The sequence below is a fragment of the Notamacropus eugenii genome, chromosome 3 (genome assembly GCF_028372415.1).
Source record: "Notamacropus eugenii isolate mMacEug1 chromosome 3, mMacEug1.pri_v2, whole genome shotgun sequence".
NCBI lineage: Eukaryota > Metazoa > Chordata > Mammalia > Diprotodontia > Macropodidae > Notamacropus > Notamacropus eugenii.
The window spans coordinates 102,832,424-102,976,602 of NC_092874.1; the positions used below are offsets into that span (position 1 = coordinate 102,832,424).

At 36.8% G+C, this 144,179-nt stretch overlaps 4 pseudogenes; 3 read left to right on the forward strand and 1 right to left on the reverse strand.

Annotated features, from left to right (window-relative positions):
- Positions 1-42,552: 42,552 nt before the first annotated feature.
- LOC140531849 (ezrin pseudogene) lies at positions 42,553-44,320 on the reverse strand (annotated as a pseudogene).
- Positions 44,321-55,556: 11,236 nt separating this feature from the next.
- On the forward strand, positions 55,557-64,819 carry LOC140531850 (E3 SUMO-protein ligase KIAA1586-like; annotated as a pseudogene).
- A 664-nt stretch (positions 64,820-65,483) lies between these two features.
- LOC140531851 (nucleoprotein TPR pseudogene) lies at positions 65,484-99,567 on the forward strand (annotated as a pseudogene).
- A 5,349-nt stretch (positions 99,568-104,916) lies between these two features.
- LOC140531195 (PRELI domain containing protein 3B pseudogene) lies at positions 104,917-105,498 on the forward strand (annotated as a pseudogene).
- Positions 105,499-144,179: the final 38,681 nt, after the last annotated feature.

Sequence of the window (144,179 nt, forward strand, 5' to 3'; positions counted from 1 at the left end):
GAGGCTCTTCCCAAAGCCTATAATCACAACTACTTCAATTATCTGGATTATATTCACATTCCCTATATGGTAACTAATCCTGCAATGAGTCTGTGATTTTATAGATTTGAGTTCTTCTGCATTGGTGAACCTGGATATAGCCATAGTGGTATCAGTGTTCTGAAAGTTGAGTGTCTGAGAGCGTGTGAGTAGAGTTCCCAAGAAGCGAAGAAGCAAACTGGCCCTGGAGGTGACATTGTCTTAAAAAAAAATTAAAAAGGTGCTTTGAGATGGGGAAGGAAAACTCAATTTAGAAACTAAAATATAATTCCAACAGCTGAACTATTGACAAATTAGTAGTTAGCACAATGTAACAAAATTTTTCACATTTTCACATGATTTCTGTCATAAAATTGCTATGTCTTCTTTAGGGTGGTTCCTAGAGTCTATCAGATCAATCCTGCTCATACGCTATTAAGCTCCTGTCAAAAGCTCCTGTTTCACACTCTCATCTCCATGCTTGTTACACATACAGCTCTCATGCGGAGAACACTCTACCCTCTTTACCTCCACCTCTTAGAATATCTAGCTGCTCCATTCAAGAGCTACCTCCTACATAAGATTTTACCTAATGTTGGCATGTCCCTCCCACCAAAATTACTCTGCATTTATTTTGTAAATATCTTGTATCCATTTATCTGTATACATGTTATGTTCCCCCAGTAGAATATAAGTTATTTGAGTTAGGGAGTATTTTTATTTTTCTCTGTATCCTATTATGGTGTCCCACACAAAGTAAGCACATAATAAAATGCTTGATACATTGACTTTAATTGAACTGAATCCCAGAATGCTATTATGTAAGTTTAATTTAATTTACTTTAAATAAATTCTAATTTCACTTATATTATTTATTAATTCCACAAGTATGTGAATGTCTACTATGGTTTTTTTTCCAAAACTACCCAGCAAGCATTAGTGATCAACATTCTGAAATGTATCATTGATTGTAAAATTATATGAGATAGCATATATGAAGCTTTTGCAAACTTTGAAGTTCTAAATACAAGTTAGCTACTACTGGGGGCAGCTTGGGGGCACAGAAGATAGAGCACTGGCCCTGGAGTCAGGAGGACTTGATTTCAAATCCAGCCTTAGATGTACTAGCTGTGTGACCATGGGCAAGTGATTTAACTCTATTAGCCTCAGTTTCCTTATCTACAAAATGAACTTGAGAATGAATGGCAAATGTATCTTTGCCAAGCCACAAAGAATCAGACACAGTTGAAAAACAACTGAACCATACTACTACTACTACTACTACTACCACCACTACTACTACTACTACTACTACTGCTACTATTACTACCACCACTACTACTACCACTACTACTACTACTACTATCATTCCTACTACTAAAATAATGAAATTGGAAGTTTCTATTTCTTCTTCATAGTTAGCTTATTATCTGTTGGTGCAAGTATCCATGACATGGGTCTCTTTTATTATTAATTTTTTGTGAGCAACTGATATATAAGAATCAAATAGAGGAAAGAACAGTGCACTTTGTGTCAAAAAAAAAAACCCTGCATTAAATATCTCTTTCACCCAAAAGTTTTGTGACAAAGGGTATGTAACAAACAGTTCTCAAAAGAATTCCAAGCAAATTCACGAACATAAGAAATATTGCTTCAAATCAATAATAATAAGAGAAATAAATATCAAAATAATCCTGAGATTTCACTTTCTGCGCAACACACTGACAAAGGTAAAAAAAGACATAGGTAATATTGGAAGGATTATGGGCAAATTGGTGCACTAATGCATTTCTTAAAACCATTTTGGTAAACTTTTTTGATTTATGTAAATAACGTAACGAAAATATCCATACCCTTTGATCCAGAGATTCCATTACCAGGCTTATACCCTAAGGAGGTCATTGATAAGAAAGTCCCCACAGATACCAAAATATTTAAAGCAGAGTATTTTTATGTTGGTAACAAATTGGAAACAAAATGGATGCCCATCAATTGGGGAATAGTTAAGCAAATTGTAGTTCATTAATGTAATGGAATACTACCATGCTGTCAGATGACAAATACAATGAATACAGAGAAACATGAGAAAATTATATAATCTGCTTCAGAGTGAGGTAAACAGAACCAAGAAAACAAAGCAATCAAAAAGTGAACCAAATCAAAAAAATTTCAAAATTACAAAGATCAAGAATGACCCCCAAAAATGAGATATGAAAAGATACCCTTACCCACTATTTGCAAAAGTAGAAAGTCTACAAGTGTGTAACATTGGATGTACACTCAGACTTTTTGAAATGTATTTATTTGTTTAGTTGATTTTTTTCTCTTTTTCTTTGACCCTTGTTTTAAAAGATTGTTTGCTTTGTGAGATTGCGCTCTGGCAGGAGGAAGGAGAGGAGTACTGGGGAAAAGTTTGTAATGTAAAAAAGCACAAAACATACCAATAAAATTATTTTAATTTTTTTTAAATTTTGTGACAGTTTTGATGTATGTTACTTTAGGGAGAACTCAACAGTGATGAAATCATGAATTCATCAAAGTTGGCTGGAATGATCAAGAAAGACTTGTTGGAGGAAATAGAATTTGAGATGAGCCTTGAAGGATGATTAGAATTTAAATAGAAAGAAATAATTTCCAAACTGCAGTGAAAAACATAATATGAACAAAATATGAATGAACATAGCAGGTATGGGTGACCAGGCATACTAGAATAAGCCACCACTTCCTGGTCCTAGCACCATTCGCTATTTTTTTCACACTATTAATCTCCATGAAAATATTATTATATTTTTAACAACAATTGACAGTTTTCAAAATTACTTCAACCATTATTTAGTTTGTTCCCTTGTCAGAGCAAGAAAACACTTGTTCTGTCTGCAACAAATGAGTGTCCCTTTTTTTTAATGTCGTTGCTCTTTGGAAAGGGTAAGATGAGGATGATTATTCCTTCATACCAGGTTACCTTTTTGAGACAATTTTTACATCTGGCATTCAAGATGGAAATATATGCAGTGGGTATTATGGGGCACAGTCTATTGAATAGACTTTGGGTGAGGGGTGGGGTGAGGAACCTCTGGGGTAGGGGTGGAAGATTCCCCACCCCTATTCTTTTTAGGTCCCCCAATGGCAACAGCTTTGTGAGGTAGGGTTATTATCCTGTTTGTGTAGATGAGAAAAGTGAGGGTCATAGAAATTAAATGACTTGGCCAAGGTCATAAACCTAGTAAATGATGGACCTAGAGATTGAATCTAAGGCATCTGATTCCAAAGCCATTGCCCTAAGCTGCCTCCTAAATTAATGCAGAATCCTAAAGTGCCAGCTTGTTCCTTAAAATAACACTGCAATTCAAGCCAAAAGGGCAATAGTGTATTGTTAGAAATTGGTTTTTAAGATCAGTTTTACATCCTGCAACGTCAACTATACTTATATGGCAACATCATGCTGCTTTTCCTCTTCTTCCTAGTTTACCATGAAATTAAGGGAGGAAAATAAAAATTAATTTACACTTGTATAGAGGAGTATGCCACCTGAGAGTCTGCTTAGTAACCCCCTGCATTTTCACATATTTCTCCACAAGAAACTTAACAGTTGAAATAACAGCAATATTCTCTTTGGTAAAGAAGTAATTGAGAGAAAACCACCTTGTTAGAACCAACTACAAGAAGAATAACAACCCAATGAATAATAGTGTAAGATATATACATATCTTTTATTTTAGAGCCTCTAAATACTTTGTAAATATTGATTCACATTCTCCTAGCACTTACTGCATATTACAGACTGGAAGCAAACTCAGTCTAAAATTGATCTAAAGTTTTCTGCATAGAAATTCAGGTTCTGACCTATAGATTCACTTCCGTCCCACCACTGTTGAACAGTTATAGCCAGTGGGCAGCAAAGCTTCCTCTAGCCTAATGCTTAAGCAACCCCTAATGGGCTAAAATCACCCCAGCTGCAGTTCTTGCTCCCCAATTATGGTCATTAGTCCTATAGAGAAACCACACATGTATCAATATTTTAAAACCTAGTTGTGCTTTGTTTCAATGTATTTTCAAGTGCATTTTCTAGAGGAAAAAATGTGTATGTGCTAGGCGGAGAGGGAAGGTTTGTGTCCAACTCCTTTAAGAAAGAAACATATTTAAAAGCAATTGGCAGCTTCTCAGTAGAGAAGCATATTAAATGGAGCTATAGATAATCAATTGTTTACAGGAATTTGGCATCCAAATAGAGAGCTGGAGGCATACTGATAATTGGTATGATGAAGGGAAAAGGAGGGTCACAGTATGTATACTAGAGATGTTTGGCCAATTTAATTCAAAGTAGTGAAGCTTATTAAGCACCTACCATGTGCCAGTGATTGTGCTACTGGTTGAAAATAGAAAGATAAAAAATGATACAAGTCCACTGCCCTAAAATAACTTAAAATCTAATGGGAAGAGAGGTACAAGTACAAAATAAATAGGATAAAAGGTGAATTATGATAATCACACAGGAGAGATCAAGCCAAAATATTCTATGAAAAATTGAAGAATGAGAGATCTTTTTGATTAAAGAGATCATGGACACAGTCACACTTGAACTCAACTATGACAGGAAGAAAGAGTGCATACCATATAATACAAAATTACTTGAATAAATGCAGATGAGATTAGGGAATAGTTCCAGTTAGAAAGGAAAACAGGGTGCATAGAGAAGACTAATAGACAAAAAAAGACTAGTAATATAGCAGAGAGCCAGATCATATGTGGTCTTAAAAGTCAAGCTAAGAAATTTGTATTTTATCCTTTAGTCTAGTGTTTCTCAAACTTTTCTGTCTCAGAAACTCTTTATGCTTTTAAAAATTATTAAGGACTTCTTTTCACTCTTAAAATTATTAAGAATCCCAAGGAGTTTTTGTTTATGTGGATTATATCTGTATTTACCATATTCAAAACCAAAACTGAGCATTTTTAAAATATTTATTTAATTCATTAAAAACAATAAATCCATTACATGTTAACATAACATTTTATGAAAAATAAATGTTCAAAAAAGTAATGAGAAGGGTGAAATTTTTTTATAGACTTGTCCAAATCTCTTTACTATCCAGCCTAAAGAAGACAGCTGTATTCTCCTATCTGCTTCTGCACCCAATCTGTTGTAATACATTGTTTTGGTTCACATATATGAAGAAAATTCAACCACAGAGAGAATGACAGTTGGAAAGGGTGGGAGGAGGATTTTAATAAGCAATTTGGGAATATGTGAAAATACTTTTGACTTTGTAGATCTCCTGAAAAAGTCTAGCACTTTTTGGAACTAAATGCTGCTTTAAGCAGTAGGGAATCAATAAAAATTTCTGAGAAGGGGAAATGACATAGTCATGTTTGTAAGAAACTATTCTGATAACTATGAAGAACAGGAATTGGAAACAGAAGAGACTAGAGGTTAAGAGACCAGTTAGAGAACAATGATGATAATCCAAGTAAAGACTGATGAGGGTCTGAACTAGTATGAATGTGCAAGGGAGTAGATGATGACATATATGGATGTAGGATCAGGACTTGACAACAAGAATTTTCCAAAGGTATTTAAAGATTTAAATAAAATTAAATAGAAGAGAACCCGAAATAAGGTCAGTGAGATCCATAGAGGTACAATGACTGACCAATGATAACATAGCTAGTTAGCAGCCAATCCAGGAATTCTCTCACCTTTTTTATTTTCCTTTTTTCTTCTCCATAATCTTTCCTCTTACCCTTCCTCCTCTCTTCATCAGTTTCACTCTCTTTTCCTACCTTTATTTCCCTGCTTCTTCCTTTTTTCCCTGGTTTGAGCAAGGTTGCATAGTGATAGAAGTTACATGGAAAATGCCGCTTTCTCTTCCTCATGAAAAGCAACAGAAAGAAACTAGTTTGATCAAATACTTTGATCACCAGCCAGCAGTGAGGAAACTATATGCCTTGGAGGGCTTTTGATGTTAAGTTGCTCTGTGACCAGGAAGTTATGGAACTCTAAGAGTCAGAGACTTAGAAATTCCATGTAAGATTTTTGACTAAAAAGAAAAAAAAAGGAAGAAAAAAGGGCCCATTTGAAAGTTGTTCTACATTTAAGTCTGGGAGTTAGTCTCAGAGTAGAGTAAGGTTGGATAGTTAAAGATTAATGAAAGCACTAAATTTTATGTAAATATTTTAATCTTTGTCTAAGTTATATAGTATTGATAATTAAAGATCAATTAATAGTCATCTCATAATTTTAATACTCAATTTGTATTCAACATGTTATTTTGTTTACCTAATACTTAACATTATTTGAATAGTTTATTTTATAGAAAAAGCATTTTTGTTGGAAAATATGTCAATTTCTTCGTTCACTTTATCAACTAGGAATCCTAGCTACTGGGTCAAAAAAGTATGGCTGAACAACATCATTCACCTGGTGGCATCTACTTGAATTTCAGGCTCTAAGAATCTTCTCTTGTCAATTTTTTTGTGTTGGGACACACAAAAATGTATAAAATCAAATTTTATGGTGATCAGAACACTTTATACTAGTTGCAGTTCCTTCTTTTCCTTTTATTGATGCATATGAAAGGAGGAAGATATCTAGTTCGTTAAACGACAATTTAATGTTATACAGAGAATTCTTCTCTTCCCATATACCATTCGTCAGGAGATTTTCAACTGGACTAAGAGAAATAAGGTTACCCCATCATGTCCAGTTAAGCAAATCAAAAAATTAACTTGAGATTGTTCTAAAATAGAAAATTCCATTCTACTTGGGATTTGCAAGGGAGTTAGGTCCTCTCTAGCATACAGAGAATTGGGTAACCCAGGAAGTTTAGTGTTATTAAGTCTGAGACTAGATAGATTTCTTTTACACATGCTTCTGGTAACTATCCCTACTATATTATTTCTGAATTTGTGTATTCTCTTTTCCCTATCAAATAAACCTTAAAAAGTATGTTTCTCATGCAAAGTGGGTAACTTTAGGAGATAGGAGAGAAAGAGAGAGTAGATGTTGGACCATGGCACAGTGGCAGTAACTTAAGAATTAAAGTGATTTGCTATAGTGGAGTAAATAGGGCAAGGGTGCCTCAGATTTCTGAAATGGGGGTTGGGGTGGAGTCAGAAGGCCAGGCTAATGGTAATTAGTTAAGGTTTAGAAGAGAGTTCAAGGTGATACCCCTTGTGCCAAATGCAAAAGTCCTTTGAAATCATTCAATGGATTGTAGTTCTAGAGGGAGAAAAGTACCTCAAGGACCACCAAGTCCAACCTTCTAATTTTTTAAAAGGAGGCCCATAGAGAGCAAGTAATTTGCTTGGGATCTTGCCACTAGTCCATGACTGAGGTAGGATTTGATTCCAGACCTTCCTAATTCTAAGTCCAGGTCACTGTTTACTTGGATAAGGAATGCATCTGGGCAACCCGGTGAGTAAACTGTGAGTTTGATAGCAGGGCACATTTTTACATCCTTATTATCTATCATAATGCCCTGTACATCATAGGTACTTAATCATTATTTATCAATTTATCTTGTCACTTGGGCATAGTACTTTGCAGGAAATAAGCAGCCTTTCTTGGTCTTTTCTCATAAAGCTTGATGTCTCAAGTCCGAAAGAAAGCTGAATAAAACTCTGCAGTCCATTGGTTATAGCTGCTGAGTTCCTAGAATGGTAGGACTTAGCTGTTAATCCAAGTTTTCACAAAGATCATTTTACTTTAAAGTGGTAAACCCACTAGTTTCAATTTACAATGTGCTTCTAGGTATGTAGTAGGTACTTTGGTACTGTGTTACAGGATTAGGTAAAGAAATTCCCAAATACATCCCATAATAGTAAAAGAAAGATTCATTGAGTACATGGAAATCATTCCTAAGAAACGATGCCATATGACTATGAGAATACTACGTAGTTGGTTATTTATTTTAAGTCAAGAGATATATTCAGAAAAAATTTCATTAAGAAGAATATTCTAAAGTGAACTAATTTTTCTCTTAAGGCAAATGTGCAGTCCACTAAGGATATCTGCAGAGGTGCCTGGAACATTGGATAAACTTTCTGATTCATTGTTAATAATTTCACTTAGAGAGAATACCAAGCAAATTTGTAATTTCTAGAAGGGAAAGATGATTTAGTTTTCAGACTCCTAAAAGTCTAAGGATTTAATTTCATGTTCAAATTTTTTCAAAAGCAAGCAATTATAGAATAACTGAATTTAGGGCTAGAGGTGATCTTAGGTATTATCTCATCAAATCTATTTCAGAGAGGAAGCTTCATGACGTTAAGTGACTTATATAAGACCACACTGCTAGTAAATTGATAGAGCCAGAACTGTCACCTGGTCCAGTATTCTTCCACAAAAAATAAAGTTTCAACTGATTGCTTAGATTTATTCTTATGTGGGGATTCTATGTGTGTAGAAGACAATGACAGAACATGCTCACTCCACTATAATAACAAGCTTTCAAAATCTGCCTTAAAACAAAGTCAAGTGCAAATCATGTCATCATTTCTCTGATGGCATGGTCTTCTTTGGCAATGAAGGACAAACACACACACATCTTTAAATAGTTTGATATTCCAAACTATAGATAAAGTTGCAGTTAATCAGTGAATTATCAGTTTAGCAATTTATAAAAAGTCAAGATGAGTATTCCAGGTATAGATTATGAAACACAGACTTCATCTCTTTATTACAGTTCTAGATTTACTGGAATTATCTGGATCTTTTGATGATTCCCTTAACTTTTGTTTCTATTTATCTATTTTTTTAAAAATAGGAGTAACAGAAGCAGCCACAGAAGAAGACAAACTAGAACAAGAACCAGAATAAGAACCAGAACCAGAAGAAGAAAGAGGAGGAGAAGGAAGTAGTTCTGTTAAGATTAAGTAAGGAATTTTAATATGTTTTCAGGCCCTTATTTGGAAGTAATCTTATCTAAAACAAACCAAAAAAAGGTATTATAATCAATATACGTGTCCTCTGTTAAAATTCTATTCTACTCCTGTATTCTAACTTGAAAGTGATCCTGGGTGGCTGAACATTATTCTAGTACAGGAGAAGCTCTAAGAGGTCATACTGGTGAAGAGTTCTGTGTTTATCATATAAATGTCTGCCTAGTTAAGTTCAAAAGAGCCCATCTGCAGAAGGTCAAGCCACAGCTACTGAGGTGGGGTTTTGGTGGTGTTGTTTTTAGTAGGAGGAGGTATCTTAGCAACTCATTAAAGCATCTCAGTACTCAGACATTAAAGCTTGTTATTTGCATAAGTGGGTCACAGATTTTTGACTTAAGTATACGTGTCAGTGTATTTTTTCTCATTAAAATATTTAAGCTGTACTAATACAAATTTGTACAAAAGCATTGTCTCACTTTGAGTAAAGGGCGGTGAGATATTTTAGTATAGAAAGAATAAAAATAGAAGTTAAGTTGTGCTCAACCTGACAGTCTATGGTGGAGCTATGCTCGTAGTAGGCACTGTAATACAATTGATCAACAAGCATTTATTAAGCACCTATTTCATGCCAGATAACTGTTAGGCATTGGGAGGGAAGGAAACAACACCTGCCCTCAAAGAGCTTATAGTCTATTGAGGAAGACTGTATATGTATGTATACACATATGTGTATGTATGTATACACATATGTGTATATATGTTTAAATATACATGTACATAAATATGTATACATATACACCCACAAAGTAATTACGTGGGCTAAAATGGAAAGTGCTAGAAGCTGGGCAATCAAAAAAATGTTTCAGATAAAAGTTGGTGTTTGAGTTGAGTTTTGAAAGGTACTGGGAATTCTAAGCCATATCTGACAAGGGAGTACATATCAGGCATGGAGAACAGCCAATGAACAAAAGCACAGAGATGGAGATGAAGTGTCATGTGTGAAGAACAGAAAGAAACATGGTTGAGCTAGATGGAAGAGTCTATGAAGGACAGCCTGGAAAGGAGGTGTGAGCCAAGTTATCAAGGATTTTATCTGATTCCTAGGCATGGTACAGAACTGTTCGAGTTTCTTAAGTAGGGGATTGACATGATAAGACCTGATTTTAATGAAATTCACCTTAGTAGTTGTGTGGAGGATGATTTGGGGAGTGAAAAGACAAAGGAAGGAGGCTATTGCAATGGTCTAGGTAAGTAGTGATGAGGTTGTCGGAATGAATGTAATTCTTCAAAAAAGATTTCTGTTTTACTCATTCATCAAACTTTTAAAATGTTTTTATAAAAATAACTTAGAAGAATTACTTTTCAATATTTTTATTTTGTGGATTGATCTTACACTGATTTTATGGCATCACCAAATCAAAAAATATTTGTATAACATTTAAGAGGGGAAATGAGTGAATTAAAAGGGAGAAATTTAGGTGTATGTTATGAAGGGCTTCATTTTCGTTAATGCCTTGAGATATTTAAATATACTTCAGAGTACTCCTAAGTTGTATCCCTTTAAAGAATATACACTTTAACAGTGCATCATGCTCAAGTTCAAACTGCTTTCTGTCCCCTGACTTTCACCATGATCAGGAAATCTGTGTCTGTTTGTCTGGCCTGGAATTAAGTCTCTTTTGTGTTTATGTACAATCTTTCATTTCAAGGGACTGCTTAAATATCATATAGTGGTATAATCTTACCCATTTCAAAAGATAAATGGAACTGTAGTTTCATGTCGGACGATTATTCTGACCATCCTCAGTTGTGTCTTTTCTCATTATGTCTGCTTTGCCTTAACATAGAAATTATTCTAGGCAACAATAAGCCTAGGGTATTTCCATCAGTTTCTGTATAAACCAAGGAAAAAGCAATAAAACTAGATACATAATTGGATAGGGGACAAATATACATGCATTTCATTCAGGCTCCTAAATTGTCAAAAATGCACCCTACCTAGACTCAGATAAGAGCTACAATCTTTATTTGAAATGGGAGAATTAATAATAATGATAAAAAGGCAAGAACTTGTTTTGATGAGTAGGCAACTGTCTAGGAAGTCAAAAGAAGAGATCACTACAGAACAAATTTTCAAGAATTTTTACCTGAGGCTTTCTTGTTTGGATGAAATGTATTCAATAAAGATCATTTAATTTCATTATTCTTGAAGAAAAGTGAGAAAAAATAGGTTACTGCTGGAATTTGCATCTCAACACAGATCATATATTTAGTTATAAGGTGAAAAACGATATCTCTGAACCATAACATTGTAAACTCCTTAAGAGTAGGGTCTGTATTGTGTGTCTTTACCCGCAGTACCTGGCACGGTGCCTTGTACATAGTAGGTTATGTAAAAATTTAGTTCCTGAAATCTTCTTTTATTCTTATGCTGTCAATTACATTCTAGCATATGTATTTTAGTATTAATATATGGAAACAGTACTTCCTCAAACTTTCTTTAACTACTGAAATCTTATCATGCCTGTAAAATTCAGACCATATCTATAAAATCTTCCTTGACCTTCCCCAACAATTAGAAGTGACTTTCTCCTCAACTCCCATAGCCTTCCATTTCTTTCACTCTTGCGACATGTATCCCTTACTGCTTTATATTATGGGTCTGTTTTGTCTGTTCTATCATAATGGAATATGAAATAATAATTTAGAGCTAGAGGAGATGCTAGAGGGCATCTGGTCCAATATCTTCATTTTACAATGAGGAGATGGGCCCAAAGAAGAAAAATGACTTGCATAAAGTCATGCAGGTAGTGACAGAGGTGGGATTCAAACTCAAGAGGCCCAACTCCAAATACATCCATTGCTCTTCCCAATATACCATTATGTTCAGAATCCACATCTCTCTCTTCTGTGTATGCTACTTTATCTTCATATGGTATGTAGTATGTGATCAATAAAATTTTTCAAATAAATAATTTCTTCATGAGAGTCATTGAGTTAAAATATACTAATATAATTCTATTCACCTAAAATATGCAAAATTTGGTACAGTATATTCCCTAATAATATTTTCTTTTAGAGTGAAACTTTCACATCTCATCTTTATCAAAATTCCCATTCAACTCTTGAATATTTCACTTAGCTTCAGTGTGAGGCTATTCTGGCTAACCCTAAGTATGCAAACATGTCTCAGGCCCCAAATCCAGAACATATACGCTATTCACAAACTCTGCAGGAAACAAAATTGAAACAGCAAAATATTTAAGATGTGTAATTTCACCTATTATGCGTGGATATGTCAACCTGGATACTGGATAGACTCAATACTAGTTCTATTCTCTCATCACTCTCAGACCTTCTGACCATGAACGACCCAGGCCAAATGCCACTTTATCTGGTTCTTAATGAGTTAGATTTAGCTAATAGGTAAGTGAGTAAGACTTAATAGGTCACCTCCCCACTGGAATAGATAATAAAGGGGTATTGCCTAATTCAGTCCACTTACCCATCCAGGTAGAGGACTGTCTCAGGCCAAGGCTATCTTGGAAAGTTTTCTTGACTTTCTCAGGAGGACTAGTACACAATTACCTAATCGTCTCCACTGGTGGCCAGATCTCCTTCATATATGTGACCATTGTAAAGAAACAGCTGTCTATCTCCATTTTGTAGACCAGTCTTTCTTAAAACCTATTTATTTAAATGTAGATCTCTCAACTTCCAAGTCACCAGAAAATCTGATTAACTCTCCTTTGTGCTGATAATTGTCATATATCATCTCTGCAAAGCCCCATATAATCCCTAGTGCTACTTCATTTAGACTGGAAGAGTGCCCAATTTTCCAGCTATTTGGTATGAGGTGGATCTTCACTGCTCCACTATCTTGTATTTTCCCACAACACAAATATTTTATAGCAGGGCATTGAACTCAAACATACCATCATTTTTTTCCTCAATGACATGAGGTGATTATAGGTAGGCAATAGGCCTACTTCAAATGGTTTCTGAGACAAGGTATAATAACCAATTATAACTAATATAACTAATATAACTAATATAATAACTAATAACCAATATATTAGTCTCCATATCTTCTCTATGTTCTGAAACTTTAAAACACAATCAATCAGTAGACAAACAGGGTTCAGAAGAAACATCATCATGTAAGAAAAAAATTGCTACTTGATTTAGTGGCATTACATGTGTTAAGTAGAAAGGCCCTGGGCTGCCTCCACTTAACTTTGACAGACCTCAAGATCCCTAACATGTTTAACAATATGTAATTAAAATACCCTGGTTGGGAATAATGTTGAAGGTGCTAAGGTAGAGTTATAGAACTCTTAATTCCTTCCAAGACTAGTCACTCCTTGAATATTTTTTCTCTCAGTGTTGATCTTTATCAAAATAGATTCTGTCAAAGAAGGCATATACCAAGAAATACATCTCCCACAATGCTTTGGCTACTGTGGAAATTATTATTTCATGTTGGGTAGATCTATATGTTATCAGATGAGGCAATCTGTCACTATTATGATATGGTTTGTTTTCTTCCTATATCCTTCCGAAGGAAAACTGTCTATATACTCAAGCTCCAAAAGCATTCTGGTTCTTATTCCTTTCTTATAGGCAGTAAGAGTTAGCAAAGCTGTCCTTTAAATACAATGAACATGGGTCTCAGATCCCAAACATATACCTGTTGTCATCTTGGACCAGTAGAATCTATTACATATCAGGTCTAGAGCTGTCTCTTGACTTCAATGTCTAGTGTCATTACTCAGCTCTTTCATAACCAACAGATTTTGAGTAATATCAGCTCCCTTCCTATGTTTTGTGTTGGGTGCAGTACTCCATTGCTTAGCTTGAAATTCTGCCTTTCTTTTTGTAAAATGTTGTCTTCTGCAGAGCAAAGCTGGAGTTTCCAAGAGCCATGTTCCCTTTTCTTGTCCTGTAACACCTGTTGAAAATCCATAATCCTTTATCCTACAACTTCTTTTGCTACTATCCATACGATGAAAAGTGGTGCAGAGAGGATTGTCCCAACATTACAATATTTTTGTCCACTGATGGAACATTCCCTGAGGAAAGTTGAAAGTTCTCAGCTGTCCTATTTTGGTTTGCCATCAGTTCATGTACTCAATACTGTTTATGGTGACCACCAAAGTTTCTGATATCTTGGGATCTACATCTGCATCTGCAGACCCTGATTGTTAATACACGTTTTGCAGGTGCCACTGTGAACATCTGACTGGTAGCATATAATTTAGTGCTATTCAAAATATGCCAGTGGATTGTGTCACATAACAAACTTGAAATTAAGCTCCATTTACACACAGTCTTGGAACTTAGAGGGTTAATAATTGACCACTTCAAGGTCAAGATTTCTAATTTGTAGATGGGATAACAGGATTTATAGTTACTTATGTGCATTCCTCATAGACATGCTAGATTAAAATGCCCTGAAGGAAGGCACTGCCTTTTTCATCTTTGTATCTCCTTAGTCTAATACAGTTAGTGTTAGTGACACAGAGTAGTCACTTAATCATTTTGTTGAATTGAATTGTCACATAGTAGGATTTATCATATTGAAACTTCGTTGTATTAAACAGTTAAAATTGTCTTCCCCCTGGATATCTGTAATTCCATGTAAATGAGCATCTTAGGAATTCTCAAACGTATAATGGAAACGAACACAAGCTACTTTGAAAATGTGATTGTCTTATTTATCAATTAATTGTAGTTAAGTAAAATAAGAGAGGTCACCTTGCTAGAGCTGGCAAGTGCCCCTGGTCTAGAGCAGGTTCAGATTAACGAATATGCTCTTTAATCTACGAACTATCAGGAAGAACTACAAGAAGGCAAAGGAGAAGAAAGGTATTCAGGGGTGGGGAAACTACAGCCAAGAAAGCCCCAAATGGGGTCACAAAGAATTAGACATGACTGAAATGACTCAACAACAACAACTAATAAGAACATTATTGTATCTACATGACATCCCCCTCCCACCTAAACCTAGGCCATACTTTGCTCAAAATACCTACAATGTTAGTAGAAATAAAGGTACAAGTTTAGAGTAAAATAGTAGTGAATACAAATGTAAAGAATTTAACAGCAGAATTGCACCCTCTGTCCCTCTGACTGGAGGACTGAAGGCTACAGCAAAGAATTCCTCTCAAAGAGGGAGGAATTTTAAAGAGGGTTTTCAGATCAACCATCTCTTCATTTTCCACCAAACTGCATTCCTTTGAACAGGATTCTGTTCCCCTTCCTCTTCTTTTAACTTTCTTTTGTATGTTGTCTTCTTCCATTATATTATATCTTCTCTGAGGTCAGGGACAAGTGTCTGTATCCAAGATCTAGGGTGGGGAACCTGCAGCTTCCAGACCATATGTGACTTTCTAGGTCCTGGAATGTGGTCTTTCAACTAAGTCCAAGTTTTACAGAACAATTTTTTTTATTTGTTCCACAAAGTGTGGCTTCAAGGCTGCAGGTTCTCCACCCCTGTAAAAGATATTTGCCCTTACCACCACCCCCCCAGGATCAGATCTCAAAAGATTAGGGTGCAGATCTTCAGAAGGAGAGGTGGGAGAAACGTAATACTAGACAGAAAGAGGGATTGAGAATTGGTAGAGAAATAATAAAGAAGATTTAAACTGGAATCAGAGAAAGGAGGCTGGTAAGGAAGATAGATGCAACATTCTAAGGCTGGAAGAGTTCTAGGAAGCTGGCCTTTGACCCAGGAGGACAACAAATCTAACGATCAATAGGTTGGGCAGGTGGCAGTGGCACCTGGAGGTGCCCTGGTAGCTGTTTTCAGGGGACCCATCCTAGTGATGTAGTGCAGTTTGAACTTGGGCAAACAACATTAACTCAAGTAGTTAAGGTTACTATTGGCCATAAATACTCCCTACCCTGAAATACACACATACACCTTGATAGTAAAAGTTAGTGTGCCCTGAAACCATCTCTGCATGCTGTACTATACTTCAGCGAAGGAGAATGGTGAGACAGAAGCACAGCCAGAACTAATAAACTTTTTAAAAAATGGAGGGAACTGAGATTCACAGGGAAGAAAGGGCTTGCCTTATATCTTCTGAATTGCAGCAACACAAATTTGAATGAAATGAGAGTTACAGGGCAAAGAGCAACAGCCCCCTCTCCATTTTATTACCTTTCCTCATTCTCCTCTTTCCATTAAGGAAAATGGAAACCCTGAAACACTAATAACAATACAAAAGTCACTGAACAAATCCAAGGAAATGAATCAAATGATCTCTGTGTGTGGTACAAGATTGCGCAGGTATTTAAAATTGCTGCTTATTTTAAAGTCACATATGATGTGCCTGTCAGTTCAGTACTGCTGCTTCTGCTGTTTCTGCTTCTTTGAGTGATAGGTTCAAGGGATCTTAATCAGTCCATCAATAAATATTTATTAAGTGTTTACTATGTGCCAGGCCTTGTGCAAAGCATTGGGGATACAAAAATAGGCAAAAGTCAGTCCTAGAACTTGAATGAGTCTAACGAGTTATCTAGTTCCACTCCCTTCTTTTTTTAAAAGACTAATTTACGGCATTCACACAATAACTGCATAAAACTAACATTAGTCCATATGATGAACATAATGCATAGTATATAATTGTGGTACATGCAACAACATAGTAAGTTATAAGCTAAGGATATGACTCAGATACAACTGATATTTTGGGTTGCAGTCAGTTCATGTGCTTAATTAATACTGTTTATGGTGACCGCCAAGGTTTCTAATATCTTGGAATCTAAACATTTAGCAGAACTAAACATTTAGCAATACATGACAGAGTTGTATTCAGTCCCTATGTGCATATATTATGAATAGAAACATGCAATATGTACCATAGGAGTTGTTCATGAGCAACATTGCTTAACAATATTAGTAACAGTAATGTATTACATGGGCATATATACCTACTGTGTTACATAGAGTTCCTATGAGCTCATAAGAGCACATGCAGTGATTATAAACAAAGCACATATGACAATGGATGTTGCTTGGCTATATTAGTAGCCACTTCTTCCACTTCTCCTAAAGTGACAGGTCTGATACTTCTGTTGTGATCTAAGCTTGTGAATGGTCCAGGATTACCATGATCTCTTTGTCATATCACTGTTACACTCTTTTCATTAGATATCTTCACAATTAGAGTGTCAGGAAAGAAAGAAGTTATCTGGCCCAAACAACCTGTCAGAATTCTATTAGTCTATAGTTGTGATCCCAAGCTGGTAGATGGCTCTAGCCAGCTCCCTCAGTTGCCAAACTTAATGGGTCCCTCTTTTCCCTACACATCTTCAAACTTGACTATTAAACAAAACATGAGACCATGTCTGGCCTCAGCTCTTCCCCCCTCTCTGGACAGACACTTCCCCTGTGATCCAGAGTGTCTCTACCCTTCTCATTTTTGAAGACTCAAGGGTCCATGATTTGACTGAAAGTCATATAGCTAATGGCAAAATTCATAGGATGTAGAAATGATCTGAACCCTTTGGATGAGCCAAGCTGTAAGAGACTTCTCAACATGTATTTTATAGGATCAAAGAATGACAGCTGGAAAGGATCCTTAGATATTATCCAGTGTTAGAAATGCAGCTGACCCCAAATCTCATTATCAAGGTAATCTTTACTGAGTAAATCTGGAGAATGGACACTCCCAGTCAGAAGTGGGCTCTGATCCTCTTCAGGAGGAGAGAGCACCAAGTGCAACAGCAAGAAGGCTTTTAAGCAGTTAGCTTGGCACGGTTCCTCCCATTAGATACCAAATTGGTCCTGCTTCTTCTGGGTTACAAGCTTCCTTATACTCCCCTCCCATGTTTCCCCTTGATATGTGTAAACATGTAATCCCCACCTCATCATACATCCTATGTTCAAAAATGGTGGCAATCTCCACCTTTAAGGTGTATCAGTTAATATTAATAAAGCTTATTAAGCATCTATAGTTGCATTTTGTCCTAGTTGCCTAGCTAGCCCTGACTGGGTTTGAGCCAGCTCATCCTATTTCTTAATTTTGAAGTCAAAGCAAACCCACTAACTTTAATTTGATTGGCTGCAGGCACCTGCAAGGATATTGTTTCTTTGTGTTAGAAACACCTATGGGTATTGAACCCGCAGTTGTGGAAACTTAACCCTTGTCTAACTTTTATACTAGTATAACTCCTCCATTTTATAATCTTCACTTGTATAAGACTGCTCATTGTCATCCAAGAAATCGTAGATTTGGAGTTGAAAGGGACCTCCAGAGCTCATCTAGTCTAACTCATTTTAGAGATAAGGCACTTACTAGCTATGTGCACCTGGGCAAGCAGCATCATCCTGCTTGCCTCAGTTTCCTCATCAATAAAAATGTACTGGAGAAGGAAATGGCAAACCACTCCAGTATCTTTGCCAAGAAAACCCCAAATAGTGTCCAGAAGAGCTGGACATGACTGAAATGACTGAACAACAACAGGGGGATAAGGAGACAGATGCAGAAGAATTAAGAGTCAGTATACTTTATTCTTTCCTGTACTCTGCAATCTGGCTGTGTGGGACCACCTGCTCTTTCTATATATGGCATTCCACATTCTAACTCTGGGCTATGACTGTCCTGCGTGCCTGGACCTTTTGTCCTCACTGCCTCCAGCTTCTCTACCTTCCTTCAGGACAGCTTAACTCTTCTCCCCTCCTGCAGGAGGCCTTTTGGACCTCCCTTCCCAAGCCTTCCCTCTGAAATTACCTTCTATTTACATTACACATATCATATGTATGTGTGGGTGTGTATGTGCGTGTGTGTGTGTGCGTGTGTAGTTATTACATTACATTGTCTCCTCCATTAGAATATCAGCTTCTTAAGAGCAGGGACCCTGTTTTTTGTCTTTCTATGTAGCCACAAAGCTTAACTAGTTTCTGGCACACAGTAAGCACTTAATAAATGCTTGTTGATTCATTGACTTTATTTTACAATGTGCTCACTTTTCCCAGTATCACACAAGGAATAAATAGCAGATCTTGATATTCAGACCCAGGTCTTCTTACTCTCAGTGAAGTATTCTTTGTTACTACTCCACATCTAACTAGACTAGAAACTAGATCAAAGTTTCTAAACAGATAATTATCAAAATAAAAGTAATTATCACATTACTTTATTTTTAAAAACACATACATCCAGGTATAGTGTCATATGTCTGTAATCCATGCTGATGGGGATGCTGATGCTGTAACATATCTTGAGCTTTGGGAGTCTGAGCTGTAATATCCAGGCGTCCACCCTGAGTATGGCATCAGTGTGGTAAGCTCCAAGGAGGGTACCAGGCTGCCTAAGGAGGCAAACTTCTTCCAGACAAAATCAAAGCAGGTTTAAAAGCTCCTGTGTCAATCAGCAACAGAATCAAGCCCATGAGGTACCCCTATAATTTCAGTCTAGGTAAGATGTGGAGACACAGTTTTTAAAAAAAAATGAATGATAGATAAGAGAAAAAAACAGAGAGAGACAGAGAGAGAAAGAGAGAAAGAGAGAGAGAGAGAGGGAGAGAGAGAGAGAGAGAGAGAGAGAGAGAGAGAGAGAGAGAGAGAGAGAGAGAGAGAGAGAGAGAGAGAGAGAGAGAATAAATAAAAACCACCTAATAGGATAACTTCACATTTTCCAACTGGGCAATCTTTCTAGATCTATCTCACAGCCCAGAAACAACCAGCTAGAAGAAAACTGCTCTCCCCTGGAGCAGATTTTAGTTCTCTTCAACATTTCTTATGCCTCTGCTTTGTGAGAGTGTGTGACATTATACAACTCAGCTATCTTCTTCTTCAGAGCAAAAGACCCTTTTTGGCTGAAATCAGTGCTGAGAAAGAAGGCACTCACCTTGCCTAAATGAGTGCTTACTGAGAGCCTCTTGAGGATTTACCAGGTGTTCTTTAAAGTGCACTATTGCAGAAAAAAAGTGGAACATCCTTTTGATAAGAGGTTTGATTTTTTTTCTTCCCTATCTATATCTATGGTTTTAAGGGAATAACTGTAAAATAACCTTTTACAAAAACATTTTAGGTAGAAATCCTATATCTGTTATTGGCAGAGCATCTGTCTGCTCTCCTAGTTCTTCCTGAGTACCCAGAGTATTTTAATTACCAAAATGCCCTTGAAGAATTTATTCGGATTTCTAATGAATTAAGTTTCGCATTGTACTTTAATGGTTGGAACACAGATTTTTTTTTTTAAAAATCTTTCTGTTCCCATGATTGTCCCTATATATGTCTAGAGACCTCCTCTTAAAGTACACCAAACTCTGTGGTGAATAAAATCCTGATATTCATCTCCAAAAGGAATACCCCCAGGAAGAGAGAGAAAATCCATCACATCTACCATCCACAAAGGACCCATTCCAAATCCCCTACATGAAGTATGGATCTTGTGGCATTTATTAGCTAAAACATATCCCAAAGTCATTGGACCTGGCTCCCTTTCAATAAATGTAACCTAATCATATTATGGGTTACTTAGTGTCACATTTAGGTCAACCTAACTAAAACACAAGGCACTGAAATAGGAGAGTCAGCTAAAAGAAAAGCTTCTGAAAAGTGGTATTGTATGTCTCAGTTTCAGCTAACCTGGGAGAATGCATAATGAATTTACCCCTTTCTTCTGACTCTTTTTTTTATAATGCAGAACCTGAGATATTTAGAACTGGTAAGTGACTTGACCAAGGCTACACACACACACACACACACACACACACATACACACACACACACACACACACACACACACATACACACACACACACACACACACACACACACACACCCCCACACACACACACCCACACCCCCAATAGGGATTCATTTCTCTTTGCCTTGTACCCTGTAGCTTTCTCCAGTAAAGGCCTTTGATTCGCTTCAGGCTTTTCTCTTACCTTTAAACAGCTCCAAAGTTTATTTGTGAAATAAAAAGTTTATTTGCCCCGTGGAATCCTGAAAGTTTTTTGCTGTACATATGAAACAATCACTCTGGGCTTTTTAGGAATTTATTTTTAAAACCTAAAGATGTCTTTAGTTTATAAAACCTTGCTGAGAAGCCTTATTAACATTCAAAAACCATTCATTGGCTTTATCTTTCTCCTTTGGGGGACCAGGTACCATTTGGCCCAAAATGTAGGGCAGAGGAACAACACATCCTAGGTGGTATTTTGGCTAATTTTAGATTGTACTCCAAAACTCCTATGGATTGCTTTTGGTATGATATTTCACTACTTCATTTAAATTTGTTTTCAAGCCTGTGCACTGAGTAGTTGAATTTTATTGTTTTCAATTATCAAGCATTTAGTTTTTGCTCCCTCTTATCTCCCTTTCTGAAAAAGAAAAGAAAATCCCATTCCTTCTAACAAATAGCAGCCTCTCCCTTCTCCAAACCATCCTTCACACAGTAGCCACAATCGCCTTCCCAGGGCTCTGATCTGATCCTGTTACTTCCTGCTCCAAATCTTTTCATTGCTCCCTATTGCCTCTAGAATAAAATATAAACTCCTTAGCCTGGCACTAAAGTCTCTCCACAGTCTGGATCCATCCTAACTGCTATACCTCATTTCATATTATTCCTTCAGTCTATAGTAGAATATGGTCCAGAATAGCTATACCACCAGTGGCTGTTCCCTGGTCTCATGCCATTTCCTGCAATCATATAGACCAAGTCCCATGCCTGGCACTCTAAGACACCTCATGTCTACCTATTGAAAGTTTCTTCCTTCAAGGCCTAACTCAGAACACAGACACTTTCTTTCATAAAGCATTCCCTGACCCAGGTAGCTGGAATTCAAACTATCCTTGCCCCCATCACACTCTTCCTAGAGGTATACTCAGATATTTGTCATATGTGTGTGTATGTATGTATATATGCATACATATGTATGTACGTATGTCTATCCTTTTTAAGCCTCTTGAGACCACAGCCTGTTATTTTTCATCTAATTCTAACCCTAGTGTCTAGTATGTTTAATTAGATTAAAAGGGGAGATGAAGAGAATTCCAAAAAATCCAATGCCATTTAGCACTGTAAAACAGAAACAAGTGTTACAAGTCACCTAGGCCACAGTTTGTATAGGACGAGAGGATCTCTGGGAAAAATGGTTAGGGAGGCACTTACCTTTCTAAAACCCAGTTGACTATAGTGGGAGAGGAGGACTCTAAGCAAACAACTCCAATGATATTCAATAGTGCAAAACAGAGAAAAGGACTAGTAGGAAATAGGTGGTCAAACTTGTTAGAGAAGCATCTCAGTCTACCCAATAAGCTGATTTCCTTTTCTCCTCTTTTCACTTCCTTCCCTCTTCTTTTCTTCCCCTTTCATTTTTTCTTTCTCTTTTCTCCTCTCTCTCTCTCTCTCTCTCTCTCTCTCTCTCTCTCTCTCTCTCTCTCTCTCTCTCTCTGTCTCTCTCTTTCTGTTTCTATTCACAGAGATGTCATTCTCTCAGTTCTGTAGTCAGAAAAGATTGTAGTTATTTGTGACTTTTCCTTCTCCTTTTAGCCCCATGGGTAATCAATCAACCACTGAGCAAACACTTATTTCACAGCCATGTGCTGGGGACTTTGCAAGGATCTTTGGTGGATTCAAAGAAGCTCATCCAATTGTAGAACTGGAGCTACAAAGGACTTTAGAGGTCATTAGAGGTCATTGAATCCAGTCCCCTTCACTTTGTAGGTTAGGAGACCAAGGCTCATCAAGGTGAACTGACTTCAATAAACATTCAAATCAATTCAATAAACATTTATTTAGTACCTACTATGTGCCAGGCACAGTGCTAAGAACTGGGGATACAAAAAGAGATAGAAGACAGTCCCAGCCCTCAAGAAGCTTACAATCTAAAGGAAATTTGTCCAATGTCACACAACTACTAAGTGTCAGAGACAGGAATTATACCCAGGTCTTTCTGACTCAAAAATCTAGTATTCTTTCCACTTTTTCCAGCCCTTATCATAATGCCTGACACATGATAGGTGCTTAATGAATCTTTTTAAGTGAGTGTCTCTTTTATTACTATTAAGGAATTTGTAGGCAACCTAGACAGGGAGTTTTTAACATTTTTGCATCAAGGACTTCCTTGTCAGTCCAGTAAAATCTGGGTACTCTTTAGAATAATAGTGTTTTTTTTAATTCGTAAATGAAGAAAATGTTAAATTTCAGTTAAAGAGTGGTGCAAAAACGTGTTATTTTCTCCTAAGTTCATGTACCCCCAAAATTTATCCTTAGAAATATAGAGGGCAGTAGTCTGTGGGTCATCATATTCAAAAACCCTGATATAGAAAGAGTGGATATAAAAAGTGTGACTATACAGCAGTCAGACCAACAAATTGCCTTCATTCAATATCCAATATCTTATGATTCCACCAGATCAATTGAGGAATTTCTTCACACTTCAGTTGTCAGTTTATTTAGGCTTATTGAGTTCATTTTCATTCTATCTTCAAGTTGCCTAGGAAAATATCTAAACATCTCTTTTCTCTCATTTGGATAAGAATGGAAAATTGTGGCCTAGAGAAATAAAATAACTTGTCCAAGATCATTCATGGACTTAGTGGCAAGTCTGAGGATAGAATTGTTATCCTTACTTCTCTTCAGCCACACCTTAGCTCAGGGCACTGCAAGTACCACTTCATTTCTTAAGAAAGCACTGAAAACAATAAATGAGGCTCTCCCACTCTTAAACATTGGGTGCCTAGGTGGCACAGTGGATAGAGTGCAGGGCCTGTAGTCAGAAAGGCCTGAGTTCAAATCCAGCCTCAGACACTTAGTAGCTGGGTGACCCTGGACAAGTCACTTAACCAGTTTGCCTCAGTTCCCTCATTTGTGAAAGAAATGTCAAACCTCTCCAGTGTCTTTGCCAAGAAAACTCCAAATGGGGTCACAGATCGTCAAACGTGACTGAAATAACTGAACAACTTTTAAACATCCAATTTGCTATGACAGTCTCTGACCTGTTGTCCCCACTCAGTGAATTTCTACAATTATTACAATCACATATTCTTATTAATCACATCTGTGCCTTATCTTCCCTACTAGATTTTCAAAATCAGAACATGTTTATTACATGCCTACTATATGCAAGGCATTATGCTAAGGTGTTGTGGGAGAGAAAAAAAATCAAGATATTGTCCTTGGGTACAATTTCACAGCCTATATTTTATTATTTTTTTCTCACACATCAAGAATACTTACATATACCCCAAGGGCATTAATTAAATTCTTGTTGACTTAATAGGACAAGCACAAAAACCACAAAGTACATGTGTGTTCATTAGCTAATAGCTTTGGGGATCTTGTGTGGACTTTTGTGTCCAGTCTGAAGTGCCAGTCCTTTGAGATAAAATAGAAATTTACTAGAATCTCAACTTGGGATATATAAGAAGAGAGGGAAGGAGGAAAGTATTTATTAAGTGCCCATTAAGTGGTAAGTGCAACAGTCTTGTGAAGTACATCCCACACTATTATCCTCATTTTACAGTTGACAAAGTTGGTAAACAGCTGAGACAGAATTTGAACCTAGGATCTCCCTGACTTTATCCACTGCATCACCTGACTTGCTGCATAAATAACAAAGGTATTTTGAGCTTCATACAGTTTAATGGGAACTAACTTTTTGATCTTTCTTCTGTTCCCATCAATCCTTTACAGATTAAATACAATAAGTATATAGTTCAAGGTATGAGTACTGATGTGTGTGTGTGTGTGTGTGTGTGTGTGTGTGTTTTCGATAAAGCCATGGTATTCAGCACAATTCATTTCATCTATTAAGCATCTTGAGTTAAACCAAAAAGGAATTGTTGATAAAGAGTATGGTTTTGTGGATTGTTATTTATGGTTTATTAATATTGTTTAAACCTAGCTTTTACGTGGCTAGAAAATTGTCTAACTCAAAAAGCTTATTGTAGAGGTCATGTTGGCCTCAGAGAAACTCCAGAGAAGTCAGATGGTGGTAAGGAATGCTTAAAACAGGGATGGGGAACCTGCCAAAAATTCCCCACCCCTAGCTTAGTGCTTGTTTTGGATCCCTTCAAGTCTTCTTTCCAGTCCACCCAAAACTTATGTGTTAGATTCTCCAAATTAGGTTGACTTACCTACTGATGCCAATCTCAAACTGTCTTCTTGGAGACTACCTACTGCCTACCTTGAGGTCAGTCAGACAAATATCCTTATACCCATGTCTGAATTCTATATAACATAACTTCACAAAGATTTGTAGTAACAACCATCTCTTCTTTCTGGCTCTCTCTCTCTACCAAATGACCTAACAAATTTCTTTCTCAAATGATTTCAGTTTGGAACTTTGCTGTGTTGAAGACATGTAATTGCAGACTGTCCAATAACCCCAGTCCTTATGAACTTGAACAGAATAAGTACATCATTCAGGTCTGAGGAGCTTGCTTCTGAAAGAAATGAAAAGGGATTTTAGGAGAGAAATGTAGGGATACATATATAGGGGCAAGCAGATGAAAAAATGTAAAGATTATTTTCATATTTGGACTAAAATATCACTTACATTACAGGTATTCTAAGGAAAGAGAGACTATGGCTTCTTGTAATAATCCTATGATAATAGAGCTAAACTTCTAGGGAAATTTACTAATCCCCTAGTTTTACAGATAAACAAACTCAGATTGAGAAAAATTTAGTAAGTTACTTAACATGACATAGGTATAAAATGGTAGAGCCAGAATTCCAATTCTGCTGATCCCTGAGCCAATACGCTTTCCACTATACTACTTTAGTATTTCTTCATTGTTTCCAGGGATTTCATTCTTAGATTACATATGTCAATTTATTTTATTACTATCCCTTGAGGTTCTTCCTTCAAGGGATTGTATTTCCATCACTGATCACTTCTAAAACTTCCAGTATTTACAAGACTAACATGGTAAATTATGCCCTACTTGTTTAGGACTTACAATCTTATTCATTTGTCATTTTTTTTTACATTCTCCTTGGGTTCACAATCACAGGGTTACTTCACTAAATCTCATTTTCAGCATTTTAAGGGCTAACTCTGAGGGGTTGGGGTATTTCTTCTCCAATGTCCCCAGTTTGAGCCCCCATTTTGAGTATGTTTTCCTTTACTGGTATAGATCCATTACTTGTGCTCCAATTCCATTTAACTAATATCAATTGGTTTTTTTTTTTAAAGGAATAGTTATCTTGAAGATATGACAAGAACAGGTATATAAATATTTCCTCTCAGCACATAAGGGGAAATTCTCCTCTACTACTTGTTTCTTTTTGTTTGTTTGTTTTGTTTTGTTTTTGTTTCAAGAGTTTCTTTTTTCTTTTTTTCCTTTTTAATTAATTTATTTTTAGTTCTCAACAGACACTTCCCCAAGATTTTGAGTTCCAACTTTTTTCCCCATCTCTCCCCTCTGCCCACCCCAAGACAGCATGCATTCTTATTACCATTTCCCCCAATCTGTCCTCCCTTCTGTCACACCCCTCCCTTTGCTATTCCCATCCCTTCTATTTTCTTGTAGGGGAAGATAGATTTCTATACCCCATTGCCCATATATCTCATTTCTCAGTTGCATGTAAAAGCAATTTTTAACATTCATTTTTAAAACTTTGAGTTCCAACTACTCTCCCTTCCTCCCTCCCCACCCATTCCTGCTGAGAAGGCAAGCAATTCAATATAGATTTTACATGTGTAGTTATGCAAAACACTTCCATAGCAGTCATATTGTAAAAGACTAACTATATTTCCCTTCATCCTATACTGCCCCCCCATTTATTCTATCCACTCTTTTGACCCTATCCCTCCTCAAAATTGTTTATTTCTAATTACCTCCTCCCATTTGCCCTCCCCCCTAGCATCCCTCTACCCCACCCCACCCCCCCACTTATCCCTTTCCCAGCTACTTTTCTGTAGTGTAAGATAGATTTTTTTTATTTATTTAACTTTTAACATTCATTTTCACAAAATTTTGGGTTACAAATTTTCTCCCCTTTTATCCCCTCCCCCCCCAAACCCAAGCATTCTAATTGCCCCTGTGACCAATCTGCTCTCTCTTCTATCATCCCTCTCTGCCCTTGTCTCCGTCTTCTCTTTTGTCCTGTAGGGCCAGATAGCTTTCTTTACCTCTTTACCTGTATTTCTTATTTCCTAGTGGTAAGAACATTACAGTTGATCCTAACACTTTGAGTTCCAACTTCTTTACCTCCCTCCCTCTCCACCCCTTCCCTTTGGAAGGCAAGCAATTCAATATAGGTCAAATCTGTGTAGTTTTGCAAATGACTTCCATAATAGTTGTGTTGTATAGGACTAACTATATTTCTCTATCCTATCCTGTGTAAGATAGATTTTCATACCAAATTGAATGTGCATGCCATTCCCTCCTTAAACCAAATGCAATGGCAAACCTCTCCCCTCTCTCCTCTTCCCCTCCATTGAAAAAGCTTTTTATTGCCTCTTTTATGTGAAATAATTTGCCCCATTTTATTTCTCCCTTTTTCTTCTCAATATATTCTTCTCTCACTCCTGAATTTTACTTTTCTTAGATATCATCCCTACCTATTCAACTAACCCTTTGTTCTCTTTCTATATGTATATAATCCCTCCAACTACTCTAATACTGAGAAAAGTCTCATCCATATCCATTAGTGAAATTGGTATATAATTTTCTTTCTCTGCTCTTCTGGGTTTAGGTGTCAGCACTATATCTGTCTCATAAAAGGAACTTGGTATTATTTGGTATTACTATTATTCTAAGTAATTTATTTCATATTTGAATTGGTTGGTCTTTAAATGTTTGGCAGAATTCACTTGTAAATGCATCTGGTCCTGATGCTTTTGTCATAAGACATTCATTTATGGCCTGTGTAATTTCCTTTTCTAAAAATAGGTGTATTTAGATGTTCTATTTCTTCTTCTATTAATCTAGGCAGTTTATGTTTTTACTAGTGTCCTTTTTTATTTCCCTTAAATTTTTAAATTTATTGGCATTTAATTGGGCAAAATAATTCCTAATAATTGTTTCAATTTCCTCAGTAATGGTAGTAATTTGTTTTTCTTTTCTCTATTTTTAAATCATGTTAACTAATGGTTTATGGTATTGCCTTTTTCTTCATTACATCAAGTTTTAGTTTTATTTCTTAATTCAATGATTTTCTTATATTCAATTTTAGTGATTTCATCTTTAGTTTTTAGGATTTCCAATTCAGTGTTTAGGAAATTTTAATTTGCCCCTTTTTTTATGTTTTTTAAAAACATATTCTGCTCTTTCTGTATTTTATTAATTTAAGCATTTAAAGATAAAAAGTTTATTCTGATCACTTTTTTTGTTGTATCCCATAGGTTTTAGTATGTGGTCTCTTTATCATCATTCTCTTTAGTAAAAATTGTTATTGTTTCAATGACTTAATCTTTAACCCACTCATTCCTTAAGATTAGGTTATTTAGTCCCCAGTTAATTTTTAGTCTGTGTTTCCAGGGTCCTTTATTAAATATAATTTTATTACATCATGATATAAAAAGGATACATTTAGTATCTCTGGTTTTCTACATTTAACTATAAAGTTTTTATACCCTGATATATTGTTAATTTTTGTAAAGGTACTATGTACCACTGCAAAAAAAAGGCATGTTCCTTTCTGTTCCCATTCAGTTCTGTCCAGATAGCTATCATAGCTATCTTGCATAAGATTCTATTCATCTCCTTGACTTCTTTCTTATTTATTTTTTGGTGAGATGTAGTTCTGAGAGGGAAAGGTTGAAGTAAATTACGGCCTTCCTAATCCCCACTCCTCCTAAGAATACCTCCCTTATCATCTACCCTTGCCCTCCTATTCTTAATCTGCCTACCCTTCTAAGGGTCTTTTCCTCATCCTCTCCCCTTACTCTCCTATTTCTTGATTTGTACACTCTTTAAGAGTACTTTCCTCATCCTATCCCTCATCCTCCTGTTTCTCTATAAGTTAAAAGGATGTTTATACCCTTCAAGATGTGTGTCATTCCCTAATTAACCCAGTTCTGATAAAAATAAATTTCTAGCACTACCAGCCCTCCACCACCCTCTGTATTTCACTGTAACAATTCTTCCTTTCACATCTCATTTTTAGGAGATAATTGTTCCACTTCACCTCTCCCCACCAAATTTTGTATTTTAAGATCATCCCATCATAGTCAACTCAGCCTTAAACCTTCTATCTATTTATGTTCTGTCAAAATACCCTAGTAACAACAACACTATTAAGAGTTACAGCTTATGTTTTCCTGTATAAGAAGTAAGCAGTTTGACCTTTTAAAATTCTTTATAATTGAACTTTCATATTTACCTTTTTCTGTTTCATCTAATTCTTGTAGGTCAGATTTTCAATTCAGTTGTGGTCTTTTCCACAAGCATACTTGGAAGTCCATTAACTTATAAAAAACTTTTTTTTTTCCTCTTCAAGATTACACTCAACTTTGCTGAGTAAGTTATTCTTGGTTGCAAATCAACCTCCTTTGCTCTTTGGAATATCATATTCCATGCCTTTCAGTCTTTTAATATAGAAGGTGTTTAATCTTGTGTTATCCTGATTTTAACTACTCGTTATTTCAACTGTTTCTCATTTCTTGTCAGATTTTCTCATTGATCTGTAAGTTTCAAAACTTAGATATAATGTTCCTGTGAATTTTCATCTTGGAATCCTTTTAAGGTGGTGATCAGTAGAGTTTTTTTTATTTCTATTTTACCCTCTAGTTCTAAAACTAAAGGACAACTTTCCTTAATAAAAACTTGAAATCTAGTGTCTAGAATAATTTTTTTTATCTACTTTCAGATAGTCCAACAATTTTTGTATTGTTTCTCCTTGATCTGTTTTTCAGGTTAATTATTTTTCTAATGAGGTATTTCACATTCTCTTTTTTTTTTAATTCTTTTCATTTTGTGTTATTATTTCTTTATGCTTTATGAAGTCATTAACTACCTCTTACCCAATTCCAGTTATTAAGGAGTTATTTTCTTCTATAAGTTTTTAGATTTCTTTTTCTAATTGACTGACTTTCTTTTCATAATTTCCTTTTTACATTGCTCTTTTTCCCCTAATTTTTCCTCAATCTCTCTTATGTAATTTTTATAGTCCTTTTAAAGCTCTTATAAGAAAATTTGGGGGGTTTATGATCATTTTAAATTTCTATTTGAAGTGTTAGAAGTAACTGTTTTCATTTCACTGTCTTCTTTTGAGTTTGAACTCTGATCTTCTCTATCACCTAGTAAGCTATTTGTGGTCAGGTTCTTTCTCTTTTGCTTATTTATATTTTTAAGCAGCTCATTTCTTGACTTTTAGCTTTATGTTAGAGTTGGACTCTAGTCCTAAGAGATGGGGGAATAACATCTCAGGCTTCAGATTTTTCATGCTGTGGTTTTCAGTGTTCTGCCTGGGTACCTGATCTCAGGTACAACTCTCTGTCCCTCAGCCACAACCAGGGCCCCCGTGAAACTGTTCCCACAAATGCTATCACTCCTTGTGATCCTTCCCATGGCTGCCTGCTTCTGCTTACCCCTCTGACCTGGAACCAAAAGCAGAGATTTCACACTCCTGCAAGTGTACACAGCCAGCCAGAGGGTCCTGACCCTCTGTGATGCACTGACCAGCGTGTACTTGCTCCTTCTCACCCATAGCCACAGTCTGGGACTTAGTCTGAGAAGTTCACCTGGGCCCTGCTATTCAGGGCCAACAGGAGGCCCTGCAGCTTTCTGATGGACCATCAGATGCCCACGCTGTCCATGGAGAGGAAGTTTCTGAAGCTGAAGCTGCCACCTGGCATAGGTGTCCTCAGGGCTTGTTTGTTGATTCAAAAGTATAAGCGCTTCATCACTAAGGTCAGGTCTTCACTAAGGAGGTATTAGGCAGACTTTTAATTATTTTTGCCACTCTGAAGTTCACTTTGAGGCATTATATTAAATTATTCATGGGTAAACTTGGTAGAGTCAGGTAACTTCTTTCCTTTTTCATCCATCTTCCCAGAATCCTCTCTACTACCTCAGTTTCTGGAAAGAGTAGACTTAGACTTGACATGATTTCTACATACTATTGGTCACTCCAAGTTTATACCTTAAAGTAAGTCTTTGTCTGAAGTTCTAGTCCAATTTAACTGATCCTGGAAGGTTCTACTTACTCACTCTTAGGGATTATCTGAGCTTGCTGCAAAGCCTAGCATGGAATCAACTGCTCAGACTCCTAGACTCTCAAACTCTCCTGACCTTTTGAAATGAACCAAGTTGTAGCTCCTGACTTTTTCATTTAATTGAAAAAACAAACAGTCAGGCAAAGAATCAAGACTGACTCCTTTCTTGAACTTCAGTTTCATATTATCATTTGCTTATTGGATCTTTCAAACTGAATATCCCAGAAATATACCAAGCTCTACATGTCCAGAACTTTTTATCTTTCCCCAAAACCCTCCCCTTTTCCAAATTATTAATTCCATTCTGACTCCTTGTCCTGTGATTTTTTAAAATACCTATCAAATAATTAACATCATGTGACATGAGGCTGATTTTGTTAAGTCTTATATTTTTCAGAGACATTTTATTCCAAACCAAGCAATAGTGTAAATATCTTACTTAATAAAACAGATGGAAATAATGGTTACAAAAGTATTATATACTTGTGAATTATATTGATTGTACAGTTCTCTTTATAAAAGTCTACACATCAACTTTAATTTTCCCTTTTTTCTCACATAAGGAAGTTTCTCGGATGATTGCTTGTTGGGATTGGAAGCTCAATTCCGTGTGGACGGTCTCAGGCAGGTAAAAGTGGGACTTCTAAATCTTAGAGTCTTACGAGGCCCTCCATGAACAGCGGGGGTTCGAGAAGGTCAGACTGAGCTAGCTCGGCTAGCTCAGGTATTTCCGCCTCTCCCCGGAAGATACGTGATGGGTGGAGTCTCCCTGCCCTCGAGATTGTCCCCGATTGGAGCACACCTAGTTACCTAACAGCACAGTATTGAGATGCAAACTGTGCGGCTGAAGGTTAAGTAGGATTGAGGAAGCCTGAAAGTTCTCTCTTAGCACGTGTGGAGCCAAGAGGACAGTAGGCTCCGCTTCTTTTCTTCCTCTCTCCCCTCCCCCTCTCTCCCCGCTTGTACTTCTACTTCCAATCCCTTAAGCTTAGCCTCCTTAGGAAATCTCCCCCTCTTCCTCCTAAGGAAGACCCCCCTGCACTTGTAACCGAGACCCTGTAATAAAGCTCAACCCCTGTTCGACTCTGGAACGACCTTTCTCTCATACGTTTATCCGGTTTGGCCAACCGAAGACCTGGGACAGGTAAGAAAGACTCGGGTAGCCCAATACAGGCCTCTAGGCTTGGCAATTGCTGTAGCTCATTACATTTTAGCTTTAACAATTTGATAGCATTCTTTTAAATTGTATTTAAATCTTCTATGTTGCTTGGAAAGTCTTTTACAGTTTTTGAGGATCCGTGGGAGCACTTTTCATTAATGAAACAATGAATCCTGCCAATCAGAATTACTAAAAGCAAGCCTAAATTGTTAGTAGATATCATATTTGCATTTCGTCTGTATTTGGGATTTGAACTAGACAGTTAGGTGTTCATTTTCAGACTCTTGGTTGTTAAAGGGTTGCAATGTCACCATTTAGAAAGAGGAATGGTGGTCACCAGGAGTCAGTGTTGGCTTCCAAGAATAGACTCTCCCAGACAAGAGATTACAAGGAAAAAGGGCAGAACTGAATAAAAAGAGACTGATGAAGGTATACTAATAACTCACTAACAAACTTAGACAGTTATGTCTATTAAAAAGTGCATAAAAGAGAGGTGATAAAATATAACTTACAAAAGAGTGACTGAGGAGCCTAAAAATTCAGGCTAAAGAGAATTTAAAGAATCTTTGGAAGGATAACAAGAATGATTTTAAAGGTATTTTGGAAATAGAGGATTTTTTTTAAAAATAGGCATAGAGCATTGTACAGTATAGGTAAGACAATGACAATAGATGAATGAGGGAAGGAAGAGCCACTCACTTTTTTTTTTATTTCTGGTTTTTTCTGATAAGGAGAAGAATTTTAAAATAAGGACTCATAGAAAGAAATTATAAGAAATGGATTCAAGTTAAGATCATCAAGAAGATGACTAAGGATTCTTCTCTTTATCAGTGTGATCCAATAGTCCTATCAGTCACAAAAGGAACACTTGTGCTGAATATAAAGAAAAGATTTATAATAATGAAAGCTGTTAAAAAGTAGAACAGACTGATTCTAGAAATGATGTGTTCTCTCATCACTGGAAGTCTTCATTTGGGAATTTGATGACCATTTGGTGGGAATATTTTAGTGGAGATTTCACTTCAAGTAAGCTTTGGACTAGTTAGTATCTAAAGTCTCTGCCAACTCTGAGATTCTATAATTCTATGAGTCTACATCATTAAATAAATAGCTTTTTGATCACATGATAAATTTAAACCAATCACAATAATTCTTTATTTTAGTTTAATGTACATATTATACACAACAGACACAAACAGCAAAGTAGAAGGATTTTTACATGTTTTTCTGCCCATTATAGTTTTAGTGACACTTCTAGGATTGATTCACAGAAGATCCAGGATCAAGAAAACAGTTTGAGAAATGGTTCCCTATAAGCTGAAAGAATTGTTATTTTTTCTTAAATGATCAACTTTAAAGGTGGAAGATTACTCTCCAAGGAAAATAAGAACTTTGGTTCCCTTATCTTAAAACATACAATTATTTTTATTGCCTTTTCAATCTGTAATATTACTCCTTAAGATCTGTCCCTCTCTCCCATCAGTGAGTTCCTCCAAAGAACTCCATTTTGAGAAATTGCTAAGATTAGCCTTCATTCCTTTCCTGGCTTTTGGACTTCAAAAGCATGCACATTCATTTCCCACCACCGCCACCCTCACACATACTTTTTAGGTCCTTTTTACGTATTGTCTTCCATCACTGGAATGTACACTCTCTGAGGGCAGGAACTGTCTTCTTCTTACTTATATCTTTATGCCTAGCACCTAACACATTGCCTGGCACATGGTAAAGATTTAATAAATGCTTTGCTTTCCTTCCTTCCTTCCTTCTTTCCTTTCTTTCCTTTATTACATCTCTGTTCCCTTCTTTCCTACTGACTACATTCAAGAATCAAAATATTTCAAAATATCAATAATCTTTATTGGTGTAGAAAGTCCCTTCCCTGAGAGAAATTAAAATTCTTCTTTAGATAATCTTTTTCCACCGGGCAGGGGGAGGGCATTTATCACTCTAAGGCAAACCTGGTGATGACCTTTTATGAACTTCGTTAGGTTAGTCTTAGATAATTGGCTTATAGACTATTTAGAGACCCATACTTGAAGCCTTTCCAGCTTAGTAGATTTCCCACTGTTTGTGTTCCACTGAGATTGCCTTCAAGAATCCAGAGTTGCCAAAGCGCCATCGTAGATCCCTAATGAGGAGCTATTTATTACCATCATTTAAAGGAATAAGACGATCAGCATGGTTACATCATCCACTGAGTCTGATCACAATCCCTCCACAACCTAGCAACATTTTTGATCAGTTTATGTGGGAAAAAAAATTCACCACCATGTATACAAACCTAGAATGGAGTTTTTCCAAACTGAGATGACCTGGCCCTCTGATAATCAACATCTGGGACTTGTTAATATCTGTCATAACTTGCGCCTTTCTGGCAAAGCCATTGGAAAACAAACATCACCTCCATGTTGGATTTTAGTGAAAGTTACAATACACAGAACACATGAAAATAAAACTTATTTTGATCACTTTTAATTATTGACTCATACTAACATTTTTAACTATAAAAATGTAAAACACACTATCTGAAAGGCAGAATTCATTAGTGGGTAGAATAATTGACTATGATTTCGGAAGACCTCCCCATCTCTGTAGCATGCTAAGTGAGCATAGGCAAGGCTGTTAGCCTATCTGGGTCTCAGTTTCTTAATAGATTAAAAAAGAATGCTAATACCTAGAATACCTCCCACATATAGTGTGGCAAAGCTCAAATAAGAATATACGTATATATGTGTATATATATATATATAATGTATATATATATATATACACACATATATATATTTCACTTTGCAAACTTTAAAGCATTACGTAAAGGCAAACTATTATTTGTAGAAAACTAGAGATTTAAAAGTTCAATCCATTGACACTAATAGATCTGAGCCATTTGAATTGTTATGAAAAGTCTGTTTTGGCAATCAAACTGTCAGATTTCTACTACTGACTATTTGAAAATGTTTACCTTGTGTTACAAAATTATATGCTTAACTTTCAGAGCCTAAAAAAAGGCAAAAAAATGCCTTTTCTGAATCAGAACTAGATTTTTAATCCTTGGTGAAACTTATTTTTCTACTTGTACCTTGCTACTTGGAGTCTGAATTTTTCAGTTCTCAAAGTCTTAGACCAACACTTTATCCCTTTGTCTATTCAAGTGTAGCAGTCCTGTATCCAGTTGTAGGTGGAATTAAAATATGCACCCCTTTACTAGAGACATATCCTACTCCTTTATAAATGTGCCCATCTTCTGTCATGAATAGGCTAGTGCTAGTTCTTCTCTGAATAGACAGTATTGATTTAGTAAATCCCAAAGATTTTTGACCTTTTTAAAAGAGATTCCCACTGCACACGATATTTCAGAGTGTCATGGACTTCTGCGCATTGAGATGAAACCACTACCATTTAAAGCGAGTATATTTCCTAAGAGGAACATAACTGCAGTAATTTGCCTTCCAATTACTGTATATCTAAAAGTATAGGAAAGTTTTGAATAACCTAGGTCCTGAATTTTTCTGAAGAGAAGTAAACACAGTAAAAAAAAATTCCAACAAACAACTTAAAATTAGAAGAAAGGGCAGTTGTGGCATAATGGAAAAAATCATTCTAAGAGTCACCAGATGTGGGCTATCATCTAAGATTTGCCACTAACTAGTTATGTGATATTTGACTAGCCAATAAACCTATTGGTTTCCTTTTTTTCATCCATTAAATGAAAGAAATGAACTAGAGGACCTCCAAAGTTCTTTCTAGGGATCAAATTCTATGAATCTAAGAATTTAAGCCAAGATTTACATAATGAAGCATTACAGGTGAATAGACTATAACAGAGAAATAACAGCTCACATTCACATGATGCTTCACGGTGCATGAAGTTCTTTCATCACAACAACCCTATAAAGCAGTCAATGGGTATAAATATTATCCCACATTTGACACTGAGGTATGGTACCTGGAGACATCCCAACTCACATATGGATTTACACATATGGATCAGTCAATGATATGCCAGATTTAAAATACTTAGGAATCCACATCCACTCAAGAAGCCTGGCTCAGGAGCCCCCATCATGAGTGTACTTACCTACTTATACAGAGATTGCAATTAATTCAAAACAAAGGCATTTAATGAAATATCATATAAAGATTTATCAACAGAATATTTTTTTCCATAAACCTGAGGCACACTTTTCCCACACATCATACCATCAGTGGGAAGAGTGCATACAGACAGAAAATACTGATTCATAGGGAACATGCATGGCCTGAGTATGTTGTGGAAAGAAATAAATGTAAAGAATATGGATGATCATGGAAGGAACACATATAAGGAAAACATAATTTCAACTTCTGGTGCTTTAGTGTCATTCATGTCTTGCACTGATATCATTCCTCTGCTCCTGTTGGACCAATTCCCCTTTGGTCTTGCATGATGTGCAGTACCTACCCAATCATATAGGTGTTTCTCTTTTGACCTCACATAGTGAACGTTTGATGGTGCTCTACTGTTACTGTCAGGCATGTGTCAACTGTGTACAAGATCATGATCTGATTTCAGCTAAAATTATTAGCTGAGTTGATTTTGATTCCATAAGAGAAAGAGTAAGCTATGTTATCAGTCCTTTAACTTAAAACCCAGAGGCATCTTTAATCAAACTAAGGAGGAAAAAAAAATGAGTTTCTCCTATAATAACAAAGGAAAGTGAATATAGGAGAGGTTGAAGTTGTTTTGCTGAGCTCTGGCCAGAAAAGATGTTCCTTGACCCAGGTGCCAAGTCCTTTGAAATACAGAACCATCCCCAGCTAACTACTATTAATCAGGGGTTAAGTCCATTTCTTAACCTATACTTCCTGCTCACCCAGAGCAGCCTTTTTGTCTGAAGCCTCACTAATAACATGATGAGAATTTTCTTAGGACTTCTTGCTTAATTTTCTGTTGCTAACCTGTACCCAATCAACATCAATGCAGAGACAACCCTTCTGACAAATTGTCAAGGATTGTTTGGGTATCAGAGCTTCCCAGAGATTCTCAGGTCACCGTATTAGACTCATACTCTCATACAAATGAATGGGAGGGAATGACCTTGAAAATTCAGAACCACAGAAAATATGAAAAGAAGTAAATAAAACGCATTAAGAAATTGAGTTCATGAATGAATTCAAAAGTAATAATTCAGGAGCTTAAAATTAATAGAAAAATTATACGTGATCTAAGTACCTGAGACAATATTCAGTAAGCCTCCTGGACAAGGGAATTATATTTTTTTAATTAGTTTCTCAATATGGGAAAGGTGAGGAATTTGAAGGAAGAATCAGATTATGTATTTCAAAGACATTCTCTTTTTTCAATCCAGAAATGTTATGTCATAGTCTTTTTAATTTAAGGAATTCTATCTTATTTTGGCTAGAAAAAAATGGATACTATTTCCCTAGCGCAAAATTAGGACTTGTATTACTTTAATTCATATCATTTTCTGGTCTTGTACTCTCCACAAACCAATTCTATTGTGTACGTAGGAATGCAAAATAAGTTTCTACTTTGTTACTTTTCTCTCATCAGCAATATCATCTAAATTCCGGTATCATAATTCCAGTCTTTCCTATCTGGGCCCAAACTACCCTAAGGAGCTATCTAATGTGCATTGTAAGCTAAAACACACACACACACCAAAAAAAAAAAAAAAACACCTACTTGAGGTGTAAATGCACCTTTGAGTTCGTGCTTGATCCATTAAATTAGACTCTTCCCACCTGAAGGAAATGTACTTGCATTCTAGTTAATATTGAATATTTAACATGATCTAGACCCACCAGCTATTACCCATAATGTATATATAACTACACTTTCCCTTATTATATTTCCTCCACTGAGCACAAAACATTTATATTCAAATAGACTGCTGAATAGAATTCATATATTTGTTTTTGGTTTCTTAGAAAGATTCTGTATTAGCATTGAGACATTTAATCCAATTATCAAATCAAGTCTTAAAAGATGGGCATAGACTCTGTGAGTAGTCTAGAATACATGCCATCACCCCACATCACCCAGAAATAATGATTAAATATTGCCACTAAATAGAGAACACTTCAAATAGGAAATAAGGAACAGGTGCTACAATTTACCACTGGGGGCAGTATAAGAATTAATCCAACTTAGTGCAAGTTTTCCAACCTACTGCATAAAACAAGACTGAATTGTATGTTATCTAATATTTTTATCTTCTCTGTACATAGAAAAGTATTCTGAAAATGTAAGATGCTTAATTACTATTGTTGTTCAGTTTTTTTCAATCATGTCAGTCTCTTCATGACCCCTTTTGAACAAAGACATTGGAATGGTTTGTCATTCCCAGTTCATTTTATGCATGAGGAAACTAAGGCAAACAGCATTAAGTGACTTGCTCAGAGTTCACAGCTCGTAAATGTCTGAGGCCAGATATGAGCTCAGGAAGATAAGTCTTCCTGATGTCAGGTCTCATACTCTATCTGCTATACCAAGTAGCTGCCCATTTAATTAATAATGAGTGAATTAAATCAAAATACCTCAGTATCTGGGTATATATCTTTTTTGAGATGTAATTGATCACATGAGGTGCACAGAGTGGATTTCAATAAATGCTGATTGTGGACCTGTTCTGGGAGTTTTGTTTATTTTTGACCATCTCACATATATTTGCTTATTCTTTTGAATAATCCGACAGGCAGTGACTAAGAGTACTTCCTTTGTAATATCCAGTATCTTTTAATGTACAACTCAGTATTGGTCAATAAATGTTACTGACTGAGCTCCAAAAATGTCTTCACATATTGGCTGAGATCCTAAAGTAATTTTCTATATACTATTTTCCAACTCTCTACCAGTGGTCTTCCTAATGGATCTAGCATTGGCAACTCACAAGGTATATGTACTAAAAGGTAGAATAAGAGATGGTTTTAATGGTTTGTGGGGCAGTTTTTGGTCACCAAGGTACTGAACAAAATCTAGTTTTTGCTCACCTTCCTTTATACATCCCTCTGCCATGTTCTAAGATGCACTTTTAGAGTATTTAAGGAATATCTACTGCTTTTTCAAAGTCCTGTACTTTAGCATTCCCACTAGGCTTGCCTTACCCACAAAATGCTGTATACTTCAAAAATTCCTTTCCCCACCCCCAAGCCTAGTACTCTATCCACCGCACCACCCAGCTGTCAACACAAAAATAGAGATCATTAGTTTGACATCTCTCTCCCAAAAAATTCTGATCCAAGTCTTAGATTAAATTGGTAATTAGCAGTTTTAAGGAAAACCAGGAAATGGAGTATTTGTTTAGTAAACTTTAGCAGATGAAAAATCTTATGCGATCTAACTCTTCTTATAAATGCTGACTTTTTATAGGTTGTTGGTTTTTATGTTCTACCAGCTTAGATTTGGTTTTTTAGGTATCATTCATTTAAGTTTTCACCAAAAAGGATAAAAAAGAATATTAAAATTTTGAAACCTAACAAAGCCAGTAGAAGAATTTCTGCATATACTTTGATATTCATATGTCCCAAGTATCTCACATTTCAGTCTATGCCAGAAATCACTGCAAACCTAAAAGCACCAAACTAATGATCAACTATTTTTAATACTACTACTATTGTGAAACTTAAGTATACTTTCCATGTATTGATAATCTGTTGACCTGTCATTCATATACCTACCGAAGCCAGAATAAAGGATGAACATGTGGTATAGATGAAAACAAGATTTGAAGCAAAAATAACACAATTTGTATGGTTGTAAGTGGTGAGCTCTTCAGAGAAAGTAGTCCTTTCTAGAGGGTATGCACCCTCTCAGTCATGTATCCCTATTCAGAATTTCCAGAACTTCTCCAGAATTATCTCACTTCATGACTCAAAGCACATGCTTTAACTAATATCACTGGAGTAAAGTCTTTTGAGGGTCAGTTTGATTCTGGGGAACAACCAAACATCTCTCAGAGCCAAGTCTATGGAGTGATGTGAGTGATCAAGCTGTGAGATACTGGGATAAAGAAATTTTTTAAATTAAGTAGAGTGCCTCCAAAGTAATGAGACTGCTTTCCTAACTACCAAACAGCCCTTGCGTAATTTATTCATTTGCTTGTAGCCTGAATGCGGACAATTTGCCAGACTTCTTACCTTTCTCCCAGAAAAAGAAAGCAGGCAGGTACGGAGCCTATTAAACCCTTGAAAGAAAATGACAAAATTTAGCATATTTATGGCAGATGAGTGTTTTTACTCCATGTTTATGTTAATTAGACAATTGGGTGGTGCACAGGACAGAAGGAGCTAGGTCAAAAGGAATACCTCATTTCAAATCTGGCCTTGGGCACTTAGCTGGATGAACTTGGGCAAGTCATTTAACCTCAGTTTCCTCATCTATAAAATGGGGATGATAACAGCACCTATTCCCCAGAGCTGTTGTAAGGATCAGATAAGATAATATTTGCTAAGTACTTAGCACGGTGTCTGGTACATGTTGGTACTGTATAAATGCTATTATTATTATTAATTAAAATATTAATATTTGCATAGATGTACTGTCAGCTTTTTTGTTTGGTTGGTTGGGTTTTGGTTTTGGGTTTTTTTTTTCTTTTTAGTTATAGTTAATAAATAACGGATGCTCCTAGCTGAAGTAAGTTTTAAATCTACTATTTCTAAGTCTATCTCCTTCCTACCTGCAATAAATTGCTAGGCTTTCAATTTACTCAACAAATATTTATTAAACTCCTATTAGCACAAGGCAATGCAATGTCCTGCTGTGGAAGTACACAACACAGTCCTTGCCCTAGAGAAACTTTTAATCATTTATCTTTAAAACAGGTGTAGGTAGCCTATTTTATATCAAGGACCAAGGAAGTATAAAATGTATTAAATATGAGCAGCTCTTTTATGAAAAATAACAATTAATAACAATTAATTTGATTTTTTTCAAGAGAAATATAAAAGTTTCAACTCATTTACTTTTTAAATTAAAGACAAGGAAAATAAGACTCTATTATTTATAACAAACAGTAAAAAAAATATCATATCGTGGTAGGGCTAACTGGAGGTAAAGGGAAAGAGGGATACAGGAAAGGTGAGACATCTGAGGCCCCTTTCTTCCTCCCTCAATTTCTCTCTCTCTCTCTCTCTCTCTCTCTCTCTCTCTCTCTCTCTCTCTCTCTCTCTCTCTCTCCCTTTCTGTCTCTCCCTCTCCATTCATCATTTATCTTTTACTTGCTATAATATAAAACTAAATCATACCACTTACTCTTTGTGGCATTTAATAAACTTTATTTTCCCTGTTCTTAATTTTAAAATAATGTGAAATAATTTCTTGCATTTATCTTCCCCAAATGACTCAGAATATAGCTGTATTTAACTCTGTGTCCTGAGATTGATTTCACTCATCCTTCTCCCCATGGACAAAAGCCCTTCAATTAAAAGAAAATCCTCACCACTGGTGTGAACAATAATGATTGCTCAAACGTTTATAGCTTCAAACTTTGCATAATATTTCATATTAATTATCCCATTAAACATGTAAAAATATGATTAATTGATATCATGATATTTACTGTTACTTTAGGCTTAAAACTTTAAAAACAAGTTTGTTTTCCCTCTTAAAGTATAACTTCTTAATAAAACAACCAATATACCATTTTTTAAAATTATACATTTTAATGGAAACTTTTCTTGCTAATCCTCAAATATTACTATTTGTCCTTTTTCTGGCTTTCACAAAACAGACTATTGAAACTACCACCCTACAGGCCCCTCTCTTGATTGATTACTCCCAAGCTTAGACCGCCATTGAATGAGGAGCCCCAGTCATGCTCATTTCACCCATGCCTGGAGTCATTGTGCAAACTTCCCCACCTTCTATCTAGCTGCTTTTTCCATACTCAGGTACCTTCCCCTTTTCCCTTTCCAGTTACCCTTTGTGCCTGGTCTTCATGCATGAGAATCACAAGCTCCTTAAGGGTAAGGATTGTTTGTATTTGCATCTCCAGAACTTAGCACAGTGTATGGAACAGAGTAGGTTCTTAATGAATGGTTTATCTCTCTAGGTACCTATCTATCTGTCTGTCTGTCTACTGATCTTTAAAACATTTCTAGATTCAAAGAAAGAAAGCTGTTTTAGAATGGAAAAAGTACTGAATTTAGAAGAGAAGCTGTGTGGTTTGGGTTTTTGGTTTTTTACCTTTCAGTTCTTTTATTTCATGTGTAAGTCGTGCCGAAGACATATACATAAGATGTTTTTACTTAAAAAAGACAAAGCATGAGGAGAAAGGCGGTGTGGAAGCAGGGCTGACAGTGTACCACAGGTGACACGCTAATGGCTTTCCAGAGATGCCTTTTCCCACGGTCCTGCCCTCTTAGCTGTACAGTGCTTTTTTTTCCGTAACTTCAAATGCATTGATTCTCTGTTTTGTATCCTCTGTCGAATCTGCCTCAGAGTCTTGTACTTGTCTGGTCCTCGTCTCATGTTCTCGTTATGGATGATGCCATTGTGGGTCCTCTTATCCTCATCCCTGGCCTGGAACAGCTCATTTGTCAATGACTGCAGCCGTCTTTGCACACGCTCATTCCTCTCAGCCTCAGTGATAACGTTTCTCTTTGCTTCGATCGAACATGATGCCCCAGCTGGAGAACTCAGTGCTGTGCTCGGTCCCTTCATCCTGCAAGTTCTCGTGCACGTGGTAATTCATGGGCTTGTACACAGCAGGTGGCGGTAGTGGAGGGGCGGTCCTCACCTGGTGAAGCTCTTCCTTCGTCTTGACAAGCTCACCTTGGGCTTCCCTGGCCCTGAGTTGCCATCCTCCCACCTCATTCTCTTTATGCTTCCTGGCCTTTTCTAGAAGAATAATCTTGGCGATGTATTCAGCAAGTTCAGCAGCCAGCTGCTCCTGGCTCTTGAACTGATCCACGGCTTGTCTCTCTGGTTTTTCTTTGACTCATAGAGCAGCCACAAGGTCAGACTCCAGGCTTTCAGCCTCTTCCTGGGCTCTTTCTTCCCTTCTTCCAGCCGAATGGTTTTCTGGATCAGATCAGAGAGCTCCTTTTCTGCTTTTTTGGTGTTCTCATAGCCCTGAGGTCTCAACATCAGCTCCTCCTCTCACAACATCCACTCCTTCTCAAGTTTGACACTCCCTTCTTTTCCTTTCTGTTTCCAACTGCTCCCTCTCCAGTTGTTTCTGGTGTTTCTCTCTCGTGCTGTACCTCAGTGGTATCTAGCTTCCTATGGCACGTATACAGCTCCATGGTTCCCCATGCAAAACTGAAGGATTTCAGTTTCTGGAGAAGAGGTGCAAAAACTAAAAAGTCAGGTGCCTTCTTGTCGATAGGTTTAATGACAAACTTTTTGTCATTGAAAGATATTTCTGATTTTGCTCCAAGAGAAGTCAATCATTGGGGACAATTAATCATCTTTCTTGTAAATATCTAGCCCAAGAGCATCCACTCAAAGGTCTGTTCCTTTTTTTTGTTTTTTTATCTCAAAATAATTGAGCCCATACATGATCAAATCCTGAGCAGTCTTCAAATACTCCACTGTAGTATTATCTTTCAGCATCCCAAAGTGTTCCACAAGTCACACCTGGATCCTATCCTCCCACTGTTCTCTGGAGAGTTCATGCTTTACTCTCTGCGGGTTCAAAGGTTTGGAGCTGAGATTTCCAGTCTTGTTGCATATCTTTATTATGGTCACCAAACTTGGCTTGAACCGAATAAGACCCAAGGAGCACTGCAATCTTGGGAGGGCAGTAGATTTCATCGGTAAGGATTACATCTTTCACTAGTAGGAAGAACAGCTTCTGGATAATATCTTGAATCACCTTCTCTGGCACATCCTCTTTGTGGAATTTGGCCGGAATTTTAACTGGAGGGGGTTCTCCTTCCTGACTTCCTGAACTTCAACCAATCAAGCTTCCACCAAGTTGGAAATCCTTTATTATCTACATATTGGAGGCCAAAGTACCATATTTCCCAAAGGCCAATGGTCTTAACCACCTGGTCAAAAAGTTCTTTTCCAGTAGCGTTTGGCTGGATGGCAAACTCCAACTCTACATCCCTGGTAGTAACACAGACATTGATTGGTTCAGTTCCTGATTTCTTTGTTAATATCCCTCCAAACAAAGCTTTCATGCAAAGCACCCTCTTCTTTTCCCGAGTAGTGAAAGCTCAGTCCTCAATGCTTCTGTCCTGCTGGCAGTCAGTGGGCTAGTGCACCTCTCACCTTGGCTGCTCCACCAACTCGGCTCCCTGGGGCCTCAGAGAGGAAGATCTGGAGGGAGGGTAGGTGGAAGGGTGTGATTAAATACTGGCATTAACACTATCCATGTGACCATAAACAAGTCATATAACACTTCTGGGCCCCACTTTCCTCATCTATAGAAAGATGGAACTGGAATAGATGGACTCCAAGGACTTCCAATTTGAAATTTGTGATCCTTTGAAAGATCCTTTTCACACATACTAGATTTGATCAAACTTATATAAAATGGCCTAGTTCTTCATTTCCCCAGGTATAATCCTGCAGCTTTCACTTCCTGCAGATGACTTTAACTCTAGCACCTAGGTCCCCCTTTTCACACAGACCCACTGAGTAATAACCCACATTTGAGATACATTGTGTGAATGGATAGGGATCCCATCAAAACCAGTTAACTAGGTGACATCATTTAAAAGGGAAGATAAGGAAATAAGGATTTATTAAGCACCCACTCTATGTTAGTACTAAACACTTTACAAATATCTCACATGAGATAAGAGTTGAGTTGCCATTAGCAACTTCCTAGCAAAAACTTTAGCTTACAAGTTGTCCCCTTTTACAGAACTTCTAGTTATGATCCTAAGTTCATCCCCAAACAAATCATTTCATATAAAAAGTCTAATGCTTTCTTCATTTTGGACCCTTCTCAGAATAATATTTTACATTGGTAAACAATATAGGATTGCAAAGGATATCAAAAGTAAGTGAAAATAGAGGTGTATTTTTTCCCCATCCAAGTTCACAGGTCATTTGAAATCTGTCTATGAATGCAAGGTTAAGAACCATTCTACATAAAAGGTCTTGCCTTTAAAAATTTCAGAGTAAGATTAACTAGTTAGTATAACTATAGTATATATGTCCACCTTGTACATTTTCTTTTTAAGCAAACATATCCCACAAGTTTCTTCTCTCATCCAGGATTCAAATCAATTTAGTTCAATTCAATAAGTGTTTATTAAGCACCTACTATGTGCTAAGAAAGTGTTGAGAAATAAAAACAGCAATGAAATGGTCTCTGACCTCAAGAAACTTATTGTCTTCTGGAATGCTGCAATGTATACATAGATAAATTAATATTATTCATCTGAAAGTCCTGAAGATTCCATAAGCATCTCTACAAATTGCTAAGTTGCAGAATTCTTCAAAATCTTTCCATGAGAGGATTTAATGATTTATGTATAAGGCAAATCTTAAGCAAAAAAATAATGTCCTAAATTTACTCAAAGCTCAAAGAATTGCCAAATACTACATCTAAATTTTCCATGGCCATAATTTTTTTGAGCTATGTCACAGGATGTTTTACATCCAAATAGACATTTATTAAAAGTATCCAACCCAGAATTTGATTAATCAATTGCTATCATAAAAAGAAAAAAGTTGCTAATTCAGGGCCCCTCAAACTAGGTAAGGAACTCAGAGCCTATTTCAGCTTTCTAAAGCCTTTTCAACACTCAGCACTGAGGTTAATAATGATAGAGATATGATGGTAAATGTCTAACTAGCTGTCTGATGGGGTGGAGGTAAGGGTATATCTGCATCATATGTTTTCAAATTTAATATGCAGTATTAACATTTTCTCTTTCATTTTCTTAAGTCAAGAAATCAAAAAATAATAAGTGTAACTGTAACTGTTCATAATGAAATTTTAACAATAGATCCAGATCCAATGTGATACCAGCACATCCCTGTATGTGGGTAACCCTTTTGAGTTTACTCTACTTTGTTGTTAGAAAAAGGTCCTTCTATGGTTTCCAACTGAAGAATAAACCTTGCACAGCTTAGCTGCTAGTCGCTCAAATGTCCTGGAAAATTTCTCAGTTAATAGCTACTTAATTATCCCACAAGGGATTTAGGTGCCTATTTTCTATCAACTGTCTTAATAACTATCCTTTATAAGTCCAAACTAGAATTTACTAAGCATGACCTGAGGTGTTCTATCTTCTCATTTACATTTTCACTGCAAATGGTTATTTTACCAGTGCTGGCTGGGGAAAGGCAATTAGGTGAGCTAACAATACACTAACCAGTCCTTGGAAAGAAGTAACCAAATTCTTCCACATTTGAGACAAGACATTAAGCTCATATACCTTATCTGATACTATTTTGGCTCAAATTCTTCCATGTAAGTCTATTTACCAGAAACCTATATGGCAGTCTAAGGTTGAGATGATTTCAGCAGTTCTTGATATGTCTCAAAGTGCGTCAATTCTAGGCATGGCTAAATATGATTTATAGGATTTAATTGTCTGTAATACACAAAGAAATGAATTGTGCTGTCTGGTTTGGAATGAAAACAAATAGAGAAGTTATGGGGCTTGTCAAAGTTCTGGCAATCTTCCCCTTTAAAACTCTACTCTACCTCTTTGATGATAACCTCAACACCTTTCCACTGCCTGTAGTACACATAGCAAATTTAGTTCTGCCAGTATTACTTTAAATATATTTGTAAACACGCTTAATAGGCATAATTTGTTCCTCTCGGCTTGAAAACTGTCCACAGATCTTCTTAATTGTCCCAATTGTTCCATTGCTACAATGAGTTTCTCTCCCTTCTCTTGTCTCCTCAATATTTCTACTATCCACCCTTTAAGATGAGGACCTACTTCTTACTTTATCGATGAAATTGTCTGTTTGTCTTGAGTTCCCTCTTCCCTCTGCTTCATCTCAAAAACACACAACAGCCTTCCCATTCTGTTCCCCTTTCCTACAGTCTCTGATAAATGGTAACCCTAAATGTCAAGCCCAACCATTCTAAATATTATATTATAATCATTCTATCCCTTCCTATTTTCTACTGTGTATTGCCCTCTCAATCATACCCTCTCTTTAACTTTCAGTCACTGTTCTTTCTTTCTCTGCTACCTTCAAGCATGCCCTTCTGCTTCATCCTTACAAATCCTTCAGTAGACCACAACATCTCCTCAAGCCATTACCCTGAATCTCTCCGCCTTTCTCAAATTCTTAGAAAAATCTATTTATGTTTATTGCTTACACTTCCTCTCTTCTTATTCATTTCTCAACCCTTTGCAATCTGGATCCTAGCTTCATCAGTCATCTGAAACTGCATTCTCCAGAGTTACTAATGATCTCTAAATTGCCAAATGTGATAGTCTTATCTTTACCCTCATCTCTTTTCAAACTATCTGCTGCATTTGACACTGTTGACCAACCTCTCCTCTTTCATACTTTTTCTTCACTGCATTTTCATGACACTGCTCTCTCCTGATTTTTCCTCCTCATCTGACTGCTCCATCTGTCTCACTTGTTGGCTAATCAGACATATCACGAACTTTCACTATAAATGCATTCTAATGCTTTATCTTTGGCTCTCTTATCTTTTCTATGCTCTTTCTATGTCTCTCTCTTTCTGTCTCTGTGTCTTTGTGTGTGTGCCTCTCTCTGTCTCTCTCTCTCTTTCTCTCTCATTCTCCTTCTCCCTCTCTCTCACCTCATAATCTTCCATTGGTTTAAAAGTTATTTCTATCAGGCACATCACTGTGTGTTAATAAATGTTTATCAACTAACTCCCTGGGGGCAGGGGAATGTGACACAATATGATACAATCTTAAATTTCATCTGCATTATTAATTTTTTCTTTCTCATTTTCTTAAGTCTAGATATCAACAAAACAATAAGTCAAGCCCTGATGTGTAGCTTTTGCTGATTTTTGATATGTAAATGCTAGCACCAAATATTTAACAACTGGCTATTGCAAATGAGTTGAAGGTACTCCAGCACACTGCTAAGTATTGTATCACTCCCAGATTTTGTGCTTAGACCCATTCTCTCTCCTAAGGTCTCATCATCAGTTGCCTATTAGAAATGTCAAATTGGATGTCTCATAGGCATCTCAAATTTAACATGTTCAAACTAAAACTCATCATCTTATCCCCAAAACCTACCCCTCTGCCAAACTCCCCCATTTTTTAGTTAACATTTTTATGGTATTTTAAGCTTTCTTAAGCCCTCTATAAATATTTCATTTGATTCTCATAACAACCCTGGGAAACAAGTGCTATTGTTACTCCCATTTTACAGATGAAAAACTGAGGCAGACAGAAGTTGTCTTGCCCAGGATCACACAGCTAGAAAGTGTCTGAAGTTGTATTTGAGCTCAGCTATTACTGAATCCAAGTCTAGCTCTCCAAGCACTGAATCACCTAGCTGCCTATTGCTTTTAAGGGAACCACTATTCTTTCAGTTTTCCAGATTCATAACCTTGGTATTATCTTCAGTTGCTCATTCTCTCTCACCCTACAAATCTGTTTGTTTACCAAATCTTGACACCTTTAGGACTTTTAGATCTTTTCATCTGCCCAGTAGCTAGACTTTTCTTTATGATTTGTCTCCACCAACTTGGGTATGAGTTCCTTGAAATCAGGGGCTATCTCACTTTTAAAAAAAAATTTTAACACCATTATTTAGCACAATGATTGGCACATTGCAAGCACTTCACAAAAGTTTTTCATTCATTCATTCATTCCACATCTGGAGAGTGCTCTCTCCTTACATTTGCCTCTTGAAGTACCTACCTCACTTCAAAGAAAGGTTTAAGTGCCACCTGATTTTCTCTGTTGTTGAAACCCCAACCTCATCACAGTATATTTAAGGACCTGTTCCTATTATAACCAGAAACAGAATAACGGGAACTTCAACTGTTGTTGTTCTTCACATAGATTTTGAAATATGTGAAAATATTCTTTGATTTTTTTTATTATCCACTTACCACATAGTGTAGAAAAAACTTTTTCTGCTAAGCTGAAATGGAATGTGTGAACAAAAGACTCCCATGAGGGGAATTCAATCTCTTTCCTAGTGCTGAATAGAGAAATAACTGTTGTAAGCCTGAGGGTGGGCATAGGGGTGGTAGGATGGAGAAGTGAAGGAAGAATCCTCCCCTGGCCAGCTGCCCATCTTCCCACCCAGGGCAACATGTCACTACGAATTTGGCTCCACTATTTCTTTGCATCCATTCTTTCCTTGATAAGAGAAAGAATACTGGGAGTTTAATGGACTAGACCAGCAGTTAGCAAACTAAAGTCTGAGGACTAAATCTGACTCACATCTTATTTTTTGTTTGTTTGTTTATGCCCCTCAAACTAAGTATACATTTCTTTACATTTTTTAAAAATAACTTGCCAACCTGTAGACTAATCTTGTGAACTTCAAATGATCAGAAGAACCATCAGGGATCCAGAGAATGGAATCCATATCAGAGTTTGCTAGCTGCTAAATCTGACGAGATGCCAAGAAGGCCTCTGAGGAGTGACTTGCTTGACTTATTCCAGCAGTGGATAGTCTCCAAAATACCATATCCTACTAGGAGCATTTGGCAGTGAATTTGGTGGGGCAAATGCTTTGCAGCTACTACTTTAAGTCTGAGCCCCCTTCCTTTGGAAGGAAGTAATTAAAAGGAAAATGTGACTTCCCTCTCACTTTAGGAGGATATGTTTGTTTGTGTCTTGGTTCTTCTTATATATTCTCAGTAAACATGCCTCCGTAAAAACTGTGATGTTATTTGGTTAAATAACAATGGAGCGCTAATCAAAGGTAGTCCATCAGAGATAGTAACTGGCATTGGTTAGATGATATTGAAGAGTTCCTGACAATTGTCATTGGATACACTAGAATGGAACTTACAGTGATAGCATTAGAAATCCATCTGCATTCCTTCAGATTTACCTCTAAGACTCTGGAGGGGTAGAGGAAAGAGAAGATATAGTCAGCTTTGCCCTAGAGAAACCCAATCTGCCAGTGAATGTGGGAGTTTAGATAAGGACCCCAGTACTTATGCAGACAACAAGAGTAATTAAGAGTATATCTAAATTATGAGACAAAGTAAGAAAAGAAAACTTGGGTTCTGACCTTATAGTAATGACTTACATGAGGATTTAATGATATCTATTAAGAGAAAAATTATGCATATTTTATCAGAGTAAAGAAGGAAATAAACGGTTAGGGACTATTCAAATATGGGCTATCCTGCCTCCCAAACAGTGTGTGTTCCATAAATCCACTTTTAAGTAAGTTGTTTCAAACATGGGAGATGCTTCCCAGCAGAAACAATTCTATACTTGTCATTAGTTTTCAAAATTAGCCCAAGAAGACTTTTTAATACATAATATGGTTGATAAGTGTACATTTGAAATACCTTTTTTCATTCTAAATATGTACAAAAAAACCCAAAACAACACATTTCAGGCAGATCATAATTTTGCAAAATGTTTCAATATATAAATTTAACAATAAAGTTAAGTTATTAAATATATCCTTTCTAAGGTTATGTTACATCGTACATGAGAAAAAACAGGCCCATTTTGAGGACATATGATTGTCAATAAAAATGTTTGTGAAGAGTCCTCTCCTCTATACTTCATTATGCCATTCAGTCATCTTTACATTGGAAGCTCACTCTAGCTCTAGACTTCACACATTGGAAGAACCCTCTGTGTCTATGGTCTCTCCCTCTGATTGACTATCTCTTCCCAAAGCCTCCATTGTACAGAGAATGTCCAGCCTCATCATGTTTTCATTCCTCTCCAGGCTGCACTGCTGACTCTCCTCTGGACTGTCTCTGCCATGCCCCATTCCAGGTAACACTTTTCAACTACTTTAAGGTAGTTGAACCTTGACTGTGTTTCTTTCTGTTGTATTTGTATTTCCATTGCTTAGCCCAGTATCTAACTCATATTAAATGCTTCATAAATACTTCTTGACTTTCTTTGACTTGGAAATTTAGAGGGAATTTCAGGTCACTTATAAGAGCTAAGGTTGACAACAGTGATCCTTTACTATGGCAATATTTGTAATTTTTCATTTTTCTTGATATATGTATATCATTTGTATGACCCTTATATTTAATGACTATGAGGCATTTTTTGTATTGGACATAAAGGATAATCTCACTGCTATTCTTCCAAAAAGAATCATTTTTTCAATCTACAAGGCAAAATTTTAATGTCATTCTGTTTTTAATTCTTATATTATGTTCTTTCTGTCTCAATCTTTCAGTGTTTTCCTCTCTATCTCATTATTTCTTTCTCTTAGTCTGTATCTGGTACAAGTGAACATTCTGATCACTGGGAAAATTATATTCCCTAATGAAGCTGGGTTAATCCATAGTCATCGTCCCCATATATCTTGCTCAACTGATTGCATTTTCACAATAATAACCTTCTAATTATTAAGTGGTTTTTCCAGAAACTAGAAAGAGGGTGCTTCAGAAAACTAAAATGAATACTGCACTTGTTGGAAGCTGTAAATCAATAAATTGTATTTCTAATCCTTAATCATTTATAAGCTTGAACATTGTAATTGAGGCATCGCAAGATCTTTAACAAAGTTATAGACTTTATATCAAACTTTAAACTAAGATGCTGATACCTACAAGGCCTGTCCTAAGTAGACAGCTTACTATAACCAAATTTACAAATAATCAGCTTAACTTCAGGGTTTAATGATCTGAATAAAGCTTCTATTCTTCTCCAAATTAGTTGATGAAAGCAAGAATGGATGCCATCTATGAATGAGCTTTAATTTCATCTCTACACTAATGTAGATTACAACCCAGCTGTCATGTAAAGTGTCATAACACTGTCTAAAGCTCAGAGAAGAGAAATATCCATGGTCACATGATTAGTGAATATAAGAGGAAGCATTCAAATCCAGTTATTCTTGCCTCAAAGTCAAACATTCTCCCACCAGGGGTGGGGAACCTGCAGCCTCAAGGCCACATGTGTCCTTCTAGGTCCTTGAGTGTGACCTTTCAATGGAGTCCAAGTTTTACAGAACAAGTCCTTTTATTAAGGGAATTTGTTCTGTGAAATTTAGATTCAGTCAAAGGACTTGAGGACCTAGAGGGCAACCTGTGTCCTTGAGGCTGCAGATTCCTCACGCCTGTTACATTATGCTACCTCATTGCGAAGGGCTGCCTTTAGAATATATTACTCATGAAAGAAGTCTATTGTCATCCCTCCAATTTCTAGTGCCTCCCAATTATTTTATATTTACTTTATGTGTATCTCACATTTAACTTTTTGTGTACATATGCATATTGTTTTTTGTCAAAGATAATGTAAGTTCCTTGAGGACAGGTACAGTTTCATTTCTCAACACCTAGAACAATGACTATCACGTAGTAGATCTTGCTGAATGAATGGAAACCTGAGTCATGTAATACACTAAAAATCTGTCATCCCAAAGGTTCTGTCCATTGGCTCTAGTTCTGCCTTCTAGGAATAGCAAAATAAATGTAATCTCTTTCCCTTATGACAACCCTGTTCAGTGCTTAAAGGCAGCTATCATGGCCACCTTTATATCTTTTCTTCAGCTTCCAAAATATGACCAGCTCCTTCAATTATTCTCAGTATGACAGGAATACTGTTTGCCTTTCTGGTTGCTCTTCAAGATGCATTTTAGTATATGGGACAATGGGAAACATCTTAAAATATGGCACCCAGAACTGAACATACTACAGTCCAGACACTAAACATACGGTCATGCAACCTAAGGTTGCATTAGGTTTTTCAGAAATTCTGCAGCTTATTAAATTACTATACAAAACAAGGAAGCTAAGAAGTCAACAAGCATTTAAGTGCCTGCTCTATACAAGTCACTATACAAGGCTAGATGATGGAGGTACAAAAACAAATTCAATGGTGGTCTCAATTTAATATAGAAGTCATACATAAAAAGCAATAATGAAAGGGAAAATATGGTGAGAGCTAAAAAGTCCAGTCAAACTGCTATGAAAATTTTTTTTTTTTCATTTTATTGTTTTTTAAATTTTATTTTTAATTTATTGAATAAAACAAGCACAATAAAGAGATGATTGCATATGAAACTGTAAATCTGCTATGCACAGCATGCTATTCCCTTCAAATATAGAACAAAATTATCATGTAAATTTCTTTTTCTTCTTTCCTCCCCTCCTTCTAGAAATGTTTGCTATGAAAATTTTAAAGAGACAGAGATCACGTACAGCTGGTGGGTAGAGGGAAGGCTTCCTGTAAAAGAGGTAACAACTGTTGGTTCTTAAAAGAAGGCAAGGACTTCAACAGTTAGAGACACTTGAGTTGTCAACTCCAAGGGCAAGGCAAGTCAAAAAGTATTTATGTACAATAACTATGTACCAGGCACTGCCATAAGGGAAACAAAAAACAAACAAACAATACTTCTTTCTCTCACAGTCTGAAAAGGGAAACAACCTGAAAACAACTATGAACAAACAGGATAGGGAATAAATTAGAGATAATTGACAGAAGTAAGGCACTAGTACTCGGGAAGATCAGGAAATGCTTCTTGCAGAAGGAGGGTCTTTAGCTAAGACTTGAAAGGAAGACAAGAAAAGTAAGAGGTGGAGATGAGAAGAGAGCACAGGGAGGTGTGAGCAAAGGCACAAAACTAGGAGAAAGAGGACAAGAGCTTGGATGGAAGGGGGAATTGTAGTTCAATTTGACTGGGAATATCGGGCACATAAAGGAGATTAGCAGGAGATAAAGCTAAAAAAAAGGAGACCAGTCAAATTGTGTAGTACCTGGGATGCTAGGATCAGGTATTTATTCTTTATTCTTCTATAGGCAAAAGGTAGCCACTGAATATTTTGAGTATAGGATCAGTGTAGAACATCAGAAAAATTACTTTGGCAGCTGTTTGAATGTTTGGAGAATAAATATACTGAAGGTAGGAAGATCAATTAGAAACCTATTGTAATATGCTAGATCAGAAGGGATAAGAAGATTATAGGGAGATTACTGTGGAGGGTGGGGAGGAAGAGAGAGTGCATAAAAGAAACATTGAAGAATTGGTGTGGTCAGAAATTGACAACTGGATTTGGAGACTAAGGGAGAGGAAAGACTCAAAGATAACTGGAGTTTCAAGGATCAGCACAAGTAAAGATGTTAGGGAAAGAGCTGAGTTTTGAAGGGAAAGTAAAGAGTGCTATTTAGTTTATACTGAGTTGGATTTGGAAATGTGGGGCTGGAACTGAAAAGAGGCAATCACAAGGGATACAGATATATGGTTGGTCATCAGCTTTGTAGAAGTGATACTTAAAGTGATAAGAGTGCATGAGATCACCATAGCAGAAAATAGTGGAATAGAAGAGAACATTGGAAAGTCCAGGTTTAAGGAGTAACAGGAGGTTAGCAATCCAGTGTCTATAATTCCCCTGTAGTTGAATTTATAATTTTATATACACTCCAATCAAAAATATTCAATTGTAGATTCTTAAACTTTTTTGTTCCATTGTAGAAATCTGAAGGATAGCCCCCTTCTCATTAGATACTTAAAGATAAAACACATGTAATTGCAAAGGAAACTGATTATATTAAAGTATAATAATTTTTAAAATTGCTTTTAAGTTCATGGATCCTGGGTCCTTAAGGACCTTGAAGTAATGAGGTAGAGCAGATAAAAAGCCAGTCTTGGAACAATCTGAACTAAAGTCCTGTATAGGATGTATAATGGTTATGTAACCATGAACAAAGCACCCTCTCAGTGGCCCAGAAAACTCACTAAACTGGTATGTACTTAGAAAGTGCCTATTTGAATTGACAGTTTCTTCAGTGAGAATTCCAAATTTCAATGAATTTTTGGTCCAGTCTAATAAAAATAATAATGATAAAATATTTTACTCTTTATAATGATTTTAGTTTCCAAATGTTTTTCCATTTCTCCAGTCTATTTCTGTCTTCTTATCACAGTATAGAAGTTAATTGTCTCTTTAACACTCTCCCATAGAATGTAACCCTCCCAGCTGACTCTCTCACCTAGAGGGTGAGTGACAGTTTTTACTTCTCCCAATAAATGTTGTGCTTGGCCAGTTTCACAGTGTTATCTGCCTTAGGGCTCTCCCCAGAACTCCTGAAAATGGAGGGTCCAGGTACAGCTTTGAATTTGCATTTCCAATATGACTTCCCATGATGATCCTTCTCCAGTCTGGGTTTTCATCTTTACTTTATAGTCTGATTCTTGTGAAATATCTAAAGATTCTTGACAGAGAAATCTCAAAAATGTCAAACTTTTTTTCTCTGCAAGTTTCAACACTTAAACACATCAGAATAAACTTAAAGAAAGTTTTTCAGGGTGTTTTCTTGTCTATATCCAATAATGCGCAATAAAATCAGAGGTAAGAGCCATAGACGATGGAAGGTGAGCTTTGGAATCAAGAAGACTTAGACCCATCTTGCCTACAATATATACTTGGCAAGTAACCGTGAAAAAGTCACTTAATCTCTCAATGTCCCAGACAAATCTCTGAAAATATAAATTATGGACAAGTTGCTAATCTACATCAGCAAGGGAGTTTTCAACCAAGAATTCTGCACACTCATGAAATCATGGGAAAATCATAGCAGATGTTACTCTAAAAATTCTAAGAGGCTATAGGGGAAAGAGTATTACACTAGAAATCTATAATTCTAATTTGACTTACATGATCTTGAGCAAGTCACAATTTTTGTCACATGTAAAATGGAGCTAAGAGGCAGAATACGGGACTTGAAATTAGGAGATTGCACCTTAAACCCTAGCTTCTAAACCTAACAGACCATGTGACCATGGCTGTCATTTGATCTCTCTGAGTTTCAATTTCCTTTGTAAAATGGTGACAACAGTATTTGCAAAACCAAACCCCCAGGTTGTTAATGGTGAAAGCCCACTGTAAACCTTAAAACTATCCCTCACAAAATGATAGGTTAAGAGCTAGAAGAGGTCTGAGGCCATATTAAATGTGAGTTATCATAATTATATAGCTAACAAGGTTGCAGTCAGAGAGCAAATGAAATAGTGGATATAAAAAATGCTTTGAACAAATTAAAATCATCACAAAACTATCTATAAAGAAAATCAAGAGTGAGTCAGAATATTTCTGCCCTCCATAGTAGCACCTTAGGAGAAGCTGCGCAGCAAGGCCTAGTGGGAGGAAAGTCAAACTCAGAAAAAAAGAAGACCCATGTCCAAGTCCTACATCTGCCACATGTCAACAAGCAAGCCAAATCAACAAGCATTTATTAAGTGCTTACTATATGACAAACATTGTACTAAGCACTGGGAATACAGATACAAGCAGAAAAAAAGAGAGTCCTTGACCTCAAGGAACTCACATTCTAATGAAGGAATCCATATAAAATGAAATTGAAAGGAGGAAAGAGGCAGTGTGAAGATAAAGGAAAGTCTAGAAAGTGTGGAGTGTATCCTGGAAAGGAAGAAGACAGGATGGCTTGAGTATTCTTAAAATGGAGGTTCTCAGAGGAACCAGAGGGAGAGGCCACAGGACAGAGGGCATTTCCAATGTATGAAGTCCAAGAGTGGAATGAGCTCCCAAGGTAGAGAAGTTTCTAAAGCATTGTAGAGAAATATATTGAGTACATGATCTTGGATAAGTAACTTAATTTTCCATTGTCATAGGCAACTCTCTAAGACTAGAAGGTACAGAGTTATACGAATTTCTTTTATCTAACAACTTCCTGTACTCTTGAAAATCACAAGCCTAATGTCTATCCCTACACGAAACTGAAGTTTTATTTATTTATTTATTTGTTGTTTGCTTTCATAAATGATTGAATGATAGAACCACATTCATTTATTAAGGTTGTTTGAGGGACCTCCCTCACCGTTAACAAGAGCATCCTTACTTGCACAGTTTCACCATGAAAATTCTTCAAAATTCTTTGACAGTTACCACCTCTCCAAGTGATCTCTCAAAGGAAATTTGTTGATCAGATTTAAAATAATTTGTATATTTATCACTATTACCTACTACCTCCAATTTCTTTTTTCAAGATGAAATTTGAAAATGAGAACCCATCTGATATCTTTCTCAGGAAAGCCTGAGGCAAAGAATCCATTCAATAGCTTCTGGTTTCCTTTTCATCTATGATTATTCCTTTAGTGCTATAATCATCGAGAAGAGTTACTGATTTTCTAACTCTCCTTCCATTACTGTGCCAGTTGTTGGGTAGAAAGTCTTTTCTGGCACATTTTTTAAATTATTTTTTCCATACAGACAATTTCTAGCTTACACTTGACCTGCAATATTTTTTAGTCTTCCATGTTCTCCTTCTCTGAGAGAACTTTCTCTAGTTTGAAAGATGCCTTTTTCACTTCAATAGCTCTTTGACTGAGTTAGCTATACATGCACAGTGTTTGTTTGACTTCCTTGTGCCTAGTACATTTGATCTTTAGCATGAATTTAGCCTAGATTTCAAATAAGGTTTTTTTCATTTTTTTCAAAAGATAGCTTCCAGGCTTCCTATGGATTACTGGCTTTTAAAATTCTACCTTTTTTTCCCTTGATACCTACATTTTGTTGTAGCTCCCATTTAAAAACAAACAAACAACTGAATATCCATGTGATGAATTTCTTTGGTTTTTCACTCTCCCAAAGGAAGTTGAATTTCATTGTGTTGTGTTTGTTACTACAGAGCAGTACACACTTCCCATGCCAAGTCAAATCCACCTCACAAAGTGAAGGCTATTGTATCTTTTTTCCCCTTTGTTAGTTCTAATGTTTAATCTGAGGGGCTGGCAGTTGTCCTCTCCAAAACTCTGCCATAAGAACTTTAGGTCATCTGTGTTAGATATTTGGTCAATCTCTTTTTGGATAATTAAAAGTTCCCCACTGTTCTGACTTAGTATAATTTGGCCATTTTTAACAATTTCATTTAACACTTATAGCTCAGGCTCCTCTTTGTAAAATATTCTATTGGGTATGCATCTTTTTTTAAATTTTTATACATTTTTATTTTTACTTGTAGAAATGTGAACTTTCTGCCCACAGAGGTTAAGTGGTAGCCTTTTTTTTCCAATCAGATTTTTTTAATGTCATCACTAGTTTATATTCTCAAGATCTGAAGTAAAGGAAGACAAAATACAAGTGTCAGATGACTTCGCTATCTAAACTGAAATGGAATGGGGCAGAGCAAAGATGGTGGAGTGAAAGCAGGGATTTTCTAGAGCTCTCCACACAAACCTATTCAAATACCTGTAAAAAATGACTCTAAACAAGTTGTGGAGCTGCAGAATCCACAGAATAACGGAGTGAAGCAAATCTCCACACCAAGAGAGTCTGGAAGGTTGATGGGAAGTGTCTATCACTTCAGGCTGGGAGCAGAGTGCAGTCCAGAGTTATCTGAGCCAGCACAAATGGGACCTGAACAGACTGGGGGGGGGGGGGGGGGGGACTGAATCACTAGCATCTGTAGTGGTTTCCAGACTTCACGACCCCAAAAATGCTGAGGACAATTTGGTAGGTAATTTGAAAAAACCTGTGTGAGAGAGTAGAGTGATCCAGACTCAGCTCCAGGGCAATAGAGGGGGCAGAAGAGCCCATAGCAGCCACAGCAGGGGCAACAGTAGTGACTGTTTCTGGAGCTCTAGGTTCACAGATTGTGGAGGGATGAAGCAACTGGCAGGGCAATCCCCCAACCCTACTGAAAGCAGAGAACTACCTTAACAAAGAACCCCAAAGTCAAGTAATTGGCTAGGAAAATGAGCAAAAGCAAAGGGGAAGAAATTAGACTATAGAATCTTACTTTGGTGACAAAGAAGATCAAACTATACAACCAAAGGAAATAACAAAGTCAAAACTCCTACATGCAAAGCCTCCAAGAAAAATAGGAATTTGTCTCAGGCCATGGAAGAGCTCAAAAAGGATTTTGAAAATCAAGTAAGAGATGTAGAACAAAAATTGAGAAGAGAAATGAGAGTGATGCAAGAAATCATGAAAAACAAGTCAACTACTTGCTAAAGGGGACCCCAAAATTTGCTAAGAAAATGACACCTTAAAAATAGGCTAAACAAAATGGCAAAAGAGATTCAAAAAGCCAGTGATGGAAAGAATGCCTTAAAGAGCAAAACTGGCCAAATGGAAAAGGAGATCCAAAAGCTCACTGAAGAAAATAATCCTTGAAAACTGGAATTAAGCCAATGGAAGCTAATGACTTTATGAAAAATTGAGAAATTATAAAACCAAAAGATTGGAAAAAATAGCAGACAGTGTGAAATAACTCATTGGAAAAACAACTGACCTGGAAAACACAGATCCAGAAGAGATAATTTTAAAAATTATTGGACTACCTTAAAGCCATGATTAAAAAAGAGACTAGACATCATGTTTCAAGAAATTATCAAGGAAAACTGCGCTGATATTCTAGAACCAGAAAGCAAAACAGAAATGGAAAAAATTCACCAATCACCTCCTGAAAGAGATCTCAAAATGAAAACTCCTGGGAATATTGTAGCCAAATTCCAGAGCCCCAGGTCAAGGAGAAAAGTTTGCAAGCAACCAGAAAGAATAAATTTGAGTATTGTGGAAATACAGTCAGGATAACACAAGATCTAGCAACTTCTACATTAAGGGATCAAAGGTCTTGGAATATGATATTCCAAAAGTCAAAGGAGCTAGGATTAAAATCAAGAATCACCTACCCAGCAAAACTGAATATAATACTTCAGGGGGAAAAATAGTCATTCAATGAAATAGAAGACTTTCAGTCATTCTTAAAGAAAAGACCAGAGGTGAATAGAAAATATGACTTTCAAAAAAATAATCAAGAGAAGCATAAAAAGGTAAACAAGAAAGAAAAAATCATAAAAGACTTATTAAAGTTGAACTGTTTACATTCCTACATGGAAAGATAATATTTGTAACTCTTGAAACTTTTCTCAGTATTAGAGTAGTTGGAGGTATTATAGATACATACAGATAGAGGGCACAGGGTGAGTTGAATATGAGGGGATCATATCTAAAGAAATAAAATTAAGGGATGAGAGAGGAATATATTGGGAGGAGAAAGGGAAAAATAGAATGGGGTAAATTATCTCTCATATAAACAAGGCAACAAAAAGTTTTTTAAATGGAGAGGAGAAGAAGGAGAAGGTGAGAGGGAAAGAGTGAACCTTACTCTCATCATATTTGGTTTAAGGAAGGCATAACATCCACACTCAATTTGGCATGAAAATCTGTTTTACACTACAAGAAAAGGGGGGGAGGCATAAGCTGGGAGATAGATGATAGAAGCAAATGGGAAGAAGGGGTAATTAGAAGTAAAGACTTGAAGAGAGATAGGACCAAAAGAGAGAATAAAATAAATGGGAACAGGATAGAATGGAGGGAAAATATAGTTAGTCTTTCATAATTTGACTGTTATGGAAGTGTTTTGCATGACTGCACATGTATAACCTTTATCAAATTGCTTGCCTTCTCGATGGGATTGGGTCAGGAGGGAGGAAGGGAGAGAATCTAGAACTTAAAGAGTGAAATAAGAAATAAAGGCAATGGAGTACAGAAATCTATCTTGTCCTACAATGATAAAAGGAGGGATGTGATAGAAGGGAGTACAGATGGGGAAAGAAGTGATCAGAACTTTCTTGGGGTGGGCAGAGGGGAGAGATGAGGAGAAAATTTAGAACTCGAAATCTTGTGGAAGTGAATGTTGAAAACTAAAAATAAATTAATTAATTTTTAAAATCACCTGAAATGGAGAGTGATGCTAACATGGCAGACATTGTTTTCAAGAAATGAGAAATACTATGACCCACTCTTTCTGCTATGTTAATAATGACCTGATGTAAATGTGGAAGGTCTTTTAGTGGAATATCTCAAGCATGTGCCCTTAATCTTGTGTTATTTAACATTTTTATCAAACTTATGCAAAGGAATGCAAAGATAGATTGCTTATTACATTTCAAGGTGATGAAAAACAAAGAGAAATAGCTAAGTATACAAAAATGTCTGGCCATCTCACAATATTCAGTAAAATTTTAGAAGATGAAATTTATATGCAAAGTTTTGTATTCAGTCAAGAAATCATCTTCAAAAACACAAAATTTGAAAGGCATAACTAAATAGCAATTTTTCTTGATGGGAATTTCAGAGAAGGAATCACACTATTGCAAAATGAGAAGGGAAGTTTATATCTTTCACATTGGCCAATTTTTTAAAAATGAGATTTTAATCAGCCATGATGTACAATACAGAAACTGCTCTAAACACCAAAATAGACTGTATTAGTAATATAAAAATAAAACACTTTTTCCAAAATAAAATAAATATAGCTAGATTAAGTAGACTATAGATTGGGAAAAAATTTGTTTTAAATAACTCATTAAAGTCAGGTGATCAAAATCTAGAAGGAACTGACACAAATATTTATGAATAAGAATTATTTTCCGATAGACACAAGTAAAGTATATGAACAGTTCCCAAAAGAAAAAAAATGCAAACATATAACTATATTAAAAAGTTATCAAAAGAGAAATTAAAACAAAAACAAAGTTTTCTCACCCCATCGAACTGTCAAAGATGAGGAAAAAGGGTGTGGGGGAGTGTCAGTATTTGCAGTAATACTGGAAAATAGACACACTCATGCACCACTTGTGTACCTGTGAATCAGTCCATTGATTTTGGAAAGCAAAAACAAAATTGTCCCTGTCCTTAGGGAACTATTATGTCTTTGTACTTCCGTTGCCTAACACAGTAACTTTAACCTAAAAAGTATTTAGTAATGCTTACTGAATTAAACTGCATTAAGCATGCCACGTAATTCCCTGTTGGCTATTCTAAAAGAACCTTGTCAATAAGAATAGTGTTCCCTGCAGTTAACTGTCTGCCATGCCCTAACTTTAAAAGCTCTTTTTAATAGTCTAATGACCTTTTGTTTCCAGGGAAGCCTATCTTTCCAATATATTATTTCCATGGGTGGCAAGAAATTCCTCATCTTTGCACTTCATATCATCCATAAATTGGTTGTCTCTGAATCTTTCTTATGCAAGGTAAGTATCTCTGAAAATATCCTCTGAAAAGTTCTCAACTAGGATTCTCTTTTTTCTAGGCTAAATTGGACTTCCAGGATCTCCCCACATGATAATTAACTGTAAATATTATAGTAATCAATCCTGTCCCCACCCCCACTAATCACCTTAAAAACACGTAGTAGCAAAGGTAAGCTGCTCTTATGGGTGGCTCAGTAGATAGAGGTTTGAATTAAGGTAGATCTGAGACTCAGTGCTGCCTCAAAAATTATCAAAGTCTATGCGCAAATCATTTAACTTCTCAGCCTGTTTTTTCATCTGTTAAATGGACTAACATAATCTACTTCATAGGGTAATTATGAGAATCAAATGAGATAACATGTATTAAACACTTTGTAGACCTTAACGTGTTTCATAAATATATTACTATTTTTATTATTATAATTGAAAGGTAAATCAATCAACATTCAGTCAACAGTAAGGGACTAGTATCCTATGATTCTTCTAAACTACATACCTAATAGTTTAATCGTTCACTAACTCTACCTACTCTGTGAGAAGAGTGCCCTTCTTTCAGCATCACGCTGTAGTCCAAAAGGATACCACAGAATCAGGTAGAAAGATAGTCCTTAAGAAGATATTTCTATGACTCTATGGTTTGTTCCTCAAGAATTAGGTGCTTTGCTTCCTTGAAGTTTATAATTATATAGATGGGTATATTCTACAAAAATCTCTGAAACCTCACTCTGATATCTTTGCCTCTCTTTGTTCTTCTACCTCAGTCACTCTTGTTTCATGAGGGCCAGAAGATCCTTGAATTCTGTGTACATACATACATGACTTTCACATGTATATTTGTACATATGTGAAGTTATACATGTATGCAATGGAAATGTGTGTTGTGTATATAAATATGGACATACGTAGGGGTATGCATGATTTATATCTATAAGTATTTATGCACATATATAGTGGTGTGCCCAAGTCAGATTATACTGGCTCACTGGAGTCAATTGTAAAATTTTCAGGAATTTTGAGAGTCAGTCACTAGAACTAGCAACTGAACGATTCAATTGTCTCTTGCACCAGTAATGTAATTTGTTGCTTTAAAAGAAGAGGTTTTGACCATAGGGGAGTATGGTGCAGCTACGTGATACAGTAAATAGAGTGGAGTCCTGGAATCAGGAAGACATCTTCCTGAATTCAAATCAGGCCTCAGACTAGCTGGGTAACCTTGGACAAGTCAGTTAACACTATTTGCCTCATTCTCTTTATTTGTAAAAGGAAATGGCAAACCACTCTAGCATCTTTGCCAAGAAAACCCTAAATGAGGTCACAAAGAATGAAACATGACTGAATAGCAAAGTGTATTTTCAGTACATTATTTTCTACTTTCAATGATTGTGGCTTTAATAATGAATATTTGAAAGCAAAATTAATTTAATTTTGTTTTTATTGTGTTAATACAATATTGGGAAGAACATTTTTAGAAAATTTTCCCAAAACTATCATTTGACAGTGTTTAAATCATCCATTGAACTGATCATTTGATGATTCAATTCTGCAATAAAATGTCAATCATTTTTAAATATTTCTGGAAAAAATTTATTCTATTTATCACCAAGCTAATAAAAATTAAACCAAGCTAGAAACTATACTTAAAGAAGTTAAAATTAAGTTCATTAAAACCGGACAAGTACTGGGACCTAGATTAGTGGCATATAGTTTATGAGTTCCTGCAGCTGTATGGTACACACATCCGGCATTACACATGCATTTTCCCATTATTCTTCTGGTGTGACAAAGAGATTAGCTAACATTAATTTCTTTCAAGACCTTGTTTAATGACTGACATTCTTGAAGAATTTCCATTACTTTCAAATGCATTGCGGTCAAGATCAACTAACATTCAAAACACAAAAATAAATCAAATACTCCATATGAGCTTTGGAGAATTTAAAGTTTTGTCCTGGAAAGCATGAATCTCACATTGAAGATTTGATTAAGTCAGATAAATTTAAAGACATTCCACTTAATAAAAATCATAAATTTCATGTTCTTCCTAGGAATATATTACTAGAATATATAATCCAACACATGAATTTGCATCTATTATCCCAAAGAAATGAAGAAAGTGTTTTAAATTATTTTGATTTATTAGAACCATATACTTGGCCTTAAGAAAAACTAACTTTACCATGGAGAGCTATTGAAAAAAATTATATAATTTAGGTCAAATTTTAAAACAGGAAATTGATTTGAATGATTTGGGGGATTTTTGTCGACAATAATACATAAACAAACAGTTCTCCAATCCCTTTGACTATTCAAAAAGCTAAAAAGATAGTTAGCATTACTATAATCAATAGCATTGAGACTGAAAAAGGTTTCAGTTTAATGAATATAATTTTACAAGAGGGAGAAATAGTTTAACATTAAATAACATCACATTTAATGATTAAAAAAAGTATTGGGAAAGAATGGTTGGATTAGAATGCAACTATTTGTCAAATCATGGCTGAATTGCAATCGTAGATTGGCCATGCATGCCAGAGTTCAGTAAAAAATCAGTGAAAGCATTCCATGAGAATCAATTGAGTAAAAAGAATTTAAAATAAAGATGATAGTTTATTTTTTATTATGTTAAAATTGTGTGCTATGCATCCTTTGTATCAGTAAAAATTACAATAAATTTATGTGTGGATGTATATGCATATTTTTTCCAGAGAGCCAACTAATAAACATTTAGCAACATACCACTGCTTATAAACATATGCTATTATATATAATATATGTATATACATATAAACACATATATACACATGCACACTATCATTTATATGTGTCTGTTTACATGCTTGCATATTGTGTAGATGTAGATATTAATTCTATCCTAGTAATCAATATTCATAAATATGATTACACTCAGCATAATACATTGGAGATAATGTACTGCTCAGTTAACAGTATCAGGAGTGCTTCAATCATTTCCAAGTATCTTTTCTGGGGAGCAGCAATAAACTAAAATACACCCGAAGGGGAGTGACTAGGATGATGAGAGTTCATGAAATGTATCATATGAGGAATAATTAAAGGAAGTAGATGACTTAAGAGAGATATGAGAAATGTCTGCAAAAATGTGAAAGGTAAACATATGAGAGAAAAAGTCAAGGTGTTCTTTCCTCTAGGAGGCAGAATGTTGATCAATAAGTGAAAGTTAAAAGGAAGTGGATTTCAGCTCAGTCTATTAAAAAGTTTTCTCAAAATTAGAGCTAAGCAACAATGGATCTGACTTCCATGGAAAATAATGAGCTCTCCACCTGTGGAAGCATTTCAAGTAGGTGCTAGATGGTCATTCTTCTTTCTACACCCCCCCAGGTGTGTATATAATCTCTGTATTTATGTTTCCATATGCATATCATGCATTTATAATGAGTTAGTTGCTCCATGTACATATATATCCTATTTCCCTGTCATACTGTAAATTATAGAAAATCTCTAAGATTCCTTCGAGCCCTATGAAGTCACAAGAGCAAAGATTGTGTCCTTGTGATATATAAAACTGCCTTTACCCCTTCCCCACTGCCATGAGTAATGTTAATTACTTAATACCAAGCGAAACATCAAGAAATTCTTCAGGATGATGATGACTAAGCCAATACCCATTGGTGTTGTGCTGCCATGGATATTAATTCAGAAATTGTTTGTCCAGTGCTGGAGAAAATGTTTATTTGTTTGAGTCATCAATAAAGTGTTGGCTGTCAGAGTAAGGGCCAAGAATCATGAGTTTGGGGGTTTCACCTCTATCACCAACTTTGAATGAATTCAATTTGGCCATTTCTTGGCTACCAAATATGACCAATACTTCAATGCATACGGACCACATTTTAGGGAAAAAATAATTGACAATAAATCAAAGAGTATAACTGGAATCTTATCATTCAGTTAACTTATATCACAACTTCAGAGTTGCTTTATTTTCTTCATTTTTTAATATCATGGGTGGGTTTCAGTCTACCCTGGTTGAGTAATTTTTTTCATTGATAAGATCATATATCCATTCAACTTCTGAAGTATTCAACATAACAGTTTCCAGAACTTTAGGATAATGAAAGAGCTGGGTTTAATTAATGTAAAGATTTGGAAAAAAAAAAAAAGATGTATAATGATCCTGATGAATTTTTAAAACTTTGCTACTAGGATGAAACAAAGGACTTCCTTTTGGATAAGTGAAATCTGTAAAGTGTGGATACACATAATCAGTTTCCTATATCTGTGAGCTTATTCTTCCTATATTTTAAAATCTGCAATCATTAGTGAGGGTACTTGCTTCACTAGTATTGATGGCAAACTCTCCACACCTTAATCTTTGATCTCTTTTAATTGTCTGAACTGAACAAAATAAAATGTAACACCTGCTGGCCAACTCTTTATTAATGAGCTTCTCCACCAAGGATCTTAGAATGTAAACATCTTGAGAAGAGGTATTATTTTAGTTTTATTTTTGTATCCTCAGCTCCTAGCATAGGGCTTGGCGCACAGCAAGCACTTAATAAATGTTTATTAAATTGCATTGACTTTACAGTCCAGTTCTTTAATAATAGACTTATAGTCTATCACTGGACCTGTATTTCTATTCCTTACAAGTTAACAAAGGCATTTTGGAATAGTGAATATAGTACTGGCCTTCAGGTATAGTAGCTGTATGACCATGGACAAGTCACTTAAAGCCCTAATTTTCTTATCTATAAATTGGCGATGGAATCTATCTTATAGAATGACTGTATATCCTAAATGAGATACATATAAAGTACTCTATACATGTCATCTATTCTTAGTTGGACATGTCAGAGCTTCAAGAGGTCATTTTTTATTATAAATTTAATAGAGTTCATTAATGGAAAAATCAAAATGAATAATTTCCAGAAAAACATCTGTCAGTAGTCACATTTTGGTGACATTTCATTAATGTAAGTTTCTTAGCATTTGTCCAGTATTCTTCCTCACACTAAGCAAAAAAAAAGGCAAACTAACTGGTAGCGTAGGACATCAGTCTGGTCAGCTCAAAAAAAATCTTCAAATAAATGCACTGCTTTCTAATCTGCAATCATCTCAGCTAAACCTAATTAAGAATTCCTTTCTGAATTGTAATTGAGTAACTCCATAGTACAATGTTAGAAATTATATAATTGTTATTTCAGTCTTCAACTGGAATTTACTTGGATTATATAGACAAGAAGAAGGGATGATAATTTAAAGATAGATTTGATAGTGCATGATTTCATAACCACCTGTTAAAACAATACTTTCTTGGAGTGGGGGCAGAACCAAGATGGCAGAGTAAAAGCAGGGACTTCCCTTAGCTCTCCCCCAAAACCCTCCAAATGCCTGTAAAAAATGACTCTAAACAAATTCTAGAGCTACAGAACCCACAAAGTTACAGAATGAAGCAAATCCCCATCCCAAGACAACCTGGAAAGTGGACAGAAAGGATCATTCACACCAGTCTGAAAGCAGAGTACAGTCCAGTGTGGCCATACTAGCAGAGACAGGCCAGAATAGGCCTCAGGTGACTGAATCATTGGCAGCTATGGCAGATCCCAGACTTCTCAACCTACAAACATCAAAGAGATCAGTGGGAAAACTCTATGGGACCTGGGTGAAACAAGTGCAGGAGGTCTGACTGGATCCAGCCCCAGCCTCAGGGTGGTGGGGAGGGGGTGTGTGGTTGGCAGTTACAGCAGCAGCAGCAGCAGCAAAAGCTGCTTTTGGAGCTAGGCCCACAGACAGTGGAGGATCAAGCAGCTGACACAAAATCCCTGAACCCTGGGACAGTACATCCATACCCACACCCATCCTCACTGGAAGCAGAGTCTTACCTTGACAAAAAGTTAGAAAGTCAAGTATTATGCTGGCATGATGAGTAAACATCCTAAAAGAACTCAGACTATAGAATTTTACTTCAGTGACAAGGAAGATCAGGGCAAACAACCAGAGGAGGACAGTAGAGTTAAACCTCCTACATCAAAAGTCTCCAAGGGCAATATAAATTAGTCTGAGGCCATGGAAGAGTTTAAAAAGGATCTATAAAATCAAGTAAGACAAGTAGAGGAAAAATTGGGAAGAGAAATGAGACTGATTCAGGAAAATCATGAAAAACAAGCCAACAGCTTGCTAAAGGAAACCCAAAAAAATACTGAAGAAAGTAACACTTTAAAAAATAGACTAACCCAACAGGCAAAAGAAGTCCAAAAATCCAGTGAGGAGAAGAATGCCTTAAAAAGCAGAATTAACCAAATGGAAAAGGAGGTTCAAATGCTCACTGAAGAAAATAGTTCCTTTAAAATTAGAATGAAGCAAATGGAAGCTAATGACTCTATGAGAAATCAAGAAATTATAAAAACAAAACCAAAAAAGGGGGAAAATAGAAGACAATGTGAAGTATCTCACTGGAAAATAGATCCTGGAGAGACAACTAAAAAATTATTGGACTACCTGAAAGTCATTATCAAAAAAAGAGCCTAGACTTTCAAGAAATTATCAAGGAAAACTTCTTTGATATTCTAGAGTCAGAGGGTAAAATAGAAATGAAAAGAATTCACCAATCATCTCTTGAAAGAGATCCCAAAGGGAAAACTCCTAGGAATACTGTAGCCAAATTCCAGAGTTCCCAAGTCAAGGAGAAAATATTGCAAGCAGCCAGAAAAAAAAAATTCAAGTATTGTGGAATTACAATCAGGATAACACAAGATCTAGTAGCTTCTACAAAAAGGAATCAAAGGGCTTAGAATATGATATTCCAGAAGTCAAAGGAACTAGGATTAAAACCAAGAATCACCTTCCGAGGCAAACTGAGCAGAATCTTCCAGGGGAAAAAAATGTTCATTTAATGAAATAAGTTTTTGATGAAAAGATCAGAGCTGAATAGAAAATTTGACTTTCAAATGCAAGAATCAAGAGAAGCATGAAAAGGTAAACATGAAAGAGAAATCATTAGAGACTTACTAAAGTTGAACTATTTATATTCCTACAAGAAAGGATGACATTTGTAATTCATGAGATCTTTCTCAGTATTAGGGTAGTTGGAGGAAATAGATAGATGGAGAGACAGAAAGACAGATAGATAAAAAGCAGATAGAGTTGAATATGAAGGGATGATATCTAAAAAATGAAATTAAGGGATGAGAGAGGAGTATTTTGGGAGAAGGAGAAAGGAAGAAGGAGAATGAGTTAACCTTACTCTCATTGGATTTGGATTAAGGAAGGAATAACATAGACACTCAATTGGGTATCTTGCCCTACACGAAAATAGGACGGGAAGGGATAAGTGGGGGAATGATAGAAGGGAGGGCAGATTGAGGAAGGGGGTAGTGAAAAGCAAACACTTTAGAAAAGAGGGTCAAAGGAGAAAATAGAATAATTGGGGGGGGCAGGATAGTGGGAAATATAGTCTTACACAACATGACTATTATTGAAGTGTTTTACATAAATACACATAAATACAGAATATATATTCAATATGATTTATATTGAATTGCTTGCCTTCTCAATGAGGGTGGGTGGGGAGGGAAGAAGGAAGAGAATTTGGATCTCAAAGTTTTGAAAACAAATGTTAAAAATTGTTTTTACTTGCAACTGGGAAATATGATATACAGATACATTGCCCTACAAGAAAGTAAAGGGGAAGGGGATAAGAGGGGGGATGATAAAAGGGAGGACAGACTGGGAAAGAGGTAATCAGTATGCATACCATCTGGGATGGAGGGAGGGGAAAGATGGGAAGAAAATTTGGAAATAAAAATCATGTGGAAATGAATGTTTAAAGCTAAAAATAAATAAATAAATTTAAATCTTGAAAAAAATACATTCTTTATACTAATCCCAGAATTATAATACATTGTAGAATAGTACCTAGCACATAGTAAGCATTTAATAAATGCTTGTTGCCTAACTAAAATTTCCTGATGCTTGGTATTAAACAAGGGGAGGGATAAAGGGGAGATATGCGGAAAGATCATAGATGCTACATGGGAGTCAGTCATGAAACATTCTTTGGAATAAGTTCATACATAACTGATCTTGCTATATCCCATTTTAATGATGAAAACAAGAAAAAATAAGACAGACTTGTTGTGAAAACATAACACCGGGAGTTCTCCTACTTCTTTGGCATTTTCTAAAAGATTCTTATTTAAAAATGTATAAGAAAATGCAATATAAAAAGGCTCCCCTGGCATAGCCTTTGAGAACCTGAGGGCACCTTTGCACAATGACAAGGCATCAAAGTGGTACTTCAGTGATACTGATTCTACAGAGAAGTTAAAGTCTTAAATGTCTTAAAATTTTTGACTCACCAGGTTATTTTTGCCCCTTAACATTTTTGTTTTTACCAATAATTCTCAGTTTTCATTCCAGGGAAAAAGTTAGCTTTATTTTTCCAACAAAATTTTAACAGATGGCAATATGTCCCAATTTATCATGCCTAGGTGATCAACTAGGTTATTAATCTGTAAAAAATTGTCCATTCTCATACCCTTTGGACACCTACCATTGACTTCCTCCCCTTCCCACCTTTTAGCCTTTATCCAGAGGTTGGGAAGTTAGAGATTAGGGGGTAATTGTCGTGACATGGGGGGCATAGGCTATGGTCTGGAAGATGCCACTACCAGAGATTGATGCAGAATAGCTGATATGAATAGGGTGCTGTAAAAGCAAGCACCCTGATATACACAGGAGGGCCTGCTATCACAGGTTCTTAGATCTGCATTTCTAAAAGGAAAGGCAACTTTCAAGGAGTTGACAATCACTTTAATGGAGCACATATGTCATTCACTTAGTTCAGGAGGAAAAGTCAGCACCCTGAACTTCAGAGAAAATATAGAGAAATCAAAATCAACAGACATGGCTTCCAACTGTCTGACTGTTAGCAATACATACATCACAGATCAACAGACAGATAACTGCCTGACCATACATGCATAGTTACCAGAGAAAGAAGCATGAACATCTGGGTTTTCAAAGCCAGGGGGCTCCTTAGTGACTTCCCAGAGTCTCATCTGGCACATGAACCTTCTTCCAAAAACTAAGCCCCCAAAGTAAAACCTCACCTCAGAGTACTTATACATTTTTCAGAGCCAGGGGGCATAACAATCCTTGAGAACCAATGGCTCGTTAGAAAATTAATAAAAATATGTGGGCCTTCCTACAAATCTCCCCTAATCAAACTCCCCTTAATGGGCAGGTCCATTAATGGGTGGGGAAGATCTTCTTTAATAACATTAAAATAATTAACAACATAAATACATATACTGTTTCTAATTAAAGACTCTTGATTAATTCAATCAAAGTCAAGAAGGCAAGACTCAATCAGAGGCACTTGATCATACTAAAACAAAAACAGCAAAAGATCCTACTTTACTTTCCATTACACTCCACCCTTCCTGGATCCCTGTCCTTATGATCTAAATGGCCATGGACCCTGGAACAAATAGAGGCATTATACTTCATGATACCAAATCCAAGTGATTTAAGCAGTTCACATGGACCTATTAATGAATGGAAAAGATCTTCTCATTAAAAAACAAAGTTATATTAACAATAATCAAAAATACATTATTAATTTGGCCCCCAAGATCTTTCACAGTCATTTGATGGGCAACTTATATCTGATAGGCATTAATATTTCTTAAGTAAACACAATGTAATTCACATTTGCAGAATATACCAGGGTGTCCATATAACTTTAAACAAACACAAAGGTATATGCATAACATAACACCATTCTTTGAGGAGTGCTCCATCTTCCTCAATCCAAAACAAACTATCCAAATAAAGTCCTCTTGGGGTTGTGTCTTCCTCACACTGCCACTGCAGGTACTCTCAGGTACAGATTCTAGCTTCCTACTTTGCTTGCCATTACTGGTGCCAAGATCAGGGAATGAGCAGGTTTTTTGTATAATACAATTTATCTAAACCAGAGGGAAATGCCATTATAGATATGATATCCAAAGAAAAAAAGCCAACCTAACAATTGAGGGAGATTCAGAATAGAAATTGTCATGCAGGAAAATGGTACTAAGAAAAATGCATAATAGGTAAGTTGGAATATGTACATGCACATATGTAATGGAGTGGAATGGAGATATGTAAAGCCAAAATCAGGGAGAGTCAGAATAAAGGTCTAGGTAGCACTAGATTAGGATTAGGGTCAACAGAATGTTTAATACAGCTCTAACAAGAAAGTAGCAACAGGACTTTGCCTTATGGTATCAAATTGGCAGCAAGTGACATTTGCTTTCTGGAAAAGAGAATGCTTCCTTCCCTCAATTAACCCATCCTCATCCCTCATGGTCTTCTTTCAATCATCATCCTCAGGATCAGATTTTCAAGAGACCTCTCTTCCAGAGTCTTATTTTCTCCCTCAATCCCTCCTAGGGCCAAGGTTATACTCTGTAGGATAATCCATTTCTCCTTATAGTACAATTTTACCTAACATCATTGACCTTAGTGCAAGTGCCAAAAACTACTTCCTCTCCCTGCTAAAAAAAATAAATAAATAAACAAGTTGAATTTTCCTCAGAGACATTTATGACTAATTATTGTTCTAAGGATGAAAAGCAGACCCAAATCGAGTTAGTTGATGAACTAGCCACAAAAAGGTCAAGTATAACTTCTTGCTCTTTTTGTACTGGACACCTTGTGTCTGTGCACGTGGCTCATGGAGTGTTAAAGCTATCCTGATCATGAGGTCCTTGGGGAACCTGACAGCCAGAATAAAATGAAAGGATATCCATTAAGTTTCATTTGAAAACCAGACAATACTCAAAGCATCATTGTATGTTAACGTTAGCATGGCCATCATCAACTCAATCACTTGGTAATGTGTTTGAGCAAATTCAGTTAAGAAATCAGTCCCTGCCTTCAAGGAATTACATTCTAATAAACGAAGGCACATACCTGTTGACAGAAAACTGAAACAATTGCTCCTGCATAAATATTATAAGCAATGGTTAGGTTCCCAGACTATTCCAAAGAATAGCATTTTTCCCATAATATAGTATATTTCTAAATAATAGTGATAGCTGAAATTGACATGCTAATTCGAGATTTATAAATCATTTTACACACATGACATGTGAACTTTACAACAACACTATGTAAAAAGTGCTATGGGCATTACTATCTCCATTCTCCAGATGAGGAAGCTTGGAATTAGAGATATTAAGTGATTTGCCTGTAGTTACACAACTAGAAAATTTCAGGGGTAGGATCTGAATCTAAAACCAGCATAATGTCCACCATACCACATTATCCTCTCATTGCACTGTACAGAAAAAGCTAGTATCATTTCCATATTAGATCATAGAGTCACAGAATGCCACAGTTGGAAGAGATTTTAGAGATCTTGCAGTACTCTCTTTTTCCACAGGAGAACACTCTGGTCCCAAGTCCAAGGTCACACACAAATCAGTAGCCAAGCCAGAATTCAAGCTACAGCCTTTGGATTCCCCTTCCAGTGATGGTCTTTCCACCACATACATCAAAAGTAAATTTGGGAATAAATAGGTGCTGCTTCTTTTTAAACCAAAAGTCATGGTGCTTTGAGAAAGGCAGATTTAATCAGAGGAGAATGAGAAGGTAGGGACTTTTGTAAAGATTCTCACCAAGAATTCTGGTAACCTGCAAGGCTTTAGAAGCTGATGACACTAGTTCTTTATTATGCATATATTTACCTCAAAAGTTCTGCTTTCTTTCTCATTGATACAAGTTTTTCATTATCTTTGTTCTTATACTCAACCATATTAAGAATCAGGGAGGCTGAGAAAGGAGGGAGCTTTTTCTGAAGCTAGAACTGAAAAATAAAGGGGAAGAATTTGGGTTTCTTGGACACAGGCCTCCTACCCACCTCATCCCCACCAGATTTTTCCCTTAGCAAGTTATCAGCCCACTGGGGCCCCATTCTGGTTTCTGGCTGCCATCACTTTTTATTTACTAGACCCTTACTCCAAATTATCTATGAGTAGACCACAATAGAAGGGATTCCTTTGACCCATCCCTCTTTCCTTCTATCCCACTATAATATCATCACCAACTTCTCAGGGAATTTGACGGGAATTTACTATGAATCATTAACATGATGAGATTCAGTCTCAAATGACAGTTAATAAGTTTTTAGTTTTGAGGAGTTCTTGTAGTTAATTCTAAACCTTGGCAACAGCTACACAATATTTACTTACTTTTCCTCACTCTCTCCAGCCTAATGTTTCTTTTCTTTTTTTTTTTTATTTGAGCCTGGACCTTGATACTAAATTACTCCTGGTTCTATTTCTGTAGTATTGACTAAAATTCATTTATCCATGAGCATGAAATAGTGGAATAAACAAGGGATTTGTTTTCAGATGACCTGTGTTCAAATCCCAGCTCTACTACTTACTTACTACCAATGGGCAATCAATTAACTTCTCAGTTTCCTCATTTGTAAGCAAGTCCTTGAGTATATGCTCTTCAAGGTCCCTTTCAGCTCAATACCTCAAGATCACATATCTCAGTCTGAAGCCTAAGCAGAGACTCTCTTCCTACAACTACCCATGTCAGCTATCTCAGAATACATTATCTTCATAGTGCTAGTTCAAGGTTAGGAATGCATATTCTGATCATCCAGATTCTCAGCGATTCCCAGTGAAATTTCTGTATCTGGGCTCTAAAGCTACTATCCCAAACCTTGGTGCCTCCCCTTACCTTTTTCTGGACATCTCTATGCCCTGTCCCTTTTAGAATTTGCTTGCCTTCTGGGCTCACCCTGTCTCATTGCTCTGACTTCCTTGAAAGAGATGCTACAAATTGGATCTTTCAAAAGGTTCATCCCTTAAGGGAAAAATTTGTCTTATTCACCTATATGATATGAAACCTGGGACCAGGATACCTATCCTCTGGTCACAATGTGCTCCTCACCTTACACTTCTCCAAATTTGAATTTTTCCATCAGGCTCTTTCAGAGGATATAGATTCAAATCCCACCAGCAACATACTGTGTGACTCTTGGGCAAACCATTTAAACTCTTGAGCCTCAGTTTCATCTATATAATGAGGAGGGTTGGACCAGATGATCTCTAAGGTCCCTTCGATATCTGTAATCCTATGATCATTCTAAAGTCAGCGCACTCTCAAGTGTAAGAAACATTAAGAAAGAAAACTTAACCCAGTTGCAGGGAAAAAACACATGAAATCAGGCATTTGTCTTTGAGATACCTCTGTTTTTGAGGTCCAGCACCAAGACTCTGTGATGTTGGTCCTCAGCATGGCAATGTTCTAACAGCCACAAAATTCACCCCCTGCCTGTCCTGCCCCTAACCAGTGCTTCCAAGTTTTTATTAAAAAGTCATGGATTAGATGCTTCTAAAGTAGTCAAAAGCACAGAGGTTAATGAGGCATCTCATTCATATTTCATGATTGCTATTTGCCCTTTTGCACCCTTGGGACTCACCATGTAGCATTCCAATCAATACAATAATCTCAAGAAGCACGAGACAATTAGAAGATACCAGAAATAATCCATAAATTCTTACTGTATTTAAAGTAAACCCACTGAGTTGATAACAGATAAGCACAGACCAATGTCCCACCAGAATTCAGCTTTTTTCAAAATAAATAAATTACAAAGTTTTTTTAAAAAGAAACAAAATACGCAGATTTCATTTTCCCAGTTATTTCCTCCTCCACAAGCCTGCCTTAATAATGTCTGATCTAATATCTGGTTATTGAGACACTCACTCTATTATTTTGTACTTTGTGTTAAAAGATTTAGAAAAGCACTCCCATTCCAAGTTACTCATGTATATGTGTACATATATGGTAAATATATATATATAGATATAGATATATCAGATGAAGATGATAAAATTCCTGGGCTTAAAGTTTAAGGTCTATGATTTTCACTGTTCATCTTCTATACCTCTACAACACTTGGTATATTTTTCCTGATATGTTAGAACATGTTGTTTAGATATTATTTCCTCACCTAAAGTTCTTTTATCCTCTTTATCACTTACTATTATTCTGTTAGTCATAAATGCAGGGGCACTGGAACTCGGCCAGTGTCATGAAATGGGAGGAAGTGTCAGGGATTCTATCTTTCCCTACCTAGTGGAGAAAAGGTGCAGGTATTTAAATCAGCTTTGGCCTGCTTTCAGCATTGTTATACCCCTGTTCAGATCAACTCATCATTCTAAGAAAGTCATAGTGCAGTGTTGTATAGAACTAATTGTGATCTCATACCCCAATATCTAATTCTACTGGACTCTTCTCCCCCTGGGGGCTCTATTTTCCCATGCAAATCTCACAGAGAGCTCAGATCCACATCTGATTCACATAAACAATAAAAGAATAACTGATTGTTATACTCATCATGATAGTCAATACTGGAATTGCTGTATACAGGAGGCATTAGGACCCAGACTCCCATACATAGACCCCTTGACTTCTGAGCTCAGTGCAGATCCAGGACCCACCAACCTCTGAACTGCCCTAGTGCTCACTCATTCTCCCAAACACAGACAGATCTGACCCTCTGGTATTAAGTCACTCAGACTTTCATTGATTGCAGTCAGGGTTCAAACTCCAAATCCATTTGCCTCCCTTGACATTGAGTGCTCTCTTTCCAAATGCTGAGACTTCAGGGAGTTCAGAATTGTGCCATTCAGATATAATATTTTATAGGACTCTTTCCTCACTGCTTTTAGGATTTTGGAATTGTCCTGGGGATAATGTACTATGTAACAATGTGTGTACAATTGTAGCAGTTAGTTACACAGTTTGAGACAGAGTATGGAGGATCAAAGGGTCTTTGGTTCATTCTATGGGCAAATCGAAACTTCTGGAGCTCTGTACCTGATCATAGCCTCTTCCACTCACATTGTCTCACAATCTCCTAATCAAATGAATTACTCTATCAATAATATTAAATTTTCACCTATATTCATTTCCCCACATTCTCTATAATTATTCTCTATCCGTTGTTGCCATTCAGTTGTTTCATTCACGTCTGGCCTTATTTGGGGTTTTCTTGGCAAAGATACTGGAGTGGTTTGCTATTTCTTTCTCCAATTCAATTTTACAGCTGAGCAAACTGAGTCAAAAGGGGTTAAGTGTCTTTCCCAGGGTCACACATCTAAGTATATGCCTGAGGCTGGATTTGAACTCAGGAAGATGAATCTTCCTGACTTCAGGCCTAACACTCTATGAACTGTGACACCTAGCTACCTACTTTGTCATAAATACTCAGAAGTCAAATAATTAACATGATTTCAAGGTGATTGTCTCAGGAGACCAATAACCACCATTTATTTACTCCATATAATATTTATTCTTTGTCCTATGTTCCTTCTTTTTCCTCAAAGTTTGTTTCATAATACTTTGAGTCTAGTCTCCATCACCAAAGAATGCCTCCATACTAGAGTCAAGGATATCTTGCAACATATCATGAACAAGTCAATTGAATGGACTTGGATAAATAACTGCATGACCAATCGAGTTAGTACATTTGTCTATAATTTAGAATATTTGGGACAAGCATGAGAAATGGATAATTTATTTTGTACAAAACTAAATAGAAGGAGTGAGGGTAGATATGATCCCATGACAGTGGTTTATGAAACCCTTAATTTAAGGGGGGAAAGCAAATAGCCATGGATTTCTCTGTATGTTTACTATTTGAAAAATGTGTTAGAATTTAGCAAGTGTGCTTTTCTGAACTCTTCATACACATTAAAATGTCCTCACCAGTGACTTTCAAAGACTGAGAGGAATCAAACTTTCCCCCTTTGATCCTTTCTTCTTCTGCTATTAAACTCTTCTCAAGATCTAAAAGCTAGTGAAGGTCAAGACTCAGTCATTCCTTTGGCTGGGCAAGTCGAAGTCCATAACTATGAAGCCTCTGTTGAATGCTGGTCTTCGTTCACATTTGCTTCTAACCGGGGCTTTTCAGAGCCTAATATTGATTTTCTTCTACAAAGGGATAAATCCTTTCATGTTGTAATTCCATAAGCATTGCAGAGGTTCTGGGAGAGGGATAGCACAGGATGAGGGTAGAATTTTCATCTGATTAAACAATTTCAACTCTCAAATAAATTGTTCCCTTAACTCTTAATGTCAGTTTGGCAGGGACTAAATCATTTCCCCTACCATTAAATCTACTATGGCAGGTATATATTAATTTTGGTGTATTTCGGTGACACCTGTCATGGAAGCTATATGGATAGGTGAATGGAAATTATTAGATGATTTCATATTTTTCATTAATGAGAAATGGATTAGACACAATAAATTTAAATGATTCCTTATTTTACTCTAACTTCATAGTAACAGGCAGCTATATATAATGGTGAAGAACAATTTAGGTAAGCAAGAATTAAAAATAAGTATGCATAATTCTGTTGCTATTTGGCTATTTTTCAAGGTGTTGTGTGAAGGTTTTTTTTTTTCTTTTCTGGTTTACCTACCTCATGGGAGTTTTATGAAGATTACTACCTATCTGGCAATTAAGTTTTGCAAAGTGACTTGGAGACCTCAGAGGAAAAAGACTTTTTAAATGCAGGATGGTAATAATTTCCCTGACAGAATGGGATGTGCCAACTATATTGAGTAAAGTAATGTTATATCTCTTTTCCAAAAGAAAACATTTTTCAAAATGTGTCCCTGTATCCAAAAAATGGCAATATGACACAATAGTCATTGTTATAAGATATATACGATCATGGAGTGACGGAATTTTAGAGTTGTGAGGAAACTTAGAGATCACCTGGCCCATCCATATCATCATTCAAATGAGGACAAAGACAGATCAAGGTTAAATGACCTACCCAAGGTCCTATTGCTGTGCTGTGTAAGATATTTTCTATATTCCCAGTGTTGTTGCTCTTGTTAAGTCATTTTAGTTATGTACAACTCTTCATGACCCTATTTGGGGTTTTCTTGGCAAAGATCCTGAAGTGGTTTGCCATTTCCTTCTCCAACTCATTTCACAAATGAAGAAACTGAGTCAAATAGGTTTAAGTGAATTGCCCAGGGTCACATAGCTATTAAGTATTTGAGGCTAGATTTGAACTCATGAAGATAAATCTTCTAATTCCAAACCCTCTGCTCTCTCCACCATGCCACCTAGCTGCCCATCTATCCCCAGTGCCTGGTACATAAACGGATGTGTAATAAATGCTTGTTGATTGATTTCTGGTCGTGGTTTGTGCCAAAACAGAGAATGGTTTCTCAAATGTTCAGTTCTAGTTTAGAACTCATTTCTATTGCTTATCTATAGAAAAGAGAGAAGGGGAGAAAATGTAATAACAATGAGTAAATGTAATTACAGTATTCATAGGAAAACAGAATCATGGAGCTTAAAATGACCTTAGAAATTTTTTAGTTCAACCCACCTCCCACATTTTAAAAGCTCAATTCAATTCACCAACACTTACTAAGCCCATACTATGTGCATGACTCTTACCCAAGCGCTGGACAGCACACGAGGATGTGGCACTGACTTGGAGGAAGCAACAATACTAACAAATAGCTAAAAGTAAAACAGTATCTTCAATCTCTTTTCCAAATAATCACTGTCAAATTGGAATGGCTTATGAAGTCTAAATCTTGGTCCTTTATAATATGGGAACTGGTAATTAAAAAAAAAGGGCACAACTATTTTTTGTCTTATTCAACACTTATACTTGCATTTGTATAGAATTTAAGTTAGAAAAGTGTCTTTACATATCATCATATACATTTGTGAGAAAAATAGAACAATATTTTTATCGCCATTTAACAAATGAAATAACTAAGGTTTACAGAGATTTGCCCAAACCCACATTACTATTAGATGAGGGGAAAAAAAGACAAGCCCTCTATTTTTGATCCAGCACTTTACATATCAGTCCCCCACTAAAAAAGTTAAGATGGCACTGAAAAATTCCTAAGCTATCCTAAAATTCTCATAGGATACCTTATTAGCATTCTCCCTCAAAATATTATTGGTTCTATGTCATTCATATATTGAAATACTGTGACTGTTTTTACTTAATAAAATCCCCATTCACTCTTTGCTTTTCTTCATTAAATACTAATTTCTTCCTAAATCTTGTAGTGATTTAGAAAATGGCATTTAGTTGAAAAATCCTACTTTTGATTATCCTTTTTTTATAGTGTTTATTGAAAAAAAACCCAGTTGTAATTACTCTTTTTTTCATGATATTTAGTGAGGGAAAACAATTTACAATTCTTTTTCCATTTTGTTACTTTGATTTTTTTTTTTTTTTGCATTTTGATTCTGCATTTATACACAATCATATCTTTGGTAATGCATGCCATTTGTTGATTTTTAATGTCTGTTTCTATAAACTCATAACACTATCTATTTTGATTTAGGTCAAAATATGAGGAAAGATTCTGCATCTAATCAAAAAATAAACAAACTCAAAAAATATTAATCCAGATGAAGAAAAAAATAAGCAGTCTTTATCAGTTAAGTACAAATGTTAAAAACAAAAGAACTTGTTGTTATTCATCTTTTCTTCTCTATGAGGACCGAAGACATCATGGAATAATGTCTTGACTTGAGCATGAATTGAATTTAAGTGAGGCAGAGTTGCACAAAATTGTCAGTCTCACTCACTCTTCCTAAGTCATCCAAGTCCAGTGCAAAATATGTCATGACTGGGATTCAGTGGATAACCCTGGTGTCTACGATGTCTGATTAAGCTCCAAGTACTCCACTGTCCCTTCATGGCCACTGGAATAAATTGTTCTCATCCATTCATTCATCCATACATTCCACTATGGGAAGTCTTCACAGGAAGTCTTCACACTCAGATCCTGCTTCCTTCAGGTCCAGTGCTCTATCCACTGTGCCTCCTAGCTACCAACCCGGTTAGAATTTCTTATAATTGTATCTCATCTGCTTTGTTGTGTGAAATTGTGTTTCTGCAGTGGAGGAAAAGGATAAGAGGGTGCACAGTAAGGAGTCTAAGAGAATGAATACATCAATTTTGCTGTCCTGACAACCCAAATAAGATTGGTTTTGATAAATTTAAGAGTATTTAAACCCATAAAAATATTTTAAATCAGTCAGGGATTTTAGTATACCATCTTATTTTCCTGACTGTAACAACAACACAGGCACATTGATATATTAGAAAAAATATGAGATAGGAACCAGGATAAGTGGATTCCGGTAGATCAGTCACTAACTAGCTGGTGAACTTTAGGTTTGCAGACCTCAGTCTCCATACGTTTTTTCTTTTTGGTTTATTAAAATTTCTTTAAAGAATAATTATAAATATTATTATCATCTTTCCAAAGATGCTAAAAGCACTTTTCTGAAATTTTAAATGCTGCCCTAAAATAAAACAAAAAAAAAAGATAACTTTTCTTAAAATGGAATTTTTGAATTGTAAATGACTGGACCAACATAGTCTTGTTGGATACATAGGAGAAAACTGAGACCTAGAAAACATCTGATCTAATCAAGGTCACACAGCTACTTAGTGGCACATATCCTCCAAACCCATGCTGAAGAACACAGAATGATTGAATGCCTTACCCCTATAAGTCATCTCACCAGCACAGTAGGTAAAAGAATAATCATTGCCCTAGTCTTACATATCATATATCATCTAATACTTCCCCATATAGTATTCAACCTGTTTTGTGGCAGTAATTCACTCTAAACTCATGTTGAATTTACTGAGTACTAGCACCCCAGGGTCTTTTCCCTTAGTGATGATTCCAAACCAGCAATTTTCTGTTTTATGCTACATATTTTTTTCATCAAATTCTGCCTTTCCCTAGTGAATTAACTTGCATTCATCTTGATTAAACCTTACTCTATTGATTACTGTCCCTTTCTCTAACATCTCAGGATCTTGCTATATATTAATTCTGTTTTCCAAGGTATTAACTTTCCCTCTAGGCACCTGATAACATTTAGCAAAGTTTTCAAATATGCCAACATAGAATAACATCCTTTTCAATTTCTGTTCATTCCCTTCGATTCTAAGAGGACCACAGAAGGATATGTATCTTACACATTTCACTTTGCTATGAGGCATTATTTTTACTTATTTATGGTTTCAAAATTTTTTCTCGACTTAGCATCCTACCCATCTTCTAATAAAGATATGGATTCACAGTGCAGATGAAGACTTTTTTAAAATTTGGCCAATGTAAGAATTAGATTTGCTTGACTATTGATGTTTGTAACAAGGGTTTTGTTTTTGTTGCTTTCTCAGTTGGTTGGGGGTTGGGGACAGAAAGAAGGATCATTATTTAGAAATAAAATAAAATTGTACTTTAAAATATTTCCCTCATCTTTCCAAGGAGAAAAATACAGATAAGCATAGAGATAACTGGGGGCCCAGGGGGACCTTCCTCTAGTAAATCTTTGGTGTCTCCCCAAAAATAGCAACAACACTTTAGCTCATTATTTCCCTTCACTTGGATTTTACCCTATTGAAATCTTTTAATATAGATTGTTTTTAGATTTCCACAGAAGTGAGTAATAGGATTCCTAATTCCCATGTGAGCACTAAAGGATAGATAGATAGATAGATAGATAGATAGATAGATAGATAGATAGATAGATAGATAGATAGATAGATAGATGGATGGATGGATGGATGGATGGATGGATGGATGGATGGATGGATGGATGGATGGATGGATGGATGGATGGATGGGTGGGTGGGTGGGTGGATGGATGGGTGGATGGATGGATGGATGGATGGATGGATGGATGGATGGATGGATGGATGGATGGACATGGATGATGAATGGTTTGACAGAAGAGAGAGACAGAGATAGAGAGAGTTTTTGAGTTTTTGACACAGGACAACCCTTAGTTCAATCCAAGTGGGAAAAATATCAAAAGATGCAAAGGACTTGAAGAATCCTGAAAACAGATATAAGAACTCACAGAAGGTCACAAACAATCCACAGAATTCTTCTTCTCCTCCCTATCAAAAATTGGTCTAGTATTTCCACAGAAGCCTAGAGTCTTCATCTGAGATTTCCTGCAGTTGAGATAATCCCCAACATTAACTGAGTCACAAAAGTACCAGAGAGCAAAGCCAGTGATTTTTTGATCCCACAAATTGTGACTTTAGTCCCTTGCTGACTTGTAAAAACCACATGAATGATCCTTTTCTCACACATCATCAGGAAATGATGTTTAGGCTATTGTATACAAACTTAATTTGTTTTATTTTGTTTTTAAAAGTATAACTAAACTAGTAGAGGAAGACAGTAATTCTAAGAATAAAAGGTTGGAAGGGAGAACATTCCAGGCATGGGAAAAAATCATCTCAAAGGCCCAGGAATAGGAAGTGCACCGACATATTGGAGTAATTGCAAGAAAGCCATCTGGCTGGATAGCAGACCCTGGGGAGGGGAACAGATAGTAAGATGACTATAAAGGTTGGAGAGGATTGGGTTTTGAAAAATTTTAAAGGATAAAGGGTTTTGTAGTTGATTCTGGAGATAACAGGGAGCCCTGAAGTGTACTGAGTAATGAGATAATATGATGAAACCTACAATTTAAGATAATTGGCTGGCAACTCATATGCTCCATTGACATTCTCATTATGTAAAAAGAACATTAGGAATGTTTCCAGTATGTTGAGTGACCTCTTTATAGTGATATATGAAAAGACATGAACAAGAGTTGAAAGAACAAATATGGACAAGGTGAATTGTATTTGACATCACTGGTGACAATCTCAAATGACGAAGCTCACAGATCCATTGGTGTATTAGTGTGTGCATGCGCTCAGAGAATGCATCTTACTCCCTAATACTAAAATTCCTGGAAGCAGAAAGTCCTGATGCTGCTAGGTGATACAGCAGACAAAGCAATGGTCCTGGAGTCAGGAAGAACAGAGTTCAAATTTAACCTTGGGCACTTACTATTTGTGACCCTGGGAAAGTCACTTAATCTCCCTATCTCAATTTCCTCAACTGTAAAATTGATATAATAGTAGCAATCACCTCCAAGGGTTGATGAAGATCCAATGAAATATTTATAAAGCACTTAACACAGAGCCAGGTACATAGTAAATAGGTGCTTAACAAATCCTGTTTCACAGCTCATGCTGGGCTACATCCTCCCTCCCACCTCCTCTTCAGTCCTCTCATGTTGGCTCATTCAAATACAAACACCTGGGGAACTCTTAATTAGCTCTTCCCTAGTTTTGCTACTTTTTTCTGGCTCTGAATGTGATTTTCCAAGGTGCTGGAGGACTTGATGCAGCAGAAACTGGGCAGTGAGGATGTTAGATTGCCTGCAATCTATGTGACAGTCAGACAAAGGTCAGGGAAAAGAAGCCTCAGACTGGGGGAGTGGGATGAGAGGTGACCAAACAGATCTTGATACGGAGGGATAAAAAAGGAGGGATAACTGTTAAGGGAGGAGGAGGGTATAAAGGAGATTACCCTAGGTAACCTAATATTCCCTTTGCCCCAGAACTCTGCCCAGGAACCTAAAATAACTGAAACTGATTTAGGTATATTATTTTCAGAATCAGTTTAAGGTATAGTATAATATTATTTCATAATTTAAGGGCAAGGAGAAGTTTTCCTGACCTTCCCTCTCAAAAAATAAATTAATAAAGTCTTCTCCATCTTCTTGCTAATGCCTGACATTCTATTAATGGAAGACAGAGTCTTTCATTCCACAGTCAAAGAGAGTTGATGGAAATAGATTGAGAAAGTTAGACAGTAGGTGTGAATAAACTTCAGACAGAGCGTAAATGACAGTGTCACAGCCTTTCCTAGTTTGGGGGCAATGAGAATCAGAAAGATGTCAGCTGCTAAAAGGTAAGAGTGGACATTTCTCTGAAAGGAAAAAGGGAACAGAAAAGGAAGACTGGGGATCCTAAACCTGTGAACTGTTCCTCCTTACTTTCTTCTGTCCTTGGACAGTTATCTGGAGCTACAAGGAACCTTTTGAAGATAAGTTAGTCCAAACTTTCATTTATTATAAGAGAAAATTAAAGCTTAGGAAGGTGAATTACCTTGTCCAGGGTCATCCAGGTACTAACCAGGTACTACCCAGTATTAAAACCTAGACCCTGTGGTTTTAATCCCAGCATTCTTTCAACATGGACATGTGCACTAGACTGGAGGCTGAAGGACCTTTACTGAACTGTCGACTAATATTTACAACCTAGGTGATCATGGGCAAGTCATTTAGCTCCCATGAGCCTCAGTTTCCTTATCTGTAAAATGGGAGTAATAATACTTTATATTGCCCCCCTGACAGATTGTTGTTAGGAAAGAATTATTTAAAAAATGTAAGCTATTACTCCCATGCCTTGGGTAGAAAATAGAGGAGCAGATTTTGAGTCAAACGACTTATTTATATTCTAACTCTACAGCTTATAATAACACATCTGAACTTATTATCTAAATTATATCATGACTGCAGTTTCCCCATCTTTAAAATAAGAGGGCTGCATTGGATGATCTCTAAGACTCCTCACATTTCTAAGCCCTGCTAGTTCTTATTTATTTAAATACCAGCCGTTTAATAGAATTGTATGTTCCAAATATCTTCCTACTTCCTCCCTTCCCTCAAAATGCAATTATTGAGTGGTCTCAGGTCTATGATTTACAGGATAACAAGTAATCAGATAAAGTCATTCATACTAATAAGTTATCCATACCATTTTTTTCACCTCATTTTTACAAGTACTTACTGAATACCTACTGACCTCAATCAATATTGAGTTAAGAAGGTAGGAAACAACATAGGTAGTTCAACAAGTATTCATTAAGTACCTATTATATGTATACTATATATAGACAAGTAAATAGAAGTATGTGTGTATATATGTATGTATGTAGGATATATGTATTTAGAGAATTTGTATGTGTATATATATATGTATGTATTATACGATATGTGTGTATATGTGTGTGTGTATATATAATACATATGTACACAGAATATATGTATATCTGCATGTATATGGGGTATACATGCATATATACACACTTTACAGTTCCCAAAACATTGTCATACATTGCTTCATTTGATCCTCACAGAAATCATTAATGTGCTTTTTTTTATGGATGAAGAAAATAAGGGTCAGGGAGGTTTTCATTTATCCAATATCATAGAGTCACAGAATTTTAGAGCTGGAAGAGACCTTATAAATCATTTAGTCTAACATTTTATTTGACAAGTGAAGAAATTGAGGTCCGGAGCATTGAAATGACATGCCTACCCATTGTGATAGCACAATAGAAGCTGCTGTCTCAGTTCTACTGGTTTTCAAGTTTACCAAACTGCCTTCTACGACCATTTAGCAACAGTCAGAACATTAAAACAAGTTCTCCTGGGCTCTAGATCTTTGCATAAGACCATGATATAAAAGCATACCAAAATATAATGCCTGTACCTGGATAGATATGAAGAATGACCCTTAGTAATGTGTCAAACTGAGGAACCTTTAGACTCAGGCACTCCACCCATAAATAAGATTAGCTTTATATCTCTGTATCCTAAATCAGTCTGAATTCCTCAAGTATCAAATTTTTTGGCTGGTTCAGTTTGTTGTATATATCACCTAGGTAAGATCAGATACATAGAGTAGGTCTATAAGTATTATTCTGATTATAATACCCAAGGGAAACTTTTTGCTTTTGCTCCAAGTAATCCAGTTTTTTTGCAAGTGAATTTGAATTGCAAAATCCATTGCCTGTGTACACAGGCAAGCACTGTCCCCTGCAGATGGAAGAAGCAGAAAAAAGTTCCCAATTTATAGTCAAGTATTATGATGCACAAGGCAGTCATAGCTTCCCTGAAAGGAAAGCAGGGACTTGACACAGCAATCTAGACTTTTTATAGTTAGTATTATGTTCTCATTAATGAATCCGCTGATGATCATTTTGTTGGACAGTAAAAATTTGGTTTTGACTTTACTTTGTAATTCCCAGATTTTCATCTCATTTTTGGTTTTGTTCAATCAGTCACAGAATCTGACTGCTACAAGATTGCAAGAGGCCCTAAAGATGAATTAGTCCAGATCCCCACAAAAAAAAAAAAGAGAGAGAGAGAGAGAGAAAATGATTAGGAACAGAGAGGCTAAGAGATTTGCCGAAGGTCATTCAACTAGTTGATCCCAGAGTAACAGACACTAAAGAGTTGGAACGCTTCAAGGTCATCTGGTTCAACCCACACCCAAACAAGAATCTGCTCAAAGACCAATCTCAGAAGATCATTTAACCTTTCCTTGAAGTCCTTCAGTGAGAAAGAAACCACTCCCTCCTGGGGCAACCCATTTCACTTTTGGAGCTCTAGTTAGTAAGAATAATACTGAGTTCACTGTAGTAACAAGTCTGAATTACTAGGGAAACACTAAATTCCAATAAATTAGTGGAGAAGCAAAGATCAGAATCCACATTTCTTGATTCCCAGTCCTCTGTCTTGTGTTACCCTATCATTGAATGTACCTCATTCCCTAGCTCCTGCTTTTACTTCTTTCTTAAGACCCTAGTCCAATACCTATTTATAGAGTGGTTGCGTAAACGGTAATGCTTCTCATCAACTGCAGGCAGCTAGGTAGGAGGTACAGGAGACAGAGCCTTAGACTTGAAGACAGGCAAACCTGAATTCAAATCCAGCTTTAGACAGTTATTCATTATGTGACCCTAGGCAAGTCACCTAACCTCTACTTGCCTCTGTTTCTTCATTTGTAAAATGGGAGTAATGACAGCACGTATCACTCAGGATTGTTGTGAGGATCAGATGAGATAATGTAAAATGCTTAGCAAAGTATCTGGTACATAGCAGATGCTATATAGATGCTTCTTTCATTCCCTTCTCCCTCTCCCTTTGAGTTATAATGTAACTTTATATGATATTATATAGTTATATAGTGTATATGTATACCATATATTATATAGTTATATTGAGTTATAATATAACTATAATATAATAATGTATCTTCTAGGACGATACTTTGTATCAAAGGCAAAGCAATCAGAAATAACATTTAAATGTAGAGCCCAAACATAAAATACACATACACAACTTCATTTATAGATTTCAATTTGGGAGATTTCCAAATTATGCAAAACTGAGGATCACGATCATCTGATTTTTTGGATTCTCTCTTAACTGAACATTGATGGATGATACAATCAGTAATCATTTATTAATGTGCCCAATATTTTGCTGGGTGCTGGGGACAGAAAAGTGGGACAGCCCTGGCCCTTCAAAGATCTTTTATTCTACTAAGTGTATATTACACATTTCTGGCAAAGTAAATACGGGCTACATATAAAATCAATATATAGTGATTTGTGGAGTAGGTACTAACAACTGGGGGAAATATTCTCTTAAAAAAGGTAGCATTTGAGCTCAGCCTAGAAGGGAACACAGGGTTAAAATGAGTAAAAGTGAATAATATCCCTTCCTCTCCTTGCCCAGCTCTGTTCCAAGAAAAATTTGGTTAGTACTGTATGCTTAGTGTTCTGGAAGAAAATGAATTCTTTCCTCTGTATATTGCTATAACATTCCCATGTCTTATATCACTTGCTCATGTGAGAAATATAGGGTCAGATGTTATTCTTTAAGAAAGCAGAGCTGAAAACCAAATTCATATTAGATAGACAAGAGAATAATTTGCTTTCAGGACCCCTAAATGAAATAAAAATTAGTCATTAATTTCCTTGATGAACTCAGTCTCTTTTCTACCAAGAGATATATGCTCACCGAGTACTTTCAGGAAGTCCCCATAACAAAAAGTACATAAATCAAAAGAAAAGCTAGACTAGATTTCTTTAGTAAGAAATCTCAGATAGGATGCTTCAAAGACAAGAAAACTATCACATAGTCCCTTCCACCTCTGGAATTCTATGAGTTTGTGACATAAAGAGTCATACTAGCCTTTCATTAGAAACTGATTAAAAACCTAATGAAACATGGTGATGACTTAAAGTTTAAAAAGAAAAAAAATCACTCATCACAATGCTTGTGGTTGATTGAACCCTATTTACTCACATATTTTCCCTTTCTTGGATATTATCCTCCCACCCTCCTCCCCATTCTACTTTCTCAGTACCCAGTTTTAAAAAAGGAAATTTTGAACCTTTTTTTTTTTACACTATTTTTCTCCCCAGCCGGCTGTGTCAGTTGTTGATAGGAGCTGAACAATTTCTGAAGGCTGGATTGCAGGAGCTAAAGAGATATGAATGACTTTGTTTACTAAAAGTAAGAGCCTTATGAAAGTGTCAACAATACCTGACGGTTCTAGAAAAAAAAAATCTTTAGAGCATCTTCAAAGGAGTCTGGTAATTGCATCACTTGCTAAAAGGGCCAGGAATACCAGACCTTTTATTGCCACAGCAATGTGGCAGGTAGGAGTAATTTACTAATATGACTCTTTTCCTGTTCTCACCATGGTTTTATATTTGGGAGACTAGAAGAATGATGGCACCATTTACAAGAACAGACTAGTAGGAAAGGAAATTTAGTTTGCAGGAACTGAAGAGTTCATTTTTTGACATGTTTCAGATTTTCATGAGGAAATTCAAGTTGAAATCTTCAGCATGAATTTGGAAATACTGGACTGAAGGGTGGGAGAGAGGTCAGGGAAAGAGATATGTCAAAGCCTTAGAAGCCAAGAAATGAATGAGATCCGAGAAAGCAGGGTGCCCAGTAGTTTCACACGATGTCAAAAGGACAAGTATAATGAGGAATGAGAAAAAAAACTACTGAAAATTGAAGTTGATTTGTTAGTTGACAATTAAGGTCACTGGTGATCTTTGAAAGTTCAGCTGCACTAGGAAGGGGCAGTTTTTAGGGTGCTAATAGTGATGGGGAAGTAAAGGTAATATTTAAGTATTGGTCATTTCAGAATTTTTTTATTTATTAGAATAAGAGATAATTAAAGGAGGAAGTAGGGCCAAATAAAAGAAATCTATCAGTTTTAGTAAAAAAGAGAGAGAGAGAAGGAACCAGAGGAGAAAAATACAAATGTTGAAATGAAGGGAATAATTAAAGGAGTGGGGTCTCCAGACGCACACACACACACACACACACACACACACACACACACACACAGAGTTGATTCAATAGGCAGGATCGCCAGAACTCAGCTACAACTTCTCCTCTGAGAGGTCCAGAGGTTAATTCTGAAAAGTTGGGGAGGGCTTTTTCATACTGTTACTCATAAGTCTATACCAATGTGTTTCTCCTCCTCTCCCTCATGATTATCAATTCATATCAATTAATCATCCAGGCTTAATTAACTTTTAGAAAGGGGTATTTTGCAATATTATAGGAAGAATAGTTGGTACAAAAAACACCTCCTCTAAAGTCTGGCACGTTATCCCACAGGTCCATAGAGTCCAGGGACTGGAGATTAGAGAAAACTTGTGCCAAAGTGACTTTCACAGATCTTGCTTGTTGGGATACACATAAAGTCTACTTTAGGCACAATGTGGCTTTTCTGCTGAGATTGTTATAGAGTCCTGAAACTGCCTTTCCTCTGTATGTCTAGTGGTTTGTTTATTTTTTTAATTTATGGAATAAAACAAGCCTTTCCATAACATAGTATAATAAAAAGATAAATTGCACATAAAACTGCAAGCCTACTATGTATAACTTGCTATTCCTTTTAAATATAAAACAAAGTTATCATGTAAATTTCTTTTTTTCCCTTATTTTTCTTCCCTCTCCTAACCTCCCCCAGAGGTGTCCACCATTATACAAAATAAGTGTATATATATTTGTGTGTGTGTGACATTATTCTATACATATTTCTATTTATCAGTTCTTTCTCTGGATATAGATAGAATCTTTCTTCATATGTCCTTTAGAGTTAATTTGAGTATTTATAATAGTCAAAATAGCTTAGTTGCTTAAAACAATATTGTTGTTATTGTATATGTTCCCTTAGTTCTTCTTGTTTCACTTTTCATTATTTCATGCAATTCTTTCCATGTTTTTCTTAGATCACTGAGCTCATCATTCCTTATAACACAGTAGTATTCTGTCACAATCATGTACCACAACTTGTTCAGTCATTTTTTTGTTCGTTTTTGATTCCCACTATGTCAGCTAATGTGGGAATATTGCTAAGATGCTAAAAGGCAGTCCATACTCCTGAAACTTTCCAAAATTCACAACATCCTCCATGGCTGGAGGTGGATGGAAGGAGAAGGCTAAGTTTTTCCTCTGGCCTCAAGTGATTCCTTCTCAGGAGTTCGGCTGGGATGACTTTCTTCTCTTGGCTGCCAAACGCTCCAAACTCTAGTTCCAACTAGCTTACTGGTTTTATACAAGCTATGCTGGACATAACCAAGTTTCCTCAACAAATGTAAATATACTTCTGTCATTCATTGGGTGTCAGGAACTTCTTAACTGATGTAGGACTTTTCCCAAATCTAGTCTTTGAATGATTCAATAAAGGTAGATAGACCTGGACACAATTCGTTTATGTCTCTAATTGACTGAACAGAGGTGTTTTCACATGGTAAAGGTATGTGGGCTAAGTGGGTTTGGTGATATGACTGTTTAATACCCCCACCCTTATGTTTCTACTGTTATTGGAAAGGGCCTAACAATTGTCTTCCCTATCACTCCTCAGAATTCCCAAATTAACATTTCCTTCTGTAACTGCCATTCCCCTGTGTGTTTTCTGTCTGCCTCAAATATAATGTGAGCTCTGTGAGGACAAGGATGGTCTCACTATGCCTAGCATAGTACCCAGCACATAACTGATGCTTAGTCACTCCTTCATTCAAGAAGCAGGCCCTTTGTGGTCCTAAACTTCTACTGAATTGTCTGTCTTTCTAAATTTCTTCTTCTGAAGACAAGGGAACTGACCCTTTTTTATCTATTTTACTGGAACTGAAAGGAATCAAATATAGGAGTGTCATGATTATACATTAGCAATTTCCTTGTAACAAGGAGTCAGCCCATACCACAGATATTGCATTGTCCAGTGATTGCAGCGGGAGACTTTCCCAAGAGAATCAAAATCTTTCCAGTTTGTCATTCATAGAATTATAAAATGTTGGCACTTTTAGGCGCTCTTTAGATCATCCAATTAATTATTTTCTTCCCCCCTCCCCCAACCCTTGCCTCATTTTAGAGATGAGTTAGGGTCTAAGAGAGGTGAACTAGAGGTGTGAACTAAGGGTTACTCTAACAACTAGTGATTGAATTTTCAATACAACTTAAAAGGTTTTGTTTGGGGGGAGGCATAGGGGAGACAGTGGAAGGTTTGTTGGGGCAGAGAAAGATGAGCCTAATGAGAAGATAAAAGAAATTGATTCTCAATCCAGAGACCTTTGTGGTATAGTTCTGAAGAGTACTTAAACTATTCATGTGATAAAAGAAAATAGGAGTGAAAAATCAAAACCTTTACTTTTGAAATTCTCGCACTTTAGATACTGGTATAATTATAGGAAGTTATTTGAGCAAACAGATGAATGGCAAATTTGATGTATATTTTGGTTAATTATTGCTTTTGTCTTACTGTCTTAAAACTCAAAGTTCTTAAAATGCAGGTAGTTTAACAGAGTTGAAGGATTTTTTAATTTGTTTTTTTTTCCTTCTGCCTTTCCTTTAACAGCAAAAATCAATTTAACATATATTGAAAATTAAGTCCTTTGTTCTATTTTAGACTTGATGAAGTATAAAATATTTTATTCGAGTAGCAAGTATTCTGTTGTTTGTCAGGGACTCCTCAGCTTCTGCAATTTGCTCAATAAATTTTAAGTTAAAGGATCTTTAACTTAACTTTAACTTAACACCTAATTCAAGCACCATATTTCAGAGATGAAGAAATCAAAGGACAGAAAGGCCATCCAACTTCCTAAACATTACAGAGATAGTAAGTAGCAGAGACAAGTGTTGAACGCAAAATCTCAAATGCTAAAAATCTTTTTTTTTTTTTTGCCTTTCCCCCAGCCTGAACAAACAGAGAACCTCAAAGGTCAGCTTTATCAACAATGATCAGACTCTAGCAAAACTCTCTTAAATCATCCCCATTCCCATATACTAAATATCCAATTTATTCTTTTGCAGGAGAAATATTTTGCCAAATAGGTAAAAAAATACCAAATACCAAAGTATAGTTAGAGAGAGAAAAGAACAGAATGACAAGGAAAATAAACTTCCTAAAGGAAATGAAATTTTTGAAGACCTTCCACAATAAGCATATTTGGGAGAAGTGGAGAAATGGGAATAAGGATCTTTTATGGAAGAAGTAGTCATTGCGGACCACCTGACCAGTGCTTAGCATGGAGACTAGCACATAGTAAGGGCTTATTAAATGTTTGTTGACTGACTAATTGACTGCTATACAGAACTTCAAGGCTTACAAAATATTTTAGAAATGTTCTCTCATTTGATTCTCACAAGAGCACTGTGAAGTAACTACTACAGATGTTATTCTTAATTTTATTTTAATTATTTTTAAATTAACAGTAATCTATTTTCTTTGCTTGCTACTCCCGCCCCATTGAAAAAAAAGTATGCATAGATAGACAAAAAATAATATTCCTCCATTGCACATGATCAAAAAATAAATGTCTCCTTCTGCACTCCCAATCTGTCATCTTTCTGTCAGGATAGCATGTGGATAGCAGACTTCATTATTGTTCGTCTAGAATTATGGATCGTGACCTTCATGATTGATCATGGCTCTCATAGCTCTCAAAATTTGTCTTTACAATGTTGTCAATATTGTATAAATTGTTCTCTTGTCTTATTAATTTCTTTTTCAACTTACAAAATCTTCAAAATGGTTCAAGTAATTATAATACTCATGTTGTATAAATTTTTCTGCTTACTTCATTCTTTGTCTTTCAATGGCTCTTTGAAATCATATATTTCTTCATTTCTTATAGCAATATAATATTCCAGCACATTCATTTATAATTTGGTTAGCCATCTCTCATTTCCACTTAAGTAAACTGAGGCTCAGAAAGCCTAATTATCTTGCCCATAGTCACACAGCTAGCAACTGTCAAAAGTGGGATTCAAACTCAGCTCTCTTCTCACTCAAGCATACTCCTTTTGCACTCTAGCACACTTCTTTCTTGACCAAGGCAGCAGTCATGAAAGTAAGTATTCCAGTTTGGTGAGAAATTCTAGGGAAAGAGAGATTGCTCATAGTCATTATCTTTGATTAAAATGTAATCACTGGATTCAGATGGCTCTGGAGGAAAAGTGAGGCTGGTGACTTGCACAGACCTCCCTCACTCAAAACCAAGTCAAGTGCAAGTCATATCATCATTTCTCTGATGGCATGGTCTTCTTCAGCAACGAAGGACAAACACAAGAACAACAACAATATAATATATAATTATAATTCAGTCATTTTTCAATTGTGTCTAACTCTTCATGCCCTATTTGGGACTTTTTTTGGCAATGATATTGGAGTGGCTTACTATTTTCTTCTCCAGCTCATTTTACACATGAGGAAACTGAGGCAAACAGGGTTAGGTAACTTGTCAGGGTCCCATAGGTAGTAAGTATCTGAGGCCATATTGGAACTCATAAAGATATGTCTTCCTCATGCCAAGCCCAGTGCTCTATCCACAGTGCCACCTACCTGCCCTATAATTATAATAACTAATTATAATACTGATAATATAAAATCAAGAATTCAGCTAGGATATAAATGTTTATATGGAATACAGCCTCCTCCATTCATAACCTTCTGTCCCAATTCCTGTCTTGATTCTGGAATAAACGAAGGCTCAGAGAGATCACAAATTAGCCATCCCTGCCCAGGACTCACTGGCTTAGGTGTCCACTCCCCCACCTAGGGCTACATTTTCATTTTGCTTGAAAGCAAACCATTTGTTCTATTGAGCTCTTCAAATGTATTCCTCTAGTATTTGAATACCAGATCTACCATTACAACCTGCATAAGCATAGGTTACCCTAATACTTATGAAATTTTAAAAGACCTAGAGGAATTAGACCAGGATGTTGGATGAATCCTACCACTTTGTAGCTATATGATTTAGAGCAAAGCATTTTGTCACTATGGGCTTTTTTGCCTCATCTATGAAATGAGTGAATTGGGCCACATGATTCCTTCTTGAGGGGAGAGGTGAAGAGTAGGAATTACGTAATCAACATTATATGATTCTCTTTCTGGAGAGGTAGTATCAACTACGGTCAATGTACAGAAAGCTAGTCTAGGAGGCACCAAGCCTCTTAGGGTTTAATTTCCCCCTTCTCATACATATTTTCTGCATTACCCTACTTAATCCCTCAATGCCATAGGCATGTCTCTAAGGTTGTAGAGCGGGTAGACATGTGAATTGGTAGAGGTAATTTCCTCACCTGGAGCTTCCTACTCTGATGAAATCAGATCAATTCTCCACTACCACCACCACCAGCAAAATGGAGAATTTAAGAAAATGCATAAGAAAGTGGATGGATTAAAGATGTCATTTTTAGAAAAGACTATTATCTCTAGGTAAAGACATTGTGTGAAACAAACCAGCTCATTACAAAAGCTAGATTTTCCCTTCCTAGTGTGCTTTCTCACTCCTTGCAAACTTCTCCAGTTTTTTACCACTGGTTCAACTTATTTTTTTTTCCTCCTGTCCATATGTTGGAATAAATCACTAACTTGATTCAGTTCCAAATTTTGTTTACTCTATAAAGTCATGATTTGGAACATGATCTTTTTCTCCCCAGAGTTCTTTCTTTCTCTTCAGAATCCTAAATTGTACATACTCCTCCCCACCAACTCTTTAAGCAAGGGCTGGATGGCCATTTTTCAAGTGTACTATAGACAAGATTCTTGTTCAGTTATACGTTAAATGAGATGGCCCCTGAAAGCAATTGCTGAGCTGAAATTCTGTAATTCTATCCCATCACCTCCCCAGAGGGTAGAGTTTCAAGTATATCCAAGTAGAAATGATTTGCAGGTAATTGGAAAATGAAAGAAATGAATGTAGAAAAAGAATAGAAAGCAAAGAGTTGAGCCTTGGAGGATGTCCTCAGAATTGGAAAGGTGAAAAAGAACCATTAAGAAGAGACAAAGAAGGCAAGATTAGAGAAGTGTAAGGAGAAGCATTTGGATAGCCTAGGCATTTCTGGAAATGGTGAATCTGGGCAGAAATGACAATCAGAGGAGAGGACCTCAGTTGTAAAGGTGTCTCTAGGGTAAGAAGGCTACTGGACAGAGGTGGAAAAGTCTGGAATGTCAAGAGGGAAGCAAGAGAGAAACCTCAATTGCTAAGAAATTACTTCCTCTAGACATTCTGATCATTAGAACTTGAGTTGATCTTTAAAGTAGCATTTAGTTATAAATTTAGCAAGCATCATTAAAAAACATTCAAATAAATACACCCTGAACTAAATTATATATAAAATTGTAATCCCAATTATTTGAAATTTGTCAAAAGCATGTATATTTTAACTTTAAAAAATAATATTTTATTTGCTTAAGAGCTTAAGGCACAACATGATAAGGTAATGGAGGCTTCTCAGTCTTCTTGGAGAACTGTTGGAACACAAATATCTGTCCACCAAGTTCAAGAGCTCAAAGAGACTCTGAACCAAGCTGAAATAAAACAAAATCTCCAGAGAAGCCAATAAAGAACCTTCAGAAGACAGTATTTGAAAAAGAGGCTGAAGCTAGAGATTCTCAGGAACAGATAAAGCAGCTTCAGTCTGAACTCTCCCATCTTCATCAGAATCTTCGAGAGAGAACCGCACAGGGACAGCTGCAGCAACATATGACTACAAAGGATGACAAAATGAGAAAAGTTCTTGTTGCAGCCAAAGCAAAGCTGGCACACTAGCTGGTGTCAAAGATCAGCTAACTAAAGAAAAGGAAGAGCTTAAACAAAGAGATGACGTGTTAGATCAACAGAAGGATAAGTTGGACGTGAGTACGACAGCTCTTAAATCACAGTATGAAGGTCAAATGAGCCACTTAGAATAAGAACTCAAGAAGCAACAGGAAAGATACCTTCAGCAAAGAGATGAGCCTCAGGAAACCCCAAACAACAAAGACAGATCACACTCGAAACAAGTCCAGCTTCAGGTGAAAGAGGAATTGCTAGTACATCAGCTCCACCAACAGCCTGTATCAAGCCAATTCCTGTGCTGCGGACTCCAAGCAAAGTGACAGCTGCTGCCATAGTTGGGAATAAGTCAATACCTAAAGCTAGCATCGGAGCACTGGTTACAGCTGCAACAGGTACAAATCCAACCACTAGTCCAACAGCTACAGTAAGTAGGATTCCTACTACTGCCCTACAAGTGGTAGCTGCAGTAATTGTGTTTACCAAAACTACCACTGCTGATGCTTCGGAGCACACATCTCAGTCTGTTCCAGTGGTGACAATATCCACTGGCAGTTTATCCATGACTGCAGAAACAGGGACAGGTGATGATGGAGATGAAATATTTGTGGAGAAAGAATCTGAAGGAATTAGTTCAGATCCCCATGGCACAGGTGAAATCTCAAGAAACTATGTTATCAGAAGGACCTGTGGATCATGTTCCAGTTTTTGGAAGCACAAGTGGGTCCATTGATTCTACCAGTCCCAACGTCCAGCCCTCTATCTTTCAGCTAATTTTAACTGTTCAGCAACAAACACGGGCTACAGCTTTTGTGCAGCCTGCTCAACAAAATCATCCTCAGATTGAGCCTGCTAGCCAAGAACTATCCTCCAACGTTGCAGAAGTTGTCCAAAATTCACCAACTGAAAGACCTTCCACTTTGACAGTAGTATTTGGTACAGTTTCAGCTACTCCAAGTTTATCTTTGCCTAAGTGTGCATATGAAAAGAAAAGCTATAGCACCACAGATGCATCAGAGCAAGCTTCTGTTGAAACAATACATATGTCTCTCTCAAAGAAATTGAAAAGCATACCCCCTGTGGGACCTGAGGAGCAAGTTATGGCAAAAGAGAGCACTGGCAGGGAGGTCAAGCCCCTTAATAAATCAAGATTCACAAGATCCTGATGGAAGAGTCACTCACTCCTATGGAGGACAGTGAAGAAATGTCTCCATCCCTTCAAATTGATCTTGGATCCATGCAGCCAGATCAGTAGACTATAATCTCTTGCCAGGATGCCCAATTCAAAGGAGATAATGTCATTGTGATAGACAGTGATGGTGCAGGTGATGGTGGTGATGAAAATGATGGTGAACAAGAGGTCTATGAGGAGGATGAGGAAGATTATGATGACAATGAAGAAGACAGTAATAAAAAAAATTTTAAAGACAATAATGAAGGCACTGGTTGTGCATACAGCAATGTTGACTGTAAAGTTGACAATACGGAGGGTGGTGATGGTGCTGATCCAGGTCCCAAAACAGAAGAAAGTATAGGAGCTGAAAGTAGCCAGAGTTGCAGATTCTCAGAATGGTGGTGAAGGAGGTTCTGTTACAGAATCATCTCTGCCACATGAGAATTCTGGAGAAAAATCAGCAGCAGCATCTGAAAGACAGGGTACTTTGGTGCCTCAGTCACACAAAGACCACCTCAGCCATTTCCCCCATGACTAACCATCCATACACCTCCCCACAAGGTGGGACCACCAGTCTGAAAAATCCAGATGACACAAAGAGAGTCAAATGCACAAGGGCTTCAACTGACTCTTGAGATAGGTAGCATGCAGCAGCACTTTTTTGATGAGGAGAACAGAACTGTGCCAAGTACCCCAAAGTACCCCTTGTGATATCTCATCATACAGATGGATGGAAGCAATTCATTCACCTCTGGTTGTTGGTGTTCCTAGGTCCCAGTTTAGACCCCCTGAGGATATGCTACCAACAAGTCTAGCCACTCAGATCAGTCTGCATTTCAAGGAGGTTTGGGTATATATGAAATACTCTTCTTTTAGCACATGAAGAAGAATTTGGCAGCTGAAGTATTCCTACCACTCTCCTACAAATTGCAGCTGCATAACTGTAATTACCAAAACTCCCACGCTGATGCTTCTGAGCACACATCTCAGTCTGTTCCAGTGGTGACAACATCCACTGGCAGTTTATCCACGACTGCAGAAACAGGGACAGGTGATGAAGGAGATGAAGTATTTGTGGTGGCAGAACCTGAAGGAATTAGTTCAGAAGCTGGCCTGGAAACTCATAGTTATTAGGAGGAAAACACTGTTCAAGGATCTGATGAGTCTGATCTTCCTTCTACCAACCAAGATCCTCCATCTTCTCTGCAGATACTAGCAGTAGTCTACCTGAGCCTTTCAGATGGGTTAGGCTTCAGCTTCAGACTTTGATAACAGGGATCCAGGGTCATTGGACCTCAATAAAGAGATGTGACCCAGTCAAAGGGAGGCAGAGGAGGACTAGATAGAGGAAATATTAATTAAAAGCTTTATAAACTAGTATTGTAGGTGTGAATGAGACTATCAAATCTGCTACTGTTTTAGTGTAATGATTGCTGAGATCAAAAGAGCTTTGTACTTAAGTTGGCATGCCCACATTTCAACATCTTTATTAATAAAATCATTTCCATGTCAAAAAAAATTTTACTTGCTACTGTCTCTTGTTCCTGTGTAAATATCATCTAATTTTGATTTTTTTCCAACCGTAATCAGAATGTCCATTGTTAAGATTCTCCTGTTTGAGTGCATTGTTTCATTTTTTTTTTTGCTATTTGTTTGTTTTCTTAATAATTTTAATTTCTTCTCATAGAGCAGGAGAGGACTCCAGACCTGTGATTTTGCCAGTGCATATCCACAACTCATCTGTAACTTACAGAATTAGAGACTTTCTTGAAGCAATAAGGGGATAAAGAACACCCATGGTCACACAGCTAGTACTCATTGAAAGTGCTTTGAGGGGAAAAACTAAGACTTATTGTGATTCTATTCTGATACAATATTCTTTATTCTGATGCTGAGAATCCAGAAATTCAGCAGGGAATGCCATGGCACATATTTGACTCCTTGTCAAAGCATGTAGAAGAAATCAATGCAGTTTTTGTCTGAGGTCTGGTATAATACTTATGTGTGTATTGATCTACAGATATCAATATGGACATAGAGATAAACACATTTTATATACATATATATATATATTTACACATGCATACAGAGAAAGAGGGAGGTCTTCTGCCCTTAGGGCATCATCTGTTCAGTGGTACTATTTTTGGACCTTAAAGTATTCAGGTCTGAGACCATAATTGCTTTTTTTCAGCACTTTGTTGGGAGGACTCTTCAATGAGGGGAAGCATTGTATAGTACAAAGAATGTTAGGTTTGTTATTAGATGACCTAAGTTCAAATTAGGCTTCACTGAATACCTTTGTAACTTTGGTCAAATGACTTAATCTTTCTGTGTCTCAGTTTAAGTGTCATTCAGTTCTATCTCTACAACTGTTTTCCATAACACAGCACTATTACATTGTGCTGATACTACACAATTTGTTCAGTCATTTCCCAATTTTTAGACTCAGAGGTTACTTCCATTTTTTTCAATTGCAAATTAGCGTTTGTGAATATTTTGTGGAGATAGATTCCTTCCCCTTCCTCCTCATTAATTTTTCAGGATAGAGTGCTAGTCCTTTACTTACTAGTCAAGGGGTAGAAAAAGCTTGGTAACTCATTATATGTTGCCATGTTACTTTCCAAAAGACTGCATCGTCTTCACATCCCCAGTGCTTTGCGTAAAGCAGGTTCTTAATAAGTATTTCCTGAATTGACATTAATTTAATTCACGATTCTACCAGTAGTCTCATAGTGACTGTTTTCCCAAAGCTCACAAACATTTGACTTTATTGTTTTTACAGTTCTGTCAATTTGTTAGGTTTATGGTAATCCTTCAGAGCTTCTTTTATGTTTCTTTGATTTTAGAGGGTTTGATCATTATTTCTGGTGATTATTGACTACTTATATTTCTTAGATACATGCTTGTTTATATTCTTTGGCAATGTGGTTTAATAGAAATAGCTCTAGATTTAGAATATAAAATATTGGGTTCATATTCTGACTACTATTTAGTACCTGGGGAAATCACATCAGCAACCAGAGTCTCACTTTCCTCATCAGTAAAATGAGAGGATTGGACCAGTTGAGTTTTTCCAGCCTCCAACCATTTATGCAGTGGAGAATGGACATTTCTCTTGTTTTGTGAATTCTTTGTGGATTTAAAATATCACCTTTTAATCAGATTTATTTACTGAAGAAAAAAGTTTTGCTGTTTCTTTTTATTTTTGATTAATTGTTATTGTGTTATGGAAAAACATTGGTTTTTATGTTACCAAATACATTTACTTTGTGGCCTAAAATTCTGCCCATTTGTTCAATAGGTTAAAAATTATTCCTCTCCACAATTGTGACAAATGTATTATAATTTTCTCTTCTAATTTTTATACTTTCAACATTTACCAATTTAGAATTAATTTTTAATAGGATATGAAATATGACTCCATCTTATATTTCATCATGTCATTATATAATTTTTCCAATACCTTTCACTGAATAATGATTTCTCTATCTGATGATTTATAATCTTGGACTTACCTTACACTGATCTACTGTGTGTGTACATTTTATTCTCATTCTGATTAGTTATCCTGTTCCACTGTTCCATTTTCCTTTCATTTCATATAATGGTAATATTTTTATCTTTACCTCATTTGTGCTATCATTTTATATCATTATCCCCTTTTAATATATAATTTGAGAGCAGATAGGACAATGCTCTCTTCTTGTTAATTTTTTTCTTAGTTCCCTGATTTTGAGTTATGTGACATATATTTATCAAACTGAAAATGGCATTGCTCTTTCTATCAGCTTCTCCCTGTTTCTACTTATGATATACAGAGATACAAATGGTTTTTGTAGACATATCTTCTATTTCATTATATCAAAGAAATGTTTTATACTCCACTATCTTGCTTGTCATTTAGGTTCTCAAGTGATTTTTTATTGAATTTCTCAGTTTTTCTAAATATGTATTCATATCTTCTGTAAACACATAATTTAACCTCTTTTGCCTAGACTTACCTAACTCTTTCTTTCCTTCTTACAGTTCCATAATTACATTGAATACTAATGGTGAGAAAGGACAGCATTTCTTTACAATTCTATTTTTAATGAGACTGCCTATAATGTTTCATGACTACATAAAATGCTAGTTCTTAGTTTCAGACATGTTTTACCACATTGGGGGAAAAAAATCCTTCTATTTGTATGCTTTTCAGGATCTTAATAAAAGTGGATATTGTATTTTTCAGGGTTTTTAATGTATCTATTGATATTATTAATGATCTTTTATTTCTATTATTGATATAAATTATTATGCTGATTATTTTTCTAATGAGAAAACCATACTTGTATTCCTGATATAAATCTTACTTGAGCTTAATGAATATTTTAAATATATTGCTGTGTTCAGTTTGTCAGCATTTTATTTAATGCTTTTGCTTTTAATATTCATTAACATCTCCAAAAAACACAGTCTGATATCACAGTAATGTGGGCATGACCTTGTGTTCTTGAAGACTGTGCAGACACTAGATGTCCTCCTTTACTCCAGTAAACCAGGAATAGAAGCAGGAAATCCTCTTGTGGAAAGTAGGATTTGATCTGAGTCTTGAGGGAAGCCAGGAGGCAAAGGTGACAAGGGAATCTTTGTGCTTCCTCCAGGGATGCCCATTGCAACTCATTCATGCCCCATGTTTTCTACATGTATCTTGCCTATGTCATTCCATAAGCTTAACATAAGAGGTCCATCCAGAGTACTTGGGACTTTCCTTGTGTTTTCTTGAGAGTATGAGGGTCCTGGTGGAGCAAACAGGCTGTCGGCCGATTATCCCTCATCTCATCACATGACTAACCCATTTTCTTTTTCTATCATGAATTTCTTGTATTATACTTTTTATGTTGCTTCTCCTACATAATTTCTTAGTTGCATACGTATTGTTTCTCTTCTGCCTGGAAGAAAGTAAGTTTCTTGAGGACAGAGATAATTTAGGTTTTATTTTACACATTCTTCTCTCTAAGGAAGACCCTCCTCACCTCACACCTGTACTACCGCAATAACCTTCTGGTTGATCTCCCTGCCTCAAATTTCTCCCTGCTCTATTCTGTCCTCCACTCACATATCAAGCCAATCTGTCTAAAGCACAGGTCTGATCATGTTTTACACACACACACACACACACACACACACACACACACACACACACACACACACTCAGTAAATTTCAGTGGCTCCCTATTGCCGCCAAGATCATACACAAAATCATTTGTTTGGCTTGTAAAGCCCTTCACAACCCAGCATCTTCCCACCTTTCCACTTTTCTTATTTATTACCCCCCTCCAAGTATTCTGCAATCGAGCACTGCTCTTGTTTTTCCTCATACACAACACTCCCTCTCCAATTTGGTACAGTTTTACAGGCTGTCTCCCATCCCTGGAATGGTTTCCCTCCTCACCTTTGTCTCCTGGCTTCCCTGGCTTCCTTCAAGACTCAGGTCAAATCCTGCTTTCTACACGGGGCCTTCCCCCACAGTGCCTTTACTCTGAAATGACCTCCTTGTATGTACGTAGTTGTTTGCCCATTGTTCTCCCCAATTAGAATGTGAGCTCCCTGAGAGATAGGACCAGGTCATTTGCCTTGATTTGATTCTCCAGTGCTTCATATACTGCTTGGCACACAGTAAGCATTTCAGCAATTATTGTTCACTTCATTTTGTAATTGCAGCATTTGTGCCTGATACGGCCTTTCATAAAAGCTCGCTGAATTGTATTGAAAAAAATCAACTTGCATCACATGTTCAGGGCTACTATGGGCCCTTTGAGTTATTAGCAAATTCTCAGATTCATTTCTTTGGATATTTTAGAATTATTTCTTACTACCACATAATATTATTGGACAAAAATTGGCATTAAAAAGAAAAGTCCATTGTTTTAGGGAGAATATAATTTTAAAATCTCTGTACTTTTCCAAAGATGATTGAACCTACTTTCCTCTTCCTTTGGAATTTCTTACTCATCTGATTATCAAATTGTGGTTTCTGTCAAAGAAAGAGAAAGAGAGAGAGACCATTTTTAGGTGGTCCATATGACCACATATCATCATCCAGACAAAATGCATCCTTTACCATCGGGTTTTACCTTGTGATTACTTAGAACAAACTCCTCTGAGTGATTATAAATCTCATGTAGAAGACTTGGATTATTTAATGTAATTAATCCAGTCACATATGCAAAGAGATATGATTGGATCTGAAAGCCTTTACTGTCTATAAGCATCCAAGTCTGACTCCAACTCTTTGTTAGATCTCCTCCATGACAGTTATCAACGAGTTTTATGAGCATGTATCTTCCTGCTTTATTTGTCACTTGATATTAATAAAGGTCATTAAACAAGGTTATTTATATTATAATTTTTGAGGAATAGTAAATAATTTTGAGATATGCAAAAGTCCCATTTTGACACCTCAAGATGGCATATTATGGACTTTAACCTCTGGAAGTTTACCAAAGCAGAATGGAAGCTCTAGCCTTTTCTAACATATTGATAAGGCTGCAAAGTGCTGGCAATGGACTGAATCCACTTTCTAAGGTCCAGCCTAGCTAAATAGAAAGAGACTGATCACCAATGCAAGAAATATATTGGAGTTGCTGCCAAGTGAAAGAGGAGTGGTGCAGCCTCTTTTCCCCTAGTGTCCCTTAGGGCCACCCAGACATCATGCTGGTCACTGGCACCATGAAGATTTGGATGTCAGAGCACATTTTCGACCACCCATGGGAAAGTTACAACAGCTGCTGTGCAGAAATATCCAAATTCTACGAATCCAAGTGTGGTTGGAGTTGCTTTAGTAGGCAGACATACAGATCCTACTGGGACATTGCATAGCCATAGACTTCTCAGCACAGAGTGGGGAATGCCTCCTATTGGAAAATCGCTTATTGGTGCAGCAAGAACCAAAACATGCTTGCAGGAACATTCTGTAGTTGATCCCATAGAAAAAACAATGGAGCTTAAATCCACTAATATTTCATTTACAAATATGATTTCAGTAGGTGAGAGATTTATATATAAACCGCATCCTCAAGAACAAGGAAAGACCATTTCGATTCAAGAAGCCATAATCACTCTGAAAGGAGTGAACCTTAGCAGTTATCTAGAACGACTGATGGAAAATGTGATATCATGAATGCTAATAAAGGTCATCAAGCAAAGGAGTGGCTAATTAACAAATTAAATACAGAGACTGAAGACCTGACTGCTTCAGCAAGAGGAAGCATAAGGACACCTATGGATGCAGCAGCATTTGTAGAGAGATGATAATGGCTTTTTATATGAAACATTAATAGGTCCACCAGGGTCTCTCCAGGCTGGTAACATATTTATTCATAATTCGTTATTGAAGAGGCATATCTTTATATTAGATAGATATTCAGTTAGCTTGGAGAAGGACTGCAACTTCTGATGGAAAAAGAGAAGATGCAAGGCTTCCTATCATATGACATCAACTGGAATTAACATTATCTGAAAATACCATGAATATCAAGTTTCTAATATTTGAATATTTAAGGATATTTCAAAAGGATATTTTGACCAGAAACTGGTATGTTGAATCCCTACAAGGTTAAATTTTATAGCATTTAATTCATGAGACTCTACCTGGTTTTGGACCAACTCCAAAATGAAGCAGAGCTACCTTTTCCAGCATGATTGCCCAAGCAGTTTTCATTTTGTAATAACTTTCTTTGAAAAGATGGAAAGTATATTACTTGAAATCCAAATCCAAGCCTTTTAGTTGTCCAAAAGTAAACAACTTTGAATAACTATGGCATTCTGAATTGGTACTTAAGTTACATTTTTGTAGTGAACATTATTATGAAAGTGATATAACTCCTAGTGTAAACCTGATTGTATTATATTACAGAATACTGTATTGATTTGCTAAAATTTTGTGATATGGGACAAACATGATCCATCTTGATTTTGCATTTGCAGAAGTATATATGATTTAGGATACTGAATAGTGGGTTCACTTTGAAATTTGAAGAGGAACCAAAATAAAAAATAAAGTTATTAAGAGCATCATAAAATTTAAACTAACAACTGTTTGCATCTTTTAAGTATTTCCCATTACGCTTAATTAGCTTATGCAAAAATTGCCATGTGACTGAATCGTGCATCAATAAATATTGTAGCATGATATGTCAAATTATTTAATTGTTAAAGAGTTAATTACATCTTTTTATTGTAGTACTAGACCACACAAGTCTTTTTTTTTAAATGCATATACACAGATCATTTGATTTAATTTCAAATCTGATTTGAAATATGAATCCTATGTACCTAGCTCTCTTTATAATCCTATGGTGGCACTGCCAAAGAAAGAACTTAACCACAGCTAACTACTAAAGAAAATTGCACTGAAGCTTTTATTTGTGGAAAGTCCATACTTTTGGTACTGGAGGGCCAACTGGAATACCAAAGAGCTATTCCAGAAAATGTTATATTTTGCTTAATATTTCAAAGCAGATAATTGTTAACTGCTAAACTGTAAGGGGCACTGACTGCCACGCCATCTGGGATGCCACACTGACGGACATCAGGTAAACTGAGTCCGGAGCAGGGAAGGGTGAACAAGATGGCACTGGAAGGGACAGCACCACCCCTGCTTGTCTTTGTTACTATAGTTCCAGCTTGTGTTCATTACTATAGTTTCAGGTTTGTTTGTGTGTGTTACCATGGTTCGTTGGGCTGACTGGCAGAGACTATATAACCAGAGTGCTTGCTTGAATAAATCAGAGTTGCTTCATGAACCGCTCTCCCGCCTCATTCTTTTGCTCGCAAGCTCCACAGGAGGACGAGCAGCCTGCTGGCCAGGCACAAGACTTGCTCCTCTTGGTGTGTTATGCTGTTACCATAGCACTAAACAGTATTTTCTGATTCTTGTAATTATTTCTATGATGCTAAAGTTGCATATGGAGTGTTTTAAAAAGCAGTTAGATCTTGCTTTTAACTATGCTGAACATAAGTTGGAACTTCTGTAAAGGTTTCCTACACTGTAAATGTTTCATATAGAAAAAAATAGTGTGTAGGTACATAAACCGCAGAAATATGTTTACCAAACTATTTAAAAATGAATATTTTTTTCTATTTAAAATATTGTTTAGCTTGACACTTTTTTGGTACATTTGTTAAAAAGCAACTCTCAGATCCATGAAGGTTCATGATTATTTTTTGTAATAGGAGATTGTTTTTACAACTGAAATTATATTTCAACCAAACAAAACATAGTAAATGTTAATACTCGATAAAAAGTTGGCTGTGTATAAAATGATGGGGAAATTCAGAAGCTGCTAAATGAAAAACAAGAACTTCATAGGACATACCAGCAGGATAATACATCCACCTCTAAGTAGGCAACATTGAATTTTATCAAAAGTAAAGTACAAGCAAAACTTAGAGAGATGCAGGATTCCTGGCTAAGTAAGAAGGCAGATGAAATTCAGTTTTATGTTGATAGTAACAATCCAAAGCACTTTTATGATTCCCTGAAAACTATTTATGGACCAAAAACCTATGGTGCATCACAACTACTGAGTGCTGATGCAGCCACATTGATTAGTGATAAGGACACGGTGCTAGAGAGATGGGTTGAACACTTCCATAATGTTCTCAGCAGACCATCATCAATCAGTGCTGAGGCCATTGATTGTTTACCTCAGGTTGAAATCAATCCCTCCTAAGCTGAACTTCCAACTGAAGAAGAGATTTTAAGGGCCATTAGCCTCATTTCATGTGGCAAAGCACCTGGTGCTGATTCTATTTCAGCTGAGATTTACAAGGTAGGACCATTGGTCATACAAAAGCTGACAAATCTTTCAGATTATATGGCAAAAGGAGGTTATCCTCCAGGAGGTCAAGGGCTCCTCCATTGTCCATATCTATAAAAGTAAAGGGAATAGATTGTCCTACAACAATCACAATGGTGTCTGTCTCTTAGTCATTGCTGGCAAGATTCTTGCTAGAGTCCTTCTTAATAGGCTGATCCTTCACCTGGAAGATGGTCGTATACCTGAGGACCAGTGTGACTTCAGAAAGAGGCAAGGAGCAGTTGATATGGTGTTTTCTGCCCAACAACTCCAGGAGAAATGTCAGGAGCAGAACAGAGGTCTGTACCCAACATTTATAGATCTGACCAAGGCCTTTGACACTGTTAGTCGTGAGGGCTTATGGAAAGTTATGAGAAAATTTGTCTGCCTGGAGAAGTTCATCAACATTATACCTTAATTTCATGATGGCATGTTTGCCCAGGTTCTGGTTAGTGGACAATGCTCTCATGTCTTCCCAGTCACCAGTGGAGTGAAACAGGGCTGTGTGCTTGCTCCCATGCTTTTTACCATGATGTTTTCAGCTATGTTGTCAAATGCTTTCAGTGAGGATTAACACGGCATCAAGGTCAACTACCATAATGATGGTAAGTTCTTCAATTTGAAAAGGTTACAAGCCAAGACCAAAGAGGAAGGAGTGTTGATGCATGATTTTCTATTTGCAGATGATTGTGCACTCAGTGCAGCCTCTGAAGCTGAGATGCAACAAAGTATGGATCAATTTTCTGCTGCCTGTGCTAATTTTGGCCTAATAATTAACACCAAAAACACACAAGTGCTCCATCAGCCACCACCCCACCATCCATACATTTGAGAGAGAAGAGGTATTAGACTCACTACCAAACTGAAGGTCTACAGAGTTGTTGTGCTGACCTCATTGTTGTATGCCTGTGAAACATGGACAGTCTACCAGCACCATGCCAGGAAATTGAATTGCTTCCATTTGAACTGTCTTAGGAAGATTCTGAGGATCACCTGAAAGGATAAGGTACCAGACATTGAAGGTCTTGCTCAAGCTAAACTGCCAAGCATTCAAACCATGCTTCAGAGAGCACATGTGCTGATGGGCTGGTCACGTTTATTTGAATGCAAAATGTATGCTTGCCAAAAAGACTATTTTATGGAGAACTCACACAGAGCAGGCAATCACATGGTGGTCAGAAGAAGTGATACAAAGACACAAAGTCTCTCTCAAGAACTTTGGATCTGATTATGCAGACATTGGCACAGTGCCCACATGCTCAGCATGGCATGCCCACATCAGAAAGGGTGCTGGGCTCTATGAGCAAAGCAGAACTGAGACAGCACAAAGTAAACATAGGATGTGCAAATTTGGAGTATCCACACCAAATATTCATGCAGACTATCTGTGCCCAACCTGTGGTATAGCATTCCAAGCTCATGTTGGTCTGATCAGTCACAGCCGGACACATTGAAATTTCACTTTATCATGGTGAAGTTATTTTGGGTCTCTTTGAGAACAAAGGATAACAATCAACCAACCAACTTGTTCAGAAAGGGGTGAAATGCTCTAAGGATAAAGTATTTCTAAACAAGATTTTCTGTGTTTTTTTCTGATCAATTATTAAATTGTCTTTTATCTGCTGTAGTTCAATATTTGCTAGAAATGTGTTCTCCCTCTAGGGAACTGAAATAGAAGTAATTAGTTCAATTTAGAATCTAAGATTTAGCATTAAAGAATAGAATTTGCTGTCATCCAAAAAAAAACTTTCATTATGATTTCCAGTTTTCTATTGACTATCAGATTAATGTTTCTATTAAAATATCCCTAAAATAATGTTTTTGAATTATGCAAATAAAGGTCAAAATCAAAATTCATAAAAATCCAAAAAAAAGAAATATCCATCATAAAAAAGGAATGAGAGACCAAAGACTGGTAGATTACACAGAATTTGTATGTTCATAAATCACGAATACTGGGGCGGAGCCAAGATGGCAGAGTAGAAAGATGCACATACACATAGCTCCGAACACACAACCCACAGAACGGCTAGAGGGGACCAACTCACGGTGAATTCTGCACCCAGAGGCCACGGAATATTGGAGCGAGGGAGATTTCTGTTCCAGAGAGACCTGCAAACCTCTCACGGGGGGTTCTTCACGCTGTGGACTGGGCGCCGGGACTGGGAGCAGAGGGCAGCCCTGCAACGGCTGAGACACCATGAGGAAAAGATCCGAGCGGGCTATGGGGACGGGATCTCCAGCGGCCACGCGGGTCCCTCCACCCACAGAGGGACCTGCAAACCTCTCGCAAAAGGTCCGTCGTGCTGCAGACGCGGAGCCCAGCCCAGACCTGCGGCGGCTGTGGCTCTGAGATGTACAGATCTGAGCAGGCTTCAGGGACCAGATCTCTAGCGGCGGCACAAGCCCCTCCACCCACAGGTGACAGGGGTTGGTGAGAGAGTCTCTTTGGCTGGTCGAGAGGGGAGTGGGGTGCCCCCATGGCACGGGCCCCCCCGGGGGAGATAGAAGCTGAGAGGCGGCTGCAGACAGGGGCTCCCCAAGCGGGCGGGAGCCTGGATCCATTGTGGAAGGTCTGTACATAAACCCCATGAGGGAACTGAGCCTGAGAGGCGGCCCTGCCCTGACCTCAGCACCTGAACTTAATTCTCACACTGAATAGCAGCCCTGCCCCCACCAAAAGCCCTAAGGCTGGAAGAAGCATTTGAATCTCAGTCCCCAAAGGCTGGCTGGGAGGACCAGGAGGTGAGATGGGTGTGAGGAGAATATTCAGAGGTCAAGTCACTGGCTGGGGAGAATGCCCAGAAAAGGGAAAAGAAATAAAACTATCGAAGGCTACTTTCTTGGAGAACAGACATTTCCTTCCTTCCTTTCTGATGAGGAAGAACAATGCTTACCATCAGGCAAAGACACAGAAATCAAGGATTCTGTGTCCCAGCCCACCCAATGGGCTCAGGCCATGGAAGAGCTCAAAAAGAATTTTGAAAATCAAGTTAGAGAGGTGGAGGAAAAACTGGGAAGAGAAATGAGAGGGATGAGGGAGAAGCATGAAAAGCAGATCAGCTCCCTGCTAAAGAACCAAAAAAATGTTGAAGAAATTAACACCTTGAAAACAAACCTAACTCAATTGGCAAAAGAGGTTCAAAAAGCCAATGAGGAGAAGAATGCTTTCAAAAGCAGAAGTAGCCAAATGGAAAAGGAGGTCCAAAAGCTCACTGAAGAAAATAGTTCTTTCAAAACTAGAATGGCACAGATGGATGCTAAGGACTTTGTGAGAAAGACAGATATCACAGAACATAGCGAGAAGATTGGAAAAATGGAAGATAATGTGAAATATCTTATTGGAAAAACAACTGGCCTGGAAAATAGATTCAGGAGAGACAATGTAAAAATTCTGGGACTACCTGAAAACCATGATCAAAAGAAGAGCCTAGACATCATCTTCCATGAAATTATCAAGGAAAACTGCCCTGAGATTCTAGAACCAGAGGGCAAAATAAATATTCAAGGAATCCACAGAACACCGCTTGAAAGAGATCCAAAAAGAGAAACTCCTAGGAACATTGTGGCCAAATTCCAGAATTCCCAGGTGAAAGAGAAAATATTGCAAGCAGCTAGAAAGAAACAATTCAAGTATTGTGGAAATACAATCAGGATAACACAAGATCTAGCACCCTCTACATTAAGGGATCAAAGGGAATGGAATAGGATATTCCAGAAGTCAAAGGAACTAGGACTAAAACCAAGAATCACCTACCCAGCAAAACTGAGTATAATACTTCAGGAGAAAAAATGGTCTTTCAGTGAAATAGAGGATTTTCAAATTTTCTTGATGAAAAGACCAGAGCTGAAAAGAAAATTTGACTTTCAAACACAAGAATGAAGAGAACCATGAAAAGGTGAACAGCAAAGAGGGGTCATAAGGGACTTACTAAAGTTGAACTGTTTACATTCCTACATGGAAAGACAATATTTGTAACTCTTGAAACATTTCAGTATCTGGGTACTGGGTGGGAGTACACACACACACACACACACACACGCACACATACATAGAGACAGAGTGCACAGAGTGAATTGAAGAGGATGGGATCGTATCTTAAAAAAAAAAAAGAAATCAAGCAGTGAGAGAGAAATATTAGGCGGAGAAAGGGAGAAATTGAATGGGGCAAATTACCTCTCATAAAAGAGGCAAGCAAAAGACTTATTAGTGGAGGGATAAAGAGGGGAGGCGAGAGAAAAACATGAGGTCTACTCTCATCACATTCCACTAAAGGAAAGAACAAAATGCACACTCATTTTGATAGGAAAACCTATCTCACAATACAGGAGAGTGGGGGACAAGGGCACAAGCAGGGTGGGGGGGAGGATAGAGGGGAGGGCATGGGGAGGAGAATGCAATCCGAGGTCGACACTAATGGGGAGGGAAAGGATCATAAGAGAATAGAAGTAATGGGGGACAGGATAGGATGGAGGGAAATATAGTTAGTCCTATACAACACAACTAGTATGGAAATCATTTGCAAAACTACACAGATTTGGCCTATATTGAATTGCTTGTCCTCCAAAGGGAAGGGGTGGAGAGGGAGGGAGCTAAAGAAGTAGGAACTCAAAATGTTAGGATCAACTGTAATGTTCTTACCACTAGGAAATAAGAAATACAGGTTAAGGGGTAAAGAAAGCTATCTGGCCCTACAGGACAAAAGAGAAGATGGAGACAAGGGCAGAGAGGGAGGATAGAAGAGAGAGCAGATTGGTCATAGGGGCAATTAGAATGCTTGGGGTTGGGGGGGGAGGGGATAAAAGGGGAGAAAATTTGTAACCCAAAATTTTGTGAAAATAAATGTTAAAAGTTAAATTAAAAATAAATCACGAATACTTTCTTTAAGAAAAGCATTAGTAAGCATTGGGCACGGTGAGTACTGAATAATATTGCTAAAAACGAAATTGATTATATTTTAAACCAGATAGGCAACAACTCCTTACTGATGCAGTAATTCTTGAACTAGCATTTTTGGATCAGTAATCTGTATACAATCAAAGCTTTCTGGAAAAGACCTATGCTCGTGCCAAAAAATTTTGGTCTAACTGTTCACAGAGAAAAAAATAAATAGATAAGAAATGCCAATTTTTTAGGTTATGACATGCAGTTAGATGAGAAACCTACAGATTGTCCATTGAAAGAAAACTTGTACTAACACAAGTATTATATAGAGTGTATAACATATGCATTAATATACATAGGTGTATATGAATATACACATATACACATGATAAGCACATATAGTTATATTACATGTATATATGTATAAATATATGTATGCCTAAAAGTGTACTGTATAATACTATATGCATCTAATATGCATGTATAGTTTTCTACGGATAAATAATCTCTAGTAGGAAATATCCATCCATCTCTCTCTCCCTATCTATCTATAACAAGATCTATATATGAAAGAGATGTAGATATCTACCCAGCTATCTATATGGAGGAGAGAGAGAAAGAGAAAGAGAGAGAGAGAGAGAGAGAGATTTTTTTTGTTTTGCTACACATACAAATAGTACAACTGGGAAGATAGTACAGACTGATCATTCAAATGGACAATGAATTGGGCCCAGAATTATCCAGGAGGAGGAGAGCAGGCTAGATTGCCTTTAGAAAATTGAAGAGCTTTATTGGAAGTAGTACTAAACTTTCCCAGAAACAAAGAGTTATCTCTTTAATACTGATATTCTACCTGCATTGTTTTATGGCTGTAAGTCATAGAACAGTGTAATCTTTGAAGAATTAAAAGTGAATATCACACAAAGTGCATTTGAGAGGCATGTGATTGTCATGAGCAACCTGAAACATATTAACACAGAGTTTCTTATTAGTCTTCAAGGCTTTGGCCTCTTTTTTCTTTATCTTGAACCATATTTTCTAACGCATTTTGTTGTTTTCCCTGTTGTCCATCTTTCCATCAAAGTCACTAAGTATTAGAGGACACATATTGATTTTAATTCTGAGAGTCCTATCAAGTAACACATTGACTGCTTTTGCCTCTTTATTCTCCACAAGAGATGGTTATGTAAGCTTTACTTACATTCATGAAGGTTTTTTTGTTTATGGTCATCATGAAAATCACAAAGTGGAATGGTTGTCTCTCATGACATGATGTTTCTTTATAACTGCCTTTCCAATGGCTATGATGGTGCTAACATCGATTTCACCTGCATGGTTCATAGCCTAACACAGGTACAGGATGAGGGAAGGAGGCTAGATGTCAGAGCAGACAAGAAGAGACAAAAATGATGATCAGACTAGAGTCACTTACAAGAGACACTTACTTTTGCTAAGTGAAATCTGCAAATCTAGACATCTCTCTCCCAAATGTTCAAACAGCCTCTTTGTATTGAACCTGTGGAAGAGACTTCTGAGCATGTATTGGACCAATCAGCCACAGTCAAATACATGTACCTTGACCCCAATATCATAATGCCATTGACCTTCTTCCAGTACAAAGGACAAACAATAACAACCACAACTAGTAAGGCTGTATATTTTGGGGGATGGTCCAGACTCAAGTGTGATTAGTGAATATAGCAAGGCAAGTGAGAAAGCAGTGATGAGAACTGTGGCATTTGGCAAAACAGGGAGCAATTACAGCCAAGTAAGGATCTAGACCTACATAAATCTGGACCAGGGGTTGTCATTAACTGAGTTTCTGCACTGGGTCAAAATGATTTTCAGACCATGGGTCTTCTCCAGTAATGAGGCAAGTGTTTCATCAAAATGCAGATCCGTGCACCCTTTGTCATCCATTGTTGGGGGGTTGAGAAGAATGACGTGGTTTCAGTTGGGAGATTAAGGTTTGTGATTGAGTGAACGGATGAATGAATTGACATTGACCCTCATTTGTAATTTTACTATGGTTTTTATTGCTTTGGTCAAATATTTATTTTAACAGTGTATGGAAGCCTGAGTTACTATAGGAAGCATAGTGGTCAGCAGGTCAAAGAGAAAAACTTTTCATAGAAAGGTTACGGACATAATGAGCTGAGTCAATTAGATAATTTCTATATAGATCCTAGACCAAGGAAAGAAGGATGCTTCTACCCATAAAGGGGGTATAGTAGACAAGGGGGAGCAATAAGTTCTTTGAGATCTAGAGAAAGTTTACCAGTTATACCAGAGTACTCTCTGGCATTGAGAAAAGCACTAGTCACAGTGAATAGGGTCAACTACTAGTCAGTGCCCCTTGATGGCTATGTCTTTTAGGCTGTGCAGATACAATTAACTAACTCCACTAACCCCTTTATTTAACTTTTAAAAAAGAACTAGTGATCCAGTCTGTCTTTTAACTTAAACTTTCTTATATTGTGTGGTGTCATAAATAACAAGAATGTAAATAATGCCTTGCTTCATCTATTCTAGTATGTGTCATCCCACTGATTATTGGATTAAGAAGTCTAAAAGTTATGTGCTCCTTGGCATCCTCTTTCTTTTCTGCTCTGGTATTGTCACAAAAGAGGAATAGGACACAGGACAGAAGGCCCTTCTGCATTTGACTGTTTCATGCATTGTTATGGCCAAATAATTCATGCCCTAATAACCAGCCCTTAGAGCTGAACCTTGCTTTACTTAACTCAGCTGATCCTCAGACAAGATACATGACCAGGTTTTAGGGCCATACTTAAAGTGACGTGGTTTCAGGGTAACAAAGTGTTCATAATACTGGTCATACCATCCAGATCTTTAGATAATCTCCATGACTACAATGAGACATATATACATATACATACATGTATATATTTTATCTTTGACAGACGATCAAGTATCTCAACATGGGGACAAACTGGAATAGTTTTACCGTGGGATCTAAAGGAGAATTAAAATTACAACAAACAGAATTGATTTCTTTAATTCATACTGTCTTATTTGGATGGATAATGGCCAACTGGAAAAGATAATTATTCATCTGGACTAGGTTGCCCTACATGACCTCACCATGGCTGACGGTGCAGATTCCCTAGAACATTGGCTAGTCATGGTCAAAGTAGAGGGCAAATGTACCACACCCTCTCCAAACTAGTCCTAAGTCAACATGGTGCCTGTGCAGCAATTGTTTGCCTGCTACTTCTGGGATGTCTTGATCACCATCTGGGGGTTTCAGGAAGCCACCCCTCTCAACAGTCTTCTACATCTTCCCCTTAACAAGGATTCACAAATGCAACATGTTCTCAGGTAGGTATATTGGAGTATATAACTGTATTACTACAGGCATGTGTGTATATATGTACTTACTGATGATTACAAGGACATAAAATTATTTCAGAGTCCAGATTTGGAAATTCCTTGGTCAGATCTTGGTCTAGTTCCTTTTGCTCCTAATGTCAAATCAATTCCTGACCTCTGATCCTCCTGTCTAGCTCCCCAAGAAGTCTATTTTCTCCTGAGACCCACTCTGTTTCTCTCTCAATTGGAGCTGAACTTAATTCCCCAAGCCACATGAGAAATGAATGTCTTTATTAGTCTCCACTTTCAACACAACTAAAACATTTTCTCTTACTCTATTTTCAGTCTCTATATGGTCCCACAGATTTCCCTGATCTTACTATTTTAAAATTTCAGATCCATTTGGTCTTTCCTAGAGAAGAAAGAGAGGGCAACTTTAAAAAAATTAAAACATAATCATTTAAATATAAAATCAGAATTAACTGAATAATAATCCAGGCACAGGCAAGGAGGCACATGGGATCATGGATCTAGAGCTTCAAGGTATTTCAGATGCCATCTAATCCAGCCTCTCATTTTACAGATGAGGAATTTGAGGCCTGGGATGATAAATGACACACCCAACATCGCACAGGTAGTTATCATCAGAAGGAGGGTTTGAATATAGCACTAAGGAATAGGAGCTGAAATTTAAATATGATTTTGTTGTTCAGTTGTGTCTGACCCATACCATCCATGGGGTTTTCTTGGCAAAGATGTTTGAGGGGTTTGCCATTTCTTTCTCCAGCAGATTAAGGCAAACAGAGATTAAATAATTTGCCCACAGTCATACCACTAATAAGTATCTGAGGCTGGATCTTTCTGACTGCAGGTCCAAGGATCCATCCACTAAGCCATCTAAATGACGAGATTCTGGGGACCCCAAAATACCGACAGTTCGAGTTGTGCTGGAATGAATTCGACTCAAGCCTTCTTAAAGCCAAAGAAAACAAAGTTTATTAAAGATTCGCCAAATTGGGTTGCCTCTTAAGGAGCCTAAGCATTTGTGATGCTTGTATTCACAAGCAGGCCAGATAGAATCCCAGCTAGACAAAGTCTGAGATGGATTGAATCTGAGCGCCTTCGTGGAGGCAAGATGGAACTTAAATACAAAAAAGAGTATAGAAGGGATCTGGGGGGTGGTCCAGAAGTCCAGGGTGATGGGAGGAGGGATTTAGGAAGGGTCTTGAGGAAAAGTCCAAGGAGGGAATCCAAGGAGGGTCAAAGGCTGGAAACAGCTGGAGGTTATCAGGAGATATCAGACAATGGAGGGTTTGGGTGGGAAGCAGGTGGGGCAATCCAGAGACCTTGATAGGGGCAGTATAGGAATGGATATAGATCTTGTACAGATCTTGATGGGAGTGGTCGGCAGCCTGGGGAATGGGATTTTGATGGGATCAAGGGTGGGGGGTGCAACAGAGACCTGAGTAGAATGATAATAAAGAGCCCATGGGCTTCCTGAGACTGCCGGAACAAATGGGAAGATTAGATTTGAGTAAGAAAGGTCAGATTAAGTGGGAAGATTCAAGAGGAGCTCAAGGAGGCTCCCAGAGTCTGAACCCCATCACAGCTGCCTCTTTGGTAAGATACAGGAGAGTGTTCATTTGTGGGGGAGTCAGGGAAGAAGAAGATTAGTATGCTAGTCTCATGATAATTTCTGATTAAATGAAAAGTTTTGCCTTGGAATAAACTAATATTAGAACCAGAATGACAACAAATGAAGAGAAATAGATTAAAATACAGAGCTACCCAGAGGTATCTAAAGTTTTCTTTGAGTTTAACATCTGTCTCTACTGTGCCCTGCAGCAATTGTAAATTTGATATGAGTTGTTTTCTTTTGTTTTCTTTTGGTTCGATGTTTTGATTTTTTTGTTTCTGTTTTTGTTTGGTTGGAGTTTTGTTTTTGTTTTTTAGTTAATAAGGATCTTAACCACAGTCTGCACTGTTTAGAATCAAAATAAGAGGGTATGTCCCTTTGTTTACTCAACTCATATTGCTCTCTAGTGATTGCTTAGAATTGCAGATAGGATTCTACTTGATTCCTGCCCAGAGAAGGTGGCGAAACAATTCAACTGCATTTTAATAACTCATCCATTTTCTCTCACTTTGGAGTATATAGATTTTTAATGTTTTTCAAGATGATTCTCCTAGTCTTGCTCTCCCCACTCCCACCCTCACCCCCCAAGACAAACCTTAATTCAAATTCACTATCATTTACTAAGCCCTCAGTGCAGATAGAGCACTATACATACTGAGTGGTAGGTGATAAAGAATTTAGAAGAGTCACCTCCCCTGTCCTCATGAAGTAACAGTCTGAGAGAGAACTTTCCCCCACCCCCCAAAAGGAGAAAGGTTGGGAAGGATGGAGAGACACAAGCCTTCCTTCTCAGCCTAAATGAACCAGAAACTTAACCTCTTTCATTTTAGGGATGATGAAGCTAAAATTCCTCCAGGAAATTAGTAGTTTCCCTATAGCCAAAGTATAATCAAAAACCTGGATGCTGCATAATCAGACAGACACTGTGAATAGTTCAGAATAAAAGGCTGTATCATATATAAGATTCAGAGTCATGAAAATCAGTGATAAATTTAGGACGGGAAGATCATATAATACAGCATTTCATTTTTCAGAGGAAGAAATTGAGGCATAGAAATATTAAATGATTATCAGGAAGTTTCAAAGGCAAGTTTTGAACCCAGGGCCTTTGACTCTGAATCCAGGACTCTTTCTGTTATTTTAAGATACTTTTGAAACCTAACTCTGACAGTTTCTAGCTGTGTAACATCGTGAGTCATTTCTTTGAGCCTCAGTTTCTTCATTTGTAAAATAAGGCTACTACTGCCTACATTGCATAGCTCATGGACTTCTTATAGGGTTCAAATGAAAAGATGTATGTAAAATGTATTTTAGTGAAACAAAGCAAATAAATACCACTTATTATTACGAATAATAATAATTAAAAGTACATTTCACATCTCAAGGAATATTTGTCCTATATTTTTGTAACTACTTGATTATTCATTAGCATGTCAACATTCTTACAGGCTGTCATGACTACCACAAACCACTGGTGGAGTAATTAATATTTGGCTTGTGATATATAGCCATTAAATCATTAGCTTGATGACATGGTGTTTTAAACTGTTATAAATAAAATTCACATCTGAGACTCTGGTTGAGAACTCAGATTTGAAACTTGGAGTGCACATATTCTGATTGCCCAAGTATGCTCAAAATTACAGTTGTATAAATTAGTCACTGTCTGTTCCAGTTAGTGATTTTTTTCTTCTTTTCCTCATGCAAACCTTTTTTTTCCCCTCTTCTTCCAATACAGTCCAATAGTGCCTTTCTCACATTAGTGTGTTGTTCAATCATTTTTCAGGTGTGTCTGACACTTCATGATACCGTTTCAGGTTTTCTTGGCAGAGATACTAGAGTGGTTTGCCATTTCCTTCACCAGTTCGTTTTACAGAAAAAGAAACTGAGGCAAACAGGGTTAAGTGACTTGGCCAGGGTCACCCAGTTAGTATGTGTCTGAAGTCAGATGTGAAGTCAGGAAGAGACTTCTTCTTGAATCCAAGCCTAGCACTCTATCCACTGTACAATTCCACATTATTTAGAGAACTGCAAATCTTATTCCTTTAGTGGACATATATAGAAATCATTCACTAAATTAGACATAAGTAATCGACCCCCCGATGAGCTCAGAAGAGCTGAATACACACACACAAGTTTGGTAGACTGGGGAATCAGAAAATCTATGTTCTGGTTCTGCTCTGACATTAAGCAGCTGATGATTTTAGCAAAGCCCACAGCTTTTCTGGGAGCCAGGCTCCTTATGAGGCCAGGCATGTTCGGTTTCCCTTAGCAGCTCCATTCTCTTTGAAAACTAACTTTCTGGTTAATCAGTCTTATGAGTCTGAGCACCACAAGATCATTTTCTCCAGAACTTTCATCAGATTTGGGTGATCTGACTTAAATCTGAGATAATAAGGCTGAGGACAACAAGGTGGCACAGCAGAGAGAAAGCCAGGTCTGGAGTCAGGAAGATCCGAATTCAAATGTGTCCTTAGACACTTGGTAACTGCACAAACGGAGTTGCTAAACTCCGTTCACCTTAGTTTCCGCATCTGAAAAATGGGAATAGTAACAACACTTACCTCATTCCCAACGTAGCTGTGAGGATGAAATGCGGTAACGTTTGTAAAGCATTTTGCAAACCTTGAGGCACTGTGTGAATGCTTGTTATTTTTATTATACCAGAGAATACAACATAGGGTTAATAGCAAAACTTCAAGTCTAGACTAAAAAGCTTCCCTCCTCCTATCAGAATTATAACCTGTGTATGCGAAAGGATGATTTCTCCTTTTAAAAACTGCACATTTGTTTTTTAAATGACACTTATGAGTCATTCGTGTCTCACACGTAATTGTCTAAGAGAGCGAACACATTGTGCACTTTGAATCCCTTCTCTCTCATTCCAGTAACTTACGCCTAAATGATAGGAAGATGAAAATAAAATGAGGCATAAAAGATTACCAAGAGAGAACAGAAATTAAGTGTACAAAAGAAGAAAAAATGGAAGGAGAAAGAATGTAAGGGAAAATAGATTTTGCCAAACCCATGATTAATTCCAAGAGTGCAGCGAGGTGACACAGTGGACATAGTGGTGACACTGGGCTTGGAATCAAGAAGACTCATCTCTGTGAGTTCAAATCAGACTTTAACTGTGTGACCCTGGGTCACTTAACCCTGCTTGCCTCAGTTTCCTCAACTATAAAATGAGCTGGATAAGGAAATGGCAAGCCAATATAGTATCTTTGCCAAGAAAACCCTAAATGGGGTCACAAAGAGTCGGATCTGACTGAAACAGCACCACAGCAACAACAGCACAAATGAAATGTTTCTAATACTATAAAAAAGATAGAAAGCTACCCTACAAGGAAGATTACACCATGTATTCTTTATGGGCAAGTAGTCTTCTTGTATTTCTTTGTCCTTCATTCTCAAAGAGGACCATGACATCAGGGAGGTGATGCTATGACATGCAAATGAGTTGGGTTTAAGTGAGGCAGGATTGTGCAAAGTCACCAACCTCACTTTCTCCTCCAGAGCCATCTGGGTCCAGTGGCAGGCATGTTAATTTAGGATAGTTAGCTGCCTACCTTACCACCTCCTATTCTTAAACCAGATTGGTACAGGATTCCACCTTGGTTTGCTCCCTTTGAAGTCACTTTTGTTCGACTCAACAGACATTTATTAAGCACATAGGAAGCATAAGACAGTTCTAAATGCTATAAATACAAAGGCAAAAAGACAGAGTCCTTCCCTTCTAGGAGTTTACATTATGTTTTATATACATTATGTTTATATACAACTTTCTCTCTCTCCTAACCTGGATCAGCTATATCCTGTATGTATCTTCTTGGTAAATAGTTGTTTGCACATTGTCTCCTCCATTGTACTGCCAGCTCTGTCTGGGTTTTTTGTTTTTCCTTTTTCTGTCTCCCCATCACTTAGCACAGTTCTTGGCATGTAGAAGGAGCTTAATAAATTCTAGTTAAGACTGACATCATCACTTAGCATACCTGACCCTCTAGACCTCACTTCTACACATCCTAGTAGCATAATTACTGTCCTGACCTCAATTAACTTGATCAGCTTCCCTTGATCAATTGTTAAGTGACCAACCATTCCACCATCACCAGGGAGCTTCCTACCTCTATCCTCTAAAGCAGAGGAGAGCTGATGTAAACAAAAGTATCTATGGAGCTACCCAGCCAGCTTAGGGAGTTTCCCCAAGATATGTAGGCAGAAAGGTGTTTAGAGACATAAGGATCCTCCAGTGGTTTTAAGACAGTCTAAGATATAATAAAAAAGACATAATAAAATCAAGTGAATTGATATGGTACTTTGACATTCTAAATCAGGATGTTGAATTTAAAATGGTGGAAATTGAGGAACTTCCTAAGTTTTGAAGAAGAATGTTATATTCAGAGGTCAGGTACAAAGGGTATCCAAAAGATGCCCAATTCTCCATGATGCATGTTGGATGTATATCCCCCCAAAATTCTTACTCTCCAGAAAGAAAAATGGGAAACTCATTTCTTTGCTTCCTCTCATTTTCTAGGGATGAACTTTTGCTTTACAAAGTATTATACCTCTATTTAAAGGGGTTGAGATCTTCCCATAGGTAAAAAGAAGGGAAGAAATTCCCTTTCTCCAACTCTCAGTGAAGGACATCTTCTCTGCTCCCAAAAAAGATTCTTTATAGATGTTTAAAAAACATTATCCTAAAGTTGAGAACAATAGTATAGCTCTTCAAAGTTATTTTAATTGCAACAAGTTGTTCTAATAGTAGCTTTCTGGGTATTTAATTAGTGTGCTCGTTAAGAGGCTGACCAAGTTGTTTTCTGATGGTCTTAAAGGGGCCCTGCTTCTCATGTGGCCTTGAAGTCAGCTGATGGCTCAGCACTAGGCTCTTAAACCCATGAGTCCTTTGGATCAGAGAGTAGACCAATTTCTAGTAATGCAGGAAGCTTCCCAGCTATTGATTCATAAGATCCTCTCCATCTGCTCTGGGTCTTGTTATTTTGTTCTTTCCTCACTGAGGCCCTTGAAAAGGGAAATGGACTACCCTGAACCTGACAACCCTCAAGCTTAAGAGCAAGGCACAGAGCCCTTCCTCTATATTCCCATTTATGTTGTCCAGTTGTCTGAGTGTACAAGATACATGAAGCAGCAGTAATCAATTACAGTATTGGACTGCCCAGTGTTCCATGCAGCCACCCTGAGAATCATTTTAATCTTCTGACCCCTCTGATGGAAAAAAAATAGACAAGCTCTTTCTTCAAAGCAAGCCTGCGTGATGGACTACTGGCTATATTAGTAGTCTCCTCTTTATTACTACAATGAAGCCAGAAGACAGGCCAATGAACTCATCTGCCTAGACAAGGGGATCCATAGAAAACACCTGGACCCACCTGGTCTGTAGGAGGAAAAGATTAGTGCTACTGTAGCCGAATGCATGGCCATGGTTCTCTTCAATTGATGGACTGGTGTGGTGTCTATGGTTACTCGAAAGGACATGTACCAGTACAAGATCTTTTGAGAGAGATAGGAGTAATGATAACAGCCAGCTGATATCGAGGCTGGTCTCTGGGCTGCCCTGGTACAGTATCATTGAAGCACTGACCCTTCCTAAGGGGGTGGGGGAAAGGAAGGAAAACAGACAAGACCTTGAGGTCACCAGGTCCGTACATGGAAAAAGTTTGCCAGGAAGAAGAGGAAAGGGAAGAGAAAGGTAAAGCTGGGGAAGACCAAAGGCAAACTTCCCAGTTCACAATTTCAATCAATTCAGGACAAACAGAAACTCCTTACAGTGGTGTTTTTTGTCAAGCTTATTGGAAGCATTGCCTTTGGTTGTGGTTCAGAAAGATAGCATTGCCTCACAGGATCTGTAAAGGTTCTCTTTGCTTTTTACATATGGCCCTTGTTACAAAGGTACTATGAGAACTGGTGGTCAGTGTCGCTGTAACTAGCTGCATACTACAATTAACATAACTACCAATTTATTGGTTCCAGGTTCCAGGATCCCAGACTTCCCAAAACTTGATTTTTCTGCTCCTTTTTCCTTACCTGGTCAAAACAATATAAAAGAAAAGAAAGACCACCTTAGTTCTCCTGCCCATCATCTGCTCATCTCCTGCCCATCAAAACCAGCAATGGCCCCCTTCTTTAGCAGCCAGAACTTTCATTATGACCAAGTTATTAAGTCATTTCTACCATTGGGATGGGCACAGCAAAATGGCATAATGGATGGAGTGCTGGGGCTAGAGATAGGAAGACTCATCTTTCTGAGTTCAAATTTGGCCTTAGACACTTCCTAGCTGTGTGACCCTGGGCAAGTCATTTGAACCTGTTTGCCTCTCTTTCTTCATTTGTAAAATGAGCTGGAGAAGGAAATAGCCCAACTACTTCAGTATCTTTGCTAAGAAAACCCCAAATGGAGTAGTGAAGACCTAGACACACCTGAAAAACACCTGAAACGACAACACAAATCCTTAGGATGATAGTGGCAAAAACTGAGCTCAGAGGAATCCAGACCCAAACACGTGAAGCTTCTGTCCCTATCACACAAAATAGGAAGGAACAGTTAGGATAAACCAAGTCTTACTTCAAATCCATAATTTGCCCAAGAATCGTTCATCTTCATGGTTTCTTTACTACAGCTCCACAACCTGTTTCTATCTTCTGAAATAAATACTTTTCACACAAGTTATTCTAACAGGGGCCTTGTCCTTTCCCCATCTAATATTTAAAAACACAATTTAGATAGAACAGTTATGCAATGATTTCCTCACAGTCTATTTTCTTCTCCTTAGCAAACACTTACTAAACAATGATTTAAATCATCCTGTGATCTTTAGACATACTAACCATATGACAAGTTGTGAGTTTGTTGTGGGAATTTTTTCCCCCAGTGCTATGAAGCAGTGTGAAACAAGGGCAAATTATGCATAATATAGCCATAAATTATACCTTAAATACTAGGCTAATATTGTGTTGATTGGTGATAAAGAGTTCATGCATAAGCACAACAATGGAGTGGTCTCCATGTGGGATTGTTATTGCAGGAAAAAAAAAGTACACAGATGAGAAACTGAATAAGTGGTGTTACTTGCAAAAAAAAAAAACACAACAATCATGCCCTATACTTTTATAAGTAAAAAGCAAAACCAAAAAAAACAAAAACAGTTCTGTAATCGGTTACTAAAATACAAAGCACAGAGCATTATAAAACCAAATGTCAAACTCTAACACTTATAATAAAATTCCCGAACCAGAAAGCACCATTTTAGTTTGTGTCCTTCCATTTATTAGGTACCAGGTATGTGCAAGGCACTACGTTAGGCACTGAAGATAGAAAGAAGAAAAAAAAAGTCCCTGTTCTCAAGGAGATTACATGCTATGCTATGGAATGATTTGTGGTAAAGTGTTTTATGGCTTGTGGAAGATTTGAGTAAAGTGGGGATTAACAGTCTGTGTGGGAGTGTGTGTGAACAGGAGTATTGTGGGGAAAATGGAAAGAACTCTAGATTTTGTAGTCAGAGTCTGATTTGGAATTCTGGCTCAGATCCTTGATGACTGTCTGAACTTGGACAAATCACTTAACCTCTGGTCTCTGGTTTCCCCTTCTGGACAATAATAGAAATATAAGACCAGATGACCTCTAAGGTGCCTGCCAGCCCTCAACAGAAGAGCCTGTTGTAGACTGAATGGGCAACTAGGTAGAGTACCAGGCCTGGAGTCAGAAAGAAACCTCTTCTTGAGTTTAAGTCCAACCTCAGACGCTAGCTGTGGGGCCCTGGGCAAGTCACTTAACCCCCTTTGCCTCAGTTCCCTCATCTGTAAAATGAACTGAAGAAGGAGATGGTGGACCAGGCTAAAATCTTCACCAAGAAAATCCCAAATGGGGTCATGAAGAGTCAGATCCAGTTGAAAAATGACTAAACAACAGAATTATAAGCTGATGAAGACTGTATCATCAGAGCACAGCCATCAATAGGAATTTTTTTCACATAGGACAAGAACAGTTATTGAGGTCAACAATATGCAGGTGAGCAGTATCATGGAACATAATTAGACTAGTCACAATAGGTGGAAGGCAGCTTATCCCCTACAGAGTCCACTCCTAACCCAGACAGCAATTGGAGAATAAGATGGGTACCACAGATGAGGAATATTACAGTCACAGGACAATGTCAAGGTAGCCTGGTGACAAGTAGGCAACACAGCGTGCCAGGCCTGAAAAGAGCTGCAGTGTGAGGTAGGGTCAATGGTTGATACATGGAGAAAAGTGAAGCTCCCAGATATAAGGACCATAGGACATAGCTCTTTTTGCCCTGGATGGTTGATGTTATGCACAATAAGGTACAGAGAGTAGGTTACAGCATATTTTGATAGGAATCAAGGGTGTGATATAATGCTAGGTTGTCTGGTGCTTAAAGTAGAGCCAGGAAGACCAGAATTCAAGTTCAGCTTCAGAGACTTACTAGGCGGGTGAGCTTGACTGTCACTTAACTTCAGTTCCTTCATCTGTGAAATAGGGATAATAATAGCCCCTACCTCGCAGGATTGTTGTGAGGATCAAATGAAATTATACATGTAAAATGTTTAGTAAAGTGCCTAGAATATAGTAGGTACTATATAAATGTTAGCTATTAATAATAATAATAATATTATCAGTGAAAAGGGCATTTCCTAAGAAACAGAAAAAATGAATTCTATGTTGTCTCAGGTCTGCTATCAGCTATGTGACTTTGCACCAAGATACTCCTCTTTTCTGGGCCTCAGTTCTTTCTTCTGTAAAAAAAAAGAAAGAAAGAAAAAAAAGGTGTTTAGATTGGATGATCTTTGAATTCTCCCCCCTGACTCTAAATCCTGTTATCCAGTAGTTGAAAAGAAGAGCCTTCAACAGCAGACTTAGTCCCAGTCAAAGTGAAGACCATCACTAGGGAATGCTAACACAGGCAGAGCAGGTGATCCCACTAATAATTAAAGCAATCTTCCTGCCTGTTGTTAGAGAGGTGATGGCCTAGAGGTACAGAATGAAACACATTTCCAGACATAGTCAATGCATTGACTTCTTTGCCATTTTCTCTCTGTCTCTGTCTCTCTTTCTCTCTCTCTTCATCTCTTTCTTTCTCTCTTGTCATATCTCTTTTTCTCTCTCCATCTCCCTCTCTTTATCTCTCCCCCCTCACGAAACCCATCTGTATCTGTTTCCATAGATATGTATAATGTATATATACATATATATATATATATTTCTACAAAGGGAGATCTTCTGTTGGCATAAGGGTAGGGGGAGTTAGGGGATAGGTAGTGATAGATATTTAAAAAGAAAAAAACAAAAGAATCAATGCAATATTAAAAATATACAAAGAGAACAAAAAGGTTCAGAATTCAATAAAAAAAATAGGGCAATCATGTTCCTATCTTGTTAAATTTAACATGCACTTTAAAAAAAACCATAAATTACAGGATTTTTCTTTTTCATCTTTACTTATTGAAATGGTCACGTATGTTAATGGTTTTTAAGTTAGTAATACAAAAAAGTAATTTGAAAAAAGAAAAAAGGAATGCCAGAGTTAATGGCTTGGCTCAACAGGTATAGCCAATCCTGATCTGGAATGAAGACCCCCAAAGAAACATATTTGGGGGCATATAGATCTAACTTTTCCCAGAATTATTGTGTTAGAATCACTTAGGTTTTTGAAAGAGAACCTTGTCATTATATTTTTGCTGGCACATTTAAAGGCTTCCCTTAAATAACTCCCATTTGAAGTAAAGCACATATTCAAAAGCAAGCTTTTGTTGCCTCCTATCAGGCAATGAAGTTTCCCATGAATATTTTTGGAAGTAAAAACCAGAAAGAAACAAGGTCGAACTCTTAACAGCCCCATTAAATTGTTCAGTGTTTTGGTCTAGCACTTGGAGTAATACTCAAAGTGTTCCCCCAAGGCCTATCAAAATAGAAGAGAGATATGATGCTCATTCAAACAAAAGCCTAGTAATTTATACCTAATGAAATTTTATCTTTAACTTTGTTTCCCTCCTCTCTCATTAATGAATTAGAGAGACGGAAGGGGAAAAGCTAAGGAGGCAGATGTTGGGGAATGTCAAAAAGAGTTTCAGCATCACCATCTCTATAACTAAGAGAACAGGAAAATGGCACATATGTTTTTATGTGTAAACAATACATCAAAGAAGAAGAAAGGAAATTCATTGTGAGCTTGGGGAAAATAACACAAACAATATTGTCCGTCGAGGAGCAGATCTGGGGTGTGTTTTCTATTCTTCTGATTTTGAAATTATTGGTTCCTTTTATGGACTTTTCCAGTAAAATAATTCCAGTTTTATTACCATCTGTGTCCTGTGGTTTTATCTTCTAATAAAAAGATTCTTGGTGTTAGTGTTGTCCTGAAGAATAATTGATTTTTGAGAAGCATAATTCCCGATCTAGGAAATGGCCTTTTGAGTTTCTATAAAAAATAATTCAGGGATGAATGAAATTCTAAGAAACAGAGCATTGCTAGAACGTGGCAAGAAGAATAAATACTAGTTTTCATTATTTTAGCATTGAATTGTTTTGTCCTTGATTTACCGAGCTTTTTTGAACCTTTTAAGAGAAAGTGCATATTTCATTAGTTACTTTCACAAATCATTTTCATTGTAGAAAATCATTATGTTAGAAGGAATTTTAGGTTGAATCCATTTTTAAATTAAAATTCAAGCTTACAGCTCTGACAAAAAGACTATTCTGGTAAGTTAAAATGTAACTGAAACCAGCCCCTACCCAAAAAAAAAAAGACAGGTGAATTTTCTTGCTAACTTGGGTAGTTTTCTACTATTCCATCTAAGGTCCATTCTATTCATGTATGAAACAATCAGTCAAGACACACTTATTGAATATCTGGCTTACGTAAGGCACTGTGATAAAAATCACGAGGAATATACAGATGTGTAAGGCACAGATCTTTATCTTCAAGGAATCTGCATTCTAATCATAAATACATGACAAAACACATGAGAAGGTAACAAGAAATACTAACATAGAGCTTATGCTTAACTTTCAAATAAATGTTATATTCAGACAGAGCCATGAGATGAAAGGAGGAGGAGATCACTATGGTGTAGAGTGTGCTTGGGTTTCATGGAACAGTTAGAATAGGGAGAGAAAGAGGAAAACAAGGCAGATGAGCAAAAGGAGGAAGGATTTGCATTTGACCTTAAAAGAAAAATGAGATTTTATTTAGCAGAGAGGTGGGGGAAGGGTAGAGGGCATTCAGGCCAAAGGCATTACATAAACAAGGTCAAGAGAGCAGAAAATTACAACAAATTCAGAAGGTAATGAATGCCCAGACCAATTTGGTTGACATTAAAAGTTCATATATGGAAATAAAAGAAGTCAAGGCTGACCCCTTTCATGGTCAAGATAATAAATGACCATGAGCCCATCATCTTTCCCTTCCACTTCTTTGATAACAATCTCCCTACTTGTCCACTTCACTATGTCAGCCATTTAAAACCTACAGACCATTTTACTGAAATATAGGAAAATTGTTGGACATAATCTATATGCAGAATTGGCAAGTGACAGGAAATTGAGGATTTCATAAGTCTTTTCCAGTTTTATTTCCTAGTACACTCGTTCTTTTTTGGGCAATATATATCCACAACTACTTTCTCTCCTCTCTCCTAATTTCTAATGAAGCAGAGCACTTTCTGTCTAGATCTAGTACATCACCCCAGTCTCAGTTAAAAAGTTCTTTCTATGGTTTCCAAAACCCTAATAATTTACATGTTTACCGAACCAAATGTTAATTTCTAATAATTAACAACTCCTAATAATTAATACTAATAATATATTATATGTGATATATTGACATTATATCTAGATTACATTATATGTAATGTACTGATATATCCTATATATCAATAATATAATAATACTTAATAGTTAATTCATTTTAATTCTTAATAATATTATTGGTGGGTGTTTTAAGTTTTCTTATTTCTATATTGTGCAGTTACATTATTATCATAAACACATGAAAGACATAAACACATGAAAAAGTAATAAGAGAAGAGATAGCAGCAGAGAGCTTCTGATTTATTGTCAGATAAATAATATATTCACTGAGAACCTGGAGATCAAAGAGGAAGAGATCATTATGGATTGGGGTGATTTTCTAGAGTGAGGCTGGTCAGAAGACATTTTACAGCACAAAGGTACTATGATGCAGAAGCTTGCTCATCCTGTGCCCGTTTGTTTTTGTCTTTGTTGCACAGTCATTTCAGTCACGTCTGACTCTCAGTGACTCCATTTGGGGTTTTCTTGGCAAAGATACTAGAGTGGTTTGCCATTTCCTTCTCCAGCTTATTTTACAGAAGAGGAAACTGAGGCAAACAAAGTTGTGTCTTGCCCAGGATCACATAGCTAGTAAGTGTCTGAGATTTGAATTCAGAAAGATGAGTCTTCCTGACTCCAGGCCCTTTATTCTCTCTACCACACCACCAATAGATACCTCAATAAACATTTAGAGTCAAATATTAATGCTTCAGCTAAAACCCCAAAGTATGAAAAATGTATTCTCTTCCATTCATTGAGAAAAATGTAGTTCATAAAAACAGTTGAAATAATACCACCAACTGAACAGTAATAAATAATGCTTATTCATAAGAGATTTTTTCACTGAGATTCTTTTTGTTCTTATCATTTCTACCAGTACTCTATTAGAGTAAAACAATAAAAACCAAAAAACAAAACAAAACCTCCTAGATTTGACTTGAATAGAAACAGAGATGGAGACTAGAACTGTGATCTCATTGGTATAGGGAACTCCAAGGTAAGGAAGTGCCCTCTACCAATGCAGGTCAGCATCCTTCTCTACAACTTCTAGTCTTAGAAGGCTGACTGGAGCAGAGGCATCAAAGGTAGACTGCATTGCTGCTGTAACACTCTATTGCAGTGCAAACCAGATGTAAAATATAATTGAGAAATACTGAACAAAATAAAAATACAATAGAACATAAATAATGTTAATATGTGGTTTTCTAAGTCAACATCCTTCCACAAGGATCCTTATGTATGGTTTAGGGGCTTCTTTCTATTTGACTTTAATGCAACTGGCCTAGAGCATTGGGATTCAATGACTTACCAATTGTTGTACAACCAGTATGTGTCAGATGTGGTACTTGAGGCCAGGTCTTCTTGGGTTCAAACAAGAGTTGCTCTCCAACCACTACATAGCTGATTTTAGATGTTGTCACCCAACATTGTGGAATGAGGCAATAATCACTCAAAGAGCAAAAAGGAGGCAGAATGGTCCTCTTTGAAGGTCAAAAAGACTGTAAGGGAATAGTTTATAAACCGACACTCCTAAATCATTATTTCAGGTACTTGGGAAACCTTCAGATTTTGAAAAAGTATATTTGTTTATTCCTAGGTAATTTTTTTTAGCCCAAAAAGAAAGTTTTCAACTTTTGATAATAATAATAATAATTAGTGATAACAATGAAGAACTGAATAATTAACTTCACCTAACACATTAGAATCAATTTGTTAGAAAGAATATTGTCATGAAAAGTCAGGAGCTCCAGATCTATTTCAATCAATACCTTTTGCAACCTAAAACAGATTACTTACCCTCTCCGTGCTTCTGATGATTCTCCTCTAAAATGAAAATAAGATCTATCCTATTTATTTCACAGGATTGCTGGAAGGACCAAATACATAGGTGCACAATATTTTCAAAAGCATTATGCAAATATAGATAGTACTGTTAGGACCTACTGTCTTTCTCACTGATCACATTTTTTCCCTTTTTTTCCTCTTCCTTTTTCTCCCACTTGCTTCTATCTCATGCTTATGACCTTAATAGCTTCTATATTAATTGAATATTATTTTATATTACCTACTCTTAATTTTTGAAGGGAGTAGATTAAATTTTTTATGTTTTTTCTTTCTAAAATGAAATGAATTTGCTTTCTTACTTGTCTGTGAGACACAGGTGATTTTTTTTTCCCTCTGCGGGTCAGTGACTCACAATAGTAAAAAGGTTTCCCACCTCGAATCTAGAAGAATCATCTTCCAGTTTATGAAACAAGAGTCACTATGTCAGTTGAGCACTGCTGCGAAGTTACTAAGATACAGACCTGTTAATAATGTTTCTTACAGAAAGTTTGAACCAAATACCATGTTATTTCTTAGTTTTTCTCAGTGTGCTGCCCCTGAGTAGGGAAGAGTATACACAGTTGTTTTTCTCTTCCTGGTCACATTCAGAATGTTAAATAAGATACTAGGATTTCAAACTTGTTAATCAGTCAATAAAAGCTTATTTTATTGCATATTTAGTAAGTAACACAGTGGATAAAATCTTGGGCCTGAAAGACTCAGCAAGATTCATCATCCTGAGTTCTAATCTGGCCTCAGACACTTACTAGCTGTGTGTCCCTTAGCAAATCACTTAACTCTATTTGCCTTAATTTCCTCATCTGTAAAGAGAGCTGGAAAAAAAAAGGGCTGGAGAAGGAAATGACAAAGTATTCCAGTATCTTTGCCAAGAAAACCCCACAAGGGGACATAAAGAGTCAGACATGACAGAAATGACTCAACAACAACAATAATATCTGGGACATATTATCTATGTATTTATCTCCCAAATTATTCATCTGACTATAGGTATAGACACACACACACACACACACACACGTAGATAAATAGGTAGGTTGTAAGAATATATAATCTTGTATTAGGTTTTGGGGACATGATATGTGTGTATGTATGTATGTGCTGTACTATCTATCTCTAGGAATATATAAATAAGCACAAATCTATAGTAAAGTAGCATAGGAAATAATTGGCATTATATATGTGTCTACATACACATCTAATTTATCATATATCTATTATGTACATATACAAAATGTTATATATGCAGTATGCTATTATATTGTATAATGCATAATATATTGTATATTGTACAATGTATAATATATATTATGCATACATATAACATGTTATATAAATGTTATACATTATATCTTTATTATATACACATATATAATACTGATTATTCCCTCTACTACTTTATTATAGACATGTCCTTATTTATATATTTCGAGAGAGAGAGAGAGATAATAGGTGTGTATTTTATACACACATATATAATTCTGATTATTTCCTATGCTACTTTATCATATATACATACTATACACATATATGTGTGTAGGTATGTATACATATATTGCACACATAAGTAATATTGGTAAGTTTTAACTTCCATTTGGACAAGATCTTATCTAAAAATTTTAAAGTACAATGCTTGACACATAATAGGTGCCTAATAAATGCTTGTTCCCTTCTTTCTCTTCCCTCATCAACAAGCACAATGCTCTTCTCATAGTAGTTGCTTCTTGAGTATTGTATATTAATGGTATTCAGGGAGGAAGAGAATACAGTTAGGATTATGCAGATGTGTTAAGGTATGGAAAGAATTAATCAAATGAAGTTTCCTGATGAAAGTATAAGAGAAAGAAAGAATCTGTCTTAGAGAGGAGAGAGATGGTCCTATGCACATAGATAAAATGACCATTTTTCACATCAGCAAGTAAATGACCAACTAGGGACAAGGAAACTAAAGATGAAAAATATAACTAGAAGTAGGACTGACACAAAGTTAGTTAATGAAAAAGAAGGAGAGAGGAGAGAAAGGAAGAAAACAGGATGTGAGAAGAGCACAAGAGAAAAAGGAAATGGAGCCAGCAAGGGAATGATGATTTCATATATAGTGCAAGAAGACAAAATTGGCTAGAGCGAAGGTTACAGCTGGATTGTGACAAGCAATGACTAATAGAGAGAAAGGGACCTGCTGCTGTAGACCTTGGAACATGCATAACAAAACTATGACTGTGACCCGGAGAGAGAATTCCAACTTTGCCTATTTTCTTTTCTAATGCTATGCCTCTCCTTTCATTCACATATGTTTGAATATGTCAGCTTTCTTCAAGGCTACATTCACAACTTGTTCCTAAGCAATCACTTCTAGGTACCTCTTGACAATTTCCCCATTCTACCAAGTTTCTCCATCAGTACCTCAGCATACGTTTCTCTAGCCTTGAAGAAGGGAGAACAAATGAAATGATTGGCTGAGGGTCATCCCCTTTTGAGGCATTGAACCATCAACTAATTCCTAAGGTAAAAAAAAAAAAAAGCCTCTCTTTAGCCTTCATGATAAGAGAAAGGGAAATTCAGAGTGGTAATGCAGAAGCCTTCTTCCTCTTCTGCTTTATTCTGTTGTTTGTTTCATTTTTTCTGAAAACCCTTAGTAAGGAGAACGCATCTCCTGCTAGGTTTTGTGGAATTAATATGCCATGAATATTCAAAAGATAAGCACAAAGCTGAGCTCTGATAAATGCTAGAGTCATTATATTGTAGTAGAATAAGCCCTGAATTAATAGTCACACTGAGGATGTGTGATCAAGTCCTATCCCAGACACTTGTCTTGGATAAATCACTTTCCTGCTTTGTGTTGCCTCCTGCTTTATGTATTAAATGGGGGGGGGGGGGGAGGGGAGAAAGAGAAACCAGAGGGTTGGATAGTTTTCTAAAGCCCCATCGAGTTCTAAATCTGTGATCTTTGCCTAAAATATAGTTATTACTGTCATACATTTTATTAGAGAAGTTGGTGGCCCACTGAAGAGCCACATGGAACATTAACGGACTCTTCACAGGTTATAAAAGACTGAAAGCTGCAATACTTCTTACTTCCTACTAAATTATTGTCTTTTTCCATTTGTAATCTATGGTGCTCAAGAGGCCAACTCTATAGAATTATCTGGATGAACCTTTGACATGTCATTGACTCAAGAATTGATTGACCACTCTACATTCAATTGCCAATTGATTCCTTAACACTTGGCCATTATTTTTTTTAATTGACTTGATCCCAGGTTAAAGGATTTGAGACTAAGAGCAAATGCTCTTGCAAAATTCAGAGAGGCCCACAACCATGTGGGTGGATCATGATTGAATGGAAAACACTGTGGGGAGAAATCTATCCCAAATTCCAAGACAATATAAACCCATTGTGTGGCTTTACATCCTTTAGTTACATTGAGAAACTGGAAGAAGTATGAGGGTAAAGTGAATACTCCTTAATAAATATTATGGGAAACTAAGAGGTTCTTCAACCACTAGAGCAATGGGCACCCCACCTCACCCTCAAAACAGAAAGCCATCTCTATTCAGAGAGACATCTTCATGCTATGCCTAAGCATACCTCCTTGAAAGTTAAAATTCAAGATTTTCTCCCAAATGAGCCCCAAAGCAATGTGAAAACGAAGCCATCTTCTGAAGAGGGATCTCTAAGGAAGTCAAACTGTATGGCATAAGAGATACTGGTCCTTTGTAGAATCAGAAAGAAGACTTACTTCAGCAATGTGTTATTCTGGGCTAGATTAACAGTAAGACCTGATATCTACATATCTATTTACAGTTTATAAATCATGTTATATCCATTATCAGCTTTCTTGTTTTCTCACTTAATAGTATTTTGGGTTTTTTTTCCAATTACATATAAAGATAGTTCTCAGCATTCACTTATATAAATTTCGAGTTCTAAATTTTTCTTCCTCTATCCCTCTGAACCTCTCTCCCCAAGACAGCAAGCAATTTGATATTGGTTATACAGGTACAAACACATTAAATATGTTTCCACAATAGTCATGTTGAAGGAAGATTTAGAACAAAAGGGGAAAAAGCATGAGAAAGAAAAAAGTGGAAAAAAATGCTTCATTCTGCATTCAGACTCCATAATACTTTCTCCAGATGTGGAAAGCATTTTCCATCCTGAGTCTTTGGAATTATCTTGGATCATTGTATTTCTGAGAAGAGCTAAGTCAGTCATAGCTGATCATTGCATAATGTTGTTGTTACTGTCTGCGATGTTCTTCTGGTTCTATTCACTTCACCAGCCATCATGTAAGTCTTTTCAGGTTTTTCTGAAACCCACCTGCTAATCCTTTCTTATAGCACAATGTCTTCCATTACATTCATATACCACAACTTGTTCAGCCATTCCCCAACTGATGGGCATCCCCTCAATTTCCAATTCTTGACCATTCCACAAAGAGCTGCTATAAATATTTTTGTACATACAGGTCCTTTTCCATTTTCTATGTTCTCTTTGGGATACAAACCTAGTAATGGTATTGCTGGATCATAATTTTATAGCTGTTTGGGCATAATTCCAAATTGTTTTCCAGAATAGTTGAATCAGTTCATGATTTCACCAACAATGTATCAGGGTTCCAATTTTCCCACATCTTCTCCAACATTTGTCATTTTCCTTTTCTGTCATGTTAACCAGTCTGATAGTTGTAAGGTGGCACCTCAGAGTTGTTTTCATTTGCATTTCTCTAAACAATAGTGATTTAGAGCATTTTTTCATATGACTATGGATATGTTTAATTTCTTCATCTGAAAACTCCCTGTTCATGTGCTTTGGCCATTTACAAAGTGGGAAATGATTTGTATTCTTATAAATTTAACTCAGTTCTCTATATATTTTAGAATGAGGTCTTTATCAGAAACACTGGCTGTAAAAATCGCTTCCCTGCTTTCTGCTTTCCTTCTAATCTTGGTTGCATTGGTTTCGTTTGTGCAAAACCATTTTAATTTCATGTAACCAAAATTATCCATTTTGCATTTCATAATGTTCTCTCTTGTTTGATCATAAATTCTTCCCTTCTCCATAGATCTGACAGGTATATGATTCCTTCCTCTCCTTCATTATCAACTTTCATCCTCTCAATAACCATATACATATTATCATGACCTTTTGCAGATGATAAAACTAAATGAATCTCAGAAATCTTTAGTGATTTGCCCTAGGACAAATAGCTTGTCAGCAGTGGAGGCAGGAGTTCAAACAAGGACTCTTAAGTTTAAGTGCAATGTCCTTTCATTACATGTGTCCAATGCAGATCCATCATGCTGAATTGCCTTTACATAATATATTTTGACAACTCATGAACCCCTCAGACAACTGTGAACCTGGAACAGAAAGACACATTCACCTTGCTTATCAACTCTTAAAGGCTTCTACAAAGCCAACACTTTCAAAGGGTAACTAAATTCATTTCTTCAAATCATTTTCAATATTTCCTCTCATAATTTCCCTTAAATTTAATTTAAACAGCTGTCATTCTTTCTCCAGCACAGTAATATGTATGTCTTCCCTCCTGCTGATATTTTTAAGCAATGACAAAATGATATTAAAAATGCAATCAAAATGTCTTTTTTTTCTTTAGTATTTGACTAGTTTCACAGTAACTGTGAAGAATGGTCTTTTCCCTCCACAAGGGGGAAGACATTAAAACCTATCAATGAGCCCCCCAGGGAGTCTCAAATATCCAGTGTATGGTAGCTACTGGAAAATGACAGTTTTTCTGACTGGGCATGACATACTAATGATACCATAAACTATTTAAATGGCTTTAATATGTAGCAGGCATGCCTTGGGTACTGGTGGATGTGACCCAAGAAGTGTCAGCTATTGACTGCCAAAGCAGGCAGAAGAGTCAAAGGAGGGGAGAGTGAAGGAGGGGAGGAGAGAGAAGACAGCATTTGACCAGCAAGCACATGTTTCATAAAAAAAGAAAAGAAAAAAAGAACAGAAAAATGGAGCTAATTGCTTCAGGTTCAGGTACCTGTCAGTCAACAAGTATTTTTTAATAAGAAGAATTTACTATGTGCCATGTATTATGTTAATAGTAATAATAGCTAGCATTTATACGATACTTGATGGCTTGCAAAATTCTTTTAAATATATTATCTCATTAAATCCTCACAACATCCCTTCAAGGCAAGTCATATTATTATTCCCATTTTACAATGAGGAAACTGCAGCTAAGCTCTCTTAGTTTCACAGCTTTCTGGAGTTTCAGAGAAACATAAAAAATATGGTCCCTGACCTTGAAGAGCTCACATTCCAATGAGGGAGACAATATGCTTGCAAGGCATCATAATATGGCCAACAGGTACATTCACTGCTCAAGCAGAATATTTATCAAGCAGATTGCTCTTCAAAGCTGGTTCAATCATGGCCACAGTCCCTGGACCTGTTGTGGCTCTTCTGATCTTTTCTCATAAGGCCCCATACTGAAGGAAAGAAGACATAAAGAGAAGGTGGTCTCATCCCAGATATAGTCTTGCTTAGGAGGTCATTTGCTCACAAGCCTGTCAGAGCTCACAGAATTTTCCTTACATTCTATGGCTAGTAGGAAAGAGAAATGAGAGTGATTTGGGTGATTAATGCCTTTGCCTTTTGTATGCTGCCAATTAAAAGGCTTTTCTTCACTAGAATTCCACCATTACACACCATTATACACTTGGAGAAGCAGGCTTCCCACATTTCCATGTGTGTTGGCAACAGGCAGAACCATCCTTCCAAGAACTAGCCCCAGTTGGTCAGTCTCCTATTGCATACATATAGTAGAGGCAGAAAAGAGAAGTATAAACTAGAATGATGTGCAGAATGGCACTGGGAACTAGGAAGGAGTGACACAGGCTAAATATGCTGTCATTGTACACTAGACGGAAGGCTTTTTTAACAATGCTAAACAAGGAAGACAAGCTTTAAGATACAGAAATCAAACTGTCCGTACATCATGTTATTAAGTGGGATATGGCTAGGAATAAGGGCATACCATGGAGTGGTTCCATATACTGGCTTTTATTTCTATTCTAGAATGACTGTAGGTCATATAATCACAGAAATAGAAGGGATGTTTGAGGTTTTCAGATTTGTACTTGAGACAGGGCAGAAAGTAGAAGGAACGTATTAGAAGCCTACAGCCAGGGCAGTGCTAGAACCAGTTCATACCCGTTCATGAAAGCTGACTGCTCCATTCTTAGTGTGAGCATTTATTTCTTGGAAATTGGCAAATACCACAAAACAGTAGTTGATTTATTGTTTTCTTGATTTTTCCAGACTTAATAATGGGATAGAGAAAATGTTAATAATGAGATTAAAGTTAAAAGTATGTCGTGTTCATATTTACTTTTGTTCCAGAGAACTGGTTATTAAACATTTACCCAAACATCCCTGCCTATAAGTGTCGTTCCTAGGCTGGCTAGAATTTCTTGTGTATTGAATAACCATGCTCGAGGACTTGAGGTCTCCTTTAACTCCTGTGTCTGAAAACTGAGGCCTCTGAGTGCCTCTGACCTCCTCATAAGACTAAGGATTATTAGGACAAAGGATTATTGAGAGAAATGAACGGACAAAGTTGACTAAGGGGAAGTGCAGAATGGAAATATATAGGCAGCATGGAGAAGAGTGTTGGATTTGGAATTCAGAGGACTTGGATTTAACTCCCTATTCATAACCGAGATCTACTGCTTTTTTTTAATCATTGTGTGGCTTTCTCAGAAGTACTCATCTAACAACAGCAACTTTGCATTTACCTTTTTTTAACAAACAATAAAAAAGCAAACAAACAACAACAACAAAAGAAAAACAAATGAGAAATCCTAAAGACACAAGAGGGAGATAGTCATTGATTCACGAGTCACTTATTCATCTGCTACTAAAGATTGTTCTCTTGCTTATGACTTATGTCACCTTAGACAACATTTCCCCTTTCTGAGTCTCAGTTTCCTCATCTGGAAAATTAGGTTATACTGTATGGTACAATGTATAGATCAGTAAACTTGAGTCAGGAAGACTTGGACCCAAAACCTGTCTCATATGTTTATTAGCTGTGTGACATTAGGCAAGTCAATTACTCTATATCTCATTTTTCTTATCCTTTAAATGAAGGAGTTGGACTTGAGACCTCTAAGATCCTTTCCCACTCTAAATTGATGACCCTATGACTAAGTAGTCTCAAAGATCCTTCTAGCCCGAACTTTGTGATTGTATAACCTTCACTGATTTTAAAAGAATAACCTTTAGGGTCAGATGAATCAGTGACTCATGACTCAACAACTCTTTCTCCTTGTATGGTTTTTTGTTTGTTTTAGTTGTTTGTTAAAGAAGGCAACGTGCAAAGATGCTGTTCCCAGATGAGTACTTTTGAGAAGGCTGCAGTGATGTAAGAAGTAGCAGATCTTGGTTATGAAAACTTGCCCTAACCCTTAGAACCACAATTCTGCCAAATTTCAAATAGAATATGTCATCCCCATTACTTTTTTTCCCCTCTTGCTGACCAATTTAGCTGTATTTACCAATTATGGTATATACATGGTAGTTCTGAAAAGAACTGTGTTCCTATTTTCAGCAATTATGTATCCAGAATATGGTTGGAAGAGATGAATAGCACTTTCTCCAGCGTAGTCAGGTTTACAGAGAGGCAGGGAACCTCTTTGTGAGAGAATTAACCTCTTTCATAAAATTGTCACCTTATGACATTTGTTTTCCAGTCCAACACTTAAAAGAAACGTCCTCTACCTGACTTTCCTGGTAAAATGTTGGCACAGTGCCACCAGGTGGTGACAGTGCATCACAGTCGGGCAGTCTTGACCCCTAGAGAGTGGTCTTCAACTCAAACCCACCCATAGGAGCAAGGGCACATAACTTTATGTGGCAAAGATCACTGTACAAACATCAAAGAAGATTGTTCTTTTTTTCCAAGAATATAAAACGCCTGTGATATAGATAGATATTTTTCCTAACTAGATCTCAATTGACTTTTACCTGTTCAGATATATACAATATTTGTACCAACATTGGTTTTATATGGTATCATGATTAGAATGCTAAATCTTTGTTAGAATGAATACTGAAATTTTAAGTTGGCGCTAAAATCCTCTCGGCAGATTTTCCTTTCCGCTCCAGACTTTAGGCTTTAATACCTTTGGTAGCTCACAATTCTCTCTAGAATTTTACTTATTTCCCTTAGGGGATCTTTTTTTTCCTGCTTGGAACTAAGCTTGCAGAATAGACAGCCGTTATCTCTCTCAGTTTCTGCTGTTAGGGATTTCATCTCCCTGAAGCTTTCTCCTGATGGGAAACAAATAATAACAAACAACAAAATCAGAAACCTCTACCCACAAGCTCCTTAACTTGCTTATTGCTCCGGGGAGTATGGTAGCACCTACTCCTTTCCTCTGTGGCACACCTGCAGCATGCTTTCTCAGGCCCTTTCTTTTCTTTTTCTCTCACATTCTTTATCTCATGTTGTCTTTCTCTTTCAGTACCTGTCTGTCTCTGAGTGTCTGTCTCTCTCCCTGGTTTTCTATCTCAGTCTTTCTTTTTCTGTGTACCTATTTTTCTCTGTCTCTCTATATATGTCTGTTTCTGCGTGTGTGCGTGTGTGTCTGTCTGTCTGTCTCTCTCTCTTTGTCTCTCTCTTTCTGTCACTCTCTGTCTGTCTCTCTCTCTGTCTCTCTCTCTCCCTCTTTGCACCCTCCATCCTATTTGTTCAGGGTACTTCTTTTTCTTAGAACATTTTCCTGATTTACTAGTTGCTTATCTGATTCCACCCAGTAAGGCAAGCAATGTGGAATGGTGGACGCAGCACAAGATTTTCAGGCAGAGGATGTGGATTTATTTACATCCTGCCTTTGTTACTTACTAGCTGGGTGGCCATAAGGAAGTCATTTCATCTCTCTGGGATTCGGTTTACTCATCTGAAAAATGAAGAGGTTGGAATCAATAACGTCTTCGATCCCTTCTAGTCCTAAATATATGCTTATATCACCTTGTTTCATATCCTGATTCTGTTACTTCCTGCCGGTAGGATCTTGGGCAAGTCATTTAACCTATTTGGGTCCCAGTTTCCTTGTCTGTAAAATGAAGGATTTGAACTAGAAGATTTCTAAGGCAACCTTTTCTAAGCCTATGAATATTTTGGCTTTTAAAAAAAATTATTATTTTTTTGTTTTTTGTCCACTTTCATTTCCCCATACAGCCCCACTCCCAGAGAATCATCCCTTATAAAACAAGGAATTGAAAAAAGACAGGAAAAAATAGTTCAGTAAAATAATCAATACCTGACCTGAATCCAACATTATATGCAATATTCTGCAAACATATTCCCCCACCTCTGCAAAGAAGAGAAGGTGGGGCATTTCCATGTATCTTCTTTGGGGCTACTCTTGGCTTCCCTCAGTAACAAATCACTCCTTCATCAGAATTAGATCCAAAATACCAATTCTTTTGTGCTGTTTTCTCCCATCTTTTGAAGGATAACATTATCCTGAAGACTAAAATATATAGTAAAAGGAAGGGATAGCAGATGAACAATCTAAATATCTCCCTGATATGGAAGCATATTTTTTTTATTTAAGAACGCCCATCCCCAAGGTTATTGTGAGGATCAAATGAGATAATGTTTATAAAATGCCGAGCCCAGTGCCTGGCACACAGTACACATTATCTAGATGCTAGCTATTATTGTTGTTACTATTACTATTTCTGCCTCCTTTTTAGTAAAACTGAAAATACTAAGAAATAATATTTTCTCTAAAAAGCCCTTTCTAAAATCCTTGGCAAAGCCCCTTGGAAGGATGTGTGATAGGTCAAAGATAAAAAGGTTTTTCTTAAGTAAATGGATTAAGGGCAGTACCCTCATTTTCCATCAGTCATTCTGCTTGGTTTCCATCCCAAGTATACCAAATCTCATCACCATGGAGATTAATTTAGCTTTGATACTCCACACCTCAGTCCCTCTTGATTGTCTCTTCCCTCTAATTGGAGGGCTAAGCAATAAACTTCTCCTCATATCTCCCTTTTATAGAGGATTCAGAACTTTTCAACTAACTCTTTTTTTTCATCAGTTGCTCCCCTAAATTAATAATATCGAAAGGAGCAGATAAATATAATTCTAGCCTGGTACTCTGGCCTTTGTCCTCCCTCTTCCCCTCTTGGCAGGGAATAAAGTCTCTTTTGGAAAAAGCAGGGTGAGAAGAGGTTAGAGATATCTGTCTATCTATTCTGCCTCCCTTGTCACCCCCATGCCACATGTTAGGGGACAGCCCTCAAAACATATGAAAACATACAAAAAGAATCAACACTGAAACTCAGGAATCAGGAGTTATTCACATCAACATAACACTTAGCTTGGAAGAAGACAATTTGCCATGTTTTATGGAGTTTATGTGTTTTGTTTTGTTTTTAAATTGAAATGCTAGACATATCTAGCTAGGTTTGTATCTTAAAAGAGATACAGAATCTAGAGCATGGGAATCAAATAGCTTTTGTAATTTTATTGTATAAAAATGTGTTTAAATTCCAGAGTCTCATCCCCCAAACTACAATGGTGAGGAGAAAAAACTAGATCAGCATAGGGGTCATCAATCATGGTCATTAGTATTAATGTATTTAAATCTTTTGAGTATTTTTAGAGCTAGTTTTTTTGTAATGATAAAAATGTTATACAAATTAATACTAATTTCACCTTTTTGAACCCTCTTTTTCCTTCAACATTTTCTGCCATTCTTTTGCCTACCCCAGTTGCCAATAACATTTATACTTTGAGAATGGGAGTGTGATTGCATGGCATTGCAAGAAACACTGGTCACCTGATGGCTAAGAATCTCTTTCATTTTCTATCCCTTTTCCTTACTTTTCCCTCCTCTCTCCTTTGCATCCCTGTTTTTTTTTCCTTTCTACCCCTTTTCTGTTCCTTTATCTTTTTTTTCATTTTTATATCTTTTTTTCTTCTCCACTGCTCTATCTTCCTCTCTACTCTCCTCTTCATCATGTCATGGTCCTTGACTCTATCACCTTTCCCTCGATCCATGACTGGCTCATTAAAAGTGTGTTTCCTTCGAATTTGCAATGAATCCTACCCTCTAGATTGATGTTCTTCACCATTAGACTGTACACTCCACTTTACCGCTCTGTCAGTAAATGAGAAGTTTGATATGACTTTGGAGCATCCTTGTTCTGAACAAGGAATCAGAATTATGTATATCTGTAACTGTCTTTGTGTGTGTGAAACATCTTTTCAGTGAAATGACATTAAGGTGCCAAATACCTAAGATTTTGTTTTAAGCATTCACCTTCCAGGTAAAGAGTTGGCATGAGACCTTATAAAAGAAAGGAAACTTTTAAAGTTGAAACTTAAGAACCTGAAAACAGGGTTGTATTCTGAAATGTCTTCTGAAGCATAACTGTAATTCTTCAGTGTAATAGATTGCATATTAAAATAGCTGAAGTAGAAAAGAAACATATATATGTATGTGTGTGTGTGTGTGTGTGTGTGTGTGTGTGTGTGTGTAGTGTGTATGTGTGTATGCCTATAAAATATGCTACCTCCCAAGGTAATTATGACTTACCATTTCCTTTACTGTTAT